General features: G+C 35.8%; 2 protein-coding genes across 4 annotated transcripts; both read right to left on the reverse strand.

Moving 5' to 3' along the window:
* Positions 1 to 1,650: 1,650 nt before the first annotated feature.
* On the reverse strand, positions 1,651 to 86,172 carry LOC100262596 (uncharacterized). Of its 3 annotated transcripts, none has more exons than XM_010660622.3 (18): positions 85,607 to 86,171; positions 74,436 to 74,684; positions 66,283 to 66,473; positions 66,019 to 66,190; positions 39,822 to 39,959; positions 39,552 to 39,738; positions 23,145 to 23,290; positions 22,246 to 22,422; positions 21,888 to 21,998; positions 19,530 to 19,649; positions 19,262 to 19,418; positions 15,871 to 16,034; positions 15,640 to 15,726; positions 8,468 to 8,796; positions 6,781 to 6,862; positions 5,998 to 6,137; positions 3,052 to 3,301; positions 1,651 to 2,368 (listed from the first exon to the last, which is right to left on the reverse strand). In XM_010660622.3, exons 1-18 carry the CDS (start codon positions 85,895 to 85,897, stop codon positions 2,033 to 2,035), a joined length of 3,327 nt encoding a protein of 1,108 aa, XP_010658924.1. In that variant the 5' UTR covers positions 85,898 to 86,171; the 3' UTR covers positions 1,651 to 2,032. The 3 variants fall into 3 exon arrangements, with proteins under 3 accessions (XP_010658924.1, XP_010658923.1, XP_010658925.1); XM_010660621.3 differs by having other exon boundaries at positions 3,052 to 3,325; XM_010660623.3 differs by lacking the exons at positions 1,651 to 2,368; positions 3,052 to 3,301 and adding an exon at positions 3,332 to 4,230 and having other exon boundaries at positions 85,607 to 86,172.
* Positions 86,173 to 98,236: 12,064 nt separating this feature from the next.
* LOC100257471 (large ribosomal subunit protein eL13z) lies at positions 98,237 to 100,843 on the reverse strand. Its single transcript, XM_002273964.5, has 5 exons — positions 100,676 to 100,843; positions 99,932 to 100,047; positions 99,541 to 99,674; positions 98,837 to 98,995; positions 98,237 to 98,745 (listed from the first exon to the last, which is right to left on the reverse strand). The coding sequence occupies exons 2-5, from the start codon at positions 100,038 to 100,040 to the stop codon at positions 98,524 to 98,526; spliced, it is 624 nt and encodes a 207-aa protein (XP_002274000.1). The 5' UTR covers positions 100,041 to 100,047; positions 100,676 to 100,843; the 3' UTR covers positions 98,237 to 98,523.
* Between the last annotated feature and the right edge of the window lie 7,634 nt (positions 100,844 to 108,477).

The following is a 108,477-nucleotide window of genomic DNA, read 5'->3' on the forward strand; positions in this document are numbered from 1 at the left end:
TCATTTTCTTCTTGATTGAAATTTAAGAAAAGATCAAGATCAAACTTGGTTTTGACTCCAAGTATGCTCTGTAAAGTAGTTCGAAAGAGGATTGTGGATTTGACTTAAATAAATCGTTGTACTCAATTGATTTTCTTCATCATTGATGGTTTTAATTACTTGTAAGCTCGTAATTTTTATTTCCTTGGAGATTTTTCATGTTAAATATTTGTATCATTATCCCTTTATTTCAATATCTTCTTTTCATTTTTTTTATATCTTAATTTAAGAAAATTTCATTATTTCAATGTGTTGTTGATTGAAAAAATGAGCTAAAATATGATTATTTAATCTTTTAAAATAGTATGAAATAACTTTTTATTTAGTTTTAATTTTAATGGATACTCGAAAATGTGTTTTGTGTAGTTGAAAGAACTTGTAAATCTTGGTCGAAGAGTCTTGACTCATTGTGTGTAAATTGCATTGACTATACTATTGGGAGAATGTTAGTGCATCCATTTTTGCATGTATATTTGCTTGCTTGGTTAAAAAGAATTGAAAAAAAAAAGGAGAAAAGAAAGTGAAAAATCAAGTGAGTAATTAGTATCCTTGAAGAACCATCTCAAATTTATTTGAAAAAAATTCCAAATTAATGAAGAGAGGCTTGGGAATGAGTGGCTTGCCACTAGACCAATGTGGCACTTGATAATATGTAATCATATATAAACATATATTTATTTTGTCTTTTATCTTTTAAAGTATTAATTTTAGTTATTTTATTTTGAATAAATTGATTGTTCAAACTATAAAACTAGATATAATAATCTTCATAATAATTTTTTTATAATAATTTTCTTAATAATTTTTTTATATCATTCACACAATAATTAAATACAAGAGAAATATTAACTTGTAAATAAAATCATAAACATTTTATAAAAATAATAATAATTATATATCGTTATTTCTTTTATACACTCTAATTACATCCAAACTAAATAAATCATCATTTTAGTATCATTGTGTTTTCAAATATTGCATATCACTCTCCAATGTTACAAATTTTATGTCACATATATTGTCACTTGTTTATCTTTCTTAGAGTTTTCTCTAATATTGTTATGATATTTTATCAATTTCCATCTCACTAATACTTTTTATCCAAATTTCTGTTGGATGTTTTTTTTTAATATATATTTTCGTAAAATCTAACTATCAATATTTTCGTAATTTTAATCCATGTTAATGTGACCCCTTTTATCTCTAATTGGACACATCAGAGTATTGCCAAGTACATAAATACTTGCTTTGATCATATATTGGGCTTGAGAAAGAAGCACATTTAGTTGAATTGAATTGAGTCCCATTCTTGCTTTGATTTCCAGATTGAAAGTGTAGTTAGTTGGCTATGGTTGACTGAAAGTCATATTGGTGTTAAGCTTCCTCTCTCTTGAGAAAGGCTTCATGTTCCACAAGCTCTGAATTTATCACCCTATGATTCTTACTTGCTATAAAATGGTAGTATAGTTGCTAAAATCTTTAAGGGGAACAAGTACATAAATAAATAGAGTGCATTGATTGATGAAGCCCACACACAAGTTGGAAAATCTCAATCACAACCATTCTCTGCAACTAAGAATGGAAATGGAGTTATGATTAGGGTGCAGTCAATTCAATAGAAGGGGGTAATCCATTAACCCAAGCTTGTTGGTCAAAAACAACACCATCATTCACCATTGCAAAAGCCAGCACTCACTACAAATGATTCTCCCCCTCTTTTAGCTTCTATTTTCCCCCTCAAAATGGGGGACACAACCAATACATGTCATAAGCTTCATTTTCTCTCTTTCTTTTTCTGTTCACACTAATTTTCAGGTTACATTATGCTTGTTGACAAAGCTTTGAACACCAAAACTGCAGGCAAGTGGAGCTATGTCCATGGGACTTGCTGTCACCGGTATCAGCAACTGCATATGATTGTACAAAGGGGTGTTGTAAGGATCTAGCAACATCAAAACTTGAGTATACATCTTGCTTTCAGGGGGAGGATCTTTCAGTGTCTATGAGAATGCTTACGGCTGCTAACGTATGCCTCTCCCTTCTCTCTGCTCCTTCTCTCTATGATCTTGAAAGTGAAGGAGATGAGCCCTATGGCAGCCATAGCATAGAACACCCTGTAAGGGGCTAAGGCAAGTCCAGAGAGGTAGGAGTAAAGGCCAGCAAACAGGTAGATGTGGCTCCGCCTGACTTCCTGGAAGCCAGGTATGACTGGGAAGGGAAACAAGAGGGGGTTGAATTCAGGCTTTGAGTCACAGATACCATGGAAAATTACACCAACACAAAGAGCTGAATCCAGGAGCCAGGGAAAGCTCTGACCCATCCCAATTCTCTGCAAGCAAAGAAGTTTACATGGAGGCCAGGCAAATATTAGAATGAATCAGCAGACTACGTTTTGCTCACAAGCCAGGCAAAAATTAGAATGAATCGACAGACTGCATTTTGCTCATAAGCACATGCAACTACAATTGCAACAAGAAATTAGGTATTAACTCTAGAGCTTTGACGCAGATGAAAAATGATCAAGCATAATGGGCCCAACAGCACCTATTTCAAAACTGTATGTGCATCTTGCAGCATAGAAGTCATGCAAAAATGGACTAAAATAAAAATTGTCAGGAAGGAAAAATACATGGTCATACAAGAATGTATCACGTCTATCACTCAGTGTCAATTTAATTTACAATGGAAAAAAAAGAAGCAGCAGCGGAGAGAGCAATAAAACCAGGAAAACATTCCCTCAAGGACTTAATTGTGAGTTGTTAGAAGTAGTTACCTATATATGATTTATCAGTGCAATATCTGTATGGTTCAACCTAACTTTGAGAACATATTTTCTAGTTTCAGCTCTGAATGATTTGCCTGAAGTTTGTTTTAGGTTCAGTGCTTTGATTTTGTTGTATGGTACTCAGTAATCCATGTTTAAACTAATCAAATTCCTTAATTGAGACACATGCGAAAATGTCTCTGATCCATATCACTTTCAAGAGAAGGAAAATGATATGTTGCACATACCTGAAACCAAGCAACAAGTGAAGGGACAAACATTAGAGCTGCGAGAAGATGCAAAATAAGTATGCCATGCCGGTGGTGGAAGATCTCTAATTGGGTGTCACTAAAGCTTTTTGCAGAGTTTGGACTACTGGAGTAGCTCTCATCCAGAGGAACGCTCTGGTTGAGTTCACCTTCATCTTTCAATTGAAATTGCTCAACACCACCATTGCCTTCATTTATGTAATCAATTAACTCCTTTCTTCTTGCATGGCTGCGAAAGGAAGCCGTAAAAAAACTGTTACAAAAACAGGGAGCAATTCTTAGAATCATTAACCATACCTGAAATAAATTTCATATTCATGAAGCTTTTGATATTATTTATCAACACATGCCGGGTATGAAGAATTCTCAACTAAAATGTGATGATTAACTGAATTCTATGTATGTTTCATGCAAAAATACATAAAACTTATTTGCATTCCACTATTTACTGCTTTTGGTGCATCCAAGAAATTAGTGTATATCTCACGAGCATGATGCCTATCTTAGAGAAGATGCCTGTGTATCTGATACATGTCTGACAAGAATACTTATCAGATACTGTTCCATACATATTGTTCACATCTTAAATTCAAAATTAGACTTTGCAGAATTATAGAGATAAGCTCATAAGCATTCTTTATTTACTTTTGCAAACTCCATATTGGCTAATTACAAGAAGTTTGTTTGTTCATATATATCAACACGAAGAAAATATGCATAACATGTATATATCAGTACACATGAAAATATTTTTATCTTCAAATTAATATGCAATATTCACCTTCACAATCATATTTGCTATCAACAGACATTTTATTATTAATCAATAACACTAATTTTAATGCACATATATATTTTATTTTATTTAAAAAGGAAACTAGTTTAATCTGTGCATCATTGATTGTTTTATTGTTCCAAAAAGTTTCATCCAAAACATTCATGTTTTAACGTTAGTTTCAGAGGTTTCTTCCATTTTGACCAATATTTCTGTTGATATCAATATTTCCGTATAATTGGCCCATTGATGTTCTTCTTGATATTGACATTTCCATCCTTGTGTGATACAATCTTCAGCCACCCACAAAAGAATGAGTGAGAGCACTTCCACTTTGTGGGCGACCTCCCCTCCACTTCATCGTCAGTCCCTCCTTTGCTTCACTGCCAGAAATCACAAACAAACTCATTTTGGAACTCAATGTGGAAAGCCAATCTCCATATTTTGATTTACTTGATTCTAGGCCGATTGGTAGGCTGATTTGTAGACTAAATTCAAATAGTTTCCTAATTTTCCAATTTGATTGTTTTTTGTACAGACTATAATAACATTTTTGTCTGCATAACAATTGGTGTTTGTGATTGGTATTTCTCTCTACAAACAGGTTGGGGCTTCACATGAGAAGATGGTTTCAACATGATATATATTGTTGAGTCTACTTTTGCACAAACTTCAGCTTTTAGTTAGCTGGTGGTTCACATGTCCCCTATCCATGTACATGCTATGTAGTTTCAGTCATTTATAAGCATGCAACAAACAATGGATAGTGATTGTGAATGACACTTCCTAAATCATCAAAGAGGACAATGTTCAAACAGTGGAGTATTTATGCCGAGGAATCCACTAGGACTACGTGCCACAAGCACAAGCCTTTGCGTGGCTTCATGCACATAAACTAACAAAAAAGATCCCATCCAAGTTCTTCCTTGTGGCTAGGTAAATATTAGAGTTGCTGCACCAATAACAATTGATTTGAAAGCATCACAAACCATTAAAAGACAAAGGCGAAGAGAGAAACAACCAAAGGAACTAAAACAACATTCAAAGATGGGTAAGCTTATTCACATGATTCATTTCTAATTCTCATGGTTATGGCTTATCAACAATAGGTAAAAGAGGTGGCTGATTCCATCAATTGCATGTAGATAAGCATGCAATTTTGTACCAAGCATTTTTACAAAATTCACAAAACTTCCAAGATGATGAAAAATTCCCAATTTCCTTGGGGGAAAAACATCTTTAAAGGAACAAAAAAAATCTAGAATAGTGATGCAAGATCATCATCCTGTGTAGGTCCCCTTTCTAGGCTGTAAAACTTTTTACTTAAAATTTTGCAACTTCATACACTTTTTTTGGCATAAACTATAATTCAAGATATGTTATTATATCTTGATATGGTATAAGTAGCAATGTGATAGCCCAACCACACTGTTGGCTTTCCATTCATTAGAATCCAACTATGCATACCCTATGCACAAGAAATCACTATTCAAAAGAGTTTTATTCCTCACAAAAACTGTCAGAAAGCCCAAAATCCCTTCGATCTCTAGTTTAAAAACCTGATTCTAATCTATCAAGCAACCTCCTTCCCTTCCCTGACTCTGAGTACAGAAGTTATGCTAGAACAAGCTTGAACATAAGTTGGAATATGGGTCAAACAAGCTTGAACAGACTTGATTCTCTAACCCAAGGAAAGAAATGCCAGCTTTATCCAACCTCCTAGAGATTCTTTCCAAAAAGGAAGACAGAAAACTGAAAAAAAGAAAAAGAAAGGGTGAAAAATGGGTCCCAAAACTCGGGCCTTAGGATTCCCCTCTAATAGATATAATGATAAGAAAGGGGCCAACTAAAAGGGATAAGAAGATTGCCTTGATTCACATTGATGCCAAATAATGTGTTTTTCACTAAGTTCATAGGGGCTTCAGTCTCCAATTCCCAGGCCTCAATTAAATGCAACCAAATGCAATTTTAGTCTAGCACAACAGTACAGTAGTTACTCGATCATAAAACACAAATATCACGAAACTCAGGATATTTTCAAATTTAGTACTCAGCAGTGCAATTCTTCAGGTTTTATTTAATAATTTGTGTATGTTCCAGTCAGACCATCAAAATAGTGAGAAAAGGGGGAATCAAACTGGGAAACATACCCGCACAGTGCATTATGACAGCACAAAGCATGAGAAAAGAGCAGGATAAAAAGACCCAATGCTGGATGAACAAAGCACACCAAGGTAATGGCAACCAGTGCTGTAACAAGCAATGGATTGGCTCTTAGGGCCCTTACCACCTGTTCCATGCATGGGTTAGAATCAAAGATAACAAGTTCAAAGAATCAACCCTTGATACCCAGAGAAAACAAACAAAATAATAGATAACCAAAAACATTCAATGCTTCAGCTATTAAAATTGAAAAATAAGTGGGGATGTGAAGGATTCAACCATTAAATTACTAAACTCAAGATGGAACAACACTTTGTAATAAGTTCTAACCACCGATAAAGGTATAAGCATAGCAAAAACAATCTGAAAAAGAAGCCATGTATGTGTTAAAAGGTCTCTCAGACACTGAAACTTCCTTCACACTCCTTGAGCACGTTTGACATGTGCCAGAGGGATATGTGTCCTAATTGTTTTTAATTTTTGATTCTCAGCTGACATTCATTAACATGTGGATATCATATAGTGGAATTTTGGAATTTTCTTCTTTTTAAAGAAGGCATTAATTGCAAATAAAAAAACTATATTTCTTGGTAGAAAAATCATTTTATAAATAGAATAACTGACACATCTCCCCATTTATGTTTGTGTATTCTCACTGCGCTCATGTCATGTATGACTGTATCCAAAGCTGCTGCGTCCACATGTCTCCGCCTGTGTCCATGTGTATCCAACATAACTCATTCAAAAGTTTTATGAAGATAAGAGTTTACCTTGAAAGAAAAGATACTGGAGGAAAGATTAATGAACCAATGAAAGAATGTAAAGCGAAAATTTCCTTCCCACAATTGCCACCTGCAAAATATCAACTCCTGCACTTCAGCTGATAAAATTGAGTGCTTCAACAACATCAAACATCCATATGAGCAATTAAATGATCAAAGAGTAAGTAAAATAATATGGCCCAAAAATTATCTTCAAGTCAGATTGTTATGGACATTTCATGGTCAACTTTGGACCTACAAGATTCCTGAGGAGGCCACCATCAAATAAAGACCTACCTAAAATGACATCTGAAAGAGTAAGAAGATCATGTTCGCAACTTAGTGAACTAAAAACATGTAAAATATAAAGTAACTGCAATAAAAGAGCAACAAAAATGCTCTAACTGTGCCAAATTAGGCTACATGGAACATGAACAACACCCATGCTTCTGTGCACCAGAACATGGTATCAAAAAAGCTCATAAAGGCATGATACTAACTTTGAGTATCCAAATTCCAAATTGCTCACTAAATTTTACATCCAACCAAATCCTCCATCCCAGTGTGTGATGACAAAGAGCATAAAGATGCTCCATCCATTATGGCCCTGGATGTGAAGCCTTAGAGTTCAAACTTTGGCTCCTCACCCCTCTATTCTAATCATTAGAGTTCAAATAACATGTTGAATCTAAGCAAGAATTGAGATCATTTGTGTAAGGAACATGGATAAAGAAAAATGATTCCCAAAATATGCACCAGATTTGCAAAGAAAATTTTATCAGAGGCACCCATTTCATGGGATACAACATTTTTCTTCATTTGATTCTAGAAATGAGAATTACAAGACTATATATAGCCTTTTAGAGGAAGTTAATTAATGGTGGCATACTTCAAAGGCTAAGCACTAAAAATTTTCAGAAACTAGTAAGATGTACATGGGGATTGATCCAAACTCTTTATGAAGAAAAGATAATAGAATCCTCTTTTCCTACAAATTCCTCTCTTTGGAAGGGGCTGAGCATTATTATTGACCTTTTTGCCCTTTTGGCGCTTCTTGAGATTAAAGAATCCATCAGCAATTGAAAAACCTATTGATCATTCCTTCACCAGCTCTCCACTAAATCTCAAGCTTCAACTTTGAAGCTGCTACCCCAAATTTAGTTCCCCTAAAGTGTATGTGGAGATTGATTTAAATTCCTTCCAAAGAAAAGATAATCGAAATCCTCTTTTCCTACAAATTCATTTCCCTATCAAAAAGGCTGAGCATGCCAATTCCCCTCAGAGAGTAGCAATTGCCATATAGCTAACCAATCTACAGGAGTGAATCTTTAATATCAACAGAAGCAAACTAAGATGTTAAAAGGAAAAAGACTGAAAGATTAAACATGGCCTTTTTTCTCTTTTAATCAAAAACAACAAAAATTCATTGAAGGTACACAAAGGATGACCAGTCCTTAAAGTGCAAAAAAGCTAGGAGCTAAGGATTTTTAAGAGTACCGAAAGAAGATTTCAAAGAGAAACAAGTAGTAAAAAATAAGATACTAAGATGCATAGAGTTATCTTTTCTTCTTTTTCTTGCTTTTTTCCCCCTTCTTTTTTCCTTACCATAAGTATCAGCTATTCCAAATTGAAGAAATACTTCATCACATCATTCTACTCTGTGAAATAATAAGCATTGGATAGAGAGCTTTCTCACCGTGTCTTGATGAAAACATGTACAACAGCAGCCACATAGAAGACCAATTGTGAAATCAAAATTACAATGATAATGCACCCATTTGCAAACAAATAGCAAATTATTGAGACTGTGATGAAGCTTGCAACTGGAGGAAATAGCTGGGATGTTAGCAAGGAAAGCAACAAGGAAATCAAAATGGGTACTGCAGCTAGGAGAAGAAATGGCAATGGCATTCTCAAATTGGATTCTACAGCTGTTATCATCGAAGGTATAGGAAGATCAAGCTCCCATGCATGTGCTTGTCGCATTAGAGCAAAAAATATAACAGCAATGCAGAAGCCAACTATCTGCATGAAGACAACCCCATAACATGAAAACCTAAATAAAAACTGACATGAATATTAAAGTATCAAAGTATCTCATAGAGGCAGGGGTGGTGGAAAAGCTCCACAGTATCAAATACAAGCAAACAAACTAAGAACTATTATGTAAACAGCATCAGATAAGTCGTCATAAAATTACAATTTACATCATAATTAACCAATAAATGCAAGTATGTCACAATTAAAATGCAGAGGGCCAAACATGAAACATAAAATAGCATGCATATTTTAACATAGACTGAAAAAAATATAAACATCCTTCCATTGGAAAAGTCCTTGAAAGTTTGGAGCAGATTATACTCTGAATTACTTTCAGAAAACATCACATACGAATCTCATCTATTGAATACAAGAGACTTCAGAAATAATGTAGCACAATTAAGGATGTGTTTGGAACAAACAAGCGGCTTTGAATGGCCAGTTGAGTTGGACATGCAATTTGCATCATAACAAGAGCAACTGAGTATACAATCAAGAAACAATTACTTAAGTGGTTCCCTTCTAGATGTTAAAAGAAACCATACTGTAGGTTGTGAATGAAAAGAAATCAGCTTTTTGGAAATCTTCGTAGGATCTCCCATCCTTCTTTATACTCTATGATTCATTATTGGTATTTAATGCACATCTTGGCTTCCCTTTGGTTATCACTTAAGCCTTTAAAGGCACAGCTTTGGGTTCTTTCTAGCCACATTTGAACCTAGCTTGTAGTTCTAAGAAGATAGCTAAGGTGATACATCCAATGTGAAGACCACCTCCTATAAGTTTTGTGAAGTTAAACTTTGATAGATGCTCATTGGGTAATCCAGAACAGCTAGGGATTGATTGGAGGAGTGCCTAGAAATCATGGTGATATGGTTTTGCAACTTTTTCTAAACCCGCTTGAGAAGGTTTTACCTCTAAGGCGTAAGCCATTAGCTCTTTTGGAGGGTTTGTTGCAAGCCAAGACATTGAGTCTCTAATCTCTAAGTGATTCCACTATTGCCATCTTGTGGATAGCTAATAAGGAAAGAAGTACATGGAAATATGATGACCAACTTCACCAAATTGTTGATATTGCTCAAGACTTGAGATGCTCTTTCACTTGGGTTCTATGCTTAACCAACTATGATGGTTTAGCAAAACAAGGAGCAAAGCAGCTAACTTCCTTTGTTAGGTATTTTTAACTTCGTAAATCATGTAGATTACTTTTAGGTATGGAACATTTTCTTTTAGTCCCTTGATTGTGCACCTTAAGTTTCTTTTGAAATGTGTTGAACTTGTTCTTATATTTATGATCAATTCTTTGTATTTTTGGAAGGATATCTTGTTCTTCATTGTACTCAGTAATTCGCTTCAATAAATTTGTTGTGATTTTGATAACAAAAGAAGAAAAAAAGAAGAGAAAGGTAGAGTACTTATAATTTACATTTGAAACACTTTTTCCACAATTATAACTTTCTAGGGCAAAGAGAAAAAGGTGTAATTGCTCCTGCTAACGCTCCCCTTTAGGCTGGTGCACAAATGCCATGCATTCCCAACCTACCAATCGTGGATTCAAACATGATTGTTGAGATACCTTATGTGAAGATATCAGTGAGCTGTTACTGGTTATCATAAAAGGTGAGGAAATATGTCCATTATCACTTTTTTCTTTGATGGAGTATCTATCTGCCTCAACTTATTCAGTAAGATCATGTTGAATTGAATTATGTGCAATACTGATTGCAACTTAATCATCATAATAAATCTTCATCAAATATTTAGGCTCCAATTTAAACTCTTCGCATAGTCCTTTAATTCATAGGACTTCATATATTCCTTAAGAGGTTAATTTCATTTACACCCCTTGAGGTTTAGTGTAAATACACTAAGCTACCATTAGTTTCAAATTTCATCAGGTAACACCCTTCTATATGTATTCCATCTATAAAATTTAATTTTTGGAGAGTGATTAAACACACCTACTTCAATTTTTTTATACCTAAAATCTCTTTAAAAGATAATTTTTAGAATGAAATCATCCACATAGACAATAAACACAGTGATTTTTTGTAAACGATGAGTATTTACAGAATAAAGTATCATTCCCTTGACTTTGCAAGTAGCCATTAACACAAAGAAACATAGTGAATCTTTCAAACCATGCTCCTATGGATTGCTTAAACCCATGCAGAGATTTCTTCAAATTTACATACTTTTCTATTCTCTAAACAATCCTCAAAACCAGGTTGAAAATCCATGTATGCCTACTCCTCTAAGTTTTTGTGTAGAAAAGCATTTTTTTTCACATCAAATTCGTGTAATGGTCAATCTAAATTAACTGCCAAAGATAATAGGACCTTAACAAAGTTCATTTTTGCAACAAAGACAAATGTTTCTTTATAGTCAATGGCATAGGTTTAAGTGTAACCCTTAGCAACAAGTCTAGCTTTATGTCCATAAATAGATCCATCAGCTCTATATTTAATACTGAAAATTCACTTACAACCAACTTTATTTTCCCCTTGGTAATTCAAGTACTTTCCATATTTCATTTTTATGTAAAGCTTGTCTCCTAAAATATTGCTTTCTCACACTTTAAATCTTTTAAGCCTCTTGCACATTTCTTGGAATAGACTCAACATAACCTAGCGGTGAAAGCTTTGAAATTAGGATTAAGGCAATGGTACGGCACAAAATTAGAAAGAGAATGTTTTGTATAACTTCTAACACCCTTCCTTATAACAATAGAATCATCAAGGCCGGTATTAAACAAAGGTAAAGCAGGAAGAGGAGCATTGAAATTATCTGCCTTTGGGTTTGAAGATTGATCATGAAAGAGAGAAAGAGAGAGATAGAATCCATTGCCTTGTTCTGTTTTCTTCTTGAATAAACCAATGGACCTCAAGGATTGGGTACATTTCCGACCTACTCCATTCCCGAAATGTCCTCCACAGCTTCAACATTTACTAGTTCATTTTCCAACTCAATTTCCTTGATGTTCCCTTGTTGCCTGGTAGCCAATTTGGCTACTACGGTAGTTAGAGAAAAGTATAAGATCCATTAGAAAAGTGTCTGGGACCAGGTAGAATAGATTTGGTTGATTTGAAGGATAGGACAGAATTGGTTGATCTGAAGAATAGGACAGAGGATAGAATAGATCCTCTATATCGTTTTTCTTCCCCAGAAGATCTATCCTAGAAAAAAAAAAAACAGATCTTCAAAGAATTTTATGTCCATAGTGACAATTTTTCTTACTAGGAGGGTGAAAATACTTATACCACTTTTATGTGGGTGGGTAATCAAGAAATATGCACTTAATGGCTTTAGAATCTAATTTGAATCATACCATACTTGGAAGATGATCAAAGGTTGCACACTCAAAAACCTTAAGAGGAAGGGACCCGGGACCCAAAGAGATTAACATTGGGAAAGAGCGCTTTTAGAACATGGACATGAGTTTTGGAGTTTAGAGCTTTAAAGGGCATGTTATTTATTAAATAGGCAGCAGTGAAGACTGCATAATTCTAGCAAATTTTAGGGACATTGGGAGTAAATTGTAAAGCTCTAGAAACTTCCAGTAAATGCCTATTTTTTCTAAGTCACTCCATTTTGTTGGGGAGTATCAAAACATTGTTAAAATATTCTCTCCCATTGTATGTTCAAAAAACTTGAATTTTTGTATGAAACTGATTTTGACTAATTGTGTGGAATGATTTGAAAATTACAGCAACTTCAAATTTCTCTTTGAGAAGGTAAATCCAAGTTATGTGAATATAACCATCAATGAAGCTTATGAGCCATCTAAAACCAGAATAAGAAGTGACACAAGATGGTCCTCATGCATTACCATGAATTATAGAAAACGGGATTTCATATTTTCCTTTTTTTTTTTCTTTTTTCTTTTACACAGGACATGGAAATAGTAACTTTTAGAAAACTCACAAATTTCACACTGGAATTTAGAAGGGTCTAGAATAGAAAAAATTTCAGGATATAAAAGTTCAAGGGAAACAAAATTTGGATGACCTAGTCAATAGTATAGCAGCCAAATCTCCTCTTTATTCTTGAGTGCCTTAGTAAGATGAACCAGCACTTTCTTCACTTCAAAATGTAGTTAACACAACCCTTCTCTCTCTTTAGCATTGTTAATCCTCTTCCCTCTAGCTAGGTCTTGAAAAACACATTGAGTTGGAAAGAAAGTTACAAAATTGTTTAATTATTTTGTAACTTTATTAATGGATAACAAATTCCAAACAATAATTGGGACATGAAGAAATGCTAGTGTCAAAGAAGAACAGATGGTAGCAATAAAAGAGCCATTGACAACTTTGACTTAATCTTTTCCTAAACATGGAGTATCACTAGTCATGTGATCAGTTGCCCTTGAACCAATGACCCAATAGTTAGATAAGAAATTATCAAAGGCACTCAAAGTTGTATAGGTACTACTTGATTGAGCACAGTTACTAGAGCTTAAGTTTCCTGTCTGTCCCAAAATTTTGTACAAGGCCTCCCATTGACCTTTGGTGAAAGGGGCATTATCTGAGCGTTGAGTTGTCCCACTTGGTGCACTATTGTAGGTTCAAAATTCTCAGCCATCACACTTTGATATGTCTTCTGATAAAGATACTTGCTTCCTTTGTCACTAAGAAAACAAGGTTTTCCACGTGGTTTCTAGTATGTTTCTCTTGTATGTCTCAGTTTGTCACAGTAGTCACACCACTTAATACCTTTTGCCCCAGGATTTTTTTGTCTTTGCTTTGTTCTAAGCAGTAGCAGCATAGTTAGCACTCTCTTGAACTATTTTGAGTGTTGAGCTTCCTTGTGAAACGAGCTTCATCATCAAAGTCCTTTAATCTTCTTCATTGCTTAATAAGAGAAGGTTTCATCTACAAATGGAAAAAGTTTCTTACCAAGCATTCGACCTCTAACCTCATCAAACTCCAGATTGAACCAAACCAAAAATTCAAAGATTCAATCTTGTTCCAACATCTCTGCCAGCATTGTTGCACCCCCTGGTGCTTTCATCTGTAAATGTTGCTGTAGATCCAATTTCTGCCATAAAACCACCATATTGTTGTAGTCGGCAGTTACAGTGAGATCTCTCTACCTGTAAAGTGAATTGTTGTCTTAACTCGATTATACAAGCAATGTTTCCTTTCTTCGAATATGTCCAAGATTCCGCATCCCATACTTCTTCGGCAATAGAAAACAATAAAAAATGTTTATTGACCTCAAGTTGAATAGAGTTGATCAACCATGAAATGACATAGGAATTTTCAGCTTCCTATAATCCGATAGAAGGATCTAAGATTTTGGGTTTCTTAATGGTACCACGGAAATACCCCATCTTTCCTCTAGCCGCAAGAAAAAGTTGCACAGCTTGTGACCACCTAAGAAAATTCCTATCATTCAATTTTTCAGGAGTAATCTAGAGGGTTGGATTATCATAATGGATCATCAATCTAGGTTGTTGAGTTGTTTCAAGAGTTCTTTCAAATTTGTCATTGCAAAAACAACTAGGCAGAAAGAGAAGAATAAGAAGGAATATAAAGGTGATGAAGGGAATGGTGGCGATGAAGACCTGAAAAATGCCAGGAAAGGATTAGAATATCCTTTCAGGCTCTGATACCATGTAGGTGGAAGAAAAGAGGAGAGAAGAAAATGATTCCTCACAAATGCACAATTGCACAATTTGTATGGCTATTAGAGGAAAGAAAAACAAAGTCTAATATACAGCTATACAATCCCTAAAAATACTCCATAATCTACTCCATACCAAAATACGCAAAACCATTGATTAAACCAGATTCTACAAATCTGGACAGATTCCATAATACAATCAAAAACATGTCTTAAAAATGTGCTCCGGCCAACAAGAAGCATTAGAAGGACATAGATTCCACATAGGCATCTCAACTCAACAAAACGTTAATCCGACTTATTTATTTATTTACCTGACAGACTATTCCCACTTTCTTGAGGGGGCTACATGAATTATTTTTCACCATTCAGCTCTATCTATGGTCATCCCAGTTAAATTGATGGCAATCATGTCTTTGTTCACTATCTCAACCCACATCCTTTTCAATCTTCCTCATCCTACAGCCTTCAAATTTAATCAAGTCATCTCTCTGTAGTGGTGCATTTGACGCTCTCCACTGCACAGGCCCAAACAGCCATGCGTTACATTTCCTCATCTTGTCCTTAATTAATGCAACCTCTAGCTTCTCATGAATGCATTATTTCTTGTTTGTTTCTTGCATCACAACTCATCAATCTTTACATCTTTAACATGGCTACAATCAATTCCTGGACATGTAATTTCTTAATCCAAAGGCACTTAACTACACTCATCTGGTCTGGTAATTTCAGGAACCACCTTGGTTCATTGAACATGCATGACAGTCTTTTATTTTCTTTAGATAAGAAATTGAAATTCTATAAAATAGAGACAAAAAAATTACATGGGAAAAATAAGGGATCCTTCAAGAAATATAAGATGTGAGAAAAGAACTTCAGCTAACAGGTGAAATCATTCTTTTCTAATACAAGCTTAGCTAATGTTTTGATATGGACTCCAATTAGAGTCCAAACAAATCCAAACATTAGTCCCTCAAGAAAAATATTTTCTTCTACGATGTGTCTTCTGAGTTGCTCAATCATTGCTAAATTCAAGAGGTAAGTGGGAAAAACAAAGTAACCAACATAAATACACATAAATAAAAACTGGAAACTGCATTTCAATGGATTTTAGAACCAGATAATGTCTAAAATGAGTGCATTACAAAGAAATTACAGTAGGAAAGCACAGTGCTGGAAATGCATAAGACTTTGAAATATCACCTGTGAACAATATAGAAGCAAAAATCTGCTGGCAGCAGCACTGCTAGAAACAGCAACACTAGCTTTGTAAGAACAATGGGGGTCTACCTGAAGGATGCAAAATTACATCCTTGAGTTAGTAACATTGAAAGAATGATATCATGAAAATCTGACTATTTTCCAGGTGAATCACATGCCCAAACTGTGTTTTGATGAGTCAAAAGCAATGGATCAAATTAGATCATTTAATACCAGTAACAAAAGTGTGGTCTTTTCAGACCCTTGAGCCGAACTCCAAAGTGCAGGTGAGGAATCCACCACAATAGTCTCCCCATACAAATTTGGAACCACATGAAGACCTGATGTAGTATCCCAAGCAAGTGCTACAGGTGGGAAACAGCGCAGTTTGCAAAGCCCTTCATTGTCAGGAAAGAGCAAGAATTAACAGAAAAAAAGAGGGATGGGGGGTGTGGAAATGATTTTATTCCCCGGAACATAACATCAACCAACCCTTCACATAAAATAACATTGATGACACAAGGATTGACAATCAAATCAGTCCATATAATGAATCATGCACAAAAATCAAAGGCATCTTATGGTATAGACCAGTGATCAAGGCTTTTAGACTTTAACTGGTTTTGACTTGAGTCTCTCAGGAAAATGAATCAACAACAGATGTAGACAAAATTGAAACAATAACATCAAGTATGGATCTACATAAACTTAAGTTTGGTTTAATGTGGTTCACTTTAATAGTATAAGCGAATTGTACAGTTTATATTAAGAACCATGCTTCCAACTGTTTCCCACTAGAAAGAAACAAAATTATGTCCTTTAAAATTATAATCAAATTACATGTGAATCACATGACAGGCCCTGGTAACTATTTATCAGTCAAGGAATTTTTTTAGAGCTGAGACACAAATAAGCAAAAGGAAAACACATGATCTATGCTGAAAATGGTAACATTCTTTAGATAATTTTCAGAGGTAGGGTGAATACACAAATGCACAAAAGCATAGTATGATAACTTGAGAGTTTTTTAGGAACTTTTCTTAAATGAGGTTATAAGCAAATAACCCAACTCTACTGATATTGTGTTACTTCCTAAAAAGGATAAATCAATGGCCAAAAAGGATAAACACATAAGCCAATGTAAGACCATAACAACACTTTTGTTGATGAGGCTCTAGAGCTCCTTCATGACAAGATCACTTCTTCTCTCTATCAACCAATAAATCCTAGATGCAGTCATGGATGTAGATAACTCCATCAAGATGATGGAACAACTGAGCAACTAATTCTCTTCCCTTGAAAAAGAACAGGAGTGTCAGAAGAAGTGGGAAGTTGATGAGTACCCACAAGCTCCAATCAAACAAAGTCGTAAGAATGTGGTCTAGAAGCACTTCTTGATCATCCTTGCTTTTCTCCTATTTTCCCTCTGGTAAGTCTATCATCCAATTTATGCTATCTTCTTTATGCATTGAGGTTCTTTGCAGTAATCACACATGACTAATCCTTATCATAAATCTCAGTCAACTCACCCAGGCTCATGATATTTTCTGTATCCTTTCCATCCTATTCTGGTACTGACACAAAAAGCAAACCTACCCTCAGCAGATACCAGAATTGCATTTCATCTGCTTTCCTTCCCTTGAAAACTGGATATGAATGAGACCATACTCCCTCAAGCTGGCAAGAAAGCATAACATTTGGTCACACATTTTAAATTTATGAGCATCCCCCTGGAAATCTGCATGAGAGATAACCTTTTTTTTTTTTTTTTTTTTTTTGATAACCGAGGAAACTTCCATGACCAAGCCCTTAGGACTCTCCATGGGGACAAATCTGCATGAGAGATTATAATCCTCTAATTATTCACAAAGACCCAGTAAGGTAGTAAAATAGACAGCCAAACCTAAGTCCTTCTATGCAGCTTGATATAGTTGCCGCTTCAACTCAAAAATCCAAGCTGCATTCCCTTCTGTTTCTAAGTAGCCCTTTCCTTGCTACTCGTATTTTAAATATGTATACACACACACACACACACACATTTGTCAAATGGGACTAAGAAAGATAATTTCTACCATCAAGCATAGCAACAGTGATCTAAGGTGTAAAATTATCATTCCAGGCACTAATTTGATCCATAGTATCACTACCAGCACTATCCACAACTTAAGCAACAACCTGAATCTCACACTAAAAGGGAGTACACAGACCAAACATTTGCTGGAAACACCAGAAAGGCCTTAAATAGTTAATCAACCATCAAAGAAGTCTCACTTGAAGCAAATTATAGCACAAAAGACTGCAATTACAGATCCTTAGCCATTATACATGGTTAACAAATTTAAAATATGAGAAAAATTAATTAGAACTTTCACTTGCAAAGAAACTTAACTCCTACTGACATCAAAGCCAACCGAGAGTATTGTGCCAAAACCATCCAAACAGCTCTTAGCATGCTGGGAAAACCAAACCTGCCTAACAGGTCCAAGAGTTACACCAAAAAAGATGGACAGGAACTAACCAGAAGAACTCTGAACACCAGGAAACTATGTCAATAGGTTCTCCTTGAAGAGATGAACCTGTTGGTGGAAGAAAAATTTGTTAATGACAATCTCCAAATAGTGCTGAAGTCAACTGCCATACACAGGACCTGGCCCTATTATCTCTTGCTCTGCCACCAAGTTGTGTTTCTATTTAAATTGACTCAATAAGAGGAAAAAGGAACCATATACTGAATTGTAGAGCCAGTACAATGAATAATAGAAATGGATCAACTTGTCCAACAGGGATCAAGTTTGAAATTTATATTATCAATAGGAATGAGAAGTCATTATATATAAAGAATAACTAAATAGTAATCCTTTCCCCAGCTTTTTAAACTGGAACAAACAATCTAACTTCTCATTTTACAGAACTTTCTCTGGGTACAGTTTCAATTAGAATGCCCTTTTTCTGGACAACAACTGCTCCTAAGATGAAAGACATTTCTGGCAGTTCAAAGTAAGCAGTAATAACTAAAGGTTCTAGCACAGGAGGGGCACAGTTACAACATTCCATCACTAGAGAACCCCAAGTCCTACAAATCCTAAGTTGGAAGCATTAAATTGTGTTCTAGAACGGGAATCATGAAATACGGGAGATTCTTTCAAGTAAGCCCAAATAGCAAGGATGAGACCTGAAGAAGGATGATTACATATAATGACAATGATGATGGAGAGGTGGACAAGAAGGATAATTAGCTGTGTCAGTCTTTAGGCATATCTTGGATGGTCACTCAATGCTACATAGATCAAATTTCAGAAACGGCATTTTCCCTTTTGGCATAAGAAAATAACCTAGCAAGAGCATCAATATATAGAAACATTAGAGATAATCATTTATGAATAATGAACTTGAACTGAAGAAAGTCATACAGTCAGCATGCATTCTTGCAATTTGCAATGAAAACCATTTCAACAACAAAGAATTGAGTACAGCTATTTTCAGCATTGCATGAATATTAGAAAACCTTACTAAAAGGCCATTTATGTGCAGTATAACCCATAAGCACATGCAAGACTATCAGATGGTTTATCGAATTCCAAAATTAGAAGATCTGGTTGAATTTAGAAAAGAAAAAATTCCTTACTGGTATTTTCCATGCTTCTAGCCTCTTCAACTGGAAGACCAGAATTTTTAATTCCACAACCAGCAGTTTTCAGAGATAAAGTAACAGGCAAAAGGCCTAAGCTGATACTGAATGACATATTGAAAGCAAGAGGATGATCCTCCTTCAACATGATGTCCTGCATCAAAGTGAATTCATGCAGTGGTCAAAAGTCAACCATTTAGATGAGTGAAACTAAATCAACCCACCATAGCCCAAGTATCTAAAAGTTTGCAATCGCAGAAGCAACCTTTTGAGAATAGGTAGAAAGAAGCAACGCGCGAGGAGAGAACTCTGTCTCCCCTTCCTCTGGGTTAAAGAATTGTCCAACTGCCATGGAAGCTGCTGGTGGAGGTCTGCCTGAAACAGTCTGAGCACTATAAAGTCACCACACTTGTGCTGTGCCCATCTCAATGATTTCAAAATAATTAAATTGTTGCTTGTCAAGTTCAATAAGTGTGCAGCACCACCATGTACATAAACCAGCCCAGAAAGAAGATATACATGCCTACCTTTTAATATAAAACTTATATTTATCCAACCAACCAATAAATCCTCTGGAGAACAGTTCTAAACCACATTTGAAACAAGAGAGTAAGAAAATCAAGTATGTCCAACAGCAAAATGTAAATTGTCACGAGTTCAGAATGAGAACAGAGATTAAAGAATAATGAGACTCATGCAGTTATAATGCTGTTAAAAATGAGGAACTCTCTCATCAAATAATCGTATAACAATGGATTCTCACCTATGAAAATATATATATTATAAATAATATATGGCCAAGGCAGAGAAATCCTATCTATGTATAGGCAATCCCAAGTTGAAGGATACCACGCTAGATTGAGTTGAGTTAAGTTATAGAGAAATTCTAACATAACCCACCTCTAGTCAAGCAATCTAAGATATGTTGTGTTTCTTTCACAAGGCTTAGGGGGAATCCTGAAGGGAAAGCATTTTGGATTGGTGACTCACTATGTGTTCAAAATCTTTGAGACAGGAACAAATTTGTTGATGTTTGAGAGAGCTGATGTTACATCAGGCCTCTTTAGAGGTATGTCACCAAGGAGTGTGCTGGTGTACCTTTCAGCCTTATCCAAGGAATTCTAAGGTGCACCTTTTAACATTATCTGAACAGATAGGTAATCATTTTGTTAACCATACTTTGTTAGTCATATCCTCATTTAGCCATATGGTCAACATTTTTTTTTTTTTTTTGTATCTGAAACAAAAACTTATTTATTAAAAAATGATATTATAAGACACAGATGAGATATCCTTCCCTGATGACAAAATATGATCAAAATTAGAGGAAATGAAATACACTCCCACAGAGTACAAACCAAGTCTATATTGCTATTTTTAGCCCTTTTGATCTACATATTGAAACCCTTTTGATCTACATATTATAGAATTAGACATGAAATCTAATATGCATTTGTCTCACATAGTATCTTAATCCAATTTTTTAGTTATTGATCATTACCAGATTAAAGGATTAAATCTCTGTATATCCAAGCCCACATAAGCAATAATAATGCATCTTAGGCAAAGAGGATCTCACAAGCCTCCACACAAGAAGACCATAACTGCCTTAAAGTTTCAAACTAAAATCAAAACCATCATTTGCTTGAAACAAACCTCTTATGGTAAAAACATGTGAAAATATTTCAGGAGATACAAATCCTCTTGAGCCATCATGGGCTGTATATAATGTCAGTAGTCACATAGTTGATTAAAGACATTTAGAAGTGGGCAAAATAGGAAAATTATAATGGAAGCCATCCAATTGATGCACCTACCACACTTGAAAGATTACCTAATACTCGAGTACTTGTACTACAAGACGCTATCAAAAATGGAGTTTCTATCAAAAACTTCCCATTTATGAATAATCTCAAGACCCATGCTCAATGCATTCATAGGGGAAATAACATGTTTTCTGCAGCATATTAAGTACAGATCTCATTGACCATGAGTTAAATATATTGATTAACAGTCAGTCCATGTACCATTTTAAGGTTGTTCTGAATTTTATTTTATTTTTTGATAAGTTAGGTTGTTCTGAAAAATTCAAATGCATTAAAAAGTTTTTTCATATCCCAGGCAGGGTGATTGAGAAATTATTCCTGTTTGCCATAAGATAGAGTATTAGAAGAACAACATAACCACATTTTTCAAATAAAAAACATCCCATAACATCAAGTATTATCAAAACCAGGCTTTTCAAATGTTTCTAGAGTATGAAAGAGTTCCCATAGAATAATCTTCATTAGGTATGGGAAAAGCATCGCAAACTATAAATGAACACACACACACAATCACGTATATATACATACCAACTTTATCTATGAGGCATTTGACAATCTTTTTTCCATTATGGTATTAGCACAATTAAATACTGATAAATAAATAGGACAAACATGCTACCAACAAACTGAGAAAGCAGATCCTTTGAGTTGGTTTCTGATATACGCTTATCAAATTCATGAGCATCCACAAGATTAAAATTATGGAACAGATCAAAGGTCTCACAGAACCTTGTTGATGCAGATAAACTTAACCAAATAAAAGACTGAAGTTCATAAAAAAGGACAGAAAACAGTACCGGACGAGGTGCCACTGAGATGGTCAGGAATCTGAAACCATGCATATCCTCAGGACGCAATTGAAACACAGCTGATGGAGGTGCTTGCTCAGTCTGGCCACCAGGTTCAATCTGATAAACAAACATCATATCAAGGAATGGGAGTTTGTCAATCATACCAGCATCTTAATTTTCTTCCCCAGCCAGGGTTTCAGCAACAAGAATTTGTAAACCCATTTTACTCACTAACCTAAACTTCTCTTGTGAAAAACACAAGATAATCCACTGCAACTGGGGAAGAGGTAAATAGCTTGAAGACTAACATGTACAAGAATATGAATACTCCCCTAAAGAATATTGTAAGCGAACTATGTAGTACCTGCCTTGGTGCTGGTCCTGATGGAATGTGCACCATCTTTGATGTCACCTCAACAACCCTCTTGCTAGCAGGCAAGTTCAAAGTTGATTTTCCCTTTTCAGGCCAAAGATGTAGTCTAACCCCAGAACATGGAGCAAGGTTTGTAACCAATATGAAATGACTTTTCCCATTTGATCCCTAACCATATGTATTAAACTGTCAGCTTTTTATATTGCCTTTGAAATGCATGGATAAAAGCAAAACAACAAATTGTATCAGAAATTAGAATATATACCCTCCCCAGGAGCCATTTAAGCATGGTTGTAAAATTCTTAAACTTCAGCAAGCCTTCATGAATTATTTTCACTTTCAAAGCGATGTACAATTGGGGACTAATCCTAGAGCCCATCAATTATTAAATCATAGACATATTCCCTATATAATCATATAACGGCTATCTCATTAGATTCAATTACTTTAGCCATTTGGAATCACAAACCATTCTGACAGATGGTCAGAATTTTCTCAAGTTCCTATAGGTACTTTATTGGATTTGAATCAGACTTCGGATCACTATATATTTTGACCGACCAATTCTGGCGTTCACTCCAATCAATAATTAGGGCCTAAGAATCACTAGCCAATTTGCTTCTCTTTAAGGCTCGATCCAATTAAGTCTATAGCATCCACCAATATCATTATAAAAAATGTCAAGATATCAATTCTACTTCCAAAATGACCAAATTTAACCATAAGCCTAGGCTTTAACCTTCCCAGGAATCATGAACCAAAGAGGAAGAAAAAGAAATTTAACAGACCCATATCATCCAGTTTAACATGCTTACTATGCAATGGGATTGAAAATGAGTAAAATAAGTAACTTTTCTGAAATATAAAAAGAAAACTTTTGCCGAACAAACCAGTTTCTCTATGTCCAACCATCGCCTCCTCCCATCCATTGCCAAGACAGAAACAGTAGTTGTCTGAATGTATAGGTCCCTCTCAAGGCCATCATTACTCCAGTGGAAAGTATTGGGACAAGCAGACAAACTGTGCACCTGGGATCCTGCAGCCACAATTAAGAAATCATATTGGTCTGCCTCAATTTTGGGTTATAAAGGTAATACATAAGAAAAACCATGTCACTGGAAAGAAAAGGAAAAGGTTCAATGAGATTTTAACAGAAACTAAAGATGCAGACACGATACATTTTTCCAAAATGGCACAGCATGTTGGACATTGTTAAAAATCTCAATAGACGTACAATTTACATGTGTGCATACTACCAACATTATGCCCACAAACATACATATCTATATATCCATGTGTGTGTTTTGAACTTCAAATTCACTGTGCGCTTGTGTGTGTTTTAGCCTGTTTCTTAGAATGCATATAATGATGCAATTAATAACCGTATAATTCCTTCCATATTGAAAGGATACATTCGCTTCATCTGTACATTCACAAAGTAAATAAAGGTGGACACATTGATAAGTGTCCACATGAGCGCCAAATATGGGTAGACATGGTCTTGTATTAACGAGTGTAACATGCACCAGTAATTCAGAGCTCGATGTCCTACATATTATAGACATAACCCATCTGTTTATTTTATGCAGGACCAAAGAGTTCCTACGCTGAATTTTTAGATACAACTCATAGTCATATCTCACCACAAACTTTTTGCATGTTAGAAAATCAAAAGATCAGAAATGTCAAAGTATCTGTAAGAATATGAAAAAGCTTGCACATAAACTTATTAAGCAGAATAAAGCATATGTAGAACTTCTGTTACTTAATTTTGGAAAACTACACATATCTCATCATTGACCATCTTATAGTAGTCTATTCACGGCACGATTCATTCCCCTTTCTTTTTTTTTTTTTTTTTTCTTTTTTTTGTTGCATCTGACCAGAAACAGCCATTTCATCAAATTGAAATGGTTAGTACAAAGAAGGAGAAATCCTTCTAACAAGTATACAATCCTCTAAACAAAGTCAGATCAAAAAAAGGAAAATAGATATATACTAGTCTAAAAGGGCAAATCTGTCAGCCCAAGTCAAAACAAATTTGGACGACATTCATTACAAATGACAAAGGGGAAAAAACTCCTTCAACAGAAGCCTAATGTCTTGCCATACACTTTACTAATGCATCTAATGCATGATTGCCTAAGTGACAAACCCAATGGATGGTAAATACAAACTTTAAACACATAATGTTGAAATAATGCCAAAGTTAGGACTTTAATTTAGGAATAAAAAAGGAGAGATCATTTAGGATATTTCCTTATGATTTAGTTTCCTAATTTTAGGAGAGAATTAAGCTAGATTGATTGTTTCTTATTCAGTCATTTGTGTATATATATGTGTATGGTGTGTACCGATTCATTATCAATAAAGGAGTTCAGAAATTCTTCATGGTATCAGAGCCAGTTTTCTGAAACCCTAATCCCTTCTGGCCACCTCTTATTCAGGCCATCACTCATTCCGGCCAAATCTTTCTGGCCATATCTCAATCCGATCATCTCTCTCTCTCTCTCTCTCTCTCATTCCGGCCATCAGTCCCTGTTCTCAGAGCCAAGGGAGAAAACACTTTCCAGTCAGTCGAATAGTCGTCAGAAAACACTCACCGCCGGCAACTTTTCCGACGAACTTTTCCGGCGAACTTTCCGGCGACGGTTTTTTTTCTACACCGCAAGGAGCGCCTGGAGGAGATCTCCAATTTGTCCCAAAGCACCGGAACCAGAAACCCATCCACGCGCCGCCCACGCGCGTTTTTCCGACCGGCGCGTGAGGGCGCGTGAGCCACTTTCCGGCGACGCGCTTCCTCCTCCAGGCTCGCCTGACGCCGACCAGCCACCCTTCCTACCTGTTTGTGCAATCCGAGCCCTGCACGTGCCTCTTTTGGGGTTCTTTTGCTTCCGCGGGCCCTCTGATCAGATTTTCCGGCGTCCTTCGGCTATTTTTTCTCAACTCCAGTCCCTGCACGTGCCTTGAAAAGTGTTCTTCTACCTTTCCGGTCCATGACAAAATACGGAATGGCATCATCACAAGTATCCAGCGTCACGTCACCAGAATCAGGGGGCAGATCTGAAATTCCAAACCTTGGTGGCAATGATTCCTCTCCTATTCTCATCACAGGACACAAATTAAATGGCCATAACTATTTACAGTGGTCACAATCTGTGTTGCTGTTCATTTGCGGTAAAGGAAAGGATGAGTACCTCACTGGAGAAGCAGTCATGCCAGAAACTACAGAACCGGGTTTCAGGAAGTGGAAGATTGAAAACAGCATGATCATGTCATGGCTTATCAATTCCATGAACAATGACATAGGCGAAAATTTCTTGCTGTTTGGGACTGCAAAGGACATATGGGATGCAGCCAAAGAAACTTACTCAAGTTCTGAAAATACTTCAGAACTGTTTCAGGTTGAATCAGCTCTACATGACTTCCGCCAAGGAGAGCAGTCAGTTACTCAGTATTACAACACACTCACAAGGTATTGGCAGCAACTTGACTTATTTGAGACTCACTCATGGAAATGTTCGGATGATGCAGCAACATACAGGCAAATTGTGGAACAAAAGAGACTGTTCAAGTTCTTCCTAGGACTAAACAAGGAATTGGATGATGTTAGAGGCCGAATCATGGGCATTAAACCCCTGCCAAGTCTCAGGGAGGCTTTTTCAGAGGTTAGACGTGAAGAAAGTAGAAAGAAAGTGATGATGGGATCAAAAGAGCAACCTGCCCCAACATTGGATGCCTCTGCCCTTGCGGCTCGGTCATTTAATAGTAGTGGTGGAGATCGTCAGAAACGGGATAGGCCTTGGTGTGATTATTGTAAGAAACCAGGCCATTATAAGGAGACTTGCTGGAAGCTTCATGGCAAACCTGCTGATTGGAAACCAAAGCCACGGTTTGACAGAGATGGCAGAGCACACGTGGCTGCCAACTCTGAGAGCACCTCTGTTCCCGAGCTGAGTCCATTCAACAAAGAGCAGATGGAGATGCTACAGAAATTATTAAGCCAAGTTGGCAGTGGCAGTACTACCGGTGTAGCCTTCACTGCTAATCGAGGAGGAATGAGGCCGTGGATAGTAGACACAGGTGCTTCTGATCACATGACAGGAGATGCTGCCATTCTTCAAAATTACAAGCCAAGTAATGGTCATTCATCCGTCCATATTGCTGATGGTTCAAAGTCAAAAATTGCCGGGACAGGTTCTATAAAACTTACTAAAGACTTATATCTTGACTCTGTCCTCCATGTTCCAAACTTGGATTGCAATCTTTTGTCCATTAGCAAATTGGCTCATGATCTCCAATGTGTTACTAAATTCTATCCAAACTTGTGTGTTTTTCAGGACTTGAAATCGGGGAAGATGATTGGCAGTGCTGAACTGTGTTCCGGGCTCTACCTCCTTTCATGTGGCCAATTCTCCAACCAAGTCTCTCAAGCAAGTTGCGTACAGTCTCAGAGTATGTCAGAGTCTTTCAATTCTGTGTCAAATTCTAAGGTCAATAAAGATAGTGAGATTATAATGTTACACTATCGCCTTGGTCATCCTAGCTTTGTTTACCTTGCAAAATTGTTTCCCAGATTATTTATCAATAAAAATCCAGCATCTTATCACTGTGAAATTTGTCAGTTTGCAAAGCATACTCGAACAGTATATCCTCAAATCCCATACAAACCTTCGACTGTTTTCTCTCTAGTACATAGTGATGTGTGGGGTCCCTCCCGGATAAAAAATATTTCTGGCACTCGATGGTTTGTGACATTCGTTGATGATCATACTCGGGTAACATGGGTTTTCCTTATGAAAGAAAAGTCAGAGGTCGGGCACATTTTTCAAACCTTCAATCGTATGGTTCAAAATCAATTCAATTCCAAAATACAAGTCCTCAAGTCAGATAATGCAAAGGAATACTTTACTAGTAGTCTCAGTACTTATCTTCAAAATCATGGCATTATCCACATAAGTTCTTGCGTTGACACCCCACAACAAAATGGGGTGGCCGAACGCAAGAATAGACATCTCTTGGAGGTTGCCCAGTGCCTTATGTTTTCCTCTAATGTTCCAAACTATTTCTGGGGGGAAGCTATTCTCACAGCTACCTATTTGATTAACCGTATGCCATCCAGAGTGCTTACCTTTCAATCCCCACGTCAACTTTTCTTAAAACAGTTTCCTCACACCCATGCCGCCTCTTCTGATTTACCACTCAAAGTATTTGGTTGTACGGCATTCGTTCATGTGTATCCTCAAAATCGTAGCAAATTTGCTCCTCGAGCAAATAAGTGCATTTTTCTAGGGTATTCTCCAACCCAAAAAGGGTACAAATGCTATTCTCCAACCAACAAAAGATTTTACACCACCATGGACGTCTCTTTCTTTGAACATGTCTTCTTCTATCCCAAATCTCATGTTCAGGGGGAGAGCATGAATGAACATCAAGTTTGGGAGTCTTTTCTTGATGGTGTACCTTCTTTTCACTCAGAGTCACCAAATCCTTCCCAATTCGCGCCCACTGAGTTGTCCACACCCATGCCGCCATCAGTTCAGCCAGCCCAGCACACAAATGTTCCTTCTCCCGTGACCATCCAGTCTCCCATGCCTATTCAACCTATAGCCCCACAACTTGCTAATGAGAACTTACAAGTTTACATCAGGAGGAGGAAAAGACAGGAATTAGAGCACGGATCACAGTCAACATGTGGCCAATATATTGACTCCAATTCAAGTCTTCTTGAAGAGAACATAGGTGAGGATAGGGCTGGAGAGGTGTTAATTCCCAGCATTGATGATTCTACTTTGCCAATTGCATTGAGGAAGGGTGTTAGGAGATGTACAGATCATCCAATTGGGAATTATGTTACGTATGAAGGGTTATCACCATCTTACAGAGCATTTGCTACTTCTCTTGATGATACTCAGGTTCCCAACACAATACAAGAGGCATTAAAAATTTCAGAATGGAAGAAGGCAGTACAAGATGAGATTGATGCACTTGAGAAGAATGGGACGTGGACTATCACAGATTTGCCGGTTGGGAAGAGGCCTGTGGGGTGCAAGTGGATTTTCACCATAAAATACAAAGCAGATGGATCAGTCGAAAGATTCAAGGCTCGTTTGGTAGCTAGAGGGTTTACACAATCCTATGGGATAGACTATCAGGAGACTTTTGCTCCTGTTGCAAAACTGAACACTATCAGGATCCTTCTCTCATTGGCTGTCAATCAAGATTGGTGCTTGCAACAACTGGACATTAAAAATGCGTTTCTAAATGGGGACCTAGAAGAGGAAGTCTACATGGAAATACCACCTGGTTTCGAAGAAAGTATGGCAAAGAATCAGGTTTGCAAACTCCAAAAATCATTGTACGGCCTTAAACAATCTCCTCGAGCCTGGTTTGATAGATTCACAAAAGCAGTCCTGAAGCTGGGCTACAAACAAGGTCAGGCTGATCATACTCTATTTGTCAAGAAATCTCATGCCGGGAAATTGGCCATATTGATAGTCTATGTCGATGATATTATTCTATCTGGAAATGATATGGAGGAGTTACAGAATTTGAAGAAGTATTTGTCAGAAGAGTTTGAAGTTAAAGACCTTGGAAATTTGAAATATTTCCTTGGTATGGAAGTGGCTAGATCAAGGAAAGGAATCGTAGTCTCTCAAAGAAAATACATACTCGATCTTCTTAAGGAGACCGGTATGCTTGGATGCAAACCAATTGATACTCCTATGGAGAGTCAGAAGAAACTTGGTATCGAGAAAGAAAGTACACCGGTAGACAGGGGGAGATATCAGCGGCTTGTCGGGCGCTTGATTTATCTCTCACACACTCGGCCAGATATTGGCTTTGCAGTGAGTGCTGTAAGTCAATTCATGCACAGCCCCACTGAGGAACACATGGAAGCAGTCTACAGGATTCTTAGATATTTAAAAATGACACCAGGGAAAGGCCTATTCTTCAGAAAGACAGAGAACCGTGACACTGAAGTATACTCAGATGCGGATTGGGCAGGAAACATCATTGACAGGCGGTCCACTTCCGGATATTGTTCTTTTGTCTGGGGAAATCTTGTTACCTGGAGGAGTAAGAAGCAATCAGTTGTAGCCAGAAGTAGTGCAGAAGCTGAGTACAGAGCTCTTGCACAGGGAATCTGTGAAGGGATTTGGATAAAAAGGGTTCTTAGTGAACTGGGACAAACGAGTTCATCTCCAATTCTGATGATGTGTGATAATCAGGCAGCTATAAGCATAGCAAAGAACCCCGTGCATCATGACAGGACCAAGCATGTTGAGATTGACAGACACTTTATCACAGAGAAGGTGACTAGTGAGACGGTCAAATTAAACTATGTTCCTACCAAGCACCAAACCGCAGACATCCTCACCAAAGCTTTACCTAGGCCTAACTTCGAAGACTTAACTTGCAAGCTGGGATTATATGATATATATTCTCCAGCTTGAGGGGGAGTGTTGAAATAATGCCAAAGTTAGGACTTTAATTTAGGAATAAAAAAGGAGAGATCATTTAGGATATTTCCTTATGATTTAGTTTCCTAATTTTAGGAGAGAATTAAGCTAGATTGATTGTTTCTTATTCAGTCATTTGTGTATATATATGTGTATGGTGTGTACCGATTCATTATCAATAAAGGAGTTCAGAAATTCTTCACATAATAATAAATCAAAATTCTAAAGCTTCTGCTTGCAATAAACCCTCCAAAAGGGTCAATTTTAGCCATAATGGCTGGACCCTATCCTATAGGTTTAGAGAATACTCTTTTCACCAAAGCAAAGTAGTCCCTGAGCAACCCTCTAATCCCTAGTTATCCTAGGTTACTCAAAAGACACCCATCAAAATTTTGCTTGATAAAACTCATTGAAGGTGGTTAATAATAGAATGTTTATTTCTGATAAAAAATAATTATATATATATATATTCATGCTCACTAGGCCCCAATCTAGCAAAATGAGGTTCGACGGGTACCTACAAAGGCTTCACTAGCAAAAGCCTAAAGGAAAGAATAGAAGGAAAACAAGTACCAAATTGTTTTTTGGTGAGGGTGTTTGTTTTTTGTGTCTTTTGGGTTAGGCTGCTGTGTATACTCCCTGTATGCCTTGTGGCTTTTTGCCTTTTAATCTATTGCTTACTTATTTATCAAAAAAAAAAAAGTACCAAATTGCTTCCAAAGTCCATCTATTCTCAAAAATCCTTGCATTCCTTTTCCACCAAATACTCCAAATCAAAATGAGGCTAGCAATACACCAAAAAATTCTACGTCAATAAAGTCCCACAAAACACTTACAAGATAAGATCAACATCTCTTCCACCTGTTTAGGTGGAACTCGATCAATCCTAGCAAGTCCAAGCAGCCTGCACAACAATGCTAAGGCTGCAGGAAATATAAAAAATCATGATCAACGGATTCCCTACCCCCTTTGTACATGACACACCACTCCAAACTAAGTCTGGTAAAACCTCCTTGCTTGGAGCAAATAAGTGGTATTGACCTTATTCCACACAAGCCATGCAAGGGCATTTGCTTTTGATGGGCCTTTGGATTTCCAAATGAGTTTGCAGAAATAGTTTTAAGGAACCAAGTTGGAAAAAATAGAGAAAATTGTAAAGAAGGAACTAATTGAGAATTACACTGAATATTTCAAGGAACAAACCTTCACCGAGAAAAATTGGGCCACAAATACACATAGATTTAAGCAGAAATATGAAGACCTAGTTCTTGTAATTTTTGTAATCAAGGAGAAAATCAGGGCAATCTTGTAATCAAGGGAATTTGATAGAATTGGGTTAGGAAAGTTTTCATTTTTTTGTTCTAGGAATATTTGTATAAATATGTGGAGATGTGCAGATTGAAATCAAGGAAGAAATTTATTCTATTATTCTATTTACCTTCCAAATCTTCTTCTTCTACAACAGGAATTGAAATTCCAGGATGGAAATGGAGAGGACAAAACTAGCATTGAAGAGTAAGAAAGTCCTCAGCATCACCACCCCATAGGGGTTTCAGAATTGTTCACTAAGAGGTTTATTACCCCACCAAAGATTTTTCAAAACACAAATTTTTATACCATTACCCATAGAAATACAAGGAAGTCCACTCAGTAGCACTCCAAGGACATCTAAGTGACCATTTGACAGCAATGTTGGCATCTTATCCATTAAAGTGTGACCCCTAGATACCCAACATGACCTTGCGTTATTAAGAATTGCTCCCCTAAGGAACCTCCGTAACAACTTCCTTAAAAGGGCTCTACTCCTTAAAGTTATTCTCCCAACACCTAATCCCCTTTCCCTCTTGGCTTACGCACCTAGTTTCAATGGTGACCTCTCTTAATTTTCCCAATACCAAATCAAATAAAACAGCTTTCTAATCTCTCAATTCCAAAAGCTACTTCAACCAGAGTTTTTAACAAATATAGAGAATATAAGAGAATTAAGTAGCCAAACCAGGACTTCAGTTTAACTAACAGTGATACTCGATAGAGTATTCTTATCTAAATTTATCATAAGCGCAGAAATAGAGGCCAAACTCTTAGTTTTTGATACGTAAACACAATTCATTAAAGAGGCAAAAACCTCAACGTATACAGGACGTATACCAGGCAGCAAAGGCCAAAAACAAGCAAAAACCAAAAAACAAACCACCCCTCAACTGGAAGCTATCCACTCCAGGAAATCTAACAGGGAATGCGGCTTCTCCTCCATATACAACTTAGCCCAACCCAGAGGCCAAACTCTTAGTTAAGGTATTAGAAATGGTTATTGAAATCTGATGATCCTGTCAAATGAACATCCATCACAGTCATTAGAAAATCCACCAGAAAATGGATATAAGAAGAGTATGATTAAGGAATTAGATGCACTAAATAGCATTGAATAGGCTTTTGCCTGCAAAGACTGCAAAAGGGTATTTTGCTGTGAAACGAGAAAGAAGTGCTCACACTCAAAAAAACTTCCCAATCAATCTAACAAATGTACAGAATCTGCAAGGACTTACAACTGGTTGCACAAACATTGGTCATGGAATCTCTTTGAGTGATTCAATCATCCATAGCTGCATGCTCACAGTTCATCAATAATGGTTTTCACTAACCAGGCAACTAGTATAGAATATTTACTGTTGAAAGTTCAGGAAATAAGTATATTTTTTTCAATTATTTAATCCATTTCTAGAAATTATTTTCTGGACTTTTTTCACTTCTTTCCCAGCCTTCCATCAAAGTGCACAGAATGTTCAATTTGCATTTTGTGAGCTTTTTGTTTCTTGATCAGAAACAAAGATAGATTGTATAGTGATAAATAGATCAAGAGAAGGATGAGAGATCATCCCCACAAAATACAAGATCTGATCAGAATATCACTCAAACTCCCCCACTATATATGGAAACCTATACAAAAAATAGTCCAATTATGGCTATAAATCAAGACCAAACAAAGCTCCTCTCATTGTTGTCCACCCCATTTGAAATACAAATCAAGCACCAATTAAGTTGAATAGCATTGAAAGGAATTCCTTTAAATGTAGTAGTACAAGAAGCTTATATGGTGGAATAGAAGTAAATTAGATCCCACAAAGTATCTACTGTCCTCCACTTTTCCTCAAAAATCCTAGTATGTGTCTCTCACCACAAGATTCAACGCAAAGTGAGGCAAACGATTTGCCAAAGGGTCTTATCTCTAGCAGAACTCCCTAATCCTCTAAAAGAGATGGGCAATATATCGCAAATGCCCATGGGCGAAACAATTCATCCTAGCTATACTTGTGTCATAAACCCAAAGTTATCAGACAATGTAGAAAAAGATGATTAATCGACTCTCCACACCCCATACATAAGATGCACCAATCTAGGTTAAGGGATTTGTAAGGTCTTCTCAATTGTAGCATGTCATTGGCGTTCACCTTCTTGTACACCACTAGCCATGAGAAAGAGTTGACCTTAGATGGGACTTCTAATATCCATACAAAATTGGCTGAAAAGAAAGGACCTAAACTTGATAACTTGGACAAGGCCAAAAAGAAAGATTTTATTAAGAATAAGCCTGAAGAGAAAAGTGACCAAGCCCTTGTATCTAGGATAGAAGGAGACAAGTGCACTAAGGTGAGTGAAGACAGATGCAGTTTTTGAGGCTATAAACTCAATTCTTATAACATCTACATTCTCTGATGTGCAATTTGGATTTCACGGAATGTCAAGATTTAGAGGACATGAAGTTTATATGTTACTTATGGTATGATGTTTGCTACCTCACTCCATTTTACATAGTCATATCCGAAGAGTTCCCTAGCATTCCCATTAGTTTAATTGTGTGGGATTAGGGAGAGGTTTGTTGTTATTACATGAGGATGTCCAAGATTAAAATTGAGTGGAAAGACCTATTTCAAGTCGCTTGGAACTCAATTTTGATGGTTGTTTTTCATAAAAACTAAAAAAATAGAATGCTTGGAGATCACTAGAGGAATGTAATGAGTTCTTGTCCAAAAATGAGATCTTTTACGACTCTAACATTAATCCAAAGAACACAACCAAGATTAAAGGGAGAATTGTAAGTTGTTGACAAAGGAATAAGACATTTCAATATCACAATCGACACTATAGTGCTCATTTGATACTTGGTGATAGAGGGAATGGCATGTCGAAATGATTTTCAACTAAAGCAACTAGTATCGACATACTGAAGGATGATGATATTTCGATACACTAGTGGTATTAATTTGACAATTCGACACTAAATCAGTACTTTTGATAATTTAGGCAACAACGGTAGATGTATCAAAATCAAATTTCGATACAAGATGATTTGAAGATGTTGGAATCAACTGGTATTAGTTTGATTGAATTCATTGGCTCTATGTCGATCAAAAACCAATTATTGAATATTATTTCAACAAGAGCTTAACTTACTAGAAAGTGTTGCAAATAATTTCGATATGCGAATTGGCCATTCAACACAGGAAATGGAGTATCAAGTTGTATCAACTAGTATCTAACTATATTTTGATAGAACCCTGAACGTTCTAGAAGATCTTGTGTTCATAATCAATGAGTGAAATCATTTCAATAACCTTTGACATCACAAATCTTGTATCTAAGTGCATCGAGCTATATCGACTTGGTTAATTCAATATTGGGAGCTGAAGCAAAACGAGAAGGTTTATCAAATTGTTTATCAAATTTTTATGTTTGGTATCAAAGTCATGGTTCAAAGTCGTGGTATCGGACATTGACTCGGCAAGTCCCAAAGCACAACGATCTCAACATCTTAGATCGGAATTGGGTGATACACAAAAAATTCTAGTTTAAAAGCTCAAAAAAATTAAAAAGATTGCAAAAATTATTGCAAAAATAAATACAAATAGATAGAGTAAAAATTTAATAAAATAAACTTCTATTATATACAAAATTATTCAACTTGTGATAAAAGCATACCATAGGAATGATTTAAAATAATATTAAAAATCTTTAAAAAAAAAATAATTTAATCACTTAATAATAAATGTTTCTTATTGAAGATGGAAAATAATAAAAGTGAATTTATTTTTTATTAAAAAAAATGAATTAAATATTTTGAATCTTTAAAAAATATTCTCAACTATTAAAAAAATACAACCATGAATCATCTTTAAAAAAAATAAACATCATTTTTCTTATCAAATATATTCTAAATAAAACAATTATAGAAATAGAAATTTTTTATTTGAATGAGCATATTTGAAAATAAATATGTTTTTCTTATATATCTATTCATCAATTTTAATTTTTATGTTGATATTTGTTTCCTATTTATTTAATGTAATATTCATTATTTATTTGCTACAATCCTAATTTCCATCAAACTTCCACTATCCATTTACATACAAATATCTACTACATATTCAGTATCCAGTTAAAAAAAAATAAAAAATACCCATTGTTGAATATAATGTATTTATAGTGTACAATCTTCCTTTCCTTTCTTAATATAAGTCACATATATGGTAGTTAGTTCAACCTGGCCTTGTATGTATATTTCTTTAGTGTAAGAAGTTAAATATATGAATGAGAATTAAGGTTTTCTCTCTTTCTCTCTTTCAACACCCATGATTCAGAAACCAAAATTCCTAATCCTATCGAATACCCATAAACCATTCATCCCTTCAATCACCTATTTCCCTTCTTTGCACAATACCTATTTCACCTACAAATCGTTGACTCCCTATTTCTATGCACAATACCCATTTTTTAAAGGCAGTAAACTGGAGACAGAATAATTGTATGAAGATGCAAAAGAATGAAGATGCAGAGAGTCTAAACTCTCCATACTTCTTCATTTTCATGGGTTTCGATCTTCTCTTCTCCACCATTTCCCCTCCAATATTACCATTTTTTCCATCACCCATCCCTCTAATACTTAGTCTCGACATAATCTTGGAGTTGTCTAAGTTGTTATGCAATCCGCTCCAAGACTGCTCATATATCTTCAACTCAATCGAATTTACTCACAAAGCAACCAAATACCAAACTTGGGTATCAATTTAATAGCAGCCATGCTTGAGGCGGATACGACTCAGCCAAGTCGTACTAGTAGCAACCGAGATTTTGAACCCTGATTGAAATTGTACATGAATTGTAATAATGTTGTCAAAATTTATGTTTCATTGCTTAGATTTTCTTAGGATCTGTTGAGACTACGTGACAAGTTATCAATGGGCATAAGCAAGGTGTCTTTGCCTATAAATAGCTTGTTGGTTTAACCAAGAAAAAAGAGAATAGATTAAAAATTTAGAAAGATAATTTAGTCTTAGATTCTTAGTTTTGTATTCTGTCTTATTAGAGAATTTTCTATGATATTTTCTCAGCTGCCAAACAAGATCCTCACTGTTGAAGATAGTGTTATGGAGAGGTAGTTTTTTGTTGATATTTGGACAATCAATCACATGCAGCAAAGGAAAGAAAGCGGATGCATTTCTCTGTAAAGTTCTTCATCTTACTCTTCTAGATCTGAGATTTCAGTATTTTGAGTTAGTATTCTTCTTATTTTTCATTGTAGAACTCACCTATGCGATGCTTGTGAATGCATCAAACTCTCTATGGTACATTGATTCATTGTTTTTCTGAAGAACGCATATGTCTAGTTCTAGGAATGACATAGGAATGAATCTGAGCATGACTTAGTGATAATCTGAGTTTTAGGAAGAGATTTTCAGCATAAACAGGAAATCCTATCCTTATCTCACTGGATCTGCATGTGAATTGACCTTTCCAAATATCAATCTATATAATTTTACAAAAACTTCATTTCCTGCCCAATTTTTAAACTAAAACTTTGCATTCATATATTAATCTATGCAGATTTTATAATTTTACATTCTTTGACTGAGTATTCCCCATCTGAAATTCAATTGACTAATGCAAGAAACCTGACTTCATTTAGTAAATCCCTGTGGAGATGACCTAGCCACTGTGCTAGCTGAAAAATCCTTTTTAATTTCTAAAAAGAGATTGTTTTGGTTTCAGATTTGACAGTATCAATGATATACTTCTGGCAGAATGAGCGAAATTGATTGTTGATGAAATTTTTGAACATAAAACATTCACCAGAATTTCAGAAACCACACCACCTATGCCTTTCCCTCACTTTGCATGAACACCATCCCCTCTTTTCCTCCCCATACTTACCCTTAATGACCTTTTTCCAAAAGGCTTCTTCTTCTTAAGCATATGTCCAACACCATTTCCCTAATAGAGCCCTATTAAGCATTGAAAGGCTTCTGATTCCTAAGCCCCTCTTTCTTTTCTCCCTGCAAACAATTGGCCATTTCACCAAACGTATATTTTCTCCAAGGCCTCTTCACCCCAAAGAAAGTCCCTCTAAATTTTCTTAGTGTTAATCTAACCTTTCTAGGCATGCTAAACAAGAATATCTAATAAATAGGCAAACTGGATAACATACTACAAATTAAGGTCAACCTCCTCCCTTTTGAAATGCTTTGTCTTTTCCACAACAAACGTCTTCTATGAAATCTTTCTTCCACACCATTCCAAACTAACTCGGCTTTGAATGGAGCCCTAAGGGAAGCCCCAGATAAGTGGTTGGAAGCTTCCCAACCTTGCATCCCAATTCAAGAGCCAATTCTTCTATATTAGCTAATGCTATTGAGATTAATTCACTTTTTTCCAGGTTAATTGTCAAACCTAAAATAACTTCAAACCACATACAACCATCTTAAATGTAACATTTGACTTTGAGAGGCTTCGCAAAAGACTAGGGTGTCATCAGTAAACAATAAATGAGACACCTCCACCCCCAGCCCCTGCCCTAAAACCAATAAAAAACCACCCTCTGAGCCTTTTCCAAGAAAAAATTGAGCACCTCCATCAGTAATACAGAGAGATAGGGACTAGGGAGAGAAGGGATTCCCTTATCTCAAGTCTCATGTAGAGATGACAATGGGGCGGGTTTTTTTAGGTACCCACCACTAATAGGACGGGTTTGAAATTTAAATAAACGGGTTAAAGGCGAGTTTGGGATTTTTTTTAAAACCTGGGACGGGTTCGTAGATTGCCTTGTCCCGCCCCTGTTCTATATAAAATTAATTTTATTTAATTTTATTTTCTTATTTTTAATATATTATAATAATAATAAAATTTAAAATACTTTTCAATAAAATAAGTCATAAAAAATTATAATATTTTAATTATTTATAAAATACATTTATTTTAATGTAATTAAAAACATTTAAAAATAATTTTTAAAAAAAAATTAAAATTTTCAAATAAAGTCAAAATGGGGCAAGTATGCTCGCCCTATCCTTCTTAATTTTTTTAATGGGATGGGGATGAGAATTATTTTGAATAAACGAAGTCAAGTTTGGATAGGATGACCCATCCCGAACCTGCCTTGTTGCAATCCTTAGTCTTAGGTCTCTAAAGCTTTGAAAAAAGTTTGAAAGGGAACAGTTGACAAGCACCGTAAACTTTACTATTAAGATGCACCATCCAATCTGTTCAATCCATTTTTTACCCAACCCCATCTTTCCAATAACAGATAACAGGAAATCCCAACTAACATGATCATACACCTTTTCAATTTCAAGCTTACAAATTTAAACACTGGAGCCACTCTTCCTAATAGAATCAATTGCCTCATTAGTTTTAATCATTGCATCAAGAATCTACCTTCCCTCAACAAACGTAATCTGAAACTCAAAAACCACCTTTACAACCACCCTCTTTAGCCTATTAGCCAACACCTAAGCAAATCTCCCTATTATTAATACTCAACTTCTAAGAAAATCTCACTCCTCCACCCTCAACCATCAAATCAAACAAGTCAAAGTTGTATAAGAGCATAATTACCATAAAGACCACAAGCCTAGAAAGTAAGAGTCAAACAACTTAATGTCTTTGCATTAAACATGTTTAAGCTTTTTTAAAGAAACCACTAACAGTTTGACAAAATTTTCTTGACAAAAAAAATGACAAAATGCATATATGCTCATTTACTTAATGATAATATAAGATTATATTTAAATTACTCAAGAATAAGATACTCATGTTACATTGGGCTAGGAGGATCATTGCCATTTCCTGGCCCAACCAAGCTCAAGCAAGAACAACCGGTCAAGGCAAGTCAAGGGGCCCGTGCCCACCCCACTCTTTAGTGACAACCCATTAAACTATAGTCCATAACACAACCTAAAACCAGGACATGGTTTGGAGATATTCCAGGGGCTTCAATCTAAAACTTTAGACCTCCTAAGTCCTATGGACTAAGGACAAGAGCTTCCCCACTCATGCACCCACTTCAACCCCTTCTCACTTTATGCCTCTAAATTGCAGAATTTGAATTCCAGTATTAACACTTAACATCAGGGCCATGAAACAATGTAATATTGCTTAATGGACATGTGAACTTTGATACCAAAGATCTTGCTTCTGAATCAACATACATCTAACAATGAAAAGACCATATTTTGGTATCACAGATCTGCTTTTGAATCAAAATGTCTCACCAAGAAATGAACCATAAATGACATTGGAAGACCCGAAAATTGGAGAAAAACCAAAACATCAAGAAGCAATTCCAATTTCCACCATCACTTTCAGTTCAAAAAATTAATCCTGAACTTCCAACTATATTTTCTTAACAAATAAAACAGGAGGATGAATATTGCAATTGAGGCCTTGCTGAAGTGGCAAAGAGTTAGGGAATGGGACTGTTCCCGGTTTACTTCCATGTAACAGTAAGAAAAAATTACTTATCAGGAGAGAAAAGAAAAAAAAGAGGGTGAATATTAATAATACCAGAATTATCCAATTTATCCTGAAAGGGAACATGCATTGACTGCTGAAATGGTTGTGACCTCATCCAATTAAAACTCTGTGGAATACCACTACGAAGCATTTTTGCAAATATTGCAACTCTTCTTTGAGTGCCAGGAAATGGTTGATTTGTTTTGGGGTCTATCAAACTGAGAAGAGTGTGTGACACCTGAAAAACAATAACACCATAAAATTTTAGAACAGTCCAAATACCAGAATCAAATGACTTTTAGAAAGAGAAATTTTGCTCGCCTGTACAACTAGTTGATTACACCATAAAATAACCTGGTGTTCCATGGACAGCCAAACATTTTTCATGCCAGTGCTACTGATGGTAAATCCGTGGGTGGGGGGCACAATACCATCAAGGGATTCCAACTTTGATCTTACCTGAAAACAGAAAGCAAATGAACTGACATGTGACCATCAAGTTACACAGAAAGCATCATTAAGAAAGTGCGACAACAAGCCTAAAGCAAACACCCAAATGAAAACTGCATGGCACTGCATCAGGAGATTGCAATAGTGTGTGTGAAAATTTTTAAATTTTACATGATCAAATAAAAAAAAAACAAAAAGCAACTTCAAAAATGCACAACAGAACTTTAAAAGGCAAAAAAGTTCACATATAAAGCATCATTAAAAATGAAAATAAAATAAAAAGAATGACAACAAGAATCAAGCAAATGCTCATAAAGAGTATGTGAAGAAAAGTTTACAGCACGTGCATATTGATTTTAGTTGAATAGCACCGTGCATTTTTTTTTTTTTTTTTTGACAAGTGAACGGGTAATATGTTAAAATAAAGGTATATATGTTGTATACATATACAAAAACCAATTGGGGCGGGAACACACACAAACAACCACACCCTACGGGGAGCATAACCAATCCACAAAATCTATCAAAGAAGTGACATTATACCCCATTTACACTCTAAGCCAATCCCAAAAAAGATAGAAAAAAAACTTTTAATTGTATCTAAGCTTTTCCTATCCTCAAAAGCTCTCCTATTTCTTTCCCTTCAAATGAACCAAAAAATGCATAGGGTCAACTTTCCAAGCCTTTTTCCATTTTTTCCCAACCGAGAAACCATTCCAACTTAAGAGCACCCCCTTCACAAATGAATGCATCACCCACTATACATGAAAAAGAGCAAAAACCAGCTGCCACAATATACTTGCTTTCGGACAATGCAAAAGTATATGATCTCTTGTTTCCTCTCCAGCCTTGCACATGTAGCATCTGTTTGGCATCCTCCATCCCCTCCTTCTGAGTTGATCCTGTGTCAATATCTTAGCCCAAGTTGTCTCCCAAGCAAAAAAAGCTAGCTCTAACAGGAGCCCAAGAGTTCCACACCATACTGTGCAGTGGCTCCACTCTCCTACTTGCCAAAAAGAAGTAAAAGGACTAAACAAAAAAATCTCTATTCTTAGTCTCCAACCAAACCATGTCATCAAAAGTACCAAAAACGATGGAGTAGTTATGCAATCTCCCGAACAAGGCATCGACCTCCTCCAACTCTCAATCATTGAATTGTCTAATAAACCTCAGTCCCAACTATCCCCATCCCAAACATCTACCACCCAAGCATCCTTAAAGGAAGCAATAGCATAAAGGCCTGGGAATGCATCCCTCAAAGACATATCCCCACACCACCTATCTTTCCAAAATTTGACCCGATTCCCCAAACCAACCTAAAGGCTTGTTTTATCCTTGAAGAGCTCCCAATCAGTTCTAATTGTCTCCCATACTCCTACACCATGCCTCCCTCTCACCTCCTTTGTGCACCACACCCCCTCCTATAACCCAAACTTACCAACAATTACCTGTTTCCAAAGAGGGTTCCTTTCCTTCACAAATGTCTAAGACCATTTTCCCAAAAGTGCTTTATTGAAAAGGGAACGACTTCTAAAACCCAAACCCCCATTTTGTTTCTCTATGCACACAATCGACCAATTAACCAAATGAGGTTTTTCACCAACTCCCCTCCTCCCCAAACGAAGTCTCTTTGAATTTTTTCCAATCTAACCGCCACTCTTTTGGGGATAACAAAGAGGGACATAAAGTAAATGGGTAAACTAGATAAAGTACTCTTAATCAATGTTTGTCTTCCTCTTTTCAACAGATATCGTCTCTTCCACAAAGCAAGCTTTTTTTAAAACCATTCCTCTGCCCCTTCCCAAGCCCTACTAGACTTGTAAGGAGCACCCAAGGGGAGGCCTAAGTAAGTGGTTGCTTACAACCTAAAACCTTGACAAGCTCCTCTAAATTTTAAACCTTCCCAACGGGAATCAATTCACTTTTCTCCAAATTAATCTTAAGACCCAGGAAAGCCTCAAACTACATAAAAACCTAGCTCAAATACTCTAAGTTTTCCTTGCTTGCATCACAAAAAATGAGAATATCATCTACAAAAAACAAATGGGAGACCTCTACTCCCACAACATTCCTTTCTTTAACCCAAAAACCCTTAATAAAACCACCATCCTTTGCCCTAGAGAGCAAACAGGAAAGGATCTCCATCACCAAAATAAACAAATTAGGAGACAAAGAGTCTCCTTGTCTCAACCCCTTAGAACTACTGAAGAAACCAGAAGGAGTGCCATTAACCAAAACAAAGAAATGAACCGTAGAAATACACCATCTGATCCAACCCAACCACTTAGAGCCAAAACCGATTTTATCCATCATAGCTATAATGCAATTCCAATGTACATGGTCATACGCCTTTTCTATATCCAATTTGCATAGCAAGCCTCTCAAATTATCTTTAAGTCTAGAATTTATGGCCTCATTAACTATCAAAACTGCATCTAAGATTTGTCTCCCCCCCCCCCACACAAAAGCATGCTGAAAATCCGACACCAAAGTGCCCACCAGCTTCTTGAGCATTGGCTAGAACTTTGGCCAACAACTTATACAAACCCCCAACCAAGCTAATAGGCCTAAAATCCTTTAACTCTTCAACTCCCCCTTTCTTTGGCACTAAAACTACAAAAATAGCATTTAAACTTCTCTTAAAGCATCCCGACTCAAAGAAGTCGCCAAAAAAGCCCAAGACCTCACTTTTAACAACATTCCAATAGTCTTGCCAAAATGCTTAAGTAAAACCATCTGGACCCATGACCTTATCTCCACACAAGCTAGACAAGGCAGAAAAAGTCTCTTCTTCAGAGAAAGGAAACTCCAGGGCTGCTGATTCTATGGGTGACAGAGAAGTAAACACCAGCCCCTCTATACTGGACCTCCACTCCCCCCATCTCATAAAGCAACAATTGAAAAGCTCCTGCCACCCTCTCTTTAATATTGTTCTCCCCTACTAGTAAATCACCATTTACCCTTAACTTTTCCAAAAAACTCATCCTTCTATGAGCATTAGCCATCTTGTGGAAAAATCTGGTATTTTTATCCTCTTCTTTTACCCACAGCTCTCTTGATTTCTGCCTCTAGAAAATCTCCTCCAACATTGCCCATTTTTTAAACTCATCTACCGTTCTCCTTTTAACCTCAAACTCATCCACTCTGAGGGCTCTTTCTCTTTCCTTTGCATACTACTAACCTAACTGCACCAGAGCCTCAAGTTTTTTGGTGGATACATTCCAAAACACCTCCTTGTTCCACACTTAAAGATCCTGCTTCAAGCTTTTGAGCTTAACCTCCAAAATATGACTATAAGACCCCCGGATGCTATATCCCTCCCACCAATTCCTTATGAGATCTTTGAACCCTTCCTCCTTTAATCGCATATTTTCAAATCTGAATCGAATCGTTCCATTTCTAATCCCTCCCCCATCCACATATTGGTGCATGATCAAAGGTTAGGTTTGGACGGATATTCTTAACCAATCCACTGAACGGGTCTTCCCAATTGTCAAAAACTAGAAAATGATGCAACTTAGAAGCTGAACTGTTGTTTAAACCACCACACCATGTATACTCACCACCGGACAAGGTAAGGTCTTTAAGGCACAGCTCATCGATAACCTTTGAAAAACGTCTCATTGTAGCCGAAATTCTCATACAACCACTCCTTTCCTCCGGAAATCTCACCACATTAATCTCCCCCAATACACATAGGATCCCTCCAAATACCTCTTATAGCACCCAACTCAACCCAAAAAGCTTCCCTCTCCTCAACTAAAATAGGTCCATAACCACCCAAAAACATCCACACAAAACTACCCTTGGAATTTCTAAATCGATGCGACACTGAAAAGGCACCTACCTCCATCTCAAGAAGCTCCAACACTCGCTTATCCCAAAATACCACAATTCCCCCTGCTTGACCCCTAGCATCCACTGCCCTCCTGTCCAAACATTTGCCCACACCTAGGCTTTTCACCAATCTGGTTGTTATCTGTTAAACCTTTGTTTCTTAAAGACAAACAAGATCGGCCAAGTACATGCGAATCAAAGATTTGATCACACTACGCTTATCCCCCTCATTAATCCACAAAATAATCCGGAGTTTCATTGACTTGCCTTGACCAAATCCCTAAAAATTGTCCCCCCTCCTCTCCCACAACTCAATCCAGACTTGTAACTAAAAGAGCATTCCAATTTCCAAAGCTCCCTCTCCAACTTTGATCCACTCACATTTTCCTTTTTGGTCGGGCCTTATTGTCTTCCATTTTATTCTTACTTCCAATTTTTTCAAGAGGCCTAAAATTTCCACTTCATAATTATCCACCTAAAATTTCCACTTCATAAAAGCCCCAAAACTTTGCTAAAAGCCACTAATCTGCTAAAGTTTCCTTGGGAATAGGGAAAATCCTGTCGTTGCTTCTCTAGGGCACTTCCCTTCCCCATAACATAAGCCTCTACCTCCTCCCCAACCGAAAGCCTCGACTCCACATCAACGCAATTTGGCTAAAGATTTACCCTCAACCCATCCTTCAAGATCATGGAGAGGGGGTCATTTCTCACATCTTCTACCAACAATGGATCCTCCCTATCTGTCAACACCAAATCTCCCCTGCAAATCATCCCTACGACAAGCCTGCTTGAAAAGCCCAAAAAGAGGAGTAGAAGAGAGAGTCCCCCCTGCTTTGGAAATTGAGATAGACATCATACCTTGAGAATGCACAACCTCCGACATCAAAACCTCATCCACATGTGAGAAATCCTCCTTCGAGAACCTCCTACCATGCTCGTCAACAAGGGACACCCCCCCACTTAAGGCAAAGAAGATCCCCACTATAAGGTAGAGAAAAGGGTTAAGCCTTACACCCATCTTTCTCCTCTGCGTCTCCAAGGGTCAGGCCCAAAAGGCTCTCATGGCCAAATTACTACGAAAGCCTTGGGCCCTTACTAAGGCCCTGCTATCAACAAGCTAGCCTAGCCACCCATCTTTGGGTCAGACCACACCAAAGGCCCCAACCACTTCATTAAAGGTCTCCTTTAACCAGGATAGGCTTGCTTTTACACCCATAGGCCTCTGTAAAGCTGCTCCAGCTATAGATGTCTAACCCTCCTCCCACGCAGCACCTGCAAAATTCTGCTCCTACACCTCTAATTACAGCCTTCCCGCAAAAGGTATTGGAAAGGCTACCTCTTCTACAAGCCTCATCCTACCAAAAAAACGACACCTCTTCTGCTAGGTTTGACCTCGCGAACCCCACACAACCTGCCGCACATGAATCACTACTCTTCTTCTCCCTTGCCTCCTATCACTCAACGTGGGGAACCACCAGAGCTGCCCAATAAGGGATCTTCCACCACAAATTCACCGAATAACAAAGATCTCCGACCACTACTTGTAACTTCCCTAGTACCTTTTTTCCATTTCTTTTGATTAACACTCATGTCCATTGTAAATTTCTACCCCCCGTTGTCTTCTCATCCACCCCCACACAAATCGTCCACTAGCTTAAAGATATCATTTGCCACAAGCATAGCAAGAGCCCCACAATCCTCACCTAGTAGGAACTTGGTTGAGCTCTCTCACTGAGACATCCTACTATTGGACTCCATCTTTTCAGCTTTAATGGTTTCTGCTTGAAGACTCTCAAGCCTTCTTGTAGCACCCTCTCAGCCTTCCTTTTTTTTTTTTTTGAATCAGAAACGAAGAAAAATATATTAAAAGAAAAAAAGATACAAGAGAAAAAAGAGATACAAGAGAAAGAGAAGAAACAAGAGAAGGATGAGAGATCCTTCCCACAAAAACAAAAACTGAACAAAAGAGAAAACACCCAACTTTAGAAAACTAAATACAAAGAAAAACCCCAACACTCTCAAACTTTTGAAACACAAACCGCAGTTCAGTTGATTTGTAAAACACTAAGAGGAACTCCGCTAAAAGTTACAGTACAAGAGACCCAAAGAGAGGAATAGAAAAGAAGCAAGTCCCATAACATCTCTTCCGTTCTCCCCTTGTCCTCAAAAATCCTATTGTTTCTCTCTTGCCACACCATCCATAATAAAGTAAGGCAAGCGATTTACCAAAGTGTCTTGCCTCTTAATGAATTCCCCAAACCTTTAAAAGCAATAACCATCATGTCCACAATACTCCTTGGAGGGATCCAAGCCAACCCTGCTAGATTGAACAGCTTGTGCCAGAGTCCAATGGTAACAGGACAATGAAGAAAAAGGTGGTCGATCAATTCTCCATTTCCTTTGCAAAGAATGCACCATTGAGGACAGAGGGATTTGTAAGGTCTTCTCAATTGCAACTTGTCATTGGTATTTACCTTCCCATATACTACTAACCAAGCAAGGGTCGTAACCTTTGAGGGGGCTTTTGAACTCCACAAAAACTTGGCCCGAAGGAACAAGATAGGATTTAAGACTTTTGACAAGGCCAAGAAAAAAGATTTCACTGAAAACAAGCCTAATGATGACAAAGACCAAGCTCTTGAATCTACTAAAGAAGGAGAGAAAAACACTAAACTAAGGAAGGACATGATTCTCTGAAGGAGATCAATTTTTGTATCAATAAGATTATGAAGGAAATTAAAATTCCAAGACAATGGAAAGGAATTGCTAAGGACATTTGAGACAGTGAGGTTTTTCACAAAAATAACTCTATAAAGACCAGCAAATTGAGAGTACAAAGTTTGGTTACCCCTCTTAGCTTCCCTTGCCAACTCAAATTCAAACAAAATATAGGTCCCTCCCAAAGGGAATAATGATAGTTTCCCATTCAACCTCCAATAGTACCTAGCCCAATCCTCCAGAGAGGACAACAATGAACCCTCCTCTGAGACTCACCAAGCATAGATTAAGATACTGCAATTTGTTAAAAGAGTTGACTCCCCTATACTACAACCACACCTCCACCCTTTCACTTCCCTATTCTGGCATGGGATTGGCCCCTACATACCCTTGACTCTACCCATCTTTCACCTTAAAGGCATCAAGCATTCTTTCTTGGAGCTCTATTCCACAGCCCTCAACTTCTGAGCAAGAACAAACCAACCCCCCCTCGGCAATCCCTTCCCCTCCGAAAAAATCAACATGAATCGATTCACCTCCACAAAAAACATTGAACACAACAGGTATCTTCTCACCTCATTGTTGCGCAACTAGAGCTTATAGCTCCTTCCTCCTTCCACCCAAGAATTTTTTACCTCCTTCAAGCTTTCCTTCTAGCCACATTCCACTCCTTCTAAGAGTAAGGACATACTCCTCTCTCCAAATCTAATCCAAGAAGAGAAATTTCGACCCCTCTCTGTAATTACCCCAAACAACTTCCCTTTAGACAGTTCTACCAAAATCTCGAAGGACTTGGACTCAATCCCAAACCAAGCCCTTCCTCTAACCTTCATCTCATTCAAAGACGACATTTACTTATTCAAACTAAATAATGTAAGAAACATTGAGAATGAGAACCTTGTTACATATATTCTTCTGCTCCCTTGATGGATTGATGGACGGATGTGTTACAAAACAATTCAAGTCCTTGGTAATTTTACTAACAGACAAGAGATTACAAGACAAGTTTGGAACATGTAACATATTTTTCAAGGACAAAGAAGAACCGTGCATATTTACCTAAATATCGCATTGGTTTACAAGGTTATCATTAATTGTAATGGTTTTAAGGTGGTCACCAGTTGAATGAGGTCATCACCAATTGAACAAGATTTTTTTGATAGGTAAAAACACAAAAATATATTATATATAAAGAACAAATGGTGCCCAAAGGTCAACCCAAAGCATATAGGGAGTACACAACAGGCACCTAAAGACAAAAACAAAAAAAAAAGTAAGCGATAAAAAAAAAATATCACCCACCCTCATCTAGAACCCAACCAATCAAAAAAGTTGATTAAAGATAAAGGTCTTTCATCTATAAACAATTTAGTCCAAGACCAAAAACTACAAACAAAAGAATTTTTCATCCTTTGAATCGAAAGCTCCTCATTATTGAAGGCAATTCTATTTCTTTCCTTCCAAACCATCCAAAAGAGACATAGGGGAGCTATCTTCCAAACCTTTTTACGCTTTTTGCCCACAAAGGAACCATGCCAACCAAGGAGGGTCTCTCTAACAAACGATTGCAAGACCCACATCACACCAAAGAGTGCAAAAATTAACTCCCATAAAACCCTAATCTTAGTGTAATGAATTAGAATATGATTTATAGACTCTTCTTCAACTAGGCAAAGGAAACATCTATTGGCTAGAGACCAACCCCTCCTCTTTAGTTGATCCAAAGTTAAGGCCTTACCCCATGAAGCTTTCCAAGCAAAAAAAAAAAAAAAAAAACCAATTTGGAAGGAACACAGGGCTCTAAATGATGCTCCTAAAAAACAAGACTGCATTTCTAGGCTCCAATGCACCATAAAGGGACTTAACACAAAACTTCTCATTCTTAGTCTCTTTCCATAGCACCCTATCACCAATTGAACAATATTATCATGAAGTACATGAAGTTTTCATTATTTTTTTTATTTTTTTTTGTCAAAGAAAAAAAATATTCATTGAAAATTATTTAAAAGTAAATGTGAAGGATGTCGAATCCTTTCCGAATATACACACTCTTATCTAACATACAAATGAATAAGTTTTCTCCAATATACCAACAAGACATAGCTCAATATAGTACCACAAAAGTTATACCCACTAGGATAGCCCAGTTAGTCAAGGCAAACACTGGGAAATGAGGTCCCAACAAGTGGCACATAGTCCTAGGTTCGAATTCTGTCACTGATGATACCTTAAAATTTACTCAATGTTGGTTGTTGCGGGATGATCAACACCCTGAGGTTTAGGTCTCTATGGAGAGTCCCAAGGGTTTGGCCATGAAAAATTCCTCGGTTATCTTAAAAAAATAAAAAATAAAAAAAATAGTACCACAAAAGCTATACAAAAGAAATGCAACTCTACTCTCTTTAAGGATCAATACATATACAAAAAGAGACCGAAGCTTTGCAATTTTCACCTTTTTGATTTACACATCAAATTCCAATTAAGATTAATAACATTGAGAGAAATGCACATGAAAGTTGAAGTTGTTAAGGTACAAAAGGAGAAATAGATATAAATTAAGTCCCTTATCAACCATTTACTTCTCCACTTGTCCTAAAAAATCCTTCCATTTCTTTCCCTTCATACTATCCAAATTAGAGTAAGGAATGCAATTTTCCATAAAATTTTGCCTTTAACTGAACTCCTCAAGCCCCTAAAGGAAATAGTCATGATGTCACTTATTCTCTTAGAAGGAACCCAATCAAGCTTGACTAATCTAAACAACATGTGTCAAGGTGCCAAGTCAATAGAAATTGTAAAAAGAGATGATCAATTGATTAGGTCGGAAGGCGAGCACGAAGGAAACTGGTGCTCGATTACAAAGCACGGTAGAGGCTCTGTTTTTGTCTTAAGTTTTGAAAAGGATGCAGTCGGGTGGATGATAGAACATTTGACAAAAGCCATCGAAATGAAGAGTCATTTGGGGTTCAACAGAAAGTTCAGGGGAAAATATTGTGTCCATTTGATGGAAGTTGGCTTCAACAACCACGGAAGGTTCATAAGGATCTCGGAGTTCGCTACCAACAGAAGATCTTCTTTTCTGGTTATTCCTGAGGGCAAGAAGGGCAGAGGATGGGAGAATCTTAAAAGCGCATTGTCTTCAATGTTGGTGGTCCCCCCTTCAATTGTAGTTGAAAAAGGAAGACAATACAGAGGAGAAAGGTTTATCCACAATCACGTGGGTCCTCTGCACAAGTCCTTCGCAAATGTAGTCAGTGGTAAAGGACCAAGAGAAGGTGGTCTTGTTCGTGTCGAGAGGTGGGCGCGAGCCGTGGTGTGTGAACGCAATGCTGATAGCGTTAAATGGGTTGAGGTTGGCCGAGTGGTGGCGAGAAGCTTAGGGAAGAAAGGAGTAGCAACGATTGTACCCATCTCAGGCGGAAAAGGAGCATTTTTTGTTTAAACAATAGAGGAAGCTTTCTTTCTCCAAGATTTGAGGAATCTTCGAGTTGAGGGAAGGAATACAGTCCAGTTGAGAAGGTGGTCGCCGAAGGAAAATTCGAAAATAGAGGGGAAGTTCAGAGGAAGTTGGATCGAATTACGGGGGGGTGCCATTTCATCTATGGTCTAAGGTATACCTGAAGAAAATTGTAGAGCAGTGAGGGACAGTGACTGAAATAAATTGGCAAATATTGAAATTGTTCGATCTTAGCAAGGCGAGGGTAAGAATTGCAATGAAGGATAGGTTAGTTCTTCCAGCTTTGATCGAGGTAACAGAAGGGGATTGGGTGTTTACAATTTCAATTGTAGTGGTTGGAGTTGAAGACGTTCGGAGAGGCAGCGTAATGGGTGAGTCGACTTGGGAGGCTTTTGCATCTCACTCGGGGACAAGTGGAGGAAGGAGGGGGGAGAGAGTGAAATCAATGGTTGGGGGAAGATGTTGTGTCGGGGAAGATGGCAGAATGAGAAAGGGATGAGAAAGGGGTATGGCTGTTGTTTTTCCAGTGGGGACACGTGGTAAGAGTGGTCAGGATGCGGGGAACAGTTGGATCCTATCCCCATCGATGCCCAGTTTGAATTCAAAAAAAATGGACGATGAGCCAGTTGGGATTGAGGAGGCGGGAGGAATAAGGGCCAGTGGGGATGAGATCTCCGCTTATGAGGGCTTTCGGGCTTATGAGAGGAAGGCCCAGTCTTTGTCTAAGCCTGGTCCATTAATTGCAAAAGTGGGCTGCAACATAAAAGGCCCGTTGGGGTTGGGCCTAAGCTTAGGAGGAAAGAAGCCAGATGAGACGGAGGTTACATTACGAAGGGAAGAAGATTCTTCTGCAAAGGAAAAGGGGAAAGCAACATCTTTACTTCCTGTGGTTCAATCGAGTAGCTCCGCAAAGAAGGAAGTGAAGTTTGGTTCAAAGAAGTTGTGGACTACCCTTTTTCCTCCAAGCTCTGACTGTCGACAAGGTCTTCGGTATCGCAGCGAGCCTCTTTTGCACGGGAAGAATCCTGCAAACAGCAAAGAGTTTCCTAAGGAAGAGGCTTTCGAGGCCGGATCTCAGGCGAAACGAGGATCTAGTGCGAGTCCTCTTATTTCTCGCCGATCACCAAGGTTTCGTAAGAGATGCTTGGGGGAAGGGGCTTCATCGTCAAGAGACGAAGTGGCTTTGAGCAAACTTTTCTTTGAGGAAGACAGAGAAGGATTTTTGGGCCGAGTGGGGTCCGATCTTCGCGGCTCAGCAATCGCAGTTTTGCCCTCTACGCCAGAAATCAGAGGTAAAGGGCTTAGCTTTATGGAGAATTGTGGATTGTTGGTAGCAGAAAATTTGGAGGTAATCTCGTCTTCACCTATTCAATCACCCTCGTCTTCTCCATCCCTTTCTTGTGGTTTGGCTTCTTCTTTTTTGAGTCCTTATGTTCCCAATCTTCCCAATTCAGCCTTTCATACTAAGTTTCCTATGGAAAATCGAGTAATCTCTGAATTTTTTCCCAAAAAAGACGACGTTGGTACTGTAGGTCAAATTTCTGTTGGCATCCATAATCTTGTAGTGGAGGAGATCCAGCCTGCTTATCCAAACCAGTTGACCGAGAGTGCTAACCCAATTTTGATAAACCCATTTTGCCTAATAAGGTATCCAACCTAGTTACAGTTTGCCAGGGTGTTACTGCGGGCTCCCCATTGGGTGAGTTCCAAGTAGAAGGCCTATCCCCCAGGAAAATGGCTAAAGTGTGTGAGGTTTCAAAGTCTCTGGATATTAGGTATATTCCAGGAGGAAGAGCATATTGTCACGGACTTAGTCGTTTCCTAAGCTCGTGCGGCACTTAGACAAGTCAAGACGCTTGATCTTGGTAAGTCAGTCTTACTCCCAACGCTTAGCTTGCTAGGCTAGGATATGCTCACGACTCGAAAGCTTAAGAAGGCGTAGTAGGCAACTCTTAAAGAATGGAAGTTGTTATTACTCAAGGAAGCCTTTACAAGTGATTTAGGAACTCACTTGCTTGGGTAGGAAGTGATTTGGGTGGTGCTTTGGCCAAATGAGGCCCTCACCTATTTATAGGCACCAATGGAACTCTCTAGAACCTTGGAGGGTTCCTTACAAATCAAGAGGATTTTAGAATACCCTACACAATTCTATGTACAACCCTATGTACAAGAGATCTCTAAAATTCTCTAGAAAGCCTTGAACTCCTCTCATGCCTTCCACCATAGTGTAGAGATGTGTGGACATCTCTAGGCATCTCTAAAACCTTCCACACTCTTCCCTCCAATGGCTTAGTGTAGATGGCTCCAAGAGTCTCCAGAAGCTTCCTGAGCTCTATATAAACCCATGAGGAGGCTCATTTGAAGCATCCTGTGACAATATGCTCCATAGGTTTGTGAGACCTGTTGGAAATGGTTTGGAGGATTAGGGTCTATGAGTTTTTTCCATGAAGATAATTAGTTGGAATACCAAGGGTTTGGGTTCAAGGAAAAAGCGAAGGGTGGTTAAAGATTTTCTGAGATCAGAAAAGCCAGATGTTGTGATGATTCAGGAAACAAAAAAGGCGGAGTGTGACAGAAGGTTTGTGGGTAGTGTTTGGACAATCATAAATAAGGAATGGGCAACCCTTTCAGCATGCGGGGCTTCGGGCAGGGTTTTGATTATTTGGGACTCTAAAAAACTGCGCAGTGAGGAGGTGGTAATAGGTTCCTTTTCGGTCTCAGTCAAATTTGTATTGAATGGATGCGGAACATTATGGTTATCCGTAATTTATGACCCAAACAGCACAGCACTTAGGAACGATTTTTGGGTGAAGCTTTCAGACATTTTTGGACTTTCTTTCCCGTTTTGGTGTGTGGGCGGCGATTTCAATGTCATAAGGAGAAGTTCAGAAAAATTGGGAGGTTCTAGTTTAACCCCATGCATGAAGGACTTTGATGATTTTATAAGAGAATGTGAATTGATAGATCCACCTTTACGAAGCGCACCATTCACTTGGTCAAACATGTAAAAGTCTCCCGTATGCAAGAGATTAGATCGATTTCTTTACTCAAATGAGTGGGAACAATTATTTCCTCAAAGCCTTCAAGAAGTTCTTCCTAGATGGACATCGGATTATTGGCCGATTGTCTTGGAAACCAATCCGTTCAAGTGGGGCCCAATACCTTTTAGGTTTGAGAATATGTGGATGCAACATCCTAGTTTCAAAGAGAGCTTTCGAAGTTGGTGGACAGATTTTCAAGGAATTGGGTGGGAAGGTCACAAGTTCATGAGGAAATTACAATTTGTTAAGGCCAAGTTGAAAGAGTGGAATAAGGCTTCTTTTGGAGAGCTAAACGAAAGGAAAAAAAGTATCCTAATTGAATTAGCTAACTTTGATACCATGGAGCAAGAAGGGGGTCTAACCTCTGAACTTTTAGTTTAGAGAGCTTTAAGAAAAGGGGAGTTAGAGGAATTGATATTGAGAGAAGAAATTCATTGGAGACAAAAAGCTAGGGTGAAATGGGTAAAGGAAGGGGATTGTAACTCAAAGTTTTTTCATAAAGTGGCTAATGGCAGGCGAAATAGGAAATATATCAAGGTGTTGGAGAATGAAAGAGCCCTAATGTTGAATAATTCAGAGAGCATCAAAGAGAAGATCTTAAGGTATTTTGAAAAGCTCTACTCGAGCCCTTCTGGAGAGCCTTGGGGAGTTGAAGGCTTAGATTGGTCCCCTATATCTGGAGATAGTGCGTCTAGGTTGGACTCCCCTTTTACTGAAGAAGAGATTCCTAAGGCCATTTTTCAGTTGGATAAAGATAAGGCACCGGGACCTGATGGTTTTACCATTGCAGTGTTTCAAGATTGTTAGGATGTGATCAAGGAGGATTTAGTGAGAGTGTTTGCAGAGTTTCATAGGAGCGGGATTATCAATCAAAGCACTAATGCTTCCTTCATAGTTCTGTTACCCAAAAAAAGCATGTCAAAGAAAATCTCAGACTATAGACCTATTAGCTTGATCACTAGTCTTTACAAGATAATAGTCAAAGTGCTATCAGGGCATCTAAGACGGGTACTTCACGAAACTATCCATTCAACTCAAGGTGCTTTTGTTCAAGGGAGACAAATTTTGGATGCAGTTCTCATAACTAATGAGATAGTGGATGAGAAAAGACGATCAAGGGAGGAAGGAGTTGTCTTCAAAATTGACTTTGAAAAGGCTTACGACCATGTGAGTTGGGATTTTTTGGATCATGTGTTGGAGAAGAAGGGGTTTAGTCCTAGATGGAGGAAATGGATGAGAGGTTGTTTGTCCACGGTATCGTTTGTAGTCCTAGTGAATGGAAACATTAAAGGGTGGGTCAAGGCTTCTAGAGGTTTAAGACAAGGAGACCCTTTATCCTCTTTTTTGTTCACTTTAGTCGCAGATGTACTGAGCAGGATGTTATTGAGAGCAAAGGAAAGAAATGCCTTGGAGGGTTTCAGGGTGTGTAGGAACAGAACAAGGGTGTCCCATTTGCAATTTGCAGATGATACCATTTTCTTTTCTAGCACTCGAGAAGAGGATATGCTGACCCTCAATAGTGTTTTGCTAGTGTTTAGGCATATTTCTTGGCTAAAGGTTAACCTTGACAAAAGTAATATTTATGGCATTAATCTTGAACAGAATCATCTTTCTAGGTTGGCCGAGATGCTTAATTGCAAGGTTTCTGGTTGGCCTATACTCTACCTGGGTCTTCCTCTGGGGGGGAATCCCAAGGCTCGTGGCTTTTGGGATCCAGTGATTGAGAAGATCTCAAGAAGATTAGATGGGTGGCAAAAAGCATATTTATCTTTTGGAGGCAGGATAACTCTCATTCAATCTTGCCTCACCCATATGCCTTGTTACTTCCTCTCCTTGTTTAATATTCCCGCCTCTATGGTAGCAAAAATTGAGAGATTGCAAAGAGATTTTTTATGGTCAGGGGTTGGGGAAGGCAAAAGAGATCATCTTGTTAGTTGGGAAGTAGTGTGCAATCCAAAGGCAAAAGGGGATTGGGATTTGGGAAGATTTCTATAAGGAATTTCGCTCTCTTAGGGAAATGGTTGTGGACGTACCCTAAGGAGGGTTCAACTCTGTGGCATCAGTTATTTTAAGCATTTATGGATCACACTCCAATGGTTGGGATGCCAACACTATAGTTAAATGGTCACACCGTTGTCCTTGGATGGCTATTGCACAAGTCTCACAAGAGTTTTCCAAGTTTACTCGGTTTGTGGTAGGAGATGGGGAAAGAATTCGGTTCTGAGAAGACTTGTGATGGGGGGACCAACCTTTGGGAGTCCAATATCCAAGACTATTTAGAGTAGTCACGGATAAAAATATTCCTATTTCTTCAATTCTCGGCTCTACTTGTCCATTCTCTTGGAACTTTAACTTTCATTGTAATCTTTCCAATTCCAAAATAGAAAATTTAGGAGGCCTCATGCGGTCTCTTGATCGTCTACATTTATCACCTTCGGTTTCAGATAAGAGATCCCGGTCTTTATCTCCTTCAGGACTTTTTACAGTCAAATCTTTCTTCCTTGCCTTATCCCAATTTTCTGGTTTTTCTCCAGTTTTTCCTACTAAGTTCGTTTGGAATTCTCAAGTCCCTTTCAAAGTCAAGTCATTTGTCTGGTTAGTGGCACACAAGAAGGTAAATAATAATGACTTGCTATAGTTGAGAAGACCCTACAAAGCACTTAGTCTTGATATTTGCAAGTTGTGCATGAAACATGGAGAATCAGTAGATCATCTTTTTTTCCATTGCTCTTTGATGTTGGGGTTATGACACAGATTATTTCAGTTAGCCAAGACGGATTGGGTACCCCTGAGGAGCATCTCTGACATGTTGTCTACCAATTTTAACGGTTTTGGATTTTCTAAGAGAGGGATTGTTTTATGGCAAGCTGCGTGCGCTTTAATTTGGGTAGTGTGATGGGAAAGAAATGCAAGGATTTTTTAGGATCAAGCAAGGAATTCAAAGAACCTAAGGGATTCTATTCATTTCCTTGCGTCTCTTTGGGCTTTTTGTTCCAAGGATTTTAAGGGGATTCCCCTTAACATGTTACAACTTGATTGGTTAGCGGTGTGTAATTCCAATGGGTTGAACTAACCTAGAGAGTTTTCTTGTTTTTTCTTTGTATTTTCTTGTATTTGATTCCTTGTAGTTTTGTTTTTCTTTGATGGGAGCATTCCTCATCCCTCTCTTGTACTTCCTTTTTATCAATATATCCCTTTGTCGTTTCCGATCAAAAAAATAAATAAATAAATTGATTCTCCACTTCTCTTATACATGGTGCAACAATCAAGACTAAGGGTTTTGTAAGGTTTTCTCGCTTGTAGTAAGTAATTGGTATTGACCTTCTTCTTAGCCAATATCCACTTGAAGGCCTTGATCTTAGATGGGGATTTAGATTTCCATATGGATTTTGCTATAAGAGAAATGACCAAAAGCTGAAAGATTGGACTAAATAGGATTGAAGAAGATAATGACCAAGCTTTCATGTTAGGGACAAATGGTGTCAAGAGCACACAAGAGATCTTTATGTAGCCCAAAACAATTACTTAGGGTTTCAAAATCCATTCAAAGTTCAGGATATTCACAAAGCCAAGTTTACCACACTATTTTCTTCAAGCACTCGATTTGGGGTAAGATCACTATCCTTAATGTATATGTGGATGACATTATCTTGATTAGAAATAATGAAGTGGAAATTGGAGAACTCAAGAAAGTACTTGCTCAAGAATTTGAAAAAAAAAGAACTTAGTCCTTTGAGATACTCTCTAAGCATGGAGGTAGCTCGGTCTAGCAAGGGTATTGCAGTCTCACAAAGAAAATAGACACTTGATTTGCTAAAAGAAGTGGGCATGCTAGGATGTAAACCTACTAATGTTCCCATTGATGTCAATCATAAAATTGGGTTATCCAAGAAAAGGAAAGCAGTTTATAGAGAACGTAAGCAAAGGTTGGTTGGTAAGTTAATCTATTTGTCACGCACTTAGCCAAATATAGCCTCTTCACTTAATGTTATAAGCCAACATATGCACTCACTGAGTGAAGAACACTATAGAGGCAGTATATAAGATCCTTAAGATCGAGAGAGGACACAGGGGAGAGGATTGTTATTCCAAAAAAGTGAACACTTTCTAGTAGAAGCTTTCACAGAAGCTAACTAAGTAGTTTCCATCAACGACTAGAGATCAGCCCTCAGGTTTTTGCACCCTTGTTGGGAGAAACCTTGTGACTTGGAGAAGTGAAGCAAGTGGTTGTTGCTAGTAGTAGTGCAGAAGTTAATTTCAAAGTTGTGGCACATGGGATGGGAGAACTTCTTTGGCTAAAAAATTCATAGAAGAGTTAAAGATATAGATAAAGGCTCCTATGTGAATGTACTATGACAACAAGGCAGCAATAAACATAGCTCATAGTCCAATACCTATGTCACATGGGTTCCGGTACCCAAAATCTTAAGACGCAGGGATTCAACTGAGAAGGATCTCAACTATGGGTGCGGAAACTTTTTCTTTTTTTTTTTTTGATAGGTACCATAGGTGTGGGTACTTGGATATGGCTTTAATTAAATATAGTAAGATAAGTATAAATCATTTATAATACTACATGGTTAATTATGATTGGAGAATATTCTATCCTTGTTCAAGATTCCCGCTTCAATGGCTACAAAAATTGAGAGATTGCAAAGGGATTTCCTTTGGTCAAGGGTTGGGGAATGTAAAAGAGACCATCTTATTAGTTGGGATGTAGTGTGTAAACCGAAGGCAAAAGGGGGATTGGGGTTTGGGAAGATTTCTCTAAGGAATTACGCTTTTTTAGGGAAATGGTTGTGGAGGTTTCCTAGGAAGAGTTCAGCTCTGTGGCATCAGGTCATTCTAAGCATTTATGAGTCACATACTAATGGTTGGGATGCCAACACTATAGTTAGGTGGTCACATCATTGCCCTTGGAAGGCTATTGCACAAGTCTTTCAGGATTTTTCCAGGTATACTTGGTTTGTGGTAGGAGATGGGAGAATCCATTTTTGGGAAGACTTGTGGTGGGGGAACCAACCTTTGGGATCCCAATATCCAAGACTATTCAGAATAGTCACAGCTAAAAATCTTCTCATATCATCAATTCTTGGTTCCGCTTGTCCCTTCTCTTGAAACTTTAATTTCTGTCGTAATCTTTCCAATTTTGAGATAGAAGGATTAGAGTCTCATGTCTTCTATTGTTTGTTTGCACTTTATCCCCATCAACTTCAGATGCGAGATCCTAGTCTTTATCTTCTTCAGGGTTATTTACAATCAAGTCTTTTTTTCTAGCCTTGTCTCACCTTTCTAATTCATCTCCAGTTTTCTCTACTAATTTTGTTTGGAAATCCAAGTCCCTTTTAAAGTCAAGTCCTTTGTTTGGTTAGTGGCACACAAAAAGGTAAATACTAATGACTTGCTAGAGTTGAGAAGGCCCTACAAAGTTCTCAGTTCTAACATCTATAAGTTGTGTATGAAGCATGGAGAATCAACAGATCATCTTTTCTTACACTGTTCTTTAACAATGGGGTTGTGGCACAGATTATTTCAAATAGCTAAGATGGATCGGCTCCCCTCGAGGAGCATTCTTGATATGATGACCATCAATTATAAGGGTTTTGGAAAATCCAAGAGAGGCATAGTTTTGTGGCAAACTACGTGTATTGCTTTAATTTGGGTTGTGCGGTGGGAAAGAAATGCTAGGATATTTGAGGATAAGGCAAGGAATTCAAAGATTCTATGGGATACCATTCACTTCCTTGCTTCTTTTTGGGCTTTTTGCTCCACAGTTTTTAAAGGCATTCCCCTTAATATGATGCAACTAGATTGGCTAGCAGTGTATAACTCCAATGGTGTGGTCTAGCAAGGAGAGTTTGCTTTTTGTAATTACCAAATAGCTTAATGTTTTTGTATTCTTGTTGTTTAGTTTTCTTTTGTGGGAGGATTCCCCATCCTTCTTTTGTTTTTTTGTACTTCTTAATTCCTTCTTCAATATAATTCATTGTTGTTTCCAATCAAAAAAATATACATATTTATTATATCTTTTCTATTTTTACAAGATGATAAGTTTATTTTACTTTGATGCTACTGCTAATTGTACATGAAGAACCTGTTTATTATGTCTTTAATTTTAATAGCATGTTGAGAAAAATGTTTAAGACAATATTATACTAATAAACTCATTTAGTTTAAATTTTTTAAAAATTCTATTGATTTTGTTGTAAAAATTTTCTAATAGATTAGATATTTCACATTAAATTTCTTATCATGCGAAAAATTTGAATTTTTTATATTAATTATTATAATTTATCTCTAGATTTTTTAAGATGTTAATTTTGATATTTATCTTTATATTTTTCTATGTTATTAATTATTGTTTTTATCTTTAAATTTTATTTTTAAAATTAAGAAAGAGACAAAGCAACTATTAATTAATATATTTATGTGGAAATATGGGATTATGATTTGTAATTAAGTGCCAAGATTAGAGGGATTGTGTTAGGATACTTTCTATTTTTATGGATGAGAGAATCTCTCCTAATTAGTTATTATTTCCTTAAAGATAGTGATTGTGCATATTATATGGCTTAGATTAGGAATCCCACTTGTATATATATAGGTCACTTTGCATTCAGTTTCGACAGAGAAAAAAGAAGAATATTTTCTTCATGGTATCAGAGCATTCAGATCTAAACCACGTATAAAAAAAAAATCATCTTTTTCCATGGAGAGCAGAACGAAAGAATCAAACTCGGAGGTGATGTCCAGACCTGAAGCAGTTCACTCAGGCAGTACCAGCACCATAGACGGCATCATTCTTCCCATAACAGGTCATAAACTCAATGGGCAGAATTTTATTCAATGGGCTCAGTCTGTTCGGATCTTCATTTGCGGGAAAGCTAAGGAAGAATACCTTACGGGAGCCATTGTTCAGCCGAAGAAAGATGATCCAAGATACCGAACCTGGAAGTTGGAAAATAGTATGGTGATGTCTTGGTTAATTAACTCTATGACCAATGACATAGGAGAAAACTTCATGTATTATGGCACAGCAAAGGAGATATGGGATGCAGCTAGAGAGACCTACTCCAACATCGATAATATCTCGGCGATTTTCGAAATCAAGAGTATTCTCCAAGATCTTCGACAAGGAGATTCAACTGTTACCGAATATTTTAATATCCTTACACGGTATTGGCAACAACTCGATATTTATGAAGAATTGGTTTGGAAGTGTCCCGAAGATGGACTCCTATACAAGAAGGTCATTGAAAAGGAACGCATCTACAAATTTTTACTTGGCCTTAATAAGAATTTAGATGAGGTACGTGGAAGAGTTCTAAGTATTAAGCCATTACCTAGTGTTAGGGAAGTTTTTTCTGAAATTCGCAGAGAGGAAAGCAGACAAAAAGTGATGTTGGGTACCCAAAATTCCTCCAAAAATCTTGAGAACTCAGCCCTAGTTGCACGAGGAACACAATCCAACAACAACAACCACCAAACGAAGAAGAATCGTCCATGGTGCGACCATTGTAGAAAACCTGGACACATGAAAGAGACTTGCTGGCATCTACACGATAAACCTGCTAATTGGAAACCTTCTTGGCCACAGCAAAACAGAGAAGACCGGGGTTACACCGCTACAGCCGAAGAAGACACATCTGGCACTAGCTCAAATCCTGGACCGTTTAGCAAAGAGCAATTGGAGGCACTACAGAAAATGTTCCAACAGACTCTTCAATCAACTGGAACAATTATTGGTACCGCATCTGTAGCCCAAAAAGGTATTTTTTCCCATGCCCTAAATGTTAGACAGGAAAATCACACTACATGGATAGTGGACTCAGGAGCTTCAGATCACATGACTGGGAATCTCATGGTTTTTCCTGAATATACTCCTTGCCATAACAATTCCTCTGTTCGAATTGCCGATGGAATCCTTTCTAGGGTATTCGGCACAGGTTCAGTTATTATTTCCAAGGATATTACTCTTCGCTCCATGCTCTATGTTCCAAAATTGGATTGCAACCTATTGTCTATAAGTAGACTAGCACAGGATCTTAATTGTGTTACTAAATTCCTTCCTCACATGTGTGAATTTCAGGCCTTGAACTCTGGGAAGAGGATTGACAATGCTGAGGTGCGTGCTGGACTTTACCTTCTGAGAGCTGAGGAAATTCGAAGGCTACCAATGAAGACTGCTTGTGTAGTTTCCAACCCTAGTACCAAGACGGATAGTGTTGTTATGTTATGGCACATCGATTAGGTCACCCAAATTTTTCCTATCTTGAAAAACTATATCCATCATTATTTAATAAAAATTCCAAAAATTTTCAATGCGAAATATGTCAATTGTCCAAACATACTCGCAACTCCTACCATTCAACCATACAAACCATCTCATCCTTTTTCCTTGATTCACAGTGATGTTTGGGGGGCCTCTAGAATCAACAACATTACAGGTTCTAGATGGTTTGTCACCTTTGTTGATGACCACACTCGAGTGACTTGGGTATTCCTTATGAAGAAGAAATCAGAAGTGAGAGAAATATTTGAAAACTTCAACAACATGGTTCAGACGCGGTTTCAGGCAAAAATTCAAGTCCTTCGGACAGATAATGCTCAAGAATACTATCACAACATTCTTGGGTCATATCTTCTGGAGAATGGCATCGTACATCAAAGCTCGTGCATTGATACTCCACAGCAAAATGGAGTTGCAGAAAGGAAAAATAGACATTTGATGGAGGTTGCACGATCCCTCATGATAGCTTCAAACGTGCCTAAACAATTATGGGGTGAAGCTGTACTCACAGCAACCTACTTGATCAACCGAATGCCTTCTAGGATTCTTCAATTTAAAACCCTGTGTCAAATCCTCCTCGCTGCATATCCATCCGCTCGAATAATCTCGTCTATCCCAATCAAAGTCTTTGGTTGTACTGCTTTCGTTCACATCCATAAGTCCCAACGTAGTAAACTTGATCCGACAGCCACTAAATGCATCTCTCTCGGGTACTCACCAAACCAAAAAGGATACAAGTGCTACTCTCCAACAACCAAGAAATTCTACACTTCCATGGATGTCACTTTCTTCGAAAATCAACCCTTCTACCCCAAAACTGCAATTCAGGGGGAGAACTGGTCCACAGATGAATTCCAATTTTGGGAAACCGAAATCAGCACTACTTCTCCTTTGAGTTCATCACTGCCTCCTCAAACAGATACTACTCTTTCTGTCCCCGACAAACAATTCCTTGGATGTCCCTTCTGTCACACCTGAGTCAACTACACAAGGCAGTAAAGAGGTAATAGTTTATTCTAGAAAAAATTTAAAGGAAAAGCCCGAGAAACCTCCTCAAAAGGAGCCCGAGGACAGCACTCCACCTAAGCAGAACCAAGAATTGGACCAGGATCCAAGCAACCCAAACTCACAACTAGGTAACACAATTTATGATCTAAATTCCAGTAATGACCTTGATGATCTTGATCAACCCATTGCTTTAAGGAAAGGTGTAAGATCCTGCACTCAGCATCCAATCAGTAATCATGTGTCTTATGGAAAGCTTTCACAGAATTTCCAAGCGTTCATCACTTCTCTTGAAGATGATCGTATCCCATCCAACATCCAAGAAGCACTTCAACAACCTGAATGGAAGACTGCTATTCAGGAAGAAATACAAGCATTGGAGAAAAATGGGACATAGGAAATCTCATAATTACCAGAGGGTAAGAGGCCTGTTGGATGCAAGTGGATATTTACCGTGAAGCACAATCCGGATGGAAGTATAAATAGGTTCAAGGCTCGACTAGTAGCTAAAGGATTTACTCAATCCTATGACATTGATTATGAAGAGACATTTGCACCAGTAGCAAAGCTCAACTCCATCAGAGTGTTATTGTCAGTTGCAGTAAATTTGGACTGGAATCTGCACCAACTTGATGTCAAAAATGCATTTCTCAACGGAGAACTAGAAGAAGCAGTCTACACGAAGATTCCACCTAGTATGGAAACTCCAGAAAATTCAGGAAAAGTGTGTAAACTGAGAAAGTCCCTATACGGTCTAAAACAGTCACCTAAGGCCTGGTTTGATCGACTGACTAGAGTTGTGAAAAAACATGGGTTCATCCAATGTCAAGCAGATCACACACTGTTTATGAAGCACTCTAAGGAAGGTGAAATGACTTTGTTCATTGTCTATGTTGATGATATTATAATTACCGGAGACGATGAAGAAGGGATAGGGAATCTCAAGAAACTGCTAGCAAGAGAATTTGAAATCAAAGATCTTGGACAACTCAGATACTTTCTTGGCATGGAAGTTGGCAGAACTAAGGAGGGAATTGTGGTCACGCAAAGGAAGTATGTCCTTGATCTACTTCAGGAGACTGGAATGCTAGGTTGTAAGCCAGTGGACACGCCTATGGATCCTATTGGTAAGATTGACAAAGATAATGACAGTCATCCAACTGACAAAGACAGATACCAGAGGTTAGTAGGAAAGTTGATCTACTTAACTCACACAAGGCCTAATATTGGTTTCGCTGTGAGCATGGTAAGCCGCTACATGAACAATCCCACTGAAAGACACATGAAAGCCGTATACAGAATTTTACAGTACCTTAAAAAGAGCCCGGGTAGAGGACTCTACTTCAAGAAAACCTCAAGTAGGGAAGTTGAGGTATTCACAGATGTTGATTGGGCAGGATCCTTGACAGATCGGAGGTCAACTACTGGGTATTGTTCCTATGTGTGGGGAAACTTGGTGACTTGGAGAAGCAAGAAGCAGTCCGTAGTGGCAAGAAGCAGTGCAAAGGCAGAATTCAGGGCAATGGCTCATGGGATATGTGAAGGAATGTGGCTCCAAAGAATACTCAAGGAACTTGGAATTATATCAAACTCCACTATGACAGTTTTATGTGATAACAAGGCTACCATAAGTATTGCAAAGAATCCAATTCAACACGACAGAACCAAGCACGTGGAGATAGACCGTCACTTCATCAAGGAAAAACTTGAAGGGGGAACAATCAAACTTATGTATATTCCTTCAAGTCGTCAAACAGCAAACATTCTGACAAAGGCACACGAAAACATGAAAAGCAAGTTGGGAATGCTAGACAGATCTACCCAACTTGAGGGGAAGTGTGGAAATATGGGATTATGATTTGTAATTAAGTGCCAAGATTAGAGGGATTGTGTTAGGATACTTTCTATTTTTATGGATGAGAGAATCTCTCCTAATTAGTTATTGTTTCCTTAGAGATAGTGATTGTGCATATTATATGGCTTAGATTAGGAAACCCACTTGTATATATATAGGTCACTTTGCATTCAGTTTCGACACAGAAAAAAGAAGAATATTTTCTTCAATTTATCTTTAACTTTTATATGATATTAATGATTAGACTTTATTATAATTATAAAAAATTAAGAACGAAATAAAACATTTAGGTTACAAGAGTTAAAAATTAATTAAAAAATTCTTTAGTTTTGCATTACAAGAGTTAGAAATTAATTTTTTTTTTAAATTATTATAATTTATTTTATATTATTATCTAGTATAATATTTAAAAAATTTAAGAACAAGATAAAGAGAGAAATAAATGTATTTGAAGCAATTTAAACGCAATTTAAAAAAAAAATTAAAGAAAGAAACCATGTCATATCATGGCAACATGGGTACTATAGCTGAAATTAAAGTATCCGTATATCACAATCCAATACAACATGATAGGACCAAACATGTAGAGTTTAATCAACACTTCATAAAGCAAAAACTGAAAATTTGGACGAATTTGCATGCCTTAGTTCCAACAAAGGAGTAGCAGGCTGACATATTCACCAAAGGACAACCTAAACCAGCATTTGAGTCTTTAACCAATAAGCTGAGTTTGATTGATATCTTCAAACCAGCTTAAGGGGGAGTGTAAAAATTGTTCATCTGTTGTAGAAGCTATTTTCTAAGAGAATGGTAAGTATAGTTGGTAGGCCTACAAATCATGGATAGTTATATCCTATTTTAAATTAATTTCCTTTTTAGATTAGGATAACTATTATAATAAATCATAGTTCTATGCATCCACAAAGTCTATATATATTCTTTTTTTTTTATAAGCAAATAATGCAAATATATTAAAAAACGCCAAAAGACGACACACTAAAGTACGCAAGACATGTACAAATAGCATCTAAAAGCCCATCAAACAAGAGAACACAATAAACAACTCGCTCTCTTAACAAGAACCCAACCACTCTACAAGATCAAATAAAGACAGAAACTATATTTATGTACATCTTCACCCATAAAAAAAAAAAATTAAAGAAAATGGTTCTTCAAATCTTGATCCTAATGCTCCTCATTATCAAACGACATTTGATTCTCTTCTTTCCATACAGTCCTAATGATTACACCAAAGAGCTGCTCTCCAAAGCTTCTTGTGTCTTTAACCCACAAAATGCCACCCTATAAAGTCTATATATATTTTATATCAACTATATTCATTTATTTGTATCAATAAAGATTAAGTGTTTCCCCAATCTGTTTTCAATCCTCAACCACCTATTTTAATTATTCTAGAAGTAGTTAACCTATAAGAGTTAACTAAATGGAACTAGCAACATGAGTGGGACCTAAGTGTTAGCCCAAGCTTTCTTAGTCTATTTTTTATGATAAAAAAAACAAAGGATTAGCACTTAATCCTTGTCAAGTGTTGAGCATACTATAACATTACAAATCTCATATGCATATTTTCAAGAAGAAAGGGGGTCCACAATAATTAGCATCCTGCAAGATGCAGAAAGAAATAACCCCAAGGAATGTTGAGTTGTTTTTTATGTATTGTCTCTCACGGTACCCTTTTGATGTATATTGGAGAAGGTTTCTCCACATCTGGTTTTTATCATATTTTGCAAATTTGGAAAGGATTTCTCACCCTTCGCTTGTACTTTTAATCCATTTTAATGAATATGCTTGTTTCCGATTAAAATAAATAAATAAATAAATAAGATGCAAAGAGAATAAAATACCTGGTAATCATTAAAACCTCCAGAAATGGAGATGACAATAACATGAGAGAGAGAAGGATCAGAAATATGATTTCCCATGCGAGAGGATTGAACCTCATAACCTTTTCTCCATTCCTGATTTACATGTGCAAAGTAATGACCCAAGGATGGCTGCAATGCCACTGGAGGTGACCTGGAAAAAACAGGGAAATCTCATAAAAAATAACCAATCCATAATATTTCTGGAAACCACAGTGAAGTCAATCAAGAAGCCATATATCTCACTGGTGTGGGCTTGAAAGTGTAAGAACTGTTTCAACTGCTGACTTTCTTAAATGTGGGTGGACAATTGCAGCTCTAGCAACAAAACCACCCATAGAGTGACCAACCAATATGACACTCTTCGGCAAAGGCCCAGAGTTGGCAGCACCTTCTCTCACACGAGCATCATAAGACTCTTTATATTGGTCCAAAATCTGCAAGCAAAGCCATATAATAGTAATTGCATGAATCAAAAGACATTGGTTAAAGAAAAATTAAGATGTAAAATAAAAGTTAAAAAAAAAAAAATTTTAAAAGGACCAATGAACTAGAGTAGATTCCATTGACTTGAACTAATATTCAGATTTTAAATGCAAAGGCATGAGGCAAGGCATATGGCCCTTCAAAATGATGAGGCTTAAACCTCACACTTACTATTAAAACTTATTTTCAATTAGAAATGAGAAGTAAGAATTCAAACTAGTAAATAACAATTATGAACAGATTTAAAGAACCAATATCTTTCAAAAGCATGCATCCTGGGCTAACATGCTTTGAATGTAAGTATATATGATACAGGGGAGAATGCAATTACCCTCCCTAAGGTTTCTTATAATTTCATGGACGTCCACCATGAATTTTAAAAGATTGACATCCCTTGCTGTTTAGTGGCTTTAGCAGACACATCCTCTCTGCTAGTTGACCATCAAATTCAATTATGGAAAGGATATTTAATGAGATGGTACAAAAATTAATATTAAATCTTGAACCGAGCATTCTTATTGCGCGGTTGATCTTCTTGGTCAAGTGGGAAAGTTAAGAGGGAGCAGTTGATTGAAAAGTTACAAGACAGAAGATCAGTCATTACAGATCTTACAGTTCAATTGCATTACGAATGAAGAGCAGTACAGCTGTGAACATCATTTCCAGTTGTTTAGGCCATTGATGATGAGGCCAAGGAGTGACTTAAGGCATCACAGAGCATTGAATTGACTGGACCCAACCATGATTTGGTAGTCTTCTTTAAAAGTTAATTTCTTGCCCTTGTTTTGGAAGAATTATTCGAAGTACTGCCTCTGATTCAGGTGGGCAAACTGAACTTAAGGACCAATGGACAGCTTTCCTTGCCTGGAATAACTAACTTTTATCTTGCATTATTCGATTGCTGAGAAAGTGTGAGAAAAGAACAAAAAAAATCAAAATGACAGAGAGGTTTTCTTCATGTAGAGAGATTTTGGCAGAGAAATTCTGTTTGGAGAGATCAAGAAAGATGGAGAAATGAATTAAATGAGAGGAGTATTCCAGGGTATATTCTTTTACTTGGCATCAAGAAGGGTAAATAGTCATCTCTTGCTAAAATACCAACACCATCGGCTTTTCCTGACATTCAATTTGACAGCCAACTGCTGGAGAAAGGTATTTGATCATTTGAATGATAGACACTCTTATCATTCAAATCAATGAATGATAAGAGTGTCTATCAAAAAAGAAGGAGAAGAAGAAGAAGAAAAATGTTAAAAGAGGTAGGTGTTGTTTAACGAAAAAGGAAGGTCCCTGGATGCTGATTGGAAGACTGGTGTTTTAAGGTCACAAGGCTTGATACCTCTTCTCCAAAAGTTGATCAAATTCGGCTTTGGCATATATTTCTAGGACATCCTTCATTTCCATCGTTTGAAAAAGTGTTCTTAACTTTGGAAAGATATCTATAAGGAATGTCGCTCTTTTAGGGAAGTGGTTGTGGAGATATCCTAGGGAGGGTTCAGCTCTGTGGCATCAGGTTATTTTAAGCATTTATGGATCACACTCCAATGGCTGGGATGTCAACAACATAGTTAGATGGTCTCATCGTTGTCCTTGGAAGGCCATTGCACTAGTCTACCAAGAGTTTTCCGAGTTTACTCGGTTTGTGGTAGGTAATGGGGATAGAATTCGGTTCTGGGATGACTTGTGGTGGGGGGAACAACCTTTGGGTGTCCAATATCCAAGATTACTTAGCGTAGTCACGGATAAAAATGTTCCTATTTCATCAATTCTTGGATATACCCGCCCCTTCTCTTGGAATTTCAATTTTCGCCGAAATCTTTCTGATTCTGAGATAGAAGATTTAGAGGGCCTTATGCGGTCTTTTGATCGTCTACACATATCACCTTCGGTTCCAAATAAGAGATCTTGGTCCTTATCTCCTTCAGGTCTTTTCACAGTCAAATCTTTCTTTCTGGCCTTATCCCAATATTCTGAGTCGCCTCCAGTTTTCCCTACCAAGTTTGTCTGGAATGCTCAAGTCCCTTTCAAAGTCAAGTCCTTTGTCTAGTTGGTGGCTCACAAGAAGGTTAATACTAATGACTTGCTACAATTGAGAAGACCCTACAAAGCACTTAGCCCTGACATATGTAAGTTGTGCATGAAGCATGGAGAAACAGTAGATCACTTTTTCCTTCATTGCTCTTTGACGATAGGGTTGTGGCACAGATTATTTCAATCAGCAAAGATGGATTGGGTTTCCCCAAGGAGCATCTCTGACATGTTATCTAGTAATTTTAATGGTTTTGGATCTTCCAAGAGAGGGATTGTTTTATGGCAAAACGCGTGCATCGCGTTAATATGGGTGGTGTGGTGGGAAAGAAATGCAAGGATTTTTTAGGACAAAGCAAGGAATTCTGAGTACCTTTGGGATTCTATTTGTTTTCTTACCTCTTTTTGGGCTTTTTGTTCTAAGGTTTTTAAGGGGATTCCTCTTAACATATTACAACTTGATTGGTTAGCGGCGTATAACTAGAGTGTCTACTTTTCTCTTTTTGTACTTTCTTATATTTGATTACTTGTAGTCTTGTTTCTCTTTGTTGGGAGGATTCCTCATCCTTCTAATTGTACCTTCTTTTATCAATATATTCCTATGTCGTTTCCTATCAAAAAAAGTGTTCTTAACTTTGTTTGAAAGAATTGATTGTCGTGATTTTTATTGTGAAGTGTGTGTTCTTGTTAAGCACCACCGTGCTTCATTTCCAATGAAAAATTCTAAATGTCTTTCTCCATTTAGTTTGATACATTTAGATGTTTGTGCTCCTTGCTTTACAAATAATTCAAGTTCTCAATGGTTTGTTCCATTTGTCAACTATTGCACTCAATCCACTTAGGTTTATGTCTTGAAATCAAAATCTAAGGTCTCCACTATCTTTCCTATCTTCTATAAACTCATCAGTACATAATTTGGAGTCCAGCACATACACTCAGATCCAACAATGGGAAAGAATCTTTAATAATGACCTAATCACATATCTTCAAAACGAAGGCATTGATCATCAATTATCGTGTGTCAATATGCTCTAACAAAAAGGGGTTGCTAAAAGAAAAGATGAGCATTTACTGGACGTTGCCAAGTCCTTTCTATTCCAAATGGAAGTTCATAAAATCTATTGGGGTGAAGCCATCCTAACAGCCACCTACTTAATAAACTGTATGCCATCTTGGTTTCTTGCATTCAAACCTCCTATAGGTACTATTTCAATTCTTTCCAAATTTTCAAGGCATTGGTTCTCTTTCTCCAAAAATCTTTGGGTGTGTTTCCTCTTTTCATGTTCATACCACTTGAGAAGAAAAAAATATTCATAAGGCTTGCAAATGCATTTTTTGGGGATATTCTCACACACAAAGGGAATATAAATGATACCATCCTCCCACCAAGAAAAAATTCATCACCCGGATGTTGCCTTCATCGAAAATAAACCCTATTTCTTTGAAACTTATCTTCATAGGGAGAGTAACAAAATAGTGGAAGATAGATGGCGGGATTCTGTTTAGGTTTTACAACAAAATTTTGGTCAAATTTTAGATCAGGTTTTATCAAGTACTATTTCCTATTTTTATTATAATCAAGTTCTTGATCATTTATCATTCTCATCCTATTCCTTTTGAGAGTGAAACAGTCCAAAAAAGAAAAAAAAAATCAACCTAAAAGTCTGACCATTGAAATTGAACAAAGCCCAAGTTCCTCGTGTCCTGAAAAAAATTGAACTCAAAATGTACATTGCAGATTCATTCTCTTGAGATTAAGCACAAGAGACCTAAAGTAGCTATTTTCAATGTGTATTTCAGGAAGAAAAATCCCTAGTACCTACATATGCTCCAATCTCTGAACCATGATAGGTACTTGAAATGTTTTTTTCTCTTGATAGGTAATTTTTTGTCCACATTAGGATTTAAACCTAGAACCTATCACAAGCCCTCCCCAACCCTTTATGGCTTGAGCCAAACCTCAAGGGAGACAAGTTAAGGAAATGTTAATCCCAATTTTGATACTAATAGAGATTTGAATTTGCCTATTGCTCTTAGGAAACGAATTAGAGCATGTACCAAACATCCCATCTCAAATGTTGTGTCCTTACAAAGATAGTCATCAAAATACCATGTCCTTGTTACTCATTTGTCCTCTAATGAAACTCCCAAAACAATTCAAGAGGCCTTAAACAGTAAACCATGCAAAGATGTCATGAATGAAGAACTACAAGCCTTGGAAAAAAAATAAAACTTGGGAGGTTGTAGACCTACTTCAAGAAAACGGTGGGATGTAGGTGGATCTATACCATCAATTACAAAGCTGATAGAACCATAGAGAGTTACAAAGCAAAGATTCTTGCTAAAGGGTACACACAGACATATGATATAGAGTACCATGAAACCTTTATGTCAATAACAAAGATGAACTCTATCAGAACTTTATTATCTTTGGCTGCCAACTTTGATTGGCCCTTGCAATAGTTTGATATAAAGAATGTCTTCTTCCATGGAGCTAGAGGAGGAAGTATACATGGATGTTCCCCCTAGATTCATACACAAATCTAGGACAAGCAAAGTGTGCAAACTTAGAAAATCACTCTATGGGCTCAAGCAATCATCAAGAACCTGGTTTGGAAGATTCACTAAGTCAATGGTGAAGGGCTATCATCAAAGCTTAGGTGATCACACTATTTTTCAAACATTCTCCCCTTGATGAGGCAACTATTTAGATGATATCGTTATTACTAGTAAGAACTTGGAAGAGATTGGAGAATTGAAGCCCTACCTAGCAAAGGAATTCAAGATCAAAGACTTGGATAGTCTAAGGTACTTTTTATGGATAGAAGTTGCAAGATCAAAAAAATAAATTTTTATTTCTTAACAAAAGACTATGCAAGATCTACGCAAAGAAGTGGTATGTTAGGGTGCAAACATGTTAATACCACTATTGAGTCAAATTGTAGGCTAGGAGAAAAGAATGAAGAACTTATGGCTAACCAAGGCATCTGCCAAAAGAATGGTAGGGAAACTAATTTAATTTATCGCACACAAGACCTGATTTAACATACGTTGTAAATGTAGTGAGTCAGTTTATGCATTCTCCTCTTTAAATATGATATGAAAACTATGTATAAAATTGTCAGGTATCTAAAGACAACCCCTGGAAAGAGAATAATGTTTCAAAATAATGATGATTTCAAGTTGGAAACCTATATCGATGTGGATTGGGCAGGTCCGATCATGGATAGAAGATCAACTACTAGATACTAAGCAGTTTTAGGAGGAAATTTAGTCACTTGGAGATGTAAAAAATAACTTGTTATGAACATTTCTAACGCAGAACTGAGTTTAACGCTATGGCTTAGGCTAATTTGTAAGCTACTCTGGCTGAATATTGTACTCACAAATCTTAAGATTAAGATAAAAGAGCCAATGATGTTGTATTATGACAACAAGCAGCTATAAATATAGCTCATAACCCAGTCCATCATGATCACACCAGACATGTTGAAGTGGATCAACACTTCATCAAAGGAAAAGTAGATTCCAAACAGACTTGTATACTGTAGGTCTCCTCAACTAGGCAACTGGCAAACATCCTCACCAAAGGTTTACCAAATCTGATTTTTCATCAAATCTTAGACAAACTAGGAATGCAAGACATCTTTACACCTACTTAAGGGAGAGGGTTGGAAGATTTGAATTTTGACGAATTATGTTCGGATCTAATTAGCTACAATTGGTTTGTAAATATTGTAATTGATTTTGTAAGGTTGTATGCTTTATTTCTTTCTCTTAATTCATCCCTAGAAATCTGCCTAATAATTAGGTTCCCTAATTTAGTCCTAAATTAGTTATAGCCTAGTCAACCCTCATATGTATACAATTTGTACTCACCCTTTTGGGAATTAAGACATTGAGAAATTATTCATTCCTTGAGTCCTTAAGAGAATTATTTGTGTGTTGCACCCTTCAAATGTTCTTCGGTTACATTCCTTCAAAATTGTCTAGAATAGGCAAAAAGGAGTTGTGTTCTCCTAGCCTTTCTTCTCTTCTTACCCACAAAACTCTCATTCCAACACATTAGCAACTCTTTCACCAAAGAAGGAAGAACCCACAAAATGTCATATGAAGAGAACAAGAAGTGTCATAACCCCCTAGCTTCCCCACAATGGATGAGGGAATGGCCAATTGATTCTTTTACAATTTTACACGAACAACAATAACTCGCCAAGAACCAACCTCTTCTTTTAAGTTGGTTGATGGTTAGAATTTTTCCTCAAGTCGTTTCCTATACGAAAAAACTCACCTTGGTACAAGCCTAAGAGCCTCACCTTATCTTTGTGGGGAAAAGCACTTCTAATACCTACAACTAAAAGGTAAAGTAAAAGGACTTAACTCAGAATATCCCACTCTTGTTAGCCTTCCAAACCATTGTGTCCTCTCCAATTCTCCTTCCTAACACATAACTTCCAAAGCAACTCTTCAACATTATCCACCATCTAGTCTTGGAAATGCCTCAAGAAGCATGGGATCCACAAGACCGACCTTCCCTACCGCCTGAACATCATCCACCCATGCCTCTTTAGAAGTTGCAAAGGAGAATAGAGATGGAAAAGAATCCTTCGAAGGAACAACACCACACTATATATCTTGCCAAAATTTGATTCTTCTCCCATTGCCCACCTCAAATCTCAACCTAGCCAAAATACACCTTGAACTATTTTTCAAAATTTCTATAAAAAAAAATGCCTAGTTAGAATTTGAAACTAAAAATCATATCTAAAAATTCAAAAAGTTTATTTCTGTAGATTTTGTGATGAAACTATGCATTAGACTTTTACTTTTATGTTTTCATATGGTAGGACATAATTTTACTCTTTAAATCCTACTATCTTTTGTGAAATTGGTTATATATTACTTCATACTTCATGCTTTTAATATATATGCATTCATATTTTTTCTATTTATTCACATTATGTAAAAAAAAAAAAAAAACATGGGGTAAATGATATGGAAAAATAAAAAATAAAAATAAAAATGCACCATATGTTCTATGAGTTAAAAACTATGGTTTCTTCTACTTTTGGAGTTCTCTGGGCTATCCTTCAAATCTTGAAACAGATCTTCATGTGTTGGCATGGCAAGCTTGAAGAGAAATGAAGGAGAAAGATGGGTTGTAGCACTTCATGACCATTAAGGTATGCAGAGTGCAGCACCCTGTGTGCACTGTTTGAGGGAAGCAGAAAGAGTGCAATAGAAAATTGCCCACGGGGCTAGGGCCTTGTTAGGTGCAGATTTTGGGCTACCTAAAAGCTCTTTCTGGCTAGTAGAGTGCTTGACAGTCTGATAGATTACGTGCTAAAGCACTTCAATGCAAAAGAAATATAAGATCTAGAAGGCTTTTCCAGTAAATCTGGAATAGATGCTTTAGCAAAATACTTTCCAGGAGGAGGTTTCAGGATTTAAATTCTTTTACATTTTTTTTTTTTTTTGAAGGTAGGATTTTAGTTCTTTTACATGCTACATAATTCTTCACACATCAAACAAGTAATTCACTAGAAATTGTGTCAAAAAGGCCCTTCAAGTCCTATGTTGGAAGGTTAAGGAATTATTAGTCAGTATTGACTATGGAGCATAGGAGCTCCGTTCTTCAGCTTTTCTGGTTTTCTTTTCCTTCTTTGGGCAGGATCCTTCATCCTCCATATAGCTTGTGAAAGCTTTGTTGTTCCCTTTGTTCTTTGATCAAATACATCCACACATTCCTTAACAAGACAATATATGATTTCAGATGCCCCTATACTAAACAACAAACATTCTATGCCTTAAAATCTAGATTGACATGACTATCCTAATTCAATAAGCTATCATGGTAATTTTTGCAAAAGTGATAAAAGCAGTACCCGATGAATGGCATATACAACATATTCAGTGTGTTCTTCAAGTATCCGACCATCCATTGCAGAATGTTCACCTTCTAGATCGACAGCAAACCAGTCTAGCATGGAAGCATACTGATTGGCTAATGAAAATCCAGCTACATCCATATCCAATCCTCCCTCCTCAGGAGTTAGAGAGGCTTCTTGATAAAATGCATGCTCAAGAGGACCTCCTTGATATGCCCTATGAGATTCTGCTGCTAAGGATCGTACCTGTATGGACAAAAGAGCCAAAAGAAAATAATAAGAAATAAATTATACTATCTGATTAAAAAAAATATATATTATATTATAGTATTTCCGCATACCATAAGAGACTCCACTTAACATAAAGGTGCTTTATGCCTAAAGGAGATCTGGAATTGCCCAACCTTGAATGGGTAAAAATACCCTTTCCTTAGGATCTTTAAGATGATAAATACTATCATTTACTTTTCTTTTTTTTCTTTTTTTAGCAAAAAACAAGAGATGCATTAATTATAAATAAAGAGTTCATGAGAAAGATGAGGAATCCTCCCCATAAATACACAAAACTCATCAAGACAAAAACAACTCCTCCACTATTTGAGGAGATCTATACAAAAAAGGATAGAAAACAAAAGAATGTACAAAGATATCATCTCCTCAAACCTAGGCTAAGTTCCTCTCATTGTTGATCCAACTCTATTGGTCTACACACCGAATGCCAACTGAGCTTAATGGCATTGAGAGGATTATACAACCCAGCACTCACCATTACTTAATTTGCTATGTTAGCCAACCACTCATAACCACCCCAACCAATTAGAGTGGGAATGCAGGATGTTCTAAGTTTGAGCCCTAACATGGACCAAAAAAAAAACCAAAAACGAAAACAAAACAAGAAGAAGAAGAAGATATGCGATATGATGAGCATTTCATATAAGGGTTTGGGGAGCTCCATGAGAGGCAAGACCCTTTGGCAAATTACTTGTCTCACATTGCTCTAGATTGTATGGTAAGAGAAAAATGCCAAAAAAATTTAGGATAAGTGGAGGACAGCAGAGGGGTTGTGGGATTTACTTCACTTCTATTCCTCTTTTTGGGTCTCGTGCATCGAGGCTTTTGAAGACATTCCTCTCCATGTTATTCAACTCAATTGGCATTCCTTGATTCAAGCAAAAGGCATTGGTCATCATTGAGAGAAGCTTAGTCAAAACTTAAGAAGATGGCATCATTGTATATTGTGTTGTAGTATAAACCTTTTGTATAGACTCCTTGCATAGTGGAGGAGTTCAATCATATATTGATCAGGTTTTTTGTAATTGTAAGGACTCCTCATCCTTCTCATGTTTTCTTTAACATTAATATATATATCTCTTGCTTTTGATCAAAAGAAGAAGAAGAAGAAACCTTAGTATTATGAAAGTTTTCCTTGAACATAAAAGCTTCTTGCAAAGTTAAAATGGGTTTCCACAAGAAGCAACCTCGTCCTTAGTTCCCTGTTAAGCTCTTTGAAAGCCAAAAGTAGTTTTTTTAACAAAAACAATCAAACATACAAACTCTTATTTGGCTTAAAAAACAGCTTTTAGCTTCTAGAAAGTTGAACTAAACAAGGCTTAGTGAGCAATTCTTCAGCAAACAAGTTACATTTAAGCAGGTGGGTACTGTGGCAGCACTATAACAAGTTGTAGTAAGTAATGCTCTAGCAACCATATTGAGTCCATGTTCATGTTACAATAGGGCTTTTCTATCTATTTTTTGATAGGTAAATAAGCAAGATATATTAAAAGCACTTGCCAAAAGGCACAACAAAGTACACATGGAGTATACAATTAGAGCCGCAACAAACAACCACAGAGGAAACTGAGACGCAAGAGAAAAAAGAAACCCCTACTGCAACCCAAAAAAAGAGACTCCTACTGGGCACTAAAGCTTCCTAAGCCCAAGACCAACCCCTTCCTTAAATTCTGGCACCCCTCCTCTTTCCCCTTATGGATGGAGAGCAATCGTAGTTGACTGAACTCTCTAGATTCGGAGTTCCCTCTCAGAACAGGAAGAAGGCAAAGAATTCTTCTTTCCCCCTGATCCCTTTACCCCCCTCCCTTTTCTCAAATCCAGTTTCTTAAGAAGAAGACTGATTTCCTTCTCTAAGCTCGTGACCGGCATCCCCAAACTTCTACTGAAGAAGAAGACTGATTTCCCCAAGCTACTAGGCAAGCTAACGACTTCCTCCCCCTCCACAGCACTTTCGCAACCTAGATCACAAGGGGGAACCATCTCCTCATCCCTTACCAGAAGGACTCTTCGTTGCATTTCCCGAAAGCTCCAACAAACAGCCATCCTGAAGCAACATCATTAAGGACTGGCATCCAGGGCTCAAAGGTTCCATATACGGGAGGGTAGAAATCCCAGCACGTCTATTCGCCTCTACCACAAGAGCCTTGTCCATGATCGCTACATGAGATTCTAACGAAGACCCACGTCTCACAACGCTCCACTCCTCCCACCTCACGACCACCAAGGAGTCATCGTCAAGGGTTGGCTCCGCCATCGTCGCTAGAGAGGGTTCTAGCCTCTCGACCCCAAATCTAAAGCTCCCCCCATCTCGCTTCGCAGCCGCAAGATCTTTTCCACCCTCTTGCTCTGTCACGACAGCCAAAGCAGAAATGCCGAGTCTTAGTGAACACAATGCTTCTTCAGGCTTCTCCTTTATTTGTCATCCCTCCCTATAAGGCCCTCTGTTTAATGGGCTAGAAAATCCAAGAGAAGGGCCCAACCTTGATAGGCCCACCACCTGGGCCTTAGACAATGACCCTTTAGAGCCTTAGGCCTCCTCCAACCCTTTACAGCCCAATTTCAAATACCCAAACCTAGACCCAACTGAACCATCCTTAAAACACAGCTCAACCCAACAGTATTCGTCTTCTACTGTTGTACTGCTTCCGCTGCCACCTAGATAATCCCCCTCTTCTGCAAAAATGGCAGCACTGACTGACACCGCCTCACTTGCCACTTCTTTCCTATGCAAACACGAAACGATCACATCCGAAGACAGCGAGTGATGTAACTCCTTTCCTGCCCCTTCGTCAGCGCATGTGAGCCTCCCACTGCACCACTGTTTTCCTGCAACTCGCTGGTCTCGTTGCTGCTTCTCAGCATCACAAGCGAAAACCAGGGAGAAACTTCCCACCATAACTGAATGGAGAAGCTAGAGCTGCCAACAACCACTTGCAGCGAACCGGGCAGAACTCTCCCTTTGAATTTAACCAGGATCCTCGCCCACTACAGATTAGGTAAAAAGGTCGTGTCATCGTCCACAGCAACAAACCCACCACAACAATCCCCTATTTTCTTTAAAACCTCTTGACTCCACAAATGCAGAGGAAGACCTAACACCCTCACCAAAACCTCCTTGACAACACCACTCTTAAGCAAACAACCAGCCTCGGGGGTCTATCTTGCTAAATGCAAAAAATTATCCTTAATCCTTCTAGAACCTCTGGCATGTACCCTCTGTACCTCGCATTTATCCTCAAATTCAAATAACAGCAAAGCTCCCCCAAAAGTTGAAATCTTCACAGCCCTTTTCAATAACCAAAGATTGGTCACACAGTTATTCAATGAGGGCAAAGCAGGAGATGTGACTGATCCTTCCCCAAACCACCCAACCAAGCACCGACTCAAAAACTCCTCCCTACAGAGCACCTCTCTTTCCCCAATCTAAAGCCAAAGAGCATCTCCCACCACTCCTGAATCCCTCCTAACTAAGTCTGCAAAGGACCAAGAATCCTTCACCACCCTTGGTTCGCTCCTCACCTCAGCAGGGGAGGCCACTGTCCTAGTCTCTACTCCTAGAGACCGAAGCTTCTCCAGCAACACAGCCCACCCCCCATGGAGACCCCTTCCTTCAAGAAAGTCAAAGAGAATCTCTTCCCCTCTTCAGCCACAACAAAACAAAACAGAAACCCCCCTGCCTCATTTGAACGGCATTCCAGCTTGAACCTCCTCCCACCCTTTACTCCATCTCTCCAAAGCTTCATCTCTACAGCAAGCTTCCACCCCTTCCAACAAAAGACAAAGGCTCAAATCCCCGAATCTCTGAAAGGCCTCTAGCCTTTTCCACAATCATGCTTTTCAGTTTCCCCCCGGCCACCTCTATAGAAATATCCAAGGACTTTGAGTCTACAGCAAACCAGCCCTGTCCCCCTCTTCCAGCCATTCTTCTTCTTCACCATGCTACTCCAACCATCCCTTGAAGCTCTTCAAAAACTAGGGATTGCTTTAATTAGGTTCCAAGCAATGATTGACATTAGTTTGGCCAAAAAGCTAGGATCAATTGTTCTTGTGGTTTTTACCTTATAAAAGGGTCTGTATTTATCTCTTTTTGAGCTCATGAACAATGAAATTCAATCAAGAATTGTAAATCTAAAGCTTTATTTCAAAATTCGAATTTCTTAAATCTCTATTTACAACAAAACCTCAATAAATCAATATTCAATAAATTAATAACTTTGCTTAAATAATAAAATCTTCTAGTCCCAACTAGAGTAAATGTACTAAATTAATAACCTCGCCAAATGTATAAGATAATAAACTTTTTAGAAAGCCTTAAGGGCCCAAGAAATGTATATTAATAATTGATGAAGTAATAAAAAAAAATAGCAAACAAAAATTCATAATACAATATTAAGCAACTTTTTACAACATCTATTTTCTCAATTCAACTCTTTCTCAAAATATGTATCTAAAGTTATCTGCCTCTTTTTATGTTTAAACTAAACTCAACCTCATCTTTAATTTTTTGCAATGAAGTCACTACCTTTGATATATTTCTTTTTTCATGTACAAGTATTGTAGTAGAAACATGATACTCTCTAAATTAAAAAAAAAAAAATATATATATATATATATATTCATTTATTGATAAATTAATAAATTATTCATTCATCGATAAATCAATTACCTTACTAAGATAATAACTTCTCTTGGTTGAAAAAGTATTATTTTATAAGGGTTTTACTGTATTTTCTTTCTCCTTGCTCTTATCCTTTTTTATGCCATTCGCTCATTCTACAAAACCTTTCCATCTAACACTCTTTCCAAATCCACTCTTGCAAATCTATTGCCATCTAGTGTAAGTCAATCAGACTAAAGGTTTTACAATTTAAGATCATTAGGAAACCATAGTTTGAGGCCTTCTCAAAATATTATTAATGGCTTTGGAGAAGATGGAAGCAACTAGTGAGAAGTCGCTCAAAGTTGTCCTACATAGTAATCACATTACTAGGAGAGTGGAGAGACTCTACTTAAGGTCCAACTCTAATGCCATTGCCTAAATCACCATTTTCGCCAATTCCTCCATTAATTTCAAACTTCTTAAAATCTAAACAAGTCCCACACCGACTTCCTCATTAATATTTGACTCCCACTATTTAAACGGGTGAGGAGTCTTTTAAGGGGATGCATGGCAAGAGAATAGCTTTTGTGGAGAACAATTGTCTTCCACATTCTTCTCTCTTAAATTTGAATTCAATTAAAAGGGATATAAGGTCCATTAGCCAAAGGCTATGTGGTGAAGTTGAGGACTAGTTGCAAGAGAGCCATATTATAAGAGGCCCATTCAAATATTGAGGAGATATCTCAGACTTCAACATCTCTGCAGGAGGGAACGGTTTGCTCTTTTCCAGATTCTAACACTGTGCTGGTCGAAAAAGTGGGTTGGGCTGTTAAGGATAATAATATGAAAGGAAGCCCCTATTCGATATTGAGCCAAAAACAGACTGGAGAACTACCCAAAGCTAGAAAGGACTCAATCTATAGATTAGTCTCTATTCTATCTGTCTAACAGGAGACGTGGGTCACAAAGGTCAACTCTTCTCAGTTAGGGGATTTTGTTCCCAAATTTGGTTCGCTGAAGGTGCATAGGCGAAGGACAAGTTTCAGTCCTTCTTTCTTCAGACGTTGTCTAGGGTTTTGAAGAAGAAACATGCCACCAGCAAAGAAAGATCTATTCACAGGCCAAGATTTTCAGCTACAAGATTTTGTCCCCAAATTTGGTTCACAGATGGTGCATCAACAAGGGTTTCAAAGAGGAAATGGGCCTCCAATGACAAAAGAGCCTTCTTCAGTCCAAGTTTCTCTCAATAAGGCCCAAAATTTTTTACGTGGTTCTGAGTGAATGCCCTATTCAGTGAATGTCTTTAGCAAAATATGTTAGTCAGCTTGCAGGGAAGGCCAATTTTAGCCCAAATTCTGATCATACAAACAAAGGTGTGATTGAGAGAGTTGGAGGATTTGGTTACTGTGGTTCTTTAGTCCTGGTCTTCCCTTCTAGCTCAATAACCAGAGCAAAAGGGCAGATATCAGATGGGGTTTGTGGTTTGTGACGTTTGTCAGGAAAGGAAATTAGAGAGGTAACTTTGTCTCCTTTTTCTCAGTCCTCACTTTCAGCTACCCCCCCTTCCCCTGTCCTAGAACATAATTCTTTACTATCTTCTACTAAGACTTTACCCAACTCAGTCCAAATGTCTCAATCTCCTTATGAACTCCTAGTTTTACCATAAGTGAATTCCAAAAAAAAATGATGATGGTGCATTGTGTGAGTATAGTGTTGGCAATCCTAATTTGGATGTTGTGGAGTCCCATGTAGCTTGTCTAAACCAAGTGCTTGAGGGGACTAACTTCCTTAGGACCCTGCCTAGCATTCCTAGTGACCCCCTTAACCCAGTCACAAATTACCCTATTGAAATAGAGTTATCCTTGTTAGGTAATTTTCATATAAAGGGTTTTTACCCTAATAAAATGGCTAGAGTTCAATCGGTTTTAACCTCTATGAATGTTAAGGTGGTCAAGTTTCACCAGAATATCTTACCTTCAGGAAGTAACAAAGCAAAAGTGTTGGATAAGGTGTATTTTAGGTGAAAGTACAAACCTACCATAGTTTTTTTAGTTTTTCAGGAGTTGGTTTGGAGGTTTGGGTATAGAGCAGTTTTGTTATAAAGATCATTAGTTGGAATATACGAGGATTGGAATCTAGGAGAAAAAGAAGGGTGGTTAAAGATTTTTTGCGACATGAGAACTCAGATATTGTGATGCCTCAAGAAACAAAAAGGGAGGTTTGCGATATGATTATTTGGGATTCAAAGAAGCTTAGCAATGAAGAGGTGGTAATAGGATCCTTTTTTTGTCTTAGTCAAGTTTTTTATGGAAGGAATAGGGTTCCTTTGGCTCTCCTCTGCTTATGGTCCTAACAATACTATTCTCAGGAAGAATTTTTTGTTGGCACTCTTAGATCTTTTTGGTTTAACCTTCCCAAATTGGTGTGTGTGTGTGTAATTGGTGTGTGTGTGTGTGTGTGTGTGTGTGTGTATGTGTGTGTGTGTGTGTGTGTGTGCGCGCGCGCACACGCGCATGTTTGGGGGAGGGGGGGAGGGGGGGAGAGAGGATTTTAATGTCATAAGGAGATTTTCAAAAAAAATGGGTGGTTGTAGGGTAACACCTAATATGAGGGACTTTGATATTTTTATAAGAGAGTGTAAGTTGAGCCATCCCCTATACAGAATGCTTTGTTTTACTTGGTCAAATATGCAAGATTCCCCAATATGTAAGAGATTGGATAGATTTTTATACTCAAATGAGTGGGAGCAAAATTTTCCTCAAAGTCTCCAAGAAGTTCTTCCTAGATGGACATCTGATCATTGCCCTATTGCTTTAGACACCAATCCATTCAAGTGGGGACCAACTCTCATATCTCTAGGCATCATTTACTAAGGATGTCTCAGGAGTTCCCTTTCACATCATTGTACAAGATTAGATTCTTGCCTCATTAGGAGGCAAGTGGACATGAGGATTGCATGGGTTGCTCCTATAGTTAGTTTTTTTTTTTTTTTTTAAGATTAATTTCTATGGATGGATGTCCCTTGGGTAATTAAATTAAAATGGGAGTCAATCACACTCATTTAGGATCATAGGAGTGGGATTATTCAAGCTTTTTTAAAGAAAATCAATTTTAAGCCATCTATTAAAGCAAAAATAATTGCTTTACCTTGGGCCTCTATTAGCAGAGCCTTCAAAGACACTCCCTTGAGCTTTATATTACTAGATTGACATCTTGTATGCAGGTCAAAGAGACTGGATGAGAAGACCTCTCAAGTAAGGACATCACCAACTAAAGGAGTAGTTCAATTTGAACTTTAATGGATGTGTACTCGAAGGCAACTCCAGATTGGTGGAGAGATTAAGATCATTGAGTTTCAATGATAAAAGCTTACTCTTAACCAAGTGATGAGGGTTTTGCAATTAGCTTTGTTGGAGGGCCTCATGCAAGCAAAAATTTTGGCTTGTTCAATCTTGTAGTGGAGAAAGATTCTCCATTACATGATGCTCCATTTGTTAGAGTCCTCGCTTAGCCAATCAAGTGGCGGACTTTTGTGTCTTTTGTTGGAGATTTTTTGCCTCCTTGAGTTGTAATTAGTGTTTGTTCATGTTTTACTCTCAAATTCTTGTAACCTGTTATGGTAGTTTAGCTTCTAAGGCTACTCCTTACAGAGTTTCTTCTCTTATCTTCATCAAAATTGTATATAGTGGAAGGATGTCTTGTCCTTTTTAATCCTTTTAATTAATACAGAACATGTAGTGTGTAAGTGATTTAAAAATAAAAATAAAATTTCTTTACTTAATAGTTTAAATGTTGTAAGAAGTAAGTGCACCAATTTATTAGTGGAGGGAGGTTAAACAACAATTTTAACTTAGATAGCTAACAATTGCAGAGGGTCTTAGAAACACAACCATTGGATGCAAAGAATTCTGGAGCTCAATAGGAGATTAGATTACTCTTTCTTGTGAAAACCGAGATCTACTAATCAAGAAGTTGATAGGTTTGCAAAGAGAGAAGCCTCTTCTCTAGTTTGATTTTGTTTATGATCTTATCTTGCATTGAATTTTGATGCTTTGTTTCCATATAGTGGAAATTCAAAGACTTTATACTATGAGGACTTCTTTTTCTCTTTTAGTATACTCCTATACTTTTCCTTTTTTATTTGAAGGATTTCTCAAGATTCAATCTTTTATACAAATTCTTGATTTTTAATGTCTATTAAAATAAATGTATAAACTTTTTTAATGTTAAATTTTTCTTTGGAAGAATTTGTTTCTCATTCCTACCGATTAGTTGATTCTAACTATTATCTTTTTCGATAGACAAATTAGGTATGTATTTAAACAACAAGAGCTTACTAAAAAGATGGGTAATTGGAGTAGACAAGAGGTATCAAGACAATGCTAAGGCTAAAAATAAAAACTAAAAGGCAAGAGTTGGCTCAGGTCAACCTAACACAATTCAAACCAAGAACGAGTTGAGAAAAGAAATGTTGACTTTCCCTGCCAAACCACTAGAACCTGCAAAACAAATTGTTTGCTTGCAACTCCAACTGGTGCATTCCTTCAAAAATTCTTCTATTTCACTCTTTCTATATTGTAAGACAAGCATAAAGGAGAGCCATCCTCCAAACCACCTTGTGACTTTCACCCACAAAAATATTATGCAAACAAAGTAATAATCGATTGAGGAAAGCCCAAGGCACCCAAAAAAGTAGAACATCATATAGCACAAATCGGATGCCCACTTACAATAGATTAAATTCTTTTGAGGGTAAAGCCACACCTCCACCCAACTCCAAATAAAAATAGCATGATTCAACCTAAAAAACAAAACCTCAACATTGTCCAGTTACAATCTTGGAAATGTCTTAAGAAGCAAGGTTTCCACTGTACAATGGACTAGCATATGCTCCCCTAACTCCTCATTTTGTTTACGAAAGCAAACATCAGCTAAACATAGTTCATCCTCTTTTCTTAAGTTAATGAATTGTTATAAATTTTTTTCCCAGGGATGGAAATGCAGGAAGGCACCCTTACGTTGCATACCTCAAGAGGTTGAAGCCACAACTAAAAGTCAAAGACTTGCTGAAGGATCTATCTAAGAAAGCACACTTCTAAGAAACCTTAGAAACTAACTTATCCCCTAAAACACAATTGACATGGTTTAAAAGTCACAAAAAGGACTCCACAAATTTTCTTTCCCAATCAAAAATAAGTTCCTTCAACTTATTATTAAGGTTGAAAACCCGATAAAGAATGTAGCATATATAAAAGAAGACTTAACTTGCCATTTATTAGCTAGGAAAAAGTTTTATTCATCATTGCCCAATTAAGATCCAAAAGAATGCAACAAGCATACAAACCATGTCACTCCAAGCTTCACACGTCACTCACAACAACAACATCCCTTCTCTATCTTTACTAATACAAACAAATCAACAATACCCATAAAAGTGTACAAGCTAAACCCATCAATAATTCACACGCAAATAGAGGCATATTAAAATTTCAACTATTTCCCAGTCGATTCTGGAACAGATTTAATGATTCCATCAGTTCCATCACGCCAGTCATCACTGATACTTATTCGATAAGTACAAAATAGCTAAAAACAACAATCCTAATCAAAACAAAGAAAGAGTCCAAGGAGCATGTAGCTTCCATACTTTTGCCTACCACCATTTCTTGGACTAAAGATTATTCTATATATCATATCCTCCCTCACATCCAATAGTTAGAAAATATACAACAAAAACATACAACATACAACATACACCAGCTAATCCCATTAATATTTTACATTCAAATAGATAAAAACAATCACAGAATTGATTATTTCCCAATATACAATCGAATAATCATCACATTCTCACACTGAACCAGCATTTTTATCAGTTCAATTCTGCCAATTGCTATTACTAATTAGTTCAATTCTGCCAAATCAGCCAAGCTAAATTAGTTCAAAAAACATAAATTTCCAACGAGTACAAATAACAAAGAAATGAATTTGGATCAAATAAAATAAACTCACCTGCTTGCAGCTACCACAATACAAGTATTCAAGCAAAACCCATTAGTATCTCATATTCAAACAGACAAAAACAACTACTTCAACTATTTCCCAATTCACCATCACCGGATTCGCAAACAGATCTAGCACGTGCATGAGCTCAATGGCGCCAGCCACTATAACTAGTACCAGGCTACATCATTTCAAAAAATGAAAAAGAAAAAAAAAACCTCCAACAAGTATAAATACCCAGGAGACGAATTCAATTGAAATCAAGGAAACTCGCCTGCTTGTAGCTTCCCCCATTGCCCGGAATGAAAAGAACGGGAACTCCACTGAGCTTCTTGAGATGGTCATCGAAATCAATCTTCTTCCACCCTTCATGGTACAAAAACAACCCATACTTGGGAGACGCCAAATGGGTAGGAGTAGAAATGGGAATGTAAGTAGGATACATGTAAGTCATCACACACCCATTTGAAACAGGCTTCAATAGACCGTACAATGCAGCGAGGCTGATCCAAATGCATAAGACGATCAAAACTCCTACTCTGCACTTGGCTCTGAACCCTTGCATTGTCTTTGTAATCGAATCAAAACCCGTAAAACCCAACAATCAACTCACTTTTCCATGGAAGAAAACACTTGGGATTTTGCTCACAAGTCACAAGCGATGAGAAGCTTTGGAAAGGGGTCAGATCTCAGAGGAATGAACGGTATGTGAGTGTTTTGGGGTTTAGGGGTTTGAGGGTTTGGCAGAGATGATTGGGTTTTTCCAGGAAATAAGGTGACCACTGTGCAGACGATCGATTTGAATGATTTGATTTTCGTTGGGGCATGGGTTTGGATTGTTGTAGGCCGGGTTGGGTTTTGTCCATTACCGAATAAATTATATTTTAAATCATTAGTTTTCAATATCTTAAATGATTTGTTTATTATATAGTTGATTGATTTGAGGATTAATTTTTACTCATTCATCATAATTGCGAAGAATTTTCCTTGAAAAATTAAGGCCATGTTGAAAATGTTTTCAAAAATATTTTATTTAAAAAAAAATTATAAAGGAAATAATGAATGTCACCATATTTATTATATTAAATATTAATTAATATTATTTATGACTTCCATTAATATTAATTAACAGAAGTCATTTGAAAAGCCTATAAAAATATTTTCATCCCGTGTAATTTGCATCCTCAACCAAGAAAAAAATTTCTCTATTTCTCTCTCATTCTTTATCTTATTCTCTCTTTCCCTTATTCTCCATATCTTTTATGCTTTCAACTCTCTTTAATTCTCCTTTTTTATTTCTCTCCCCCTCCCCCATTATATATTATTATCAAAAGAATATATAATTGTCTCTATTTTTATTTGTGTCGTCTTTATCATCGTTTCACAGCACATTATTAGTATAAATTGCTTTGAAGATGATTTTTATATCTTAAACTTGAAATTTTTTATTTAGAATAAAATTTTACATATTTATGTTACTATTGATTTTGTTCATTTAATTTGTGTTATATATTGCTAAAAGCTATAACAAATTATTTTATTTTAATTATAATCAAAAGTTATACCAATGCTATCATTTTATTATAATTGATTTTAATAATATTATTTTGTCATATATCTAAAGTTATTTGACAATGTCGAATCTCACAAAACTCAAATTTGGGGCACTTGATATTTTAGGAAAAAACTAAATATCTTGGATTTTTTATGCTAAAATACATCTTGATGCAATAAATCTTGGAGCTACAATCAAAGAGAGAAATCAAGCATCATTGCAAAATCATACAAAAGCATTGATTTTCCTTCCCCATCATCTCCATGAAGGTTAAAAAAATGAGTATCTTATGGTAAAGAACTCTTTTACTCTATAGAATAATTTGAAGGAAAGATATGACCACTAGAAAACCGTGATTCTCCCAAAAGGTCGATATGACTTGATGCACTTAAGGTTGCAAGATTTTAAAATTGTTAGTGAATATAACTCCGTATTGTTCAAAATTAGTTCTCGATTTAAAGTTATGTGAAGAAAAAATCACAAAAAAAGACATGTTAAAAAAAACTTTTACTAAATTTTATGCCTCAAATGTGCTCCTGCAACGGCAATATCGAGAACATGGATTTACAAAATACTTTGAATCAATATCATGTCTTCTTGTTGCTAAATAAAATAATGAGTTTTTGATGAGAAATCATCAATCTCGGTCAACTAAATCCGAATCATTCCTTGAAGTGAATGCAATATCGTTCCAAACTTGTGGACAAGGACGAGAATGAGGATGTGGTCATGAAAAGAATCCCCCATACCATGGTTCTTATAGTAATAATTCCTCAAATTCTCATAAAAGAAAAGTCCATTGTACCACCAGAAGTGGAATAAATATTAAGGCAAAACAAGAAAATGGGAAGTGTATGCAAGATAAACCTCCTAAGAGCCATGATAATAATTGCTATAGATGTGGTATGAAGAGGCATTGGTCATGTACTTGTCGTACACCTAAACATTTGGTCGACCTTTACCAAGTATCAATAAAGGCAAAAGGAAAATATATAAAAATGAACTTTACTAATGGTAATAGATTGAACCTAACATACTATGACATTGATTTCTTTAGAGGCCCTAGTGAAAAAAATTGATCATTTAATAAATGATGAGAATACTAAAATTGATTGATGTTACTTTTATATATCAAATAATATATTATTATCTCTTATGTTTACATCTGAATTTCTTTTTTTTATTTACATTATGCCTTGTCTTTTTAAAATATTAGTTATATCTAAAATTCATGTGTTATTTGGTTTCAAGATGAATGAGAATGATGTATGTATTGCAAACTATGCAACCACGCACACAATTCTTCAAGGTAAGAGATACTTTCTCAATTTGATATTAACAAAAGCTAATGTAAATACCATATCTAGTACGACAAACTTAGTTGAAGGCTCTGAAAGAGCAAACATAATGCTACCAAATGGAACTAGATTTCATATAAATGATGCTTTATATTCTAGCAAATCCGAAAGAAATTTGCTTAGTTTTAAATATATTCGTAGAAATAGATATCATATTGAAACTATGAATGAAGATAATTTAGAATATCTTTACATTACTTCCATTATATCTAACCAGAAGCTTATAATGGAAAAACTCTCGGCTTTCTTCTCTAGGTTGTATCATACAACTATAAAGCCTATTGAATCATATGTTATCATGAACCAGAAGTTCAACGACCCAAAGTTTTTGTCCTTTGACATGACAAACTAGTTCACTCAGGGTCTTCAATGATGCGTCGAATAATTGAATACTCACAAGTGCATCCACTAAAGAACCAGAAGATTCTTTTGCCCAATGAATACTCATGTGTTGCTTGCTCACAAGGTAAATTGATAGTCAGACCGTCTTTGACTAAAGTCATACATGAGTCACCAGTCTTTTTAGAAAGAATAAAGGAGTATATGTGAGCCTATCCATCCATCATGTGGACCATTTCATTATTTTATGATCTTAATAGATGTTTCTGCTAGGTGGTCACATGTTTGTCTCATTTCTACACGTAATGTTGCCTTTGCTAGACTTCTGCACAAATGATTAGATTACAAACACAATTTCTAAATTATCCAATTAAGATAATACATATTGATAATGCTGATGAATTTATTTATCAAACATTCATTGATTATTGCATGTCAATAGGGATAAATATTGAGCATATTGTTGCTCATACTCATACCCAAAATTGTTTAACAAAATTATTCATCAAACGTCTCCAATTAATAGTTCACCCATTACTAATGAAAACTAAATTACGTACTTCCACCTGGGGACATGGTATTATGCATGTTGTAGTTTTAGCTCGAATTCGACTAACAACTTACCATGAATACTCCCCTTCACAACTCATACTTGGAAAACAACCTACTATCTCTCACTTACGAATATTTGGTTGTGCAATAAATGTAACAATGGCACCTAAACAATGCACTAAAATGGGTCCCCAACGAAGACATGAGATTTATGTAGGTTTCGATTCTCCATCTATCATAAGATATCTTGAACCTTTGATAGACAATGTTTTTATAGTCCGTTTTGCGGATTGTCATTTTAATGAGTGTTTTCCCATCATTAGGGGGAGAAAAGTCGATTCCTGAAAAACGACAAGAAATTACTTGGAACACATCTACTATGTCCCATCTTAATCATCGTACAAGTCAATGTGAATTAGAAGTTCAAAGGATCATTCATTTGCAAAATCTTGCAAATCCATTACCAGATGCATTCATTGATACAAAGAAAGTGACAAAGTCACATATCCTAGCTGTAAATACTCCAACATGAATTGATGTTCCTATAGGATAGTTAAGAAATGAATCTAAGATACACTTGAAGCGTAGTAGACTTGTTGACTCAAGAGATGTAACTCATCGGAAAAGGAGAACATAAGAAAAACTTAGTACTCTAGAAGAGGCCATCAAAATGATTGATCAATCTAAAATTAATAAATTTATAGCCCCCAAAAAGGCACAAATAATGCAAAAAGCGCCTGAAAAAGGCATATATTGAACAATAAGCCCCTAAAGAGGCACATGTACCTGAAAATTATGAGATCTTAGTAAGTTATGTACACATGGGAAAAATTTGAGATCAAAATAATATTGTTATTAACAATATTTTCACTTTCCAAGTGGCCTCTGATATCATAAGAAATGATGAAGATTTTGAACCATGAAATGTGGAAGAATGTCGACATAGAAATGATTAGCCAAAATGGAAAGAAGTTATACAGGTAGAGTTAAACTCATTAACAAAACAAGAAGTTTTTGGACCTATAATCCAAACACCTGAAGATGTAAAGCTTGTTGGGTATAAATGGGTATTTGTACAAAAACACAATGAGAATAATGAGATCATAAGATATAAAACATGATTAGTAGCACAAGGTTTTTCACAGAGACTTGGTATTGACTATGAGGAAACTTAATTTCCCATCATGGATGCAATCACATTTCGTTTCTTAATTAACTTAGTAGTCTCAGAAGGACTGGATATGCATCTCATGGATGTTATTACAACATATTTATATGGATCCATGAATAATGATATATACATGAAAATACCTAAAGAATTTAAATTGCCTGAAACAAATAATACAAAGACTCGTAGCATGTACTCAATCAAATTACAATGATCCTTATATGGATTAAAGCAATTCAGACGAATGTGATATAATCGCCTTAGTGAATACTTGCTAAAAGAAGGGTATGTGAATAACCCCATATGTCCATGCATCTTCATTAAGAAATCAGAAACCCGACTTGCAATTATTGTAGTGTATGTTGATGGCTTAAATCTTGTTGGAACTCTTAAATAGCTCATAAGAACAACAAATTACTCGAAAAAGGAATTTGAGATAAAGGATATTTGAAAAATAAAATTTTGTCTCGACTTGCAAATCGAGCATTTTCAAAATAAAATTTAGTACATCAGTCAACATACGTTAAGAAAATTTTGAAACGTTTTTATATGGATAAAGTGCATCTTTTAAGTTCTCTAATAGTTGCCCGATCACTTGAAGTGAAAAATGACTCATTTTGTCCTTACGAAAAGGATGAAGAATTGCTTAGTCCAGAAGTACTATATCTCAGTGCTATTGGTGCACTTATGTATCTTGCCAATTGTACACGCCCAGACATTAATTTTTTTGTCGATTTATCAGCAAAATACAATTTTGCTCCAACTCGAAGACATTGGAATGGTATCAAATATATTGCATTATCTTTGCAGAACTACTGATACGAGTCTATTTTACTTAAGGGAATCAAAGCAACAATTGTTTGGATATGCAGATGCAGGGTATTTTTCAGATCCATATAAAGTTATATCACAAATAGGGTACTGTTTAATTGCAATGGTACTGTTATTTGATGGAAATCTATTAAACAAATAATGGTAGTCACATTATCAAATCATTCAGAAATACTTGCAATTCATGAAGCAAATCGTGAATGTATATGACTGAGATCTATGATCCAACATATTCGGGAAGCATGTGGACTCTCCTCTATCAAAGGTGACCTGACAATATTATTTGATGATAGTGTTGCATGCATTGCACAAATAAAATGGAACCATATTAAAGGAGATAATACTAAACACATTTCACAAAAAATCTTTCGTACACGAGCTCTAGAAAAATGGTGAAATTGATGTGCAACAAATACACTCAAGTGATCATCTAACAGATTTATTCATAAAGTCATTGACAACCTCAACATTCAAGAAGTTAATACAGAAGATTGGAATGTGTCAACTCAAGGATTTCGACATGAGGGAGAGTATGCTTGTAAAAGGGTGTTTGTGTACTATACTTTTTTTTTCCCCTTCATCTAGGTTTTATCCCATTGGATTTTACTAATAAGGTTTTTAATGAGACAGTCTTAACATACTAGGAGCAATTTAAAGAATTATAAGAATATTGTATTTTTTTTTCTTCACTAGGTTTTTCCCATAAGGTTTTTCACTAGCAAGGTTTTAATGAGACATATTCTTCTAATGTGGCGGACATCCAAGGGGGAGTGTTATAAATGAAGTAATGAATATCACCACATTTATTATATTAAATGTTAATTAATATTATTTATGACTTCCATTAATATTCATTAATGGAAGCCGTTTGGAAAGCTTATAAAAAGGTTTCCCATCCCCTGTGTAATTTGCATCCCCGAGCAAGAAAGAAATCTATCTTTTTCTCTCATTATCTTTGTATTATTCTCTATTCTTTTATTATTTCAACTCTCTTAATTATCTTTTTTGATTTCTTTTTTTCCATTATATATTATTATCAAAATAATATATAGTTGTCTCTATTTTTATTTGCATTGCATTTATCATCGTTTTACAATATTTTTAATTATTTTTAAAAATATAATTTTATTTAAAAACATAAATACAAAAAATATTTTTTTCACTTATTCTCCATAAAACTAGGAAAAAGTGAGTTTTCATGGACTCATATAAAAATAATCATAAAATAGGGACCCTCTAAAAAGAGTTCAAATTTCATGCATTCAGTGATCAAATATATACACTACCTAAAATGATAAAATATTATATCTAAATAGTTAAAGGTAGTACATTTGACTAAAAAGTGCATGAAATGCTAATTATTTTTAAATAGCTACTTGAAATTTGTATTTTATAAATTTCGATTCCTATTTTATAGCTTTTTATGAATGTATTGCGGCTAATATTTATCCACACAAAAAAAAAAGTAGGGAAAAGTGTGTTTTCATACATTATATGAAAAAAAAAAGTCACAAAATAGGAACTCAAGCTTATAAAATACAAAATTTAAGCAATTACCTAAAAATAATTAGTATTTCATGCATTTTTTTGAGCCGGGAGTAGTGCCTTTTAATTATATAAGTACTACCTTTGACCATCTTAAGTACTATCTTTGACCGATAAGTGCATAAAATTTGAATTATTTTTAAAAAGTTTTTATTTTGTAATTATTTTTACATGAGTATGTGGAAATACTTTTTTTCCACAATGTAATATATATATATATATATATATATATATATATATATATATATATATATATTTGTATCACATAATTTTCATTTTATCATGATAATGAATTTTTTTTATTTGAAAGGATATGTGGAGGCAATAGATTTATACTTGCATTATGAACTCACTTTAACACTATGTTTGTAAATATTTTTTTTTTTGAAAAATTGATTTTCTAATATTTCATAACCATAAAAATGAAAAAAAAAATCCAATATAATTAAAATAAATTGGAAATTTATGTTTTTAAAAATCATTTGATTTTTATATAGAAAATGAAAAATAAATAAACGAGTTTGAAAAAACACATAAAAATAATTTATAATTTTTAAATATACTTTTCATTTTGCTTCCCTTTTTATTCCTTTTTTTTTTCTCCCTATTTTATTTTCTTTGATTTTTTGCTCACATTTATTCAAAACCAAATATATGGTAAATTTTGAGATATTTTCTTGAAAATGTGTAATTCAAGATTTATTAAAAATAGTTTTTTTTCCAACAAATTATATTACAAAGTTTTCTAATAATCTAAAAATACTAGGGCAATTAAAAACTAATGAAAAGAAGCAAAAAGAAGAAAAAACCTTTATTCCATAAGGAGATTTAAGGCTTAAAATTATTTTCGATCAAGAGTGAGAAATTTTTTATTTATTTTAAAAAATATCTTGGAATTTTTACCGTACATGTATTTACATGGAAATTTGTTGTATTTTACTTCCAAATAAGGACCTAGAAGAAAGAATTGAATATGGTAAAGGCATTTTTAATCCTAACATTTTGTCAATAATATTTTTATCAAAATCATTTTTTATAAAAGTTTCATTAATGATTGGATAGTAAAAATAAAATAAAAACAGTTTGATGATATGTGTTAATCCAAGAATCAATTAAACTAATTCTTTAAATTTTAAAAACATCCGTTACGAATTTTGTCTTGTCTAGGTTCAATGAATACTCTTACAATTTGTGTTCAATGGACCCTCATAGCTTAAAAGTGTATCTATATAGTTAAAAGGATGTTTTTTTCTAAGTGATTACTCATGTGCTTGAAATACTATACACACTTAGAAGATAGAGGTGATCAATTCCTAACAAACCTATGAGACAATCTTACATGTTTGATTCATGCCTCCCAAACATAAGAACTTTTGAAATAGGTACCCCGGTAGATATGATGGTCGAACCTATAAGAATAAGAATGATTTTTTAGTTAGGCTAAAATATAAGGAATGGAATTGGGTGGATTTAGCATGAGTGTTCAAGGAAATCAAGTAACGATGAGTTTATCAAATCGAATTAATGGCTAATTTTGGTAAACTAAAGCATCCTTCAAAGGTAGAGTCAATTTGTGCTATCAACCTTAGGTAAGTTCCTCTCCTTGACCAATTGCTTGTGGCCTAAGATTAAGTTGGGGTTAAGGATTAGAACCAATTGCTTTTGGCTTTAGATCAATCCTTTCTCCCAGTTGCTAAGGTAGTCTTTGACTCTAAAAAAATCCATAAATTTGAAGCACAAATTAACTTTTGAAGTTGTTTGACTTGTGGCCCTCAAAATTAGTGTAGATAATACAAGCTAATATATGTCCCTTAAGCTCTAGATGTTGACATTCTAGGCTTTGGAGGAACCAACTAAGATATAGGTGACCTCAAGTTTGTCTCACCAAGAAGACTTAGGAAATTTATCTAAACAATGATAAACTCAAAGCAAAAACACAAAAGACATAAAAACAAGTAACACTGAAACTTCTCATTTAAACTAAAATCAAAACCACATATTAGTACTAAAATTGAGATGAAAATTATATCACACTAAAATACTCAAAATTCATAATAAAGATTAAAAACTGAATTCAACATTGAATTAAATTGCTTAATTACAAAATCAAACACATGACTTTGAGAAAATTCCTAGGCTACTCTTACTTCTACCTCTACCTTCTAGCTACTCCACTCTATTCTCCAAAGAAAACTCTCCCAAAACTCTCTTGACTCTCTCGTTTTTCCTTCTTTTTTATATATCCCATCTCTTTGTTTAAGAGCTTGTTATTTCCTTACTACCCTATATTTAGCCATGTTGTATTCTCAAGGTAATGGATTCCTATTAGTGCCTTGTCGCATGGTACTGAGACAACAACTTTTGTAACATTTTCTTCCCACATGGTAGGTCAATGCTGGTGTGCCTTGAAGTGTTGTTGCCATGTGGCAACTCAAAGACTACCCATGTAAGTAAACATTCAGGTTCTTGGAAATTGTGTAAGGGTTAATGTTGTTGCTTGGTATTTTGATCAAATTGGCATACACAAGATCATGGATGCTCAATTTGCATAAGAGTGACCTATTCAATAGTTTGTGCAAATCCATGACCAACAAAGATGGACGCTTGTATAAGGAAAGACTTGCATAAATCTTAAATTGCATAAAGGTGGAAGTGCACAAACTTGTAGCTTGCTTAAGAATTAGGGTTTACATAAGGAACATGCTTATTAGTTTAAGCATGTGGTCACTTCACATAAGCTTTGCCCAAACCCTATTTTATGCAAATGCAACTTGCTAAGGGGTAATCTCTATGCAGGTTTGGGCAAGGTGATTATGCAAGTTCATTTTTTTTCTTCAAGCTTGAAACTTTTTGTCCTATTTTAGCTAAATATCTTCCCTATGTGTTGTGAGACTTGAAGACTCCCTTTTATCAAGATATCTAGATATAGATTGGCTCCATGAACGTACAAAATAACCATAAAAACAATTAAATGTAGTGATTAAGGCATTAACAATAAGCAACAATGACGGATGGGATTAAGCAACTCGAACATACTAAAACATATTCATTAGAGCACATTAAAGTGCTAGTTTGAGTCCTTATTAGCAATACGAGATATCACAATTATCACGATAAGTAGCCTTAAAATATTTAAATTTAAAAGTGATTGTTTTGAAAAGACTTGGACCAAAAAGAGCTTTCGAACACTTTTATACTACAAAATTTGAAATGGTCTTTAAATATCTTGAAGGTTATAAGCCTAAATATAGAACCTTTTAAAAAATCAAAGATATATATTCCATAGATGAAAGATTAAGATAATTTAAACACTCTTACTAGGTTAAGAAAACAAGGCAATTTTTAGAAACTATTTTGACAAATTTTTTTCTATAAAATATTGCTCATCTTTCAAAATTGCAAAGATTTTAACATGGAAAATTATGTTAAAAAAAATGTTTGTTATTTCCATTTATCAACACACTTTATAATAGTAATCATGCTAATGCTTTGAAAAAGTAAAGGCATTTGTCTTTGTATGAACTACTTCCCCACATTTAAAATTACTTTTTATACATTTAATATCTCTTCAAGTTGTGTTTATTTATGTAGTTGTTTTCAATAATTTAGTGTTTTCTCTTGTTGTATTTTTATTTTTGAATTATAATTTTAAAATTTTTATTTGTTCATATGTTTTTACTTTTTGTCTTTAAAATCTAATAACAATTTTTTAAAAAAAAATAAAGGTGTAAACAATTTTTTATTTCTATTTAAAAAAAAATTAAATGAGAAATAGAAAGCAACAAAATACAAATGCAAATATAGATCCAAAACACTTTAGCATGTGACTAGTTCCTAGAAAATATGAGAAAAATTATAAGGGAAAGAAAATAAAGAGGAAAAGTAGAAAGAAAAAGGAAAGTGAAGGAAAAAAAAATATATTTAAAGTTAATACACTATTTCTATATATAATTTCAAACTTATTTTACTTATTTTAATCCTTAAATATAAAGATTAAATAATTTTAAAAATATATAAAATTTTAATTATTTTTAATTTAATTTTATATTTTTTTATAGTACAAGCAAATACAAGAAAATCTTTTTTTCAAAACTTTTTTTTTCTTTTCTTGGACCACACATAATGAAATTTTGTTTTTTTAAACTTAAAAATATCTTAGAATTTTAAATTTTTTTGCAAATGTTAAATGCGAACTTTTATTTACATGGACCTTTACTAATTAGATCTTCGTAAGAAGTTCTAACAGTCTAAAGCATCCATTGCTTTTTTCCTTTTTCTTTTAAAGTTTATTTTAATGAAAATTGGGGGAATAGAATAACAATAACACACATATATATATATATATATATATATATATATATTTGATAACTAATGTCTCCATGTTCTTTCAATGAGCACATATTTTTTCCTTCACAAAGTAAGTTTTTTTACTAAAATTTTTGACAAATTTTTTTGTCAAAAATTGTTCTCAAAACAGTTTGTTTTTTAGAATAATCTTGGGATATTTTTATTTTTATTTTTTTTAGAATTCTTTACTAATAATTAAAAAAAATGGAGAATACTTTATAAATTTTTTGTATTGTACATTAAATGTGTATGAAACCTTTACAAAAAAAAAGTGGCATTTGTTTTTTGTTGAATAAAATAAGCCAAAACATTTAATTTTTTATATTCAATTAAAAATAACTTTATGATATTAATCAATATAACTAAATCGAACTTATTAATAATAAATTCATTTTAATTATGTCGATTGTTATCGTAAAGTTATTTTTAATTAAATAGAAAAAATTAAATATTTTAATTTTTTTTATTTAATTAAAAAATAAATACTACTTAAGTCGACAAAACTATTTTGTTATATATGAATTGCCAAACAAAATTTTTAAAATTTTTATCTCCAAAAGCTATTTTTTAAAAACCTTACCTGAGAAACCTTAAATTTTTATATATAAAATACAGTTTTAAACATTTGAAAATGCAATGCAAAAAATGTTTATTATCCTAGGAAATTTCTTAAGTATAGTAAACTATATACTAAACTAAGAAACAAAAAAAAATTATTTTTCCTGCCCCCCATTGTCTTGTTGGTATGGTGTAGACATTTATGAGACAGTTTGTATTGGTTACTTATATTTTGTAATTTCAATGTAGCTTGTCTCTCTCTTGTGGGTTTTTCTCAAATCATAGACAATTAATTAGATATTAGAAAATAGTAAACAACATTACATGCTTGTTTGGATCTTATACTTGAAAATAACACAGAATGTTTGCAAAAACTTCTCTTTTTAGACCCGAAAAAGGAGAGAGAGAAATCATGTATCAGAAGAATTTAATTAATAGATGAACATAAGCAAATTCATGAAGACCCAAGTCATATTCAGCTTGATTTACTTCATGGCTGGCTCAAAATTTGCACTAATCGGTCTGAGTTTGCACCATCAGACCCAGATTGGGAAATTCAGAACCCACAATGGGAGAAGTCAACCTGAACAGATGTTTGGGGCAAGGGAAAACTCTGGGTTGTTACCATCAGGAAATGAGATAAACCACGTCTAACATCACTTAAACAACATATGATAGATGATATCACCTTCACATAAATGGTTTTGCAAAAGCTAGTTTCAATTCTTGGGAAATCCCTAATTATACTTAAATATTCAGGAAGGAATTGACAAAGCAAACATCCACACAAAATTTGTAACCAAGATCCTTGAAAATAGTTCATACACTCAACTGAAATTGAAAATGCTAAAACTAATACTTCCAAATAAGTCAGACCCACCAAGGCAAAACGACTTTCTCCCATCAGCAGTTGCTAAAGCTGATCATGGGCTAGACTTCTATTTCTTGTCTTCCTTCTCAGCCTCTGCAGCCTTCTTCATCCTTACACCAACATGGCGTTCATTCATTCGCTCGACACGGAGCTTGCCATATGCTTTGAAAGATTTCATTTCATCTGTGACCTTCACAAGCTCCACAACTGGCTTCTCTTGCACAACGGGCATGTACTGACCTTGGACTTGAGTAGCTGTTCCTAGTTCCTCAGGAGCAGAATCACCAGCCTGCAGCAAAAGGAGAGCAATAACATGATGTTAACATACAGAAATGGATAGCTTTTGTTTAATCAAAAGCATTTCGTCCAGTTAAAATGACCTTGAATTTGCGAGCACGTCTTGGGAAGACAACCAATTTGGCCTTGTATGTCTTCAACCTCTGGACATTTGCTTGAAGGCTCTCTAGAGAACGGTTCTTACGGCGATGATCAACCGATATGCCGATGGTTGGAGCCAGTTTCTTTGGGATGCCTGCTGCCTGGTTATCAATAAAATACATATTTAACACCATTATCATAACAAAGGAACTAGAATAAAAAAGGAGATAACAAAAATTCAGAGCTAAACAAATTTTCAGAAATATCCAGTAAGATGGTATGTTGCAGCTGGTATCTTAACGGAATCAATGAAAGAAATTTAAAATAGCAACCAGGATGTCCTACAGTTCTAATATAATGATGTTTTTTTGGGGATATTCAAGATATTTATTGAACTACACTCACAAATAAGATTAAAAAATAAAAATAAAATAAAAAAGGTCCAGATGTGCCCCTCCTAGACCACATTCTTGGCTCCGCCACCTTAGGGGCCGGTTGGTTCAAAGGCAAGACATATCTTGCATGAGGTCAGTGAAAGAAAAATACTGTAAATCAGATGAGCAAAACACACAGCAAGACATGCAAATGTTATACAAACCACACAATTCATATACAGGAGAACCCAGAAAAAAAAACATTTCAGACACTTAAACTTGTATTAACAAACATCAGCTTAAGCTAAATGATCATCTAGAGAGGTTCCCACCTTGAGCTCTTCCAGAGAGAATCCCCTGCCAGCTCTGACTTTCATGTTGTACTTCAAAGTTTGTCCATGAACAAGTGGGCGAAGTGGTCCAACAGTGGGGCGAGGGAAAATCTTCACAGCTTTCTTCTGTCTAGCTGGAGATGGTTTCATGAAAAACCAATTTAAGCTCAGTTAAAATAGCATCACATGGTACAAATATTCAAAATATAAAAGACTGGACAAAATCAAACATGAACACAGAGCCCATTTAATGGTTGGATTTGAATAAAAGCATGAGACAAGTGCGGGGCAAACCCACAAATTTTATGCCTACTCCATTCAAATCCACAATGGTATAGAAACTCAATGACAAGAAATGGACAAGTTAACCTAGAAGAGAAAAAGCCCATACCAACTCTTCTTCGGGTTTTGCGGGCAGGTTGGTTGAACCAAGTCTTGACATAGTTCTGCCAGTGCTTCTTGAAGTGCCCATTAGGCACAACATTGTTATGCTTAACCATTACTTACCTGTTAAACCATAGAATTAATGAGTTAAACAACTCACCCCAGCTTTTAAGCTACAAACATCTGTTAACAAAACATAGAACACAAAAGAATCTAAAGACATGAAAGGAATTCTACGCATCGATATCCCTATGCCCTGTTTGCTTCCTAAGAAAAGGAAGTGAAAAGGAAATGACTTACAGATAAGTTTAAATCCACGGTTTTTTTTTTCAACATCCATTTGCCAATTTTCACAACGCTTAGATCAATCAACCGTTAACAGAATTTCTCATCTTAGTAAAGACGATGACACATATTCAGAATCTAGGGATTTCTGTTTTTTCTTTCGCGGTTGCCTGAAGCTAACCACAATGACTACGATTGAGCAAAAGCAAGAAATCTATAAATAAATAGTACAAATAAAAGCAAGAAAAAGCCATGCGGAGTGATTACACCAATGGTGAAGAAATCAATCTGAGAAAGAAAAACAACACCTCCAATGCCCTATCACACAACATCTTCACTAACCAATTCATGATTCAATAAAAACCATCACATCGTACAAAAATGGTTTTTCTTTTCTCAGCATGGGATTAATTGGACTTTCTCGAGAAACAAACAGGAGAAGAGAAAAGGAGCGGAAGAGACTAACCGGAGAGTTACAGAGCCGACAAGGAGATGGAAGGGAGATGGCGTAAACCCTAGCTGCTGCAACTGATTTGGGTAGGGGCGTCTGCGGCTTATAAACACGGACTCTCTCACAAACCCTAGATCTTTCGGGTTTGGGCCGGAATAAGGAAGCCCAATTCCGTTTTCCCCCGTTATGGTGGACTTAGGCCCAATTGAGTCCATTTGGATAAATGTTTGCTCATGCTGCTTTGGAAGAAGGTTAACCCCGTCAAACCTTACATCCATTTCTTCGGATCCAATCGAGGTTTGGTTCTAAGTATCGTGATTAAAAAAGTAGGAGTGTGTTTGGTAATTATTTTTAATAATAATTTTTGGTTTTTAAAATAAGAAAAATAAATAAATAAATATATTTAACATTCTATTTTTTTTTTCTATTTTTAGAATATCTCTTGTTTTCCCTTTTGCTTAAAGAGCTGTTTAAAAAAATAATTATATAAATATAAATAATTAAAAAAAATATAATACTAGATGTACAAATTATTTTTAAAATATTAAAAATAAATTTAAAATATTTTAGGTTTCTAAATAGATTTCTATTCTATAAAACATTATAAAACGTTTTCAAAAAACTGTTTTACTTAACTATTTTCTAAAACAAACTAAGTGTTTGAAAATCATAAAATAAATCATTAATTATTAATTTAATATAAATAAGTATTTGTGAACCCGAGCTTCAATAAAAAAAATTAACAATTAAAGAAAATTAATAAATTTTTTAATCCAATATGATTAAAAAGTAAAAATTGTTGAAGTCCTTTCTATCATTTTTATATTTTTAATGTAATATAGTATAATTACAAATAAAATAAGTATGATGTATATATAAGCACATTCAAACTTTAAATACAAAAAATAACTACCCACCAAGTCTTATAATAATCTACATCATGGTAAAGAATGTGAAAGCCAAGCCAAGTGAATTAAAAATAAATAAATAAATAAATAATAGTACATTCACTAGAATAAGAATGATCTAGCTTTGAGTACGAATGAAAGTCATTTCTAAAATGCCGAAAGTGTTTATTAATGCCTAAAAGTAATTGAATTTTACATCGCAATTAAAAATATACATGAATCTTTCCTCGCCCACCCATAAATAAAAAGTCACCCCCCACTCATAAATAAATTATTTTTAACAATAAAAGATGTAGAATAATTTCAATGTACATGAATATTTAATAATAATAATAATAATAATGATGGTGATGATAATAATAATAATAGTATTGTACAAGTGTAAGCTTGTTAGTGGTTAGTCTAAGAAAACAGTAGGGGCATGTACATGTAGATTGGTCTTGTAATACCAAATAAGGGAATCAACAAAATTACAAAAATTTATTCCAAATTCTTCTTCTTCCATATTTCTTCTAGATTTTTCTTCTTCTTCTCTCTCTCTCATTTTCTTCATTCTCTCAGTTGTAATATGATATTAGAGCTCTCAACTTCACCAATGGATAAGTCACAACAAACCTTAGAATCTTCTTCTTCTAGTCATTTCATCCATATTTCGTTCAATCATTTGACCTCAAATAGGCTTGAAAATCATAATTTTTTTATATGGAGAAAACAATTTTTCTCAAAAATTTGTGGTTACAATCTTCAACATTTTGTCACTAGGGTTCACGATCCGCTATTAAAGTGTCCAAGTTCAAAAGATCAAGCTCATGGAATAGTGAATCGGGATTTTCTCGATTGGGAACAACAAGATCAACCCTTGGTTTCTTGGCTTTTTTCATGTCTAAATGAGTTCTTATAAGCTGTGTAAATTGTAACTTTGCATTTTAGATTTAGAGGACATTGGAGGTATATTTTGCTTCTCAAACAAGTGCTAAAGTCTCACAGTCTAAACCTTGCTTTAGAACACCAAAAAGGAATATTTACGTATGAATATATATCTGCTTAAAATTTTAGGATTATTTAGTAGGAGAAGTTTAGTTTTTTTTTTTTTTTTTTTAGCATAAAAAGCTAAGATTGAGAAACACAGTAGGAGTTTAGACTTTGTAAATACTTCAATTAATGTTGCACAAAGTCTGGATAGCTTTGGTAGAGGCAATTTTACTCACAACAAAGGTTTTACTAGTAATAATCAATTTAGCCCCAATTTTGGCAAAGATGGTTTTCCTGGTATAGGTGGTTTTAACAATGGTGGTAAAAGATCCTAGAATACTTGGAACAATAATGTTGAAAAGTCAATATGTCAAGTTTGTATGAAGTTGAATCACATTGTAGATAGGTAAGTAAGACTACAAATATGATCCTAACTTTCAAGGTCTTCATACTCCTGGTTACTCAAACTTAAGAGTCAGGATGGTAACAAGCCTAATATGCAAGCATTAATGGCTACACTAGAAAACGTTTGTGATACCAACTGGTATCCAGACTTAGGTGCCTCAAATCATGTAACTGCAAATGCTAATAATTTGGTTGAACACACAACATATCATGGCAATGAGCAAGTTCATGTTGGCAATGGTATGAGACTCACTATTAAACATATTGTTTTTCACAATTTTTCTTTCCTCCCCTTTCACTTCTCAGTTTTTGTCTTTAAATCATCATTTTCATATTCATGAAATCAAAAATAATTTGTTGAGTGTATTTAAATTTGCTAAAGACAATAATGTATTTTTTGAATTCTATCCTAATGTTTGTCTTATCAAAGATCAGGTTTCCAAAACTATGGTTTTGGAAGGTAAACTTAAAGGTGGTCGCATACATTTGAGTCATCATAGATTCAACTTCAAAAATCTTCTTATCAACCTAGTTTATATGGTCTTAGTGTAAACAGTTAAGTGTTTGTACATGTTTTAGATTTCAAACCTCATGATAGTAATTCTATAGTTAGTCTCTGGCATAATAGACTTGGCCATCCATCTTCTAAAATTGTATAAATCGTTATGAGTCTATGTAAACTTTCCAAATTCATTAAAACTCTACCTAATTTGGTGTGTAAAGCTTGTTGTTTTGGTAAAAAACACATGCTTCCCTTTCGTACTATTGTGATTAAGCCTTGAAAAGTAAGATATAATGTAACAAAGTTAGACTTAACTATCCCTTTGACATCCTTTTAGTGTATTGACATTAGTTTGAACATTCAATCCATGTCTCTTACATTGTACATGACTTGGGTGTATTAGGAGCTTGTTGTTTTGGTAAAAAACACATGTTTCCCTTTCGTACTATTGTGATTAAGCCTTGAAAAGTAAGATATAATGTAACAAAGTTAGACTTAACTATCCCTTTGATATCCTTTTAGTGTATTGACATTAGTTTGAACATTCAATCCATGTTTCTTACATTGTACATGACTTGGGTGCATTAGGAGTTGTACGGAAAATACAAGTCATGAGTTCCTTATAAGTAGATGAGCTGTTTATAGTCGGTTCATGGATTTAGGCAATCCAATAAAAATTTTAGTACACCACCTCCCAATTGGAGGGATGACTTGTCTTGGTTGTTAGGATAGGTTTTCTATGGTGAGTCCATCAGCGTATGTGATGCACATTGGACAGGACCTATAATGAATCATGATGCAAGACCATCAATTGTCATGATTCACCAAGCTACTATACTGCATGGACTCTCAACCTTGAGAATATATTGAATCTATGCCAAAATCAATAAGAGGCTTTGAACTATGGGTGAGACCTTAAAGTGGTCATACATCCACATGGATTAAGTTATTGTTGATGGAGGCTAGTGACAACAAGTATTCTCAATAAAAACATCATGATATCTCATGGGATTGAGATAGTGTGTCCTCTTAGGTGATCCAAAAGACATGTGATTATGAAATATATGGTCACAGTAATTCCTTTAGTGAAATTTGACATATACTTCTTAGAGTTAGAGTATGTTAGCTAATCACATAATAAGTAAGATCTGTAATTCAAGGATTTGAGAGGTAATCTCGATAGCTGATAATACTAACTTGTTAGATTACAAGCATCAGTTCATGGGGAGTTTGCATGTAGTGGATAGTATGTCATAGACCTAAGCTTTATCTCATTGTTATTTACATAAGGTATTGGAATGCAATTGATTCTCTTTAGTGGAGTGTTGAATCAACTTCAAAATTGGATTATGAGGGATCTAGTATTCTTATGGGTTTTAGTGGTCCCCGCTTTGAACTCATATACCATGATGACACGGTTCATGAGGGTTAGATTACCTCTAAGTTCATTCTTGTGCATAAGGGTGTTTTGGTAATTACGTAAAGTTGCACAAGGAATAATGAACAAGGTCTCTGGATTGGGCTAATTAATTAAGTAGATGACCTTATATGGTTAATTAATCAATTGGGACTCAGTTTTGGGCCAGATTAAGTGATCTAAGCCTTGATGAGCTCAAGTGACTTAAGCCTAGAGGGCAACCTTATAAATACTCCTCTTATGGGTTAAGGATTATGTATGACTTTCAATTAGTCATCTTCCACCTCCAGAGAGAGAGAGAGAGAGATCCAAAGCTTACATATCAAATTTGATTTCGTGAAAACATGAATATTTAGTAAATTTTTATGGGAAACTTAAGAATTAAGCATAGATGGAAATTCTATTAAAAATGTTGGATATTTTTTTTAAAATTTTTAGCTTTGATAGGATAAAGCATAAATAATTTAGAGGCAATATAGTTAGTTAACTCTATTTATCATAATACTCTCAGCCTTTCTTCCATTCTAACTTTAACTTTTTCTTTATTTTCATCCTTAAATTGATAGTTTATTTTAGCACGATATTTATCATATGAAAGAGAGAAATCAAGTCTTAAAGCAAAATAGTATATGCTACGAGAGTGAAGTTGTTAGAAAGATATGTTGTTTAAGAATCATTATGAAAATTTGATTTTATTAGCTAAATTGAGACATATTTTAGCACAATATTTATGTGCAATTACTACCTTAGTTTTTATACATAAAATTCTAAGTTCTCTTATACTTCCAAATAATAATATAACTTAATGTTAGTTTAAGTTTATATATCCATTTTTTCTTTCCTCACTTATTTTGATTACCTTTTCAATTTTTATTTAGATTTTCTCTTATAGGTGTTTCTATTTTTAATTTTTCTTTTCTGTTCATTATAATATTCAATTTAATGTTAGCATCTTCCTCATTCAAATTTACTCATTTTCAATTTAGGAAACCGTAGATAACCCATTCAAATATCCTTGCAAGACAAATGTCTCTTTTATCATATATTGAAAACATATAAGTTATAAAAATGTGAATATGATTATTTATTGTGATCATATTTAAGTTTTCAACCTCTATGTTTTGCATATAATTGGTGAAATTTTCTGCAAATAATGCTTGAATTGTTCGTTTGGACAGTTTAGAAATATATAATATCTATGAAATATCTCGCTTATGCTTTACTATATTGATAAATTTTTACTACAATGCTCATTGTTCTCTAGGTGCATATTTGGACAATGTGACATATTATTAAAGTTAAGCTAACTAATAGTATGTTCACACCTTGGCCAATTCATGTACTTGGAAAACTATCGAAAAATATTATCGAAATTTTGACAAAATGAAACTAAGCATATGGGCAATTAATTCTTAAGTATTACATATTTCTAAATGGGATAGGAACCACTACCTAATATAGGAGTTTGAGATTATAGAAAGCATATCACATACATTGTAAGTTCATATGAAGATTCATTGTTATGTGATTAAAGGTTTTAATTTATAGAATTACAAGAAAAATGCTAATAGATAAGAGTTGGATGCAAAAGTCAATAATAAGTAATGAATATGATAAAGGAGTTTTCAAGTTTTTAGACTTTGGCTTTAGCAATGCATCAGGAAAGGAAATGTTCCCATGTCCTTGCATTTGTTACAACAATTGTCTTATGTAGAATTGAGAAATTATGTATTATCATTTGTTAGACAATAGGATAGCTAGAAATTATGTGTGAAGATTGATGCATGGGGAATGCAAGTTTTATGAACCTACAAATACTAATACTAATGAATCTGATATACATGCTGAGATGTAAGAAATGTTAAAAGATGCATTTGGAATGTCAAATACTAGTGTTTCAATGGACACTAAAATAAGTCCACATGTTCATGATGAGTTTGAAAGGCTAAATAAGAATGTGAACAAATTTTATAATTTGTTGAGGGATGCAGAGCATGAACTATATCCATGGTGTAAAAAATTCACAAAGTTGTTTTTTATCATAAGACTATTTCATATGAAATGTCTTAATGGATGGAGCAGCAAGTCCTTTACAATGTTGCTTGAATTGTTGAATGAGACACTTCCTGAGGGTAAGACATTATCAAGTAGCTATTATAAAGAAAAAAAAAAACTTCGTGACCTTGGTTTTCATTATATTAAGATTGATGCATACCCTTCAAATTGCATGTTGTATTAAAAAAGCATGCAAATGCAAATGAGTATGTTGTTTGTGGTGTCTCTAGATGGAAATCAAGTGATGTTCATTCTATAGATGAATTCAATAAGTTATCAAAGAAGAAGAAAATTCTTGCTAAGGTCTTGCGTTATTTTCCTCTAAAACCAAGACTTCAAGGTTATACATGTCATCTAAGACAACTTCTCACATGAAATAACATATTGATGGTCGCATAGAGGTGAGATAATAAGGCATTTGGTGGATTCTCTAGCTTGGAAAAACTTTGATGAGGTATACCCTTCATTTGCATTAGAACCTCAAAATGTTAGGCTTGGTTTGGTAAGTGATGGGTTCAATCCTTTTTAAAATATGTCAATTTCCTACAACATGTGGCCCATGGTTCTTATTCCATATAACTTACTACCTTAGATGTGTATGAAGCAAGCATTTTTCTTGTTGTCACTGCTTATTCTTGGTCTAATTGCACCTGGAAATGACATTGACATATACTTGTAACCATAGATAAATGAGTTAAATGATTTATGGGAGGTTGGGTTGAAACATATGATTTTTCAACAAAACAAAATTTTTGTATGCATATAGCTATATTATGAACTATCAATGATTTTCTTGCATATGAAAATCTTTTAGTTTGGAGTACTAAAGGGCAATTTGCTTGCCCTATTTGTAACAAGGATAGTTGTTCATATCAATTACAAAATGGATAGAAATGGTATTACATAGGTCATCGTTTATTTTTACCAACTGATCATAGATTTCAACATGATAAAAGGTATTTTGATGGAAGTGAGGAACATAAAGCAACACCTAAAGAATTGTTTGGGGAAAATGTTATACATCAACTTGATGGAATGGAACATATTGCTTTGGGAAAGACATAAAAAAACAAGATGTAAAAAAAAAAAAAAAAAGCATGCTGAACTTAAGCATAATTGGAAAAAGAAGAACATTTTTTTATTCAATTGTCATTTTGGAAAACTCTTATTTTGTGTCACAATTTGGATGTAATACATATTGAAAAAAATATATATGTGATAGTATAGTTGACACCTTATTGAGTATAGAGGGTAAATTGAAGGACAATTTGAATAGTTGTTTTGACTTGCAAGTTATGGGTATTAAAGAACAATTTCACCGGATTCAAAGAGAGAATAGAGTTACACTGCCTGTTGCATGCTATTCACTAACTTCAAATGAAAAAAAAGAATTCTGTAAATTTTTTAAAGAAGTGAAGGTCTTAGATAGTTATGTTTCTAACATCTCTCAGTGTGTACAAGTGAATGAAAGAAAGATTTTTGGATTGAAGTCTTATGATTGTTATATTCTCATACAACAACTTTTTTCACTTGCAATTTGTGGAGTACTACATAAAAA

This window comes from Vitis vinifera, chromosome 13 (genome assembly GCF_030704535.1).
Source record: "Vitis vinifera cultivar Pinot Noir 40024 chromosome 13, ASM3070453v1".
Taxonomy (NCBI): domain Eukaryota; kingdom Viridiplantae; phylum Streptophyta; class Magnoliopsida; order Vitales; family Vitaceae; genus Vitis; species Vitis vinifera.

What these genes read in the sequence shown, in the direction of transcription:
- LOC100262596 (XM_010660621.3), bottom strand. Translation starts at nt 85,897, where the DNA reads ATGCAAGGGTTCAGAGCCAAGTGCAGAGTAGGAGTTTTGATCGTCTTA. An exon ending in GAGGTTTTAATGATTACCAG is followed by an intron (nt 39,960 to 66,018) that starts GTATTTTATTCT and finishes TTCTGTTTTCAG; the next exon opens with GTAAGATCAAAGTTGGAATC. An exon ending in AGACCACACTTTTGTTACTG is followed by an intron (nt 15,727 to 15,870) that starts GTATTAAATGAT and finishes TGCATCCTTCAG; the next exon opens with GTAGACCCCCATTGTTCTTA.
- LOC100257471 (XM_002273964.5), bottom strand. Translation starts at nt 100,040, where the DNA reads ATGGTTAAGCATAACAATGTTGTGCCTAATGGGCACTTCAAGAAGCAC. An exon ending in CAAAACCCGAAGAAGAGTTG is followed by an intron (nt 99,675 to 99,931) that starts GTATGGGCTTTT and finishes AACCATCTCCAG; the next exon opens with CTAGACAGAAGAAAGCTGTG. An exon ending in TCTCTCTGGAAGAGCTCAAG is followed by an intron (nt 98,996 to 99,540) that starts GTGGGAACCTCT and finishes ATTGATAACCAG; the next exon opens with GCAGCAGGCATCCCAAAGAA.